This window comes from Diplotaxodon limnothrissa, linkage group LG5 (genome assembly GCF_057381915.1).
Source record: "Diplotaxodon limnothrissa isolate DT_005_m linkage group LG5, D_limnothrissa_male_GT1.1, whole genome shotgun sequence".
NCBI classification, from domain to species: domain Eukaryota; kingdom Metazoa; phylum Chordata; class Actinopteri; order Cichliformes; family Cichlidae; genus Diplotaxodon; species Diplotaxodon limnothrissa.
The window spans coordinates 9,305,039-9,449,217 of NC_140600.1; the positions used below are offsets into that span (position 1 = coordinate 9,305,039).

Sequence of the window (144,179 nt, forward strand, 5' to 3'; positions counted from 1 at the left end):
AAAACAAAATCAGTCGCCTTAAAAATAGTCTCCCATGCTGCTAAACTGCATTCTCAGTCTTTGAAGCACACTTGGTTTCTCTAAAACAAAAACTCTTACAAATAAAAAGACGAGCAAAGATCACCCGAGGATTGATGCAGTGTAAAAGAAGCAGAAGACAGCTGAGGTTTTACTGCAGTTTCTCATTTCCTCCTGCTTTTCAGTGTAATACGTACTTGCTGTTTAGTTACATTTAGGCACCTAGAGCAACTGGTTAGTTTAGTAAAAGGTATAAGTTCAAGTAAATCTTTTAAAAATACATCATACTTAATTATTATTTCACAAACGGTGTGTTTTTTTATACACAATTGATCCACTGCAGTTTTTTCCTGACTAAAATCTTACTTCCTGCTCTCTCTGACTTAGATTAAAGTTAAAGAGACCTGTGCCACTGTTATTGGCTGACAGCACTTAAGATTGCTGCTAAACTTGCAGCACATGTTGTAAAGTATAATTCAACTGAAGCTTAGTGTTGTTCCACCAGGCACTTGCAGTTTGTACACTTCCACAACACTGACATACCCAGTGGCACAAGGACTAATTAGTTCGATTTCTTTTTGTCCTGCTGTGCAATATTGTCTTAGGTGCCTTTGCCCTAGATTACTCAGGTTTGCTACAGGAAAATGTAATGAATTATAAGATTTCTCTCCTTCTGAGCTGAGGAAATTGTACTTGGAATTCTAAAGTTTTTTCAGCATCTAATTAGAAACATGACTATTTCTGCACAAGAGTGACGCAAGTTTCTCTATGAATTAAATTTTCTCCTAAGTTTCTCACTGAAGTTACGTGTGCCGAGATTGTGGATAAACAGCTATTCTCAGCTTACAGAGAGCACCAAGGCCCTGGGGCTGAGCATGTGCTTTAATAGATGGGTGGTGATATACATAATATTTCAGTTTTGACAGCAAATCTGTTGTAAAGTTGCTGTGACAGCCACTCCAATTCCTGCCACAGAGCTATCAAATAGAATGGATTATCCCTGTGTTCCCCGTCTACAAACCCAGCTGAATAGGAACATGACACAGTTCTTCTGGCAGTAGTTTGCGGGCTGGCATGCTGCCAAAGAACAAAGGCCCCTGCTTGGCAGGGCCACATGTGACGGAGAAGCAGAAACATCTTCATAGCTCCAGCTCAACCTCCAAACTCGTGCAGGTAAAGAAAAAAAGCCTGTGCACAGTCGCCGTTCATCGAGCTCTCGATCCGATGGGAAAACACAGCTGCTTATTGTGCTCACTGCTTAATCGCACCAATTAATGTCCTTCCTTCCTGGCAAGTTCTGATGAATGCCGCCATTGGTTCTCTATTTGAATCGCTCGCTTTACATCTCTGAATATCAGTATATCAACATCTGCAGAAAAGGCCATGTGTGCTAACTGAGAAGCTCTCAGCTTCATGCACTATTTATATCACCCTAAAGAGGTCTTTGCTCTTGCTTACCATTCACAGATATAAACATGCCTTTCACAGTATTCATAGTTTTTCTTCGCTGAAGTCGTGACTTGACGCATTCATGTATACAGTTTTATTAAAACTTCAAATCCAGCCTGTGCAAACGAAAAAGAAAGGTCAGCATTTAACATGAATAAAAACAGACATCATCAGATATGTAAAACTGCACTTTTACAAAGAAAGGATTGAAAGGGTTTCACATACATGCACACCAAAGGGAAGCTGTCCAAAAGCAACTTTCAGCCCTGTATTAACAACTAAATTGGTGGAGGAGAAAATAACATTAGTTTTCCTGCACCACCTTCATGCTCCTTGAAGACTTACACCAGTAAACCATCAGAACTGTGTGTTTCTCACCTGCCTTTATTAGCCAAAACACGAGTGAAAACAATTATTGATCAAAATAACATCAGGTGGCAAGATTCAGTGTCTACATATCACACAAGCATGTGAAAGGAGCACAACCCGAGGCAGAGTGAGAGATGAAAGGCTGTGAGGGGACACCGCTGACCCAGATACCCTGAAATCTGTCAGTAAGTCAGGCCGGACACGCATCTCATAATGATTACATCCAATTTGACGTGTATCTGATTTATAGTTCGATGTATTATGTGACAGCTGTCACATTTCTGTAACTTAAAAATGCTTCTTTTTTTTTATGTCTCAGAGTTTCTCAGCCCTGCATAAAGTCTGCTCACGTCTCCTACTTTCTGGACTGAAAGCTCTTTTACAAACTTCACTGAAATTTATTTTTTCTCTGCATTCCGTCTTTACAGTCACTCTCCCCTAATTCCAGTGTGTGCCTGCAGTGAATCAGCTCATCGGAGGCTGCTTGGAGGTGTGTAATGGCTAATGTTTTCCAGCCAGTCTCATTTGGTTGCATTTTATCTCCATTTTTATACCTCCCTAACCTCCTGCGTCCCCGTCCCCCCCCCCCCCTTTTTGCACTTAATAGGGATGCACTTTATCTACATTACCGGTCATAAAATGTTACTGCAGTTCCTCCACAGGTCAGATAGAGCCAAACATGGCTGCATTTTACCCTAAAGCTTAAAATAAGAACATTTCTAACTTTTAAGGAAAAAATAATTAGTATGAACAAATCTGTCATTTTAAGACTTTAAATTAACAAAAATGAAATCATCTTACTCTGTTATGTGTGTGTAACTGTTTATAGACTGGACATCTGTGACATCACCCAGTCTGTCAAATATTACAGTCTAATTTCACTCAGCTAGAGCACCAACTTCTTGGATGGTCTGTATTACAAAGCTAGCCATATTTCTGAGATAGTCGCATCAGAAATGCTCCAAAAGACGTCACCGCAGCAGAGAGGTTCTGCTCAGAGACTCCACGTCAGTGTTATGTTAGCTTCACTTTTCAGACCCAGAGGCTACGTCCATCTTTAATGCTGTCTGTAACGGCCCCCTTTTGTTCTACACATGTGCAAAAAGGCCTTCTTCCTTCCCCTTAACACATGCACAGTGTGACCAGTGACAGTGTGTTTGTGTGTGATTGCTGTACTCCTCCAGGAGAAAAAGCTCTTCAAGGTAAGCAACTGAATAAAACAGCTGACAGGAGGAGCTGCAGCATGTTATGTTTGGTTCTCGGATTTAAGTCAAATCATATTTTTGCTTTTATATGATATTAAAGATTTTTTTTCACTAATGTTTGAGCTTTTCAGGCTTTAAGAGCAGCAAACACACAACAGCACAATCAGCTTTTACAACTGATGACACAAAGACCTTTACAGAAAAGGGAACGCAATTATATAGCTTACAGTTCTGTATAACACTGATATTTATATTGGCAGATGTCAGGTAAGTGCAGTCATTTTATTCCAACACTGATAAGAAAACAAGAAAATCCTTTTAAATTGCAGCAGTGACAGAAACGATGAATTGCTCTGCAAATGCCTTCAGCAAATTGGGTTCCCCGTATGGAGAGGGCAGCAACACTGGGCTTTTCTCATTTCACTAATTTGTGACTCACGTGTCTTCCATCCTCCATCCTCCTGCCTGTGATTCAGTAATCAAACTCAGTACACCATGGTGAAGGATGTCTCAATTCCCAAAATGCATTTGGAGGACAGAGAAGAAAGGAGGCAGAAACTATGATCATGGATGCACAGGTGTGTGAAAGTGTCAGACAAGGCGTGGCACGCAGCTACAACATACAAACCATGGTGGGAGGACTATACAAGCGACTTGTCCCTTTTATTTACATTTTTACAGTATTTTTAGTCAATATTTTATTCATATTTTTCATAAGAATCAGCAGTAGTTGAGCTAATATAATGAGCTATTTATAATGCATTAATGTCAAACATCATGTTTAATTTACGTTGCTTTAAAATCAGGCTCTAAGGCAGGGATGTCTGATTTTGTTTCTCCGCTCTTCTGTCTTTGATTCTCTTCCTTGTCTCCTCCATTAGCATCTGTGGTGGGAGGGACTAAGATGCAAGGAGATGACATCCATCTCCTTGGATGTCATTAGGGAAATGAGAACGTGGGCCTGTGAGAGCTTACAGCACAGCCAAGGTCTCAGGTAGGACCCAAGAACACTATGAGCTAGGGCTGCTCGATTATGGCAAAAATGATAATCACGATTATTTTCACTGAAATTGAGATCTCGATTATTTGACGATATTTATTTAACAATAACAATGTATTGAATAATGACTTTAAAGATTGTCAAAAAATAATATAAAATAGTGTGCAAATACTGATAACAGTGCAAATGTTTGCAATACAAAAAATAAATGAAAAATGTAAACATCTATGTTTAGTGAACTTTGCAGTGTTGCTCTGTGGTGCAGCTACGACACTTTAGCAAAGTTTACACACTATGTCTACTTGATCCACGTCTGACTCAACGAACCCACCACTGAAGTTTTTTTTACCTCTCTTTTCAACCAACAGCAGTCACTCTCCTCTCCAAATAACTTCTGCTTAGCTTTCCGAGCTTCCCTCGGGTCCTCTTAATCAGCGGTCCCCAACCCCCGGGCCTCAGACCAGTACCGGTCCGTGAGTCATTTGGTACCGGGCCGCGAGAGCTGAGGCTCAGGTGTGAAATGTATAGTTTTCAGGGTTTTTATCAGTTTTCAGCGTTATTTTGTTATCGTTTTTATCATTTACTCGGTTTTCCTGGGTCTTTTCACGTGTGTTATGAATAAATTTTTTTTTTTTCGGTACCGGTACTAGTTTTATTTTGTTGTATTTATCCGCGACACCTTAAAGGCCAGTCCATGAAAATATTGTCGGGCATAAACCGGTCCGTGGCGCAAAAAAGGTTGGGGACCGCTGCTCTTAATTGTTGTGACACGTGTTCGAAATGCAGAGAGGTGCGCTCGATTTGCCACACGGAGCAGCGCGAGAGTAGCGCACGAGGGAGGGGCTAATAATGGCTCAGTCATTTTTAATGATCGTTGAAAGCCCAGATCGTAATCGAGATTAAAATTCGATTAATTGAGCAGCCCTACTATAAGCTATCCTATCTATGCATGGCATGCAAGTTGGTTCAATCAGTGCACTATACCTGTGTCAAAGGTAAGCTAGCAGCTTGACAAATTATTTTTTAGGCTTTTTATTTATTAATTAAATTTTTCACAAAGGGCAAACTTTCCTTTGTCGTGAATTCGATTGTTAAGGGGATAAGCACTTAGTAGAGCAATTATGGCATTTAAAAAATGCATTAACTTATAGACTTCAGTAGTTAATGCTAGGGCTGCTCAATTAATCATCATTAAAAATGACTGAGCTGATTATTAGCCCCTCCCTCATGATTTACTCTCGCGCTGCTCCGTGTGGCAAATCGAGCGCACCTCTCGGCATTTCGAACACGTGTCACAACAATTAAGAGGACCCGAGGGAAGCTGGGAAAGCTAAGCAGAATTATTTGGAGAGGAGAGTGACTGCCGTTGGCTGAAAAGAGAGGTAAAAAAAACAAACTTCAGTGGTGTGGAAACATTATGGGTTCACGGAGTCAGACGTGGATCAAGTAGACACAGTGTGTAAACTTTGCTACGTTGTCATAGCTGCACCACAGAGCAACACTGCAAAGTTCACTAAACATATATTTTTCATTTATTTTCTTATATTGCAAACATTTGCACTGTTATCAGTATTTGCGCACTATTTTATATAATTTTTTAAAGTCATTATTCAATACATTGTTATTGTTAACCCTTTAAAGCCGGTCAGAGCAGCATGCACCGTTTTGTGTAACTATTTTTAAATCCCGGTAGCACTGCAACCATGTAAGCTAGCGCAATAATTTTTTTTGCATATGAAACCAGAGGAGTTGTACTTACATCTGATGCCATCAGCTTGTCCTCGGTCACAGTTTAGTTCCACATAAAGCTTTGCAAAAATTGCATAAAAAGCGCTTGCAGGAACAAAAACATAATATTCCAGAAACACGCTTTACCGATCCGATCAGCTGTTCGTAACACTTCCCACATTGGCCAGCGCGAACTATCGCATGTCCGCCATTTCCTGCCCGAAACCGGAAGTGATGTCATTTTCGCGGAAAATGTAGTTTTTTACTTGTAGGCCTTAAAAGCCTATACTGGTGTTTTTATAAGTCATGTTTGACTTTTCTGAATAGTTGCTGGGATGCTTAGAACTCGAATTGCACTGCTGGAAATAGTTTATTTTGATGCACCTGCTGTTTTCTTTGCAAATTTGCATCATAGAATTGTTTTTTTGTTTTTCCTGCAGTATATAAAAATTGCTATATCTCCAAAATAAAACTATGAAGACACTCAAAATAAATTTCCTGTTGTTGTAAACTATTTTTTGCAACTTTTTTGTATTTAAAGTTTTGAGGGATAAACCTCTTAAATTTCTCCAAGTAGAAATATATGTAAAAACAAAACAAAAACGATTTTCAATTTTTTTGTAGTTTATTGCACTTTTTTGCAATTAATGTAGTTACTATGGACTTAATGCATACATATTATTAAAATATGGGCTATAACAGTTGTATAGCAACTTGAAATGCTCCCACAAATGGCACTACAACATGTAAAAAAATAATATAAGCTCTGGCGGACTTGGTTCTATAGTAGGTCTTAAAGGGTTAAATAAATATCGTCAAATAATCGAGATCTCAATTTCAGTGAAAATAATCGTGATTATCATTTTTGCCATAATCGAGCAGCCCTAGTTAATGCTGCCTTTTTAGTGCAGAACAAAGTATCACTAATAAACCTCAGGTGGTCAGCAGCCCACGGGCGCGCTGTTTAGCTCCACATAGAGAGTAAATTGGTCAATAAATGTGCATGTTTCCTCTTCAGTAATTGCATCTCGCTGCATAGACTGTCTTGGTCTTTGTTAAGAATAATGAAACTAATTTTAGGAGTTGTTAACTAAGCTTTGGTAGGAGACTACAAAATATTACACGTGTTACTAAATTAATTTTACATGACTGGAACATGTTCCAGCATTTATTTTGGGCTTAGTAGGGATGAATAATTCAAATCACTGTGTGTTGTGTTGTGTGTTTTTAAAAGAAGATGACAAGGTTCCTCACCACACCTTTCCTTACCTTGTTACAGGGGACATAACATAACAAAACAACAATGAAGAGACAATAATCACAGGACTATAGTGTCCCAGATATTGTATCCTGGCTGCTTCTGCTCTACAGGTCACATGACTCTATTAATACATCATTTAGGATGTTTGGATTTACTCATGTTTGGACAAACATACAGTAAATCCATTTTGCTCAAACACAAGTAGCTCAGTTTGTTTTATATATTTTATATTTGGGGAATACTTCTTGGGCGAGGATTGATGTGAATCCCTCAAATGACTATTGTTGACTAGTAACTGCAAGGCAAGACACCAGGGCTGTGCCCCAGATCTCTCTCATGTTTACTTTTTCACTTCTCCGTAATAGACACTAAATTGTTTACTAAACACAGAGCAGAAAATTGAGATTTTAGGCACTTGCTTATTAAAAGAGCTGTAGGGATAGAACTTTTGAGCAATAAGATAAATGTGGCACACTGCAACTTAAAAAGGTTGTGATTTGCACGATTTCAAATATAGATCCTCAGTTTAAACCACAACTTACTTTTAACTGAACATATGGGTAAAACAGGCAAGATACAGCACATTAAGTGGCTGCGAGCTGTTTTCTGCATGCAATCTTCAGTATATGCTTGCATACTGTTGTCATTTCTTTTTATTAAGCCTGAGGAAAGTATTCCAAAGACGGTCAAACAATTAATTACACACGTCATTTAAACTGATTAATCTCAATACTCTTTCTCCAGAATAGATTTGTGGTTCATCAGAAGGCAATGAAAAATAAAGCTTTCCATTCATTAATTTAAAAAAAAGGTGCAATTTATAGAAAGATGGAATGACTCACTTGTTATCAAGAGCAAATATCCACGTTACACCGCTGTGAAAACTAACAGTTCTAACAGAGGTATAAGATATGTGTATCTGGGGGAATTTGCTGAAAGTGGAGCACTACCTCAAGCTCTAAATGCCAGTGTACCAAAATAATTCAACACAAACATTCACATATTCTGAAATCTGCATATTAATCATCAGTGGTGGTCAGGGATATGTGGAAACAACACAGTGCAAGCATCAAGCTTAGAGTAAACAGGGACTGGGTTTTCTTCTAAGGGCATGTCCCAATGAGAAGCATTGCAGAACATGACGAAACAGCTGTCAAATTGTTGTTTTGCAATCCAGAGTCTCTGCTTCACTAACAACAACAACTAGTTCAATATTTTAAGCATTTTTTTTTGTTGTTTTTGATTCTGCCAAGGATATAATGAATTTGATGACACGACACAAATAGTTCATTAGAATCATGCGATGCTAAAGATAAATGTTTTTATTACTACTAAACAGCAATAATATGGAATGCTCCATCAACTACAGTATTTATGATACTACAGCATATGTATCTATATACTACTGTATAAATATATATTTATAGCTAAACCTAAAGTGTGGATGCAACCATGTCAGGCACCATTTTGGTGTTTTTAACAACAAGTTTTTTTTAATCGCATTCCCTTATCTCATGTCAACAGTAGTGAAGATGCAATATGCTTCATGTTTATATGTGAATGTTTAGTCTAAAACCAAAAGGTTGATTGTGTTCATCTGGACGTAGCGTTTTCATTGGGAGAAACATTTCCTCACTCGTACAAGTGACTTCTTCAGTCTCAGCTGACGGCAGGTTTCCCCAACCTTATAAACAGTACATTTGCACAGTGACTGAAACTAGCCCACTGAATGAACAATGGGCCGTGCGGTCAGTTCCTTGATCATTATCATGCAAATTGTCATGACCATTGATTAACAACCACTGATCAAAGACCATTGATCAGTGGCCATAAGGTTGGGGAAAACCTGCAGTCAGCTGAGCATGAAGAAGTCACCTGGATGAGTGAAGAAACGTTTCTCCCACTGAAAACGCTACAGAATCAGCCTTTTGGGATTTACTTACCTGGATGATTGAGCATCCATCAAGACTGTCTAAAACAATGTAACAATGTTGGATCCTGAAATCTACATTTTGAGGCCTAATGCTAACTTTCTTCTTTTTAAGCCTCTGTTGTGTTTTTCGGCACAACAATTAACAATATTTGGAAAAAGGGGAGTGTGCTTAGTCATCAGGTAACACTAGCTTGATTAAAAGGCTGCATCTATAAACAGTCCCAGTGCATCAAAGAGATAAACATATCTGCTAATTAGCGATAAGTAGCTCCCTAAAAATTACTGGAATTTTACTAATCAAAACTTCTGGGACAACACAGACATGATCAAGAGGTCCAGTTTATCGACTCTGAGGTGAATCTGAAACTTTTGGGTTGGCTGCACTTTTTAGATTGAATTTCTGAGCTTGGTTATGACTCACATGAGAATCATGTGAAAGTACTGCATGCTTGAGCTCAAGCAAATTAGAATGTACAAATTAGAACCACACGGTGGTTCACCAACTCTCACAGGACTCAGCATTGCCAGTATTTTGCAAGTGTTTGCAACTACAAAAGAAGCACGTGAAATGTAAATTGTATCTAGATACAAATAAGTGAATAAAAAGAATTTTAATAATTACAACACTGAAAAACTTGAACAACATGATCTTTTTCCACCTGAAATACAAGCGCAACCCCAATGTGACAAAGTCAGGGAATAAACACTGTAAGCACAGGTGAAGTGAGAGACAACATCTTTGAAGCTTGAGTGATCTTGCTGTTGGGATGAGCTACAAGGACAACAAGACACTTTGTGAGAAGGTGACAGTGGCTGGTACCAAATTTCAGAGACAGAAGAAATATAAAATGACTGTCAAGTCACCCTTGGGCTGGAGCTCCATGCAAGAGCTTGCCTCATGAAGTGAGAATAAGGATAGTGGATCAGCCCAAACATCACTGAAAAAGATTGGTAATGATCTGAAGGCATTTGGGACCACAGTCACAAAGAACACCATTCTATGATGTAATCAATTAAAATTTTGCAGGACCTGCAAACCTCAAGAAGGCAATCTTAAGTCTGCCAGTGAGCATCTGAATGATTCAGAGTAGGCTTGGGAGAAAGTTCAGTGGTCAGATGTTTGGAGGAAGCGAAATGCTCAGTATGACCCAAAGAACACCATCCCTACATTCAAGCATGGAGGTGGAAACATTATACTTTGGGGCTGTTTTTCTGTCAACGGTACAGGACAACTTCACCACATTGGGGGACTATGCCACATAGCAAGCAGGTCTGGCCCAGATCTGGCATCAAGCCGGCACTGCTGGCTGACTTCTGGCATGATAAGATGTATGTCACCCAGATATGGGCCAGGTCTGGCATAGATGGCACTGTCCATGTGATGGCATCCCATATCTGGCTCGATTGTGGTTTGGGTTATGTGGCCCAGGCTCATAGAAAACAGGCCTGGCCTGGATCTGGCATCAAGCTGTCACTTCTGACTGACTGGTGTCATGGCAGGGTGTGCGCCAGGTCTGGCAATGATGGCACTATTTATGTTCCTATTTTACTATTTTAGTTAGAAGACCCAAATGCCATGTTGCAATACTATACTGCTATGGTAGCCAGTGTTTCAGGTTTGTGTGTGTACACTTTATCCAAAACCTGGTGACGGTTTACTCGTCTTTGCCAGTGGGTGGCTGTAGCTCAGGTGGTAGCGCAGGTCACCTACTGATCGGAAGGTTAGAGGTTTGATCCCTGGCTCCTCCAGTCTGCATGTCAAGAGTGTGAATGTGTATGAATGTAATTAGGAAGCACTCAGTTTAGAGAAAGTCTGTGATTGGGTGAATTTGGCACATTATATAATGCACATTGAGTAATCTGGGACCATAGAAAAGCAGTTTTGCACTATTATGTTCCAGCACATGTTGTTATTACATGGCTTGCAGCCCGTGGTTGCATACAACTTACACATGGCCCACATACCGCAAAGAATGACGGCCCTTTGGTGGCCCAGATCAGGTTTGCCAGAGGTAATCCACACATGGGCCAGCACAGGACCAACAGTGTGTCTGCAACTGGCCTTGTGTGAGCCCATGTGCGAGCCACCTCTGGCAAACCAGATCTGGGCCACCAAAGGGCCGTCATTCTTTGCGGTATGTCGGCCATGTGTAAGCACATTGTGTGGGCCATACCAATTTTGCTATGTGGGATGTAGAGTAAAATCTTGGACAAGAACCTGCTTCCCTCAACTACAGCACTGAAGATGGGTCATGGATGTGTCTTCCAGCAACATCCAAAGCATACTACCCTGGCATCAAAGGAGTGGGTAAAGAAGAAGCACATTAAGGTTATAGAGTCAGGCTCCAGACCTCAGTCCTATAGAAAATCTGTGGAGGAGCTGAAGCTTGGAGTTGCCAATTTAGAGAGTTTTTGTAAAGTGGAGTTGTCCAAAATCCATCCTGAGATGTGTGCAAATCTAACTTTAAGACATCTTACCGCTGTGCAAGCCATCAACGAGTTCTCCTCTATTAAACATGTTTGCTAAGGGATCAAATACTTATTTCACTCAGTGAGATGGAAATTAAAATTAAAATGAAACTACCATAAAAAAAAATATAAACTGTTCATTTATTTGTAAGTGAGCAAACTTACAAATTTAGCCAGGACTAAATAATTATTTCCTCCACTGTAGTTATATTTAATTCTAATGCTGCTACATGTTTTTCAGTGTAATTAAAACAAACCAATCATCAGTAAAAAAAAAATGCTGTAAGATCAGATAAATGTATAACATCTGCTTATACTATATCTCACGATGAGAGAACCACTGCCACACAGCTACAGCATCAGCAGCTCATTTAACCTGTCAACATCAATTTAGCATAGACGTAAAATTGCTGCTTCTGTTTATAGAGTTGAAAGCATTTAAAACATAAATAAAAATGCAAGAAGTAAAAGCGTTATTTGGTGTATGTCTTTTTTTTTTAATAAATCAAACAAATTACTTTGTTTGTGGTTTCTCCTGTTCTTTCAAGAAGGAAAATTTGATTAAATTTGTGATGTGTTGCAGATGTACTTCACGAATGAAAAACGCAAGCGTCACGTCCTGTCTCACTTACTGCTGCCAAGAAAGAGAATCTGGCATTACGACTGCAGACACTGGAGTGGCACAGCTGTCAGTGTTGGTGGCTTTGGTTGTTAAAAATATGGCTGTGACATGGTTGCTGCTCATGGTTATAACGCTGTCTACATGCAGTGGTTGTTGCTGTGATGCTTTTGCTCACTGAGCATTGCCCTGTAGCTACTGTATGTTTGCAACACATCGTCACAGAACCGGCATCATTTCCAAAAGTACGAGGCTTAACACAGCTGAACATATCCATAGTATCATAGAGTGAACCGCATCCAGATCAGAAGGAGAAGTCAGAAAAATAACCACAAATCCCGCCACAGCTTCCCCGTCACAGCAGGGAGAGCAGCTGCAGCTGTGCTCGCAATCAGCAGCTGCATACTGTGGAATAGTCACTATACTAAAAAGAGCAGCACATGCATCATGTAGGTATTGCATCATGTATTTTTTCATTAGGGTCTTCAGTTTTTGCTTGACAGTGTATAAAGATTAGAAATTCACCAACACAGCTGGCCATATAGTTCAGAGGAAAATACAATGTGAGAAAATACATATAAGTCATATGCAGTACATATGTATTGAAGTACAACTTATAAAATATGAAATTAAGGCAGTTTACTACAAAAAAAGCAAACCAGAAGGAGCGCAGGGGGTAAATGAATTCTATATGAACCATAGTCCCAAGCATTGGGATACTTTGAGTTTTGGATTTGGAGTTTCGCTTTCTGTTCTTTATTTTTATTTTTGTGTGTTTGAATCTTCAGACTCAATGATTTCCTGTCTGTTCCTCCCTCAGTGTGGTCGTTCTTTTGCTCTGTTCTCTGAGTCTTCTTGGCTCTGTGTTCAGTATTTGTTTTTTGGGCACTTCCTGTTTCCATTGAAGGTTTGTTTTCTGGTGTGTATCTGCTTCTAGTTTCCTTACTGTTTCTCCTTCCTTTGTGATTGTCAGTCTTGACCTACTTGTCTTCACCTGTGTGTTCCTCTTTGTCAAGTTGTGTTTTCATGTTCTCTCTCGTGCTGCCCTGTTCACTTTCGGCTCCTGATGTTTATCTTTCTGGATTCCTGTGTGTTCTTGTGTTTTCGGTTCCGTGTTCCATCTTTCTTGCTTTGTTTGTATTGGACTTTTTTTTGTTTCCTTTAACAATCGATTTCTGTCTGAACATTCTGCCTCCTTCATTCTGCATTTGGTCCTCACCTCACTACTTCAGCTTAGGAAAACTAGCAAATGCCACCCTGTGGGTGCTTTTTAAGCCTGTGACACTTGTTCACCTTGCTGTTGCATAAAAACACAGACATGTTAATTCATCATTTTATTCTTTTTATCTTCATTGTATCACTTTACATATTTGCAAAAATTGCTGCTCAAAACACCAAACAAATGACTGAAAAAATATAAATTTTGTGTCCTTTTGTTTTTTCCTTCATTAAATAGGACACAATAATCCATGATAGGCTCTATTACTGCCAAATGAAAAGTCATTTATAGATATGTGTATAAAAACACATACCTGTTCCCCCAAAGATATTAAAATGTACACATGCAACAAACAATGTATGCATAATGTGTACATATTGTCAGCTAAGTGAGTGTTATAAAAATCCCAAACGATATAAGGTATAGATGTTAATAATCCTGGTACCACAGGCTTTTTATATTGAAAGTTTCATCCAGATTGGTTAATGCATCTAGGAGAAGTGAGGGAGCAAACATACTTACACTACAATCATTATAGTAAGATGTAGAGTTACCAGAAGAAAACATATATCAAGCAGGTCAGGATGTGAATGATGAATATATTTGTGTGGTACATATAAAAAATAACAAACTGAATCGAATGAATGGATAATAACTTAACATTTAACTTAACATTGATGGGCAACTGACTGTCTGAGGATTAAATTGCAGCTCCTGTGGCCTTGTGACTTTCCTAATGTGATTCAGTACAGATGAGTCTGATGTTGCGAGAAGGGGAAAAGGAAAGTGACACAGACAATAAGCTGTGATACAGCAGCCTAGCAGAAGATTCCTGAGTAACAAACAGAGGATAGTGTTGCTGAGGAGACTGACAAAAAACATCAACAATAAATATAATACAGGATAGTAAGAACTGAAGTGTTGCTTCTTTTATCTTATTTTCACCAACGAAAAACGGCTGGCCTCAAATATAAAACTCCCAGGCTGAAAACTGGTTCTGCTTGTGTGTGTGTGTGTGTGTGTGTGTGTGTGTGTGTGTGTGTGTGTGTGTGTGTGTGTGTGTCCTCTGCTCTGTTCATTGTGTGTCACGGTGAAACAGAGGACAGGTGAAGTGAAGATAATTGCTGGTGTTGACCATAACTCATTATGCTACAACAACACCTTTCCAACAAGGATTAATATGTGCTGTGAGGCTCGAGAACCTCCTGATTTAGAAACCAAACACTGGCTTTTCCTCTCCAGCTCAGGAATAGAAATGTACATATGATGAGAGCATGAGGGTGGGAATGGATGTTTGTATCTGTGTGTGCCTGTATTTCTGTGTCTATATGTCAGGTTGGGTGTCAGGCGCCACCTCTCTGGGGACATCTCAGGCCCTCCAAGGTTTGGAGGCCTATCTCCCCCTACCACCACTTCCCCTGCCAGTGGCGGACTCCCTCAGACATCGGTGCGTTGGTGGTTCTTTGTGTCCGGGGATGGGCGTCCAGGTACACACCGGCTCACTCCTTGGTGGCCGCTTATCGGGGCCTGGAGCCTGGGGCTCCCTCGGGCCACTTCGGAGGTGGGGTGTCCCCGGCCTCTCGGCCTGGGGCTCGGTCACTCAGGCTCGGCTGGCTGCCGGCGGAGCTCACGGGCGCGTCACTGCAACCCCCCCTGGCTTCTGCTCCGAGTGAGCCCTCATCTGGGACTCTCCTCAGCTCTTACTGGGACAGTGGCGCGGCTGCCCCTCTGTTGGTCTTCCTTGGTCTCTTGTGTTCTGGGGGCCTCTGGATGTCTGGAGTTTTGATCTCCTCCATACCTGCTTCATGCCCTGGAGGACGGGGCTGTGGCCCCCCCCACACCCTCTAGCAGATCATTACATGAAGGAACCTTTTAAAAAAAACAAGCGCGTCCATGCTCACAGGTGTACACACGGGTGATCACACCCACAAACTACACCCTTTTTGGCTCCTACCTCAAAGCACACTGTGTTCTGTTGATCTTATGTGCTGCACAATAATGTTTAACATTTAGTATTTACTGTCATATTCCCATATATCATTGTGATGTTGTTTATTCTATTACTCTTGTTCTCTTCTGCTTGTTTTCTTTTTTCTTTCTCAGCAGGTGATCCAGGTGATTGATATATGCATTTTCTTTTTCTTTTTTTTTCCTGCTCATTCTGTTGGTTTTTGGTTTTTGCCCTTCTCCCCCGTCCCTCTTCTCAGCTGTTTCTCTTTCCCTCTTTCTTTCTCCCCTTCTTTCCCCCAGTCAAGTCTGTCCCGTATTCAGTAAGTGAAAATAAAATAAACAATAAAAGGTGAATCAAATGGACCATTACGGCAAGGCTGGGATGGTCAATTTGGTAAAGTAAATCCGTTGGGCATCTTTCTTTGCCTTTAGACAACAATTCTGATGGCAAAAGAGCCAAACGGGACAGGCCAAAAAAAAAAAAAAAAAGAAAAAAAAGAAAAAAGAAATGTACATATGATCAGATACCCACAAAATTACAAAACAAAAATGGATCAAAATAATTTTAAGGAATTATTTTTAGTCGACAAAATTCAGATGTGGTTTAATCCTCAAGAAGACCTTTGAGATGCTGTTCTTTTCCAGACTGTGCCAGTTAAAACACTAGTATCTCTCAAAACAGGCCCAGCTCTGTATTTTGCTCTTGTATCCTGTATTTACAACACCACTTCAGTACAGCAAAGGAAATGCTTAACAATTAAGTTTAAATGCACTCAGTTTTATTCATGAAAATGCATGTCTAACAACAAACGAGACAAAAAAAAACCTGAGTAGTGAAGCAAAAAACAAGTTGTAGTACCCTGAAAATAACACAAGCAGTCTTGTATATGTGCAGGAACCATGACTTGGCATTTACTAATTCCTGGCAAACTTTCTACTGGAATTTCCTACTATGAGTCTGAGCTGGCTGAGCTTTGTACTCATATATTTCTCAGAACAGCATGCTAACACATTAAGAGTAGGGCATGATACAGATGGCAGGACACCAGAGTCTACTTATAATTCCACACATTTTGAGCTGAGATTGGATTATTTCAGTGTCAATGAAATGGCATTCCCTTCTTCTTTTAAACTTACGGTTTTACTATAGTTAAATGCTAATTGCTAAATGTATTTAGCCTCTTAAGTAGCACCTGTTAATGGACTGGTTTCCATGATTAATAATAATACAATGGTCATGAGAAGAGCACAGTATTGACAACATTAAAGAGCGGTATGTATGACATACATACGTCTCCTTTAACTGCCTATAGGACAAAATCTTTAATGTTCAAACATATAAGATGTGAACTGTCAGCAGCCTAACGTGAAGCCATCACTTAAGAAATAAACAACAGTTTTAACATAATTAACGCAAATGAAAAATGTATTCTTCTGATCTGTGAGGAAAAACCTAAAGTTAACTATCTTAATCATGAATTATTATTATTTTTAAACACTATTTATCTTTTCATCATCTGATTGAAGTAGGTGGCACTCACAGGGATCCTTTTATGCAGAAGAAGAGTCAAATGATGTGTGAAATCCCCCTTTTTATGTGAATGCAAATAAAACCTGAGGCTTTGAGGCAAATTTGATAAACACTGTCTTGATACTTGTAACCTCTGACTGGGATTTTAGGTTTTGTTGCAAAGAAAGCCTGGCTATATTGAACGTCCTCCATACTATAGCTCACTGTACAATAACAGAACAGGAATGTGCTGACACAAAAATCTAAACAATAAACCTCAGAAAGACACACTCACACTTTGCTATGTTAACTGAATATAAAACCAAAACGAGATAAAAACCCAAGACCATGAAAGAAACTTTTCTTAAGAAAAGTAAGTTTAATCAGTTTTACTCTTGTATTTAATTTATATTCTACATACCCACTGAAAATAATCTTATGGCTTGTGGTGAGATTTTCTTTTAGAAGGCCTAATATTGCCTCTAGTTACAACCAATGTCATGAGAAATACACCACTGAGCAAGCAGCAACCTCCATACTAAAACAGCCAGTGTGGAATAGCCAATGGCAGCAGTTCTTGAAATGATTACTTGAGAAGGACGTAGAATGTCCTGTATATGTCTTCTTGTCTCGTTGTCCTGATTTTTTCCACACTAAAAATAATAATAATAATAAAAACTAGAACACATTTTAAAACTGTTAGCATTAAAGTAAAAGTCATTTATTTGAATTCAAATACAAACAGTCTCATCATTAAAAACATGGAAAGTTAAAAAAAAAAAAAACTGTGTTAACTTGAGGCTAGCTCCAAAAGCGGCTAATGAATGTGAGTCAAAGTGCTGTGTTAGTATTTTTAAATATTTCTAAACTTTTTAAGACTGGAAAATACCTGTATTCTGCAAACTGACTGTGAAACTCATAAAAACTAAGCTAAAATGAAGTATTTCCAGTCAAAAATTCAGTGGAAATCAGCAAATGTACTTTAATTTAACACAATAACTTAATCACATTTTTAAAAGCTGATTACGAAATACAACTGCAATAACTGTGCTTCAGTTGTGCGCCAGTGCTTATACAATTTAACACAATATTAATACTGTATCTGTGCATGCCCATATGGAAAAGATATATATAAATCTTATAAAGTTTGTATCTGTCTTGTGTGAAACTTGTATGAAAAGCATACAAGAGTGAAAACAGATATAAGATCCCTTGAAAAATTATATAATGAAATTTGTATGTTTTGTATACTTACTAAAAAAATATATGAAAGTAATGAGAAAGTGGCCACTTTCATGAGTAAATCATATATGTTTTTACTATTTCTTTTCCATATGGGTGCACCTTGGTAACCACACTTATCAGTGTTACTGAGCTTAGCACTCCACCCACAATCTAAATATGGCCACATTTAGATGTGTTTAAAGTTTTAGTCAGTGATTTCAAATGACAGCACAAAAACCTCTGGATGTTGTCATGGTGGCCATGTTTGTTACATTAGGTAACACAAAAAGCACTTCCATGTGACTAGTAACTCTATAGCATCAAAGCAATTTTCCAAAAAATTTGGTATTGTAGAAGTTTTCCTTCTTTTTCTCACTTGGATTCAGAAAATGAAGCATTTAATAATTTGTTTAGGTGAATCAAGTCTATAAAGTCATCAAGGCTTTATATACGGTGTATAAAAACTGATCTTAGACAGAACATCAGCTGCCTTTATTTACTTTGTTTCTTTATGTACAGCTATGTACAGGTTGTATACAACAGTTTGTACAAATTATGCATTTTGTTGACTTACTAAATACTAAATACAAGTTCTTAAAATAATATTTTTTTCATTAAAAAATGTTACTAAAATCAGTCTTCTTTTTCTTATCGTTGTTGTTGTTCTTGTTTTTTGGGCCTTGATGAAATATGAGGTTGATTAAGTCGCTCATTGAAATTGTTAAACTGATGACAACTCGTGAGCTGATGAATGCTTTTACTCTTCAAACTTTGTGGTGATACTCAGCAACTAAGGGCTCTTTACGGCAGCTGACTGGATATGAAAGCTAATTGAAGCCTGCAAAGCAGAGGAAGTCTATAAAAAGAAATCAAAGCTTCCAGCTTGCAATTTCCACTGACTAACCCGTCATTAAGAAATGGCAGTTTAGGGGATTTATGGAAGTTGAAACGAAATCTGGAACACCAAGAAAACTTGAAGGCATGACTGTATGCCTGCTGAGCAGGAAGTTACAGCAGCACCATGTGACTGCAGAGGTGCTGCAGGAAAGCTAAAGTGACACGAATGCTTACAAGTATGTTCATTGTAGCCTTGATATGATTTGTAAACAGGGTTTATTCTACCAAATAAAATATTATTTAAAATATGCACTAGAGATGGCATGATACCACTTTTTTATGTCCGATACCGATATCATAAATTTGGATATCGGCCGATACCGATATGAATCTATAGTGTGTTTTTAATCAATAAAACTGTTTTTTAAATATCTTGCTGCATTTTGTATAAGTTCATACTCAAGTTTAAAAAACAAAACAAAACACTAAAGCTATTCTGTTATACCTGTATGCAAAAAATACACTGCACCCAAAATATTTCATAGTTCAGCAAAACTGATCAATCTAATAAACTTAAACCTACTCCATCCTCCCTATTCTGGTATTTTACAGAGTACTTAGCAGAAATATTAAGCAACCTAACTAATAGGGTTGCAAATTCCCAGCAAAAAAAAAAAAAAAAAAGGGAACCACCCCCCACCTCATGATGCTTAATCGATGTAATCAACTTTAATTTGATGTAGTGTGAAAAAAAAATGCACAGAAATCAATTCTTTTTCAAGAATAATTAAAAAGATTCAACATCTTTTTTCAACAGAACTGCACAGATGGTATCTTCCCAAAGGAAAAAGTACTATAGCTTACTAGGGTATATTAGACTTAACAGTTACTATATACAGTAATGGACTTCTATACATTTTACATCAGATTAAAACTTTGGGTGTAAGATTCAGATAATTATTTATTAAACGCTAGATATTTTAAATGAGAATAAGAAAGAAAAGTATATCTTTGTGCCCCCTTTTCCCTGTTAATGCCCTATCGGCCCCCCTGGCTAAACTTGCTAGATCCGCCCCTGCACAGTTACCAGCCGTCAGCTACGTAGAAAAGGATCCTGGTGTAGAAAGTAATATCAAATAAATTCTAACAACAGCTTATCAAGCTTAAACGTGCTGCTGTTGTTCAGCCGCTGGTTTCCTCTTTCTGGCGTGAAGTGGGCAATAAACAAACAAGAGAGACGGACTCGCGACAGAAAAGGCGATCAGCTGATCATTGAGCAGTTTCATGACTGAAGTAGCAGCAGGAGAGGGAGGGAGAGAGAAGAGGCAGTTGCTCCATATATCGGTTGTTAAGCTTAACGCTGGAACGCTTTACAAACATTCAGAGATGAACTTACACACTTGCTTTACTTCTCTCTGGGATCACTTCCTCGGAGATGAAATGCCGGTTTGGTTGCGAGGCTACAAATACTCAACCAGACCACTGACAGGTCTCACACACCACAGCCGCTCTATCACGTGGTGCATACTGCTCGGTTATGAGCCGAGTTAGGCCATGTCGCAAGTTTTGTGAGGTGCTTGTTTGATATTTAATGGATCGGATTACATTTTTTATTTCTCTCCAATATCCGATCTAGTAATTTAGGTCAGTATCGGACCGATACCAATACGTAATATCTGATCGGTCCATCTCTAATATGCACCTCATTACCTCCCCCTAATACCATTGCCTAATTTTTGTGCCCTTTTTAAACTTTATATTTATTTTTATTGCTGGATCTTAACATACTCACTGTCCTTTAGAATATACTCAAATTGCAGTTTTACTTACTTAGAAGGTGTTACCTTACCGATTTGGCTGCCATTGATAAGGAATAATTTTCAAACAATTTTCAAACATAGCCAATGTTCATAATAACTGCTTCCAGCATGAAGCTGAATCCATACTGTTCATTACCACAATTCCTATACTTTCATTTAAAGAATCGATAGATAGTATTGTAATATAAATTTACAGTAAACTTTTATGCAACAGTTTGCAAAGCATTTGCAGTAATGGATGTTCATCTGCTAAATGTTCCTTGAGCAGCTTACATTTTATTTTAAACTGAATTTTCTGAAACTCAGAGCCTGGAGAACAAAAACTGTGTAACTGTCCAAATGCTTACCCACTGGACTGTACATTACGTAACAACGCTGATTTCTTTTTACTTTGTGTTTTTTGATTTTCCTACTTTTTTCCACTTAGACCACCTTTGACATTTTCACGCTGAGGTGTTGCCCACATCTCTTAGTGTTTTTTTTTCTTCACAGCACAGATCCAAAGTGCACCAATGAAACAAAGTGTTATTCTCGCCAGTGGATGTTGTTATACCTCCAACTTTAGAGAACTGGCAGAAACAACAATGGGAGCAGTATACTCTATGCTGCCAAGCCTGGAGCTTGAAAGAAAAAAAAGCCTTCTCTCAGTCAAAGCTGTATATGTCTCTGGGAAGAAGTGGACACCTTCAGGTAATTTTCATCTTTCTCATAACTTTTCCCTTGTTTTTTATCTTTCCAGTTTCTTTCCTCGTGGTGCCCATTCAGAAGGTCATTGTTAAGTATCAAAACAGCGAGAATGTGCAAAGCACCAGGAGACCTTCAAAATTATACATTTTCTTTCCATGTGCACTCCCTGCTCGGGGGTAAGGGGAGCACAGCAGCATTAGACTCAATGTTATGTTCATAGAGGAGCTGCTTGATGATTCCCAGCCTTCTGACCTCTTTTTAAGAATTTTATAACACTAATTTGCATATATTTATACCAACATATGGCTTCTTGGAGAATCCCTAATTTAGTGCATCAGCCCCAGTCGACCCCAGTTTTTAGAAGAATCCTCAATTGGAGTAATTTAAAACATTTATTTTCCCGTAGTGTAACCTTCAGTTATTTTTTGGACTTGCCTATAGTGCACACAGATATTATATGCTAGTGACGTGTGTACTGTGTGACATGCAGCATTTCTCCTTACTAGCAGCAGCGCCTGCAGATTCATCAGAACATGGTCCAACATTCTGAATTAATAAACATTATGTCTGTCACACAAAAGCTAATATAGAATAGTGACAATTCAAATGAAAAACTGTGAAGGCTCACTGGTTCAAAGGTTCAAAGTTTACATATGAAAAAGCCCATATTAATCGCCATTTTGGGGCCTGGCATGGCTGCAGTAGTCACTGTTAGGTGGTGAAAGCAGAAAGCCTGATAGAAGAGATATTTCCTTGGTTATCTCTTTTTTTTTGGAAAGTTGTTTTTTTTTTTTGTTATTACTAATAGTGTGCTTTAAAATTACATGCCGGAACTCAATTTGGAGCATTGGAGGGATGATTGAGAAGAGTTATTCATTAAAAGACACAAGGCAACAGCGGAGTTAGTTTTTGCAGTGAGTGGAGCATTAACCAGTACTTTCTGCTCCCCCTACATTTTTCTATAAAGACTTTTACAAAATGCCGAAATGAAAACTGTAGAGCATACCAAAGCCCCAGTCTGTCTCTGTAGTGTGCAGCATACTGTAACAGCATGCTGTCAGCTTTTGTGTTTTAGTTCGTTCTTATTTTCACAAATTAAAAGAAGACACTGAAATCTATATAAAAATGCAGCTAGTAATGTTACTTAACTAACAATGTAAATTTTGTGTAATAAGTAAAGATAATAATGTTGTGTCAGGTGATGCTGTTTGGGGTTCTGAAGGTCTATATTTTTAGGATAACTCCTGTTAGTTACCCGCATCTGACTATGTGTCAAATACCTGCATCATCACACTGCAACAGAAACTTCAAAGTGAACTATAAAACCGAGAATGAACTGTGGCAGTTTAGGCAATGCACAGTAGCAATAGGTTTATATATGTTGGACTGGTCTGAATCTTATTCAGTTACTGCCCTGGCATTCATTCAATAAAAAAACTAAACTAAACTAAATAAAAAACAGATCAAATTCAACTCTGGTCATGTCCCAACTCCTGTCTGGATCAGTTTGGATCTCTTTGTAGTTATTTTTTCCAACACAATCTGTTTTCCTTATTTCAAATGGCCTATCCCCCAAAAGCTTTATTGAAACATTTAAAAAAATATACAAAATCCCAGATATTTGTTATGACATGTTTGCTTTTGCTAATAAAACTTTATATTCGTTAAAGACTTTGAAAAGGTCCCTGTTTGTTTTGTTTTTTAAAATATTATTAAGCATGTGAATCGCATTAAAAATAATTTGTCTAGTAATGACAAATAATTAAATTCTCTGTGAAACAGTCATGTTTCTACATAAATAGATTACATTTTTACTGAACAATTACTGAAACAAACAAAATAAAAAACTGTAGCAATAAAAACATTTTTTTAAGTATTGATTTTTTTTACCCTGTATTTGATGATGACAGAATGGCTCTACTTGAACAATAATAAATATCTTCTTTCTTTTAATATTTTAAGATAAATATCATGGTCCATGATGACATATATGCATATTCCTCAGTCCAAAATGAAGGCTCTTCTCTTTATTTACCTGTTGCCATGGCGAATCAGAGTATCAGCGCTCCACTGATGATGGCCGTCTTTCTCTACTCGTGCACATGCCTAACTCAGGCTGACCATACTCGGAGCTGACTGAACTATCCTAACCAAAAACTGAACGTTACCTGGCAAAGGCGCAGGCGTACAGCATTAACTGACAACCTGCCTTATCAGTGAGCAGAGGCCAAAACTCCCTTGGAGACAGTGGGAGGGATGTCAGGAACTGAAAAGGCATAATAAAAAATAACTGCAGACTGTAGTTTTTGCATCACACCATCAGGATTTAAATGACATTTCACAAGGTATTAAAAAGATTTCAAATGTAACTTGGTAATTGCTTTAATCACACTCCAAACAGTACAGTTATGCAATGTGCTTTCAACTGAATGTGAAAATGTGATATTCTCACTGAGTCATATTTTATGTATAATTCTATTGTCCAATGAATGAAATCTTTTTTAGAAACTTCATGGTTGTACATTTTCTGTAAAAAATAAAATAAAATAAGAGAGAGACACCTAACAATGTTAAGAGCACATATATAAAAGAAGTGCAAACCATATAACCAGGAATAAGCAAAACATTTCTATACATTTCTAAAATGATAAATTCTAGAATAAAATACTATTTCTTAATATTTCCTGACACCATTTCTTTCTTAGGTTCAAAAATACAGCACATCGGGGTGTCAGGGTTGGGAAATAACTGGAGGTTTTAAAAGAAAGACAAGGTTATTTTCAAGTAGTCAGTAACTTCAGACTTTTAAAACGAGCAACGACACTAATTATATTGTAAGTAATTTTAAGTAGTGAGCAGCCTCAGGCTATTTTAGAAGAATGCACAATGTTTCCCCATCTCACTTTGTAATTATAGTGATTTTAGGGGCAAAGGCTGTATCACCTCCCATTTCATGTTGTAATTACACATTATTTTGGTGTGCGTGGCAGAATATCCACTGTTCAACTGCACTCTTATATAAAAAAGACAAATGCTGTTCTCCTTTTCCTCCTTTGTAAGGTGACATTACAGAGCACAAGCCAATATGGTTTTACAGTAATGGAAGCAAGATGGTTTGTTTTCAGTTACCTTTAATTAAAAGAAAAAAACTTTAAACAGACACGGCTGTGTGGATTTCTTGACAAATAACTGCTTTAACAAAATATCTTCGCTAATTAGCGTTATAACAAAAAAGAACAGCAGGAGCATGAAATAATCCCTTAATCCATCAAGAAATGAAAATAAATTTGGACTACGTCTTCATTTATTTGACAAGTTGTTTTTGTTTGGGGTATTTTTGTTTGTTTTATCTTGAACACTCACAACAACAGCAATGTTTTTGAAGGATGAGTATGTGAACAGTGATGTGGAGATGGAGACGGCGTCAGACAGGGATGTGAGTTTGAAGCTTGAAATTGAAGGGCTGATGATGAATGTTGTCAGTGAGTGTGTCCCACAGGTTGTTGTCAGTTAGAAGAGAAAGATTTGGATGAAGTGGTAAAAAGATTCCCGAGAGGGGAGAGCGTGGTGATTGGAGTAGACTTCAATGGACTGTAGGGGAAGGGAAGGGAGGTGAGGTTGTTAGGTATGGACTTAAAGAGAGAATAAGGTATATGTTTGTGGATTTAAGGAAAAAATATATGGAAATCAATATATGGAAATGGCTGTGGTTAACACCTACATAAGCAAGAGAGAGGAACATAGGGGGATGTATAAGAGAAAGGTGCATGCAGGTGTAGAAGGTGCAGACTGAAAGAGATACAAGACTGCAAGGTTGTAGCTAGAGAGCATCGTATGGTAGTCTGCAGGAAGGAAACGAAGGCAAGAATTAAAGGTGGAAGTTGAAGAAGGAAGAATGCTGCGCAGAGTTCAGGAAGGAGTTTAAACGGGATCTAGGTGAGAAGATGACTGGGAAAGTACAGCTAAAGTGGCAGGGAAACTGCCAAGAAGGGGTTTGGTGTATCCTCTGGACTGAGGAAAGAGGACAAGGAGACTTGATTGTGGAATGAGGAAGCATTCAAAGGAAGAGGTCGGCAAAGAAAATGGGGACTAGTTGGGGAGATGAAGAGTAAAGACGGGTACCAGGAACTAGGTGTACTGCAAAGAGAGAGATGGCAAAGGAAAAGGCTTTGGTCACAAAGAATAGCCACTTGTTTCTGTGCTACCAAAGTGCTACCAAAGCTCCCTGGCTTTCATTCAAAATGTGTTTATCGTCAGCACCTGCAAATTAAACTACTTAAACATTATAAATGTCTTCAAGCTCACACTGAGGCCTGTGGAGCAGTACACACATTTATATGTGTATTTGTATATGAATATTTCACACTTTAAGGCTGCCCGTTTATTTAAGGGAGATAAACAAAATACATTGGATTTGTACATAATAATATCACAGATGATAAAGTCAATAGATTTTAAGTAGATGCTTGTGCATTCTTAGTCTTATATGTTGAATTGAACTATGTGATCTGTTCAAAGTTCCCAGTCAGTGCTGTTCTGCAGTCTGACTGTACATGATGTTATTAGCACAAACACTTTAAAAGTGATCATTTAAGACTTCAGCAATAATACAGACAGCAATGTAGTTAGCAAAAAAAAAAAAAAAAAAAATTTAATTGGGAATTAACTTAAAAAACAAACAAACATCTGTCTCCTATTTTTTGTCACACAGGAAAAAAGCATCAATTTCTGATGAGAAGACATTTCTTTTTTTTTTGTTTGTTTGTTTTTCAACAGGAGAAGAATATCTCTAACAAGTTGATTTGTTCACATTGTCACATCTTAATTTTTAAGTGAAATGTGCACTTTGAGTTTATACACTATGTATATAAGGCAATCGTTTCCTTTTGCAGTATTTTTGTGTGGTTCGTTTTTCTATGTCTTAACAAAAGGGGAACAAAGGTGTTTAAGTTCACCTAGGATGGTTTGTTTTAATTTTCACATGGTCTTACTGAGGTGATGCGAATTAAAACATGCATTCCTTTTTCTTTTTCTTTTTTTTGGCGGGCGGGGGGGGGGTGCTGGAAAAGCTTGAAAAGGGACCTTGAAAGACCTTGAAGTGAATGATTGTGCGAGACACGTTAGTGAACCTCAGCTTTGTGTATCTCTAGCTCTGTGAATTTTCCCTGTGATTTCTGCATTAGCGTAACCCACCCGTGACCGACCCGATGTTTGAACCTTTGTGAAGAGAGTAGCGAGAGTGAATGTGATTCCCTCCCCGGACTTTCCTTTATGAGCCCCCGCTATTCCCCCACTGTATATATCTGCACCTGGTGACTTTGTAAATAAACGTTGTTCCTTGCATTGCACTCCTTGCACTCTGCTCTGCGCCTGAGTCCTACTACAGTCCGTGACAATGTCTGAGGAACGAGAAGAAGTTTACTGGTATCAACTTTCAACAACAAGGGTGATGTGTAGAGCTATGGTGACTACATGGGGATCAAGTTTATGAACCACACACAGAAGAGAGGTGATGAGCAGTGAGTAGCAGTATGGTACTGCAGATGCTTGCTTTGAGAGTGCTGATGGAAATATACAGAAAAGCTCAACAAAACTTCACTGTGCCTTCATGGATCCTTAGAAAGCCAAGAGAGGAACTTTGGTACTGCATGATGAAGTCAGGAGTGTCTGAAAAGTATGTGAGGGTGGTGCAGGACAGCGAGACAGTGGTGAGGTGTGCAGTAGGAGAGACAGATGGGTTGAAGGAGAGGGTGGGATTACATCAGGGATCGATCCGAGGTCCTTGTTTGCAGTAGTGACAGGCTGGCAGATGAGGTCAGGCAAGAGTCTCCATGGACTGTGATGTTTACAGACGACATTGTGATCTGTAGCAAGAGTGGGGGGCAGGCAGAAGAGAGTGGGGGGGCTTTGGAGAGAACAAGCAACACAAAATACATGTGTGTGAATGAGAGAGTACCTGGGATTAACCATTCAATGCAACAGACAATGCACAAGAGAAGAAAGAGCAGGCTCGGTGGAGTGGGTGGAGACAAGTGCCATGGGTGATTTGTGGGAGAAGGATAGCAGCAAGAGTGAAAAAAAGACAGATGGCCAAGCTGGAAGTGGCAGAGCTGAAGATACAAAAACTTTTATTGGGAGTGACCAGAAATGACAGGATTAAACATGAGGTTGAACAGTTTGCAGACCAAGTTAGAGAGGTAAGACACCGATGGTTGAGACATGTGTAGAGGAGGGATAATGGATATACTTGACAGAGGATGTTGAATACAGAGCTGCCAGTCAGGAGGAAAAGAAGAAGACCACAGAGAAGATCCACGGATGTGGTGATGGAGGACATGCAGACTTTTGGTGGAGGAAGATGCTGGGAATAGGGTGAGTTGGAGGCACTATGGCGACTGAAGAAGAGGATTAATCTATGATTAATTTATATGGCTGTAGTTGGCATAAATCTTCTAACAATTATGTTGCTAAATACATTATGAGAAATATATTGTTTTGTTTTTTTAATTTAGTTTCACATGCATTCTTCTGTTCCCGCTCTTCAGTCATCACATCTGTTTCTCATCAGAGTTGTCACCCATCTAAATTTAAGCACCAGCTCCAACTGTCACGGTCTGGCTGGCAGACCGTGGGGGATGTAGGAGAAAGGACCCAAAACGCAGACTTAATGGAATGAACAGTGGGTTTATTTACAGTGAGGTAATTGTACACCACACATTAAATCTCCAAAAGTGCTCCCTCGACTCCCGTGACGTGTCTTCTCCCAAGTGCTGGTATCCCGTGCTCTCTGCCCCTGTGCCTTCACACACCCCGTGTGTCTTGCAGTCCTGTGTTCCGCTGTCCTCCTGGGGAAAAAACACAGACACAGCCGTTATGGCACCAACTCCGGCAGGCATACACTTTAACAACACTAGAAACACTGACATGGAGTCTAACTCAACGATCCTGCGCCGGAGGAAGCTCCATCGCTCTGTTAAGTAGCTCCCCCGACGATCCTGATCAGAAGCAGGTGTGTGGTAAGCTAGGCGTGACCAGCAGCTGGCAGGGCCACACCCATCAGGCCTGCAGGTGGCTGTCCTTCATCCTCCAGCCACACACACACACACACACACACACACACACACACACACACACCAGCATGGAACACAAGAGCACAGTGCAGCAAACATACATCCAATACACTAATAACAATAAAGGTCCACACTGTTCACGAACCCCGAGTCCCCGGAACCGGGTCCGTGACACCAACATCCGGTCTGGACTGGATTGTCATCAGTAGTAAAGCAGTAATCAAATTCCTTCTTGCCACCTGTATTTTCCTGCGTTTTTGCTATGCTAACTCCTGAGAGAACTCCTGTTTGTTAGTCACTCCTGTCTGTCCACTCGCCAATGGTACCAACTCTCCGGGGGTACCTGACCGTTGGCTCCTCCTGCTGTTCATCTCATTCTCATCAAGTAACAACACTTGCTCTTCAAACAATCAGTTTCTGCCATGGACTAATCCTCGACTCTTCCCTCCCAGAGTCGTACTCCTGAGCTACCTGACCAGTTTTCCCAATCCATTGTCATTCTCAATGCCATACAAATAAAACCTTTGAGGTATGTTAAGGTTGCACTCTTGCTTTAGAGTCGGCAAACTGGCTTTGCCTTTTACCTTCAAGAGTTTGTAGTTTCCCACATGTTCAGACAACATGCATGATCAACCTAATATTGTTGTACTTTTAAATTTATAATATTTGAATTTGCTAAAAAAGAAGAAGAAGAAGAAGAAGAAGAAGAAGAAGAAGAAGTAGTATGATTTTCTACTTATCTGTATTTTTTAAACCAACTCCCAGTTTTGACCCATTCTAACCACAAGCTCATCGCAGTCAACATTCTTTATCAAGTAAAAAGCACTGCTTATACAGCACAGCAACACTGCAAACTTTGATGCTTGGCTCTTTGTTTTAAATAACTCTCTATATCTAATCTTGCAGAAAGATGCAATAATAACTGTATTTGGAAACTCACATCAATTTTTTAAAGAAATTACTGCAAAAGCAGAAAATTGAAGGGAGAAGAATCTTCCTCTTCCTTCCTTATTCCTGCTTTTGTCTTCATCTAAACAGGAAAAATTTGACTTGGTTCCATCAATTTTTGATAGTATTTTTTTTTCTTGTAAACCAAAATATGAATGCCGTTGAACAGTGTATATTTTACCATGTGCACCAAAATAATTTGTAATAACAATGTGTGCACAGAGCACACTCTTAAAATTACTGTGCACTTACAACATTACATAGAGCAGAAGTTATTTTCTCTAAACTACCCAAAATTTACTCATCAACTAAAATTACTGAGAGTAGAATTTTTTTGTTCTTATTATTCAAACTTGCATCTGTTTCTCCTTTGTTCTACTGAATGTCGGGGTAGATACTGAAAATTTTGGCCTAGTTTTAGAAAATTTCACGATAAAAGTTGTGAAATTGCACTTTAATTTTCAGCCTATATCATGAAGTGCCACCAAAAATTTCTTTTGACTTCTTTCAAGAGATGGTTGGAGATGGGAAACTTCAAAGGGTCTCCAGCCATGGTTGGTCTACAGGCAATCGAGCAGGACTTGTGCTCTCTGAAACAGATGCTTGTGCATGCAGAATACAGAATGGTGTCATCACTCATTTTGCCACCTCACTTACTTGTAGATGAAGGTGGATGGAGTGTATGTGATAGCCTCATATCTCTGCAGACCTTGATCTGTCATTTTCCCAAACACAAACCCCCACTACGGTACACCTCTCCTCAACCAATCAGACCCCAAATGACCTTAATTAATGGAATCTCCCCACCTCTGTTTTTTCCATTAGTCTCCCCGAAGCCCCTGGATTTCTCCTATGACCATAAACATTAAAAATTCATATCTCCATCATTTTAATATTTAAGTCAAATGGTTTGCATCAGATAAAACTAACAGCAATTACCCATGCAGGGACAGGAAAATGTATTTAGTGTGAGTGACAGTTGATAAAACATGAAGCTGAATGTCTGCAGGTTTTTACCTATTTTTATTTATTTTAAGCAACTGCATCTTCAAGGCATCCTTCACTTAAAAGTGAATCACTAGCACAGCTTATAAAGTAAATGAGATATCCATTCCACAGCTGCTGATGAAAGACTTATAAAATCTATTGGTTAAAGTGGCTTTTACGATTAAAGTTTATCGATATTTCACAATGATGAGCCTTGCATTTTTAATTTCACTGACTGTTTTCAGCCCTGTTGCATTAAAAGCCTGAATCGCTGCTGTAATGCTTCATTTTCAGTCAGTGTCTCAGTGTAAGCAGAAATCAGTGGCACACTTCTAATTTGTGTGCACTTGTACTCTGACACCGACAACAACATAATTCGTACTGTCTGAGAAGCCCGTGAAGAACTTCAGTTTGAAATTAGTGCATTGGTTAAAAAAACACGAGCAGTAACCCTGGCAAGATGAGGCTCTATTGTTTGTAATTTGCAACACAAGTGACCTCGTGGCCACTAAACCATCACGAGCATTGTGAAGCTCTGATTTCACAGATGAAAACCGAGAGACTAATTGGTTCATATTAAAGAAGTGTTTGCTGGTCAGGCACCTAAGTTCAAAAGATACACACTTCCAAATTTTAACTCTCAGTGGAGTTCAAATTTGCCTGAGTAAGACTAGAGCTGAAGCTAACAGAAGCAAGTGATCTGATTTTACTTAAGCTGTCCCTCATGCCAAGTACTTGGAGAGGCAACCAAGCAGTCAAAGCCTCCACTCAAGGACAAGGACACTGTGGACTGAGTGCAGCAAGGGAGGGGCCACCATAGCAGCCTGGAACAAGGTTTCTTGCTCTGGAAATACTGACTATAGGAGGAGGAGATATGTAAGCAAATGGAGGTATCCAGGTGTGCAAAGGCCATCACCATCTGACTCCCTATGACGTCCTGTTGGCAGATCCCAGCTCAGCAGCACTAAAACACATTCTGGTTGGTGGAAAAACAGCCTCACTTAAGGCTTGGTGTTGGAGTATATTGCAGCCTAGCGCGAAATTGAAAAGTAGAATGTAAATGCCTTCTCTCCTAATCCATAATTTAAAGATGGTGGCAGATCTAAGCAGTTTCCAGTTATAATCTCATTAACCAACCTCACACAAACCTATGTAACCCATGTATATACTCAGCAGCCACTTATTTAGGTGCAGCTGTCACAAGTACCGCTTGTGAGCGCAAATATCTAATCTGCTAGTCACTTTCATTCCGTATGATGGTTTATTTCAGAAACTGCTGATCTACTGGAATTTCTCCACACGATCATCTTTAGAATTTACAGAAAATCGTTCAACAACAAGAAGATATCCAGTGAGCTGCAGTTGCATGGGTGGAAATGCTTTGTTGATGTAAGGGGGGAGAAAAGGTCAGACTGCTTTGAACTAATAGAAATGCAGCAGTAACTCATATAACTACTTGTTACAACCAAGATGCCAAGGTACCTTGAAGCACATGAGCTACAGTAGCAGAAGAACATACCAGGTGCCAGTCCTGTCAGCTAAGAACAGGAAACTCAGGCTATGATTTGCATGGCTCATCAGAACTGGACGGCAGAAGCAAGCATTGCCTGGTCTGATGAGTTTGCATGTTTTCTCCGTGTTTGTGTGGGTTCTCTCTGGGTACACTGGCTTCTTCCCAATGTCCAAAGACATGCAGTTAGTGGGGTTAGGTTAAGCTGAGTGCAAATGGTTGTCTGTCTCTCTGTTATAGTCCTGTGTCAGACTGAAGACTTGTCCAGGGCGTACCCTACCCAGCGGTAGCTGGGATAAGCTTCAGCCCCCCACGACCCTGATAAGGAAGAGGAAGAGAACGGATGAATGGATCCCTCCTGTTGTATATTCAATTCAATTCAGTTTTATTTATACACCCCAAATCACAACAACAGTGACCTCAAGGCACTTTATATTGTGAGGTAGACCCTACATTAATACATACAAAGAAAAACCCAACAATCACACGACCCCCTATGATCAAGCACTTTGGTGATAGTGGGAAGGAAAAACTCCCTTTTAACAGGAAGAAACCTCCGGCAGAACTAGGCTCAGGGAGGGGCGGGGCCATCTGCTGTGACCAGTTGGAGAGAGAGAAGGAAGACAGGATAAAAGACATGCTGTGGAAGAGAGCCAGAGATATTAGTGGTTCAGGTTGCTGGTGATTGTGTCATGCTTGCTGGTGGCCTTTTGGGCTATTAGTATATATTCTACAAAGAATTAAGGCAATTCTGAACAAAAAAGGGGAGTAAACCTGGTAACACTGTGTAACTAATGAAGTGACCTGAGTGTATTTTTGAGGTTATCATTCCCGAAGAGAACACAGGCCCAAGAAGCTCGGGTACATTAAAAATGATGCCAAAACAAAACAGTGTGGCTGGGAAGCAACTGAAGTAATCTGAAACGTGTTTGGAGTCACATCAAATCCAGGAGTTGGCATTGCAAGAGAAATATTGCCAACAATCTTTGTAACTTGTCAACCACAGATCCTGTGCAACAGGTAAACCCAAGTAGTTAACCTCTACTTTCAGCATACTCCTGTGAACGCTACCTACATGTCTGTGCTACAGAGTCTATGCAGTATGTGGCATTATATTTAATAACAGCTAGTCCCATTAAAAGGACCATTTAAAGTATATGCATTATAGATTAAACGATTAACATAAGTGATAATTTTTCAAGACATCCTACTGCTATTTATTTGCACTTAACCTCCAAATATTGCTTAAAACAGTATTCTGGACCCAGCACAAAGATATAATAGCAACACAGACACAGCACTGGTATGTAATCGTCTTATAAAGCTGCACATATTTGCAAACAGTTGCCCATTAGCACTCTTTCTCTTATGCTCATCAGCTAATGTCCACTTCCTGCTGCTGGACAAGAAGTGGACGGCAGATTTATCCTAATATTTTGGCTGAAAATAGACAGGACAAATGCGTAGAGGACAAAAATGCTGAACAATACCAAAGCACCTACACTTCTGGGTTATAATTAATTTTTAATTTGTATTTATTTATGTTTTGTTTTTTTATTGTGACTACATTGGTTCCCTTACATGCGCACAGCAATTGGATGGCTTTTACATAGTGATTAGTGCAGCTTTCAGACTGATGACCTAACTGTGTTCATACGCCAGGCGCAGACGTAAGTGGGGAAAATGAGCCTTTATTATTAGCCCGTGTGTTTATAACGAGCATGTGATTGAATTTTTTCTGCAAACACTTTAAAAAGAGCTGTGGGAAATAAAACGCCACCAAAAACACAGTGATTTCGGATGGTTGCATCATGAAAACAATGAAACACAAAGTAGGCAACATCATATTTATAAACCAAGAGCCTCTAAAGCACCTGTGTGTGTGGTCCTGCATACACACACACACACACACACACACACACACACACACACGTTTGTTGTTGCTGTGCTTCTCAGTACAGTGAGCTAGAATCTTTATAAGGTTTTATGGTGATACATGGGCACAAAAAACAAACGCACAAAAAGTGTATTTTTTACTTGATGCATTTTCCTCGTAAACACATCGAGGTTTCTGGTGGTGAGTTCAGTGACCAGAAACACATCGATTCTTTCCTACTTTCCGTTAATCAGAAGATCACATTTACCCGCCTTCAAGCCCAGGCATGGGTTTATCATAAAAGTTTTTTGCACGCTACATTCTAGACATTACGTTACTAAAAACATATTTAGATGTTTTACGCGGCGTTTGTTTCTGAGTGCTTCTTCTTTTTAAAACCGACCAACCCTGTGGTTTCGATCTTTTTCTTTTTTCAATGTATTTATTTTATTTTTGCACTTAAATTACCTTAATTTGAACAATAAACATATAAAACGTGCATTTATGTCAGCTGCCCATAGGTTGGTGGCGCATTACCGTGCATCGATGGGTGTTTTCACGCGTCACCAGTGGGCGCTTCTTCCTGCGCACAAAGAGAGCAGAAGCCGTGTATGCGCACAATGTGAGAGTCTCCGCTCAGAGGCAGCGCTGTCCTCTGTGCTTCTTGGCAGCATCTTGTGGAAGTGCAGTTGGAGGAGGTCGCGGAACACTCTCGGCTCGGCGCGTATCGTCCTCGGCCGGCAAATGTACTTATGATTGTGGGAATTTACCGAGAGCACAGCTTACTGTTAGTCCCTTCCAAGCGAGCAGAATTAAGTGCAGAGCGCAAACACTGCTGGAGCAGAGGGCATCCTCTCTTTTTTGTTCTTGCTTTTTAAGAGGACAGGAGTTACTGTGAAAAAAAGGAAAATAAAGAAAATGAAATAACGTGTGTGAAACAACGCGTCTGACGGATAGTGGGATTACAATCACAGCAGTTTAATGAAGAGGAAAAAATCTGCATCCTAGGACAAGTAAGTGATCCTTGGAGAGCATCACTGCATACGTGCGTGTTGTCGCCCTAAATTTATGTGCATGCACATACCGTGAACTGTGTTCTGCTAAGTTTTGGTTTTGCAAACATGACAAAAATAGAAACAAACATAAGTTGGAAGGATAGAGCTTAAAAGCTCTCTTTCCTCTGGCGAGATGCCGTTGTCTAAATTTGTGCAAAGGGCACAGACGCCAAATGTGTGCGTGCTGATAGTAGGCACACGTGCACGATGCTGATGATTGCGTTTCTAGATGAGCCTCAAATGGGTTGGATGGTCCTACTGGGATTTGTACCGCTGGGGCTCATTTCCCTCATCATTTAGACAAAGTCCATATGGTGCCGCTCTGCTCAGTCACACAGAGAGAAACAGCATCAGGACCGTCCGCCTGGAGAAAAGCCTCTTTCGAACTTGTTAAAGGCGATGATATCCATCTCCAGGCGGAGGAAGGGGGGGGAAAGAGCATTGACCTATGTGAATTATTTAAAATAGTTGCTTTTTTATTTTTCTGTGCTGCTGAGTTGTGCCTCCATGCCCTCTTAAATTATGACATTTCGATGATTTTTACCCTTTTCTCTAAAATTTTGCATACTCATGATAGTTGTGCCACACGGGGGATAGTTATTAGAGAAATGATCTTTAATAACGCGACTCCATCCTCTCTCTTTTAATCTTGTTTTCTTCTTTTTTTTTTCATGCAAATCCAAATATTTGCCCATCGGTGGTCTGCACACAAGTATTCCCTTTCTTCCCACCCAGACTGCAATCGGACAGAACAGTGAACAGAAAATGCAGCCGGCTCTGCATCTTCAAAGTATCCTACCATTCAGCAGGGATTGGAATCGTTCTCCCCTCTATTCATGTTTATTTATGGCTGCTTTTCGCATAACTTTGAGAATAACAAGCAGAAGGCAAATGAGAGGTGAGACGTGTCTTTGAAAGGCATGCAGCGAATTGTTCTATAACACATAGCAGGATAGCAGTGCAAAGATGAGCTTGTGCTGTAGCACCGTTTGCTTTCAAAAACCCTTTTGATTGAACCAGAGTGGCAATTACATTCTACAGCCAGTTCCTTTATCTCTGGAAAGGCTGTGAAACGAGTTGAATAGTATAAGAAAAAATGTAAAGAGCCTACTTGAGTGTCTCCTGCTCCTCTTCCTTGACCTCCAGTCAGGTTTTTTTTTCTTTGCTTTTTTTTTTTAGGGGGGGGGGGGGGGGGGGGGGTTGCTGCTGTATCTAGAATGAGGGTCTGGGGATGTGCCTGGCTGAGAAATGGATCGCCGCTCCCCTTTCTTCTAAGTGCACTTACTCTCTTACACCCCCCCCCCCCCCCCCAACCGTGTGTTAGGCAGCAGCTGAGGCATGCAGCCATGTTTAACATTGGAGGGGATGTGTGTGTGTGTGTGTGTGTGTGTGTGTGTGGGGGGGGGGGAATAGTGATTTTTCACTTGGAAATACACAGCTGTAAAATATCCTGTCCAGATGTGTATTTTAACAAATATGTAAACACGTAAAGGACAGAAAAAGTCAGGGGAGGTCATAACTGAATGTGAATTTTTTTGTTGTTTTTTGTGTGTGAAAAAGTCAACACTGAATGTGAAGTGCTTTCATGCCTCTGCTTTTCACTTAAGTGATCTTTCGTGAGTAGAACTCCTGCCTCCAGCTTTGCTCTTTGCTGTCCTCCAGCATTCAACCCTGACCTGCGTTTTATTCACACGCTCGCAGTGTGACATGTCAATCACATGTGTGAAGCTGCTGCTTTTTCTTTCTATCCTGCAAGGAAACATCTGAGCGTGTGTGTATGGAGGAGCGGGAGGGGTGTGTGTGTGTGTGGGGGGGCTTCTTTCATGAATGCTAATGTAGCTTTTGAGGCTTGGGTTTGGGGGGGGCAATTACACAAAATGCCTTTTTATTTGAAACCTTTAATGCACAATTTGCTATGGGAAGCACTGCTCACTCACCCAAGAGCCTAATGCTGAGTTATGGCGCAATCAATACCAAACAATTACCCCTTCTTTGCTTCTGTTTTCTTTCATTTTTCTTCCAAGTATTTCACTGCAGGCTGCAAAGTTGTGAAATGCAGATATTGTGCTTTGCTTTTATTTCTACATCATCTCGTTTTTCTTTGTTTTGAGGAACTATAATTTCTAAAAGAAAACCACCCTCAGCCTACTCGGGTCCTCAGTCAGTCAGAGTAAATTCAGAGTCGATTGTGAATTCTTCATTCACTGGCAAAAAGAGGCGAGCAGCTGTGGATTTAGATTGAGTCTGCCCCCGGTGGCACATCCTTGTTTCCCGGGTTCTTCTGCTGAGTGGATTTAATGGAGATGGCAGCAGATAGCCCTGAAGACAAGAACTACAATGAATAGATCATATAATGTAGTGAATCTATCCCCACTGCGCTGCTGGTGTTTTGCATGTTCTGATATAGCTCTGCTGTGCGTTTCCTGTGTATCGCATGTGATCTAAATGCAGACCTTGAGCTGTGATAGAAACTCTCCTTTCTTCCCTCCCTTATTAGATTCTTTTGCAATTATGCTGCCCTCAGGGGGGGAAATGGATGCCTTTAACCACCTCTCCTATCAATTATGCGCCAAACAACAGCCCCACTAACCAAGAAGTCATCTCATTTACTCTGGAATGCGTTTAGCCAATGACTTCCATTAGGTTTAGCTTCTGTGGAGGTGAAAGTGTGATGCCTCATTACATTTGGCAGAGCAATCGTTTGGCCATCATTTCGGCTGAGAAAGCTGAAGAAAGAAAATGCCACCTCGCCGCCACAAAAGCAAAGAAGTCATTTTTACTTTGCTTGGCATCCTCGCTATTGTGTTCTTTCTCTCCTAGATTTACTAAAGCTTTAGATGATATTCAGCTCTGCAAGGAATGACACAGGTGCCGCTTTCTGAAGGTCAAAAGAGTTAAAAAATCGCCTTTATATAAGAAAACCGTTGGATGGTATTATGCAATTTTAATCTAGTAGGACTCAAAGGATTGGAGCATCGGGAGACACTTAAGCTTTGCACTGAGAGCCACTGAAAAACTGGGTATTGTGGAAACACATGCTTCTGTTTGCTGTTTTACATTTTTTTTTAAAGTTTTTGTGAATCAAATTCACAAAATACTCCAGGATGAGAATGTTATTGCAGGTTTATAAAGGTTTCAGAATGAAGCCGCTCAAGGACAGCTATCCTGTACTTGAGCAGACACTCTGCCATGTGCTGATCACAAACCAGAACATCTTTACTGGGAGATTTTTCTCTCAGGATGTTGAAGTTTGCTGGGATGATGAGCTTGAATCCTCAACTGGCTGCTAATACTACACTCGAACTGAAAAATGCAGCACACACTTTCTTTTCTTTTCTTTTTTTTTTTTGCTCCAGTAGAATCTCGAAGCGTATAATCCAATGTGATGGGGTTTTAGAGTGGCAAAACGCCCCCTTAAATTTTGAAAGACACCAAGGAAATCCACTCTGGATCTGGCTGCGCTTGCAATTACAGCAAACCGCGAACAATTACTGGCACCGGCACAGTCGAGCTAAGCCAGCTCTGGACATAAAGTTGTGATCAGGCAAATGGCATTATTTTGTCCTGTCTGTAAATTTGACTGTGCAGCACACTCCTCTATAAGATTATGTTGCCATGCCTTTCACATCAAACCCCAGCCACAAGCCTGTAGCTGATAGATCAAGTGAGCGGTTAGTATTTAGGTCTGTTTCAAAAAATTTCCAAAGATAGCCTAGGGTTAATCCACACAACAGGGTTGTGTTATAAGGAAGAGGGGTTGGGTTGAATTCTTAATCCTGAGAGGCGTATCACTTTCCTCTCACTGTGATGTAGGTCAGCGCTTGAGCAAAGCCCCTCCCGTGTCACTGATACTACAATTACAGCTCTCCATTCCACCAGCACATATGAAAAGTTTTAATGGCCCCTAACATCATCGATTACTAGATAAGGCAGAACGTCACTTCAGCACCACGTAAAGCAAAGGAGGCGAATAAAATGTTCCACCACAGAACGGCTTCTTATCACGGTAGATGCTGTGATATAAAGACTGGAATGTCCACTTTTGGCTAATTAAGAGAGTTAAATGTGAATCTGATGAAAAGTCCATAAAGCAGTCCCACTGAGTGAGTTACCAGCAATGACCTAATCCATCCAGCGATATTAAGAAGGGGAAATAAGCAATAAAGGGCCAGATATACTGTTTGTTCCAGTGAAAGCTCTCTTCTGGCATTACAAAAAACAACCATGGAGAGTTAATAAAAGAGGGCAATAAATGGAAAAAAGCAGCCTTTTCATTTTTTTTCTGTCCTTATTTTCTGTCTATTTGTTGGAGTTTGAAGTTTATTGCTAATTGCTGCATTATCTCACACTGAAAAAAAATCCCATGTCTTGCCTCATTTTGTGCTGGACATATCTGCATTATGCTTGGAGGAAACTGAAAGCCACTGAAAACAAAGCTGAACGCCAGAAGAGGTGTTATCGGAGCATATCGATTCCAGTAGGGCACATTATTATTCATCTGCTGGAGTAAATCAAAGATGACCTGGAACCTCCAGCTAGAAGAAGTTGTGCTGTACCCACTGCGTCAAATCTTCTTTAGAAAAAGTCAGGCAGTGAAGTCTTAGTTTCTCCTAAGTGTTGAGCTTTTAATGTCATGCCACACACTGTAAAAATGCAAAATCCTCAACTTAGTCACATTCAGACTGTATTTTTCACACTTCAGCACCATGGACAGAGCAGGATGTTTCTCCCAGATCAATCATGTTGCTTCTGGAAAAAAGACCCCCTGATAATCAAGATTTAGCGAGGTCCTTCCATGTACTTTTGCAGTTGAACACGTCTTTCCCCGTGCATCCTTTTCCTCGCCCCCAATGCCATTTCCAGTCCTTTTTGCAACCAAGCTGGACAATGCAGAGTGAAGCATTTTAGTGAAATTCTTTCATTTCTTCAACAACACCTCCAACCTCCCACTGCTTCACTGTCTTGCTTTTTTCTGGGGAGAAACGCAAACCCTATATTATGTTTTCAGATTACAAGTAACAAGCTGGGCCTGTGTAGTTACTAGTTTGCTCACACCCACCTCCGCTCTGCTTGTTTGCGGGCCCTTTGCTCTAGATTGCATTATTGTAAAGAACGGGCTACGCGTGTATCCATAAAAGGACGCATTGTTAGTAGATCACCTGCAGAGCTTTCCGCTCCCGTGGCAGTTTTTTTCCAACTGTGGCCTCACGCTAGTTTGCCCTGCTTAGTAAATCTGTTTCATGCTTCCACAAAGTTGGCGGTCTCGGAAGGGGAAGGTTTTAAAAAAGAATGGTCACAACTGGTGCATGAGAGGCTGAGATATTTTAGTCCCTCGTATGGGTCACTCTCCAGAAGGATCCTGCATTCCCCATAATGGAGAAAAATACACACTTTTAACACCAAACAAGCATCAGGCTCTCTTTAAACTTTTTTTTTTTTTTGTGAATAATTTCCTTGTGCCTGTTACTCCTTAAAATACACAAGGACTGTCCTTAATGCCTTTTTGAGGGGCTCCACATTTTTATTACAGCAGTTATTAAAAGCTTTGATTTCAGGGCTGAGATCGTCACTGGATTATAGAGAATTGTAACGTTAACAAAATCAGAACACAAACAAGTTTAATAAAATGCCTCTGCTGTGATTTCTTGAGCCCTACCATACAGGATTCTAAAGACAGATATTGCTACAGATATTGGTGATATAAAAGTAAAAATCTGAAAAATTGGCTGATAACTTTTTTTTGCTCAGGGGCACAGAACCTGAACAGATTTATTTAACATTTAATATGTGTAGCTATTTGAGGGTTATAAAAAAACAACTTATTTTATTGTTACAAGAAGTCACCGATTGCTCTTTTTGTATTTATTTATTTTTTATGAGCATTTTCAACAAACAAGCAAGTTGCCAATATGGAAGTTGCAGACTGCCCTCTGGTGGACAAATTACACAACATCAACAAATAACATGGTTGAAGGGTGTTTCTCTCCTCTCATCTAAACAGCACATAGCTGTGACAAAAAGCTCACTCGCTGTAGAGAGAAGTGTACCTTACTGAGTTTAATATCATTATGTCCTGCCCATAGATTTTTTTAAGCCCCTAAAAACTGAACATCACAAGTAGAGTTGCTAAGCAGGCAACTAAAAGGTAAACCGAAGTGTGAATACCATTAAAAATCAATACAAGCCCAAGAAATGAACAAGCCTTACTGACTAACTAATTAAGTCTACCTAACTAACTAATGTTATTAATTGCTATTCCATAGTAACTCCAGACATCACACATCTACAAGACAAAATGTTGGCTTATCAATTATTCAAAGGAGCTTGCAAAGAAAAGCGTCTGGACTTCTTTAAGTTGCTTGAAGACGTTTCACCTCTCATCCGAGAAGCTTCTTCAGTTCTAAGGTCAAATGGTGGAGAGTCCCAGATATAAACCTAGTGGGAGTAACCCCCCACAGAGGGACAACAGGACCCCCTGATGATCCTCTAATCGCCTGAGCCAAGGTGTGAAACTGGGTGTGGGTCCCAATCAGCCAGAGTTTCGGGTGTGTTCATTGTGAAACCTGGCCCCACCTTATCATGCGAATTCCTGAGGTCAGATGGCCCAGGATGTGAGTGGGCGTTAAGGCGTCTGGGAAGGGATCTCAAAACTGGATTATAGATGGCAGACAGTTGGTGTCGTAAACCCCCGCCTCTGTTCAAAGATGGTCGCTCACAGTGGGCATAGATGGCTTCTTTCACTCCTCTTTCAAACCATCTGTCCTCTCTGTCCAAAATGTGAACATTGGCATCCTCGAAAGAGTGTCCTTTATCCTTAAGATGCAGATGGACTGCTGAGTTGGAGTAATTAGGACCCTACACCACCGGGCAGAACATGTTCCCTCTAAGCCTGAAGGAAAAAAGAAGGAACACACACATGTAAAGGAAGCACTCAAAACGTGCGGCTATCCTAAATGGGCGTTCTTAAAGTCAGCAAAGAGGCACAGAAAAGAAGACCAGACACCAGCGAGGGAGGATAAGAAGGACAGACGCAACAACATTGTCATCCCCTATGTAGCCGGTGTATCAGAGAAACTCAGGAGAGTTTTCTCCAAGCATGACATCCCAGTGCATTTCAGACCCAGCAACACGCTCAGACAAAAACTGGTTCACCCGAAAGACAAAACGCCAAAACACAAACTTAACAATGTGGTGTATGCTGTACAGTGCAGCGAGGAATGCCCAGACCTCTACATTAGAGAGACCAAACAGCCACTTCACAAGCGCATGGCACAACACAGAAGAGCCACCTCCACAGGACAAGACTCAGCAGTCCATCTGCATCTTAAGGATAAAGGACACTCTTTCGAGGATGCCAATGTTCACATTTTGGACAGAGAGGACAGATGGTTTGAAAGAGGAGTGAAAGAAGCCATCTATGTCCACTGTGAGCGACCATCTTTGAACAGAGGCGGTGGTTTACGACACCAACTGTCTGCCATCTATAATCCAGTTTTGAGATCCCTTCCCAGACGCCTTAACGCCCACTCACATCCTGGGCCATCTGACCTCAGGAATTCGCATGATAAGGTGGGGCCAGGTTTCACAATGAACACACCCGAAACTCTGGCTGATTGGGACCCACACCCAGTTTCACACCTTGGCTCAGGCGATTAGAGGATCATCAGGGGGTCCTGTTGTCCCTCTGTGGGGGGTTACTCCCACTAGGTTTATATCTGGGACTCTCCACCATTTGACCTTAGAACTGAAGAAGCTTCTCAGATGAGAGGTGAAACGTCTTCAAGCAACTTAAAGAAGTCCAGACGCTTTTCTTTGCAAGCTCCTTTGACTACGATGACCTGGATGACTGAGAACCTTCACAGACTTATCAATTATTAAGCATCTAGTTAGGGTAAGGCAATAGGATGGCACACGTCTGTCCTCTACTGTCAGTCTTGTTTTCACAGTTTCAGTGTGTGGCACTCATGTATTTCTTGTTGATCGAAGGAAATTTGATTTATGTATACAGAAATGAAAACAGTCACTTTGCTTACATTCAGTCGGCCACCAAAGTCTTTGTTAAAGTACGAAATAGCATTTTGTGGAGTGCTGGTACACAGTCTGCCAGCTCCTATTAATAGTCAAATTGGGAGAGAGATGTGTCTTTTGAGGTCAATCATTTCCTTCCTCACTTCTCTTTAAAGCAGCAGAATTGAGCTTGTTAGGCAGGATGAGAAACACACACAGTAAAAGAAAACATGCCCATTTAGCAGCTGTTTCTCTTCTTCTTCCTCTTCTTCTTCTGCGCCACCTGAGAGAGAAAAAAAAACCCTCTCACAGCTGGGTTGTATCCTCAGGTTTTTGTCTGCTGCTGCATTTCCTCACTTCCTCAACATTCACTTTACAGTAACTCAAAAATAATAGGAACCAATTATGGAAGTTAGCAGTGATGTAATCGTGTTTTCTTTTTGGTTTTTTGGTTTTTTTGCTGTTGAATGCTTGTCGTATTTGGATCAAAATGTCATATTTTAATCACATCCATTATTACTTTCCCTTCAGATTAAAACTCTTGTATTCAAGCGAGAGCATTCCATTCACAAGCAATTGGATGAGAGTCTACTTAGCCCTCGGCAACTAAAGATGATGCTACCATGGAAACAAATTGTTCTGCTATCAATCACCGGATGCCTTGCAGGTAAGGTATTTTACACGTATTGTATCTGAGTCTCACTGCACATGTTGTTATGGTTTATGTCACCACAAAACCTCTCCTGAGAAAGACTCATTTTTAATGTGTGTGCATTAAAGTACAGTCTTCTTATGTTCTTTTTGCGTTTTTTTTTTTTTTACATTCTCACAGCAGTGTTTTTTTTTTAAATAAAATGTGGATATACTTTAGTCTCACTAAGAGGAAATAGCTGAGCATTTGCAAGTAACCTTAGAAAAATCTTCTGACCAAAAAAAGGTTACACTAATTAAACCACAGTCATTATATGTACAGTGTTCCAGCATGATGTCCTTCACCATTCCCTAGAGCGGTGTGCCCACTGCACGTTTTCACTACCCCGTCAGGGACATCTGGGAGTCCAATCCTATTCCTGTTTATGGCCTGTCCCGATCATTATCAGGATCCAATACAGTGAATCCAGACTCACATTTTAGCACAATCTACTTGCCACCGCGCCTCATTCTGCCCTTGTGCAGCCACCTGGGATTCTACAGCAGAAGCACAGAGACTCAGAATGTCAACCCTTGTTCAAATGACATTGTAAATCCCAATGAATGTTATTCAAATTGGCTCATGGGTAATTCACAGCCCTGCACCCAAAGGAGCGAAATCCAAGCAGCCTCACCTTGCTAGCGGACGAGTTTTTTTAACAGGGCCTGTAGGTGCTAGTTCTTATTCGGTGTTGTCATCACGCACCGGGAGCGTCTCGGCAGTCGCTGCGGCCGATAACAATCATTAATGACATGTGAAGCGAGGTGCTGTCTTGGTTCTCCGTTCTGGGACAATGAAGCAGCCACACGGAATAAACTCACACCTGTGTTGTTAGCCTGTGGGATGAATGAATTCACTCCTGCATTCGCTCACGCTACCATCATTTGTTGATAGATCATTCGGCAGCAATTGTTTTGAAACGTGATGCTTTTCATCCCTAATTTCACCTCCGGATTTCTCCAAGTCCTTCTTCCCTGTGTTCCCAAAGCACTGCCGAGAGCAGCCGTGACTCACCGCCCTGCCTCGTTACTCAACCTGTTTTGATTCCTTGACACATTTTCGCCGATTAAAACCACATGTAGAACTGCTAGCCACGTGCCACAATCTGTTACCAGTAGGATATTAATTAGGCCTACACTGGCCGTCTGTTGACTCTGCTTTAGCACCAGATTGTGTTCAACATCCTTTCATTTTTGGCTGCTGGCAGATGAGCGCATCCTTATGGCCTCAATTAACATGCATGAGTAACATGGCGTAGATGTTCCGAAAATACAACGCCTCGCTTTATTTATCAACCCAGTCATACCCAAGCCATCGTTAATTACTGGGGGAATATGTGAAAACGGGCTCTCTGCATTAACTGTTGTTGACTTAGGCGCTTAACTTAAGTCCCTGCACTGTATTCAGCTGTTCCTGGCAAGTAATTAACAACCACCTCACTTTAGTTATATCAGTCAGCGAGCTCTGTTTGACTCGCTAGAACTCACAAATCTCTTAGCCAGCTAAATATTGCAATCAAAGCAGTAGGTGACATATTTTCCAGGATTTTTATTTACTCGCATAATCACATCCGGCTACAATATAATGATTTGTCACAAGGATAAAATGACAGAATGAAGCAGGGCCTTATGGAAAACTGGCCTAGTGTGTAGAACTTGAGTGAATTCGCATAAGTGCCTCGGCCATTGCTCTTTTCCTCATTATTCCAAGTGTCACACTCATCTGAAAAATGCAGTAGCACACAGAGGAACAGATAACAAATATGTCAGCATTAGCTGTTAATGCCTAACATGGGTAAGTAGGATTTACTCTCCTTGCAGCAAGATAAGCAAATAATGTACACAACACATCACGAGGAGTGTCCTAATGCATTCTTCTTTGTAAAGTGAGGTACTGCTCAGAGAATAGGAGGTAGTATACTGCATAGAGTATATTGAAAAAGTAATATACACTGAGTGTCAGAAGGTTCCTGTATTTCTGCAAGATTAACTATTTGCCCTCACAGAGATTGTGCTTCTTCCAGTATTTTCTCTTAAGGTCAAAGAGACAAATTTTCTAGCTTGTACAACCATAGACTTTCTCCCCTTTCTACAGCCTGTACAGAGGATGTCATATTTCAAGGGCCAAGATGGAGGACGGAGCCAAGTGACCTCATTTTACCAATCAACTCCCCAGACCACCAGGCTACCATTACGTGTGAGGCAGAGGGGAGCCCTCCTCCACAGTACAGGTAAATTACCACATCAAAGTGCCATTCCCCACAAGCCTCAGCTGTCTACCTGCTCCGTGCTCCACGTCTGCGTCGCGTGCTGAAAATCCAATCCGGCTTAATTGCTTGTGAACCTTCATTGCTGCTTCCACAGAAATCAAAGACAGTCCCAATAGTGTTGGATGCTATCGATTTGTTAGAGAACAACGTTTTCTGGACATAAATGCTCGAGAGAGAGATAAGGTGCCATCCAACAAGGAGACAAGCTTCAAAGAGCAACTGCTTAATTGAGCATCTGTTTCTAATTGAAAAAAAAAAGCTTATCTGTTTTTGGCCTGAGCTATGATGTGGAGTTGGAGTCATGGAGCCGCCACTGTGGTTGATGAATATGCTAACACCTAAGATACGAGTGAGGTTAACCTTATTAATGATAAGATTTAAGGCATGGTGCGAAATGAAGCTGGCGATTTATAATATGGTGCACGGCTTAAGAAATCATTAGGAGAGAAAAGGAGATTTGAGCGACTCATTTGCACTGCAGATCCTTTGATATCTCTGTGGCTATTCCCTGGCAGGGAGCCCGGCTTGAAAATGGCAGCTGGCTGTGTTGTTTTTTTTTGTGGTAGATTGTGTTTCAGAGCTTGGTCAGCACCATGTAGATGCACAGCAAGCAGAGGATAGAGGCAGTAACCTTGTGAGTGACATTCTGTTAAACGCTTACATTTCCTATAATGTGCGTGCACTGAAAACATGGTTCAGGCAGAGCAGCGGGGGGGTATCACTGTACATGTTGTGCAACCTGAGCTGGGATGAAGGCAAAACCATCACTTGCATTATCTCACCCGCAACTTAAAGCCTTTCTGACATTCACTTGTGTTGTTTGAGAGGTTTTCTCTTTGGGGCTCTTTGCAGCAGTAGGAAATGCCATTGTTGTCAGGATGATCCGCAGTAGTGATGGGATTTCCGGCTCTTTTTAGAGATCCGGCTCTTTCGGTTCGGCTCACTAAAAAGAGCCGGCTCTTTCGGCTCCGAACCGGCTCTTCAGGTTGTTTTGTTGCTTTAATTAATTTATTATTAACAATAATATAAAATTATGCACAAAAGGAATTACTAACATAAAAACAAGTGGTTTTATTTATATATGTTTATATATAAATATATGCGGTGGCCCCTAGAGACAAAACACGTACAAACTCCAAAACACATTTCTAGCATGAACTGAACTTCCAAAGCAGAGCTACTAGATCACTTAAATTACACAATTGAAAGCATGTGTGTATTGTTTGTGTATTTATACACAGGCACTCATATATATATTCAAATAATTTAAAAAAAAGTTCATTTACCTGTTATTACCACACACCAAATCCGGTCGTTGGTACTTGCTGGCTTGTGTAGCCACAAGATAACAAAGGCTCAACACTGCGCCCAGCATCCTGGAGCACTTCTGTTGTCTTTTGTACGTGTTTTGAGTTTTTATATGCTTCTGAGTTTTTATGTGCTTCGGAGTTTGTACGTGTTTTTACGTGTTTTGGAGTTTGTACATGCTTCAGAGTTCGTACGTGATTTGAAGTTTGTATGTGCTTTGTCTCTAGGGGCCACCGTAAATATACTTTTATTTATTCACTCCACATAAAATGTAATAAATAAATCATATAATACAAAAATCAACTATTCACTATGGACCTGCATGAATAAACTTTCTCAATCCTTTATCATCTGCAACTGAAAATAGTTGTGGATGATTACTATACCTTTCTAATGTTGTTGTCCCTGCCTCTCTTTCTCTCTCTCTGGCTCTGTTCCTGTGCTACTGAGTGTAACTACCACCCCTCCCCCCTCTGCCCAGCGTAAAGCACAAGGCTCGCGTGCAGAGTGAAGCGGGAAAAAAGTGCGAGAGAGAGGCTGAGAGAAAGAAAAGAAAAAAAAAAACCCACGTGACGGCTCGCGATAAGGAGCCGGCTCGCGTCGTTCACGTCAAAGAGCCGGCTCTAAGAGCCATTTCGTTCGCGAACGACCCATCACTAATCCGCAGTTTGTTCTCTAGCTGAGCAAGCAGAGGTATCATGTAATATTAGAGGAGTGGATATACACAGATTCTCACTGCAAGAGTGTATCCTCATTTTAAAGCTGCTCTAATCAATATTTTAAGTGAACAGTGGCTCATATGACAGTGTGTTATGTGAAAGGACTCATTTGTAGTGGCAGACACCCACAACTTAGGTTTACGCTACTAGCTAGCACCACAGTCAATGGACATAGCCTTTAACATTTAGCAACATGCCAGATCTATTTGTCATAGATATAAAACAAAGGCTAAGAGGACTAAAACAGGGTTAGGAGTTTAATTTCTCGGGAATCATAGTAATACAACTACAAAAGAATGCTAATGTAGCTGCTAGTGTGGCAAGTTTGCTAACAGGTTAGCGATAGCTTTGTCGCAAGGTAATATTTTGTTATTCATGTAACTTTTAGGTTGTTCTGACCCAACTGGGCCAAACGGGTAGTAACAGTGTTTATGAAGTAACTGTGTGTGTGTCTGTGATACAGTGGTCATTCATAATGTTTAAGCCTGATTGATACAGGTGTGTTTTCTAATACTGATTTTTTATGGGTAATATCAATTGTAATATCAGTATGTCAACATTCTTTATATATTTCTAAAAAAATAAAAACTTGTACAGGATTAGTATTTTAGTATACTGAAAAGGGAAAGTTATGGCATCTTTGGTTATAAACTTTGAAGGAAAGTATTTAACAAACTACTAAGCAAATGAACCGCCTTCTCAGAAGTGGCGAGAGTACAGAGCGTAGTGCAGACAATGTGATGACACAATGTCTTAATTACTCCAAGCAACATTTTTGTTATGTAAGTTTTCCTATCAGCAAATACTGAAGAGCAAACACTCACTGCTTACTTTAACTGTTTCTTAATGCAAGTATCTAACTACCCAATCACATAGCAACAACATGTGCTCAGGCAGGTAGACACACTGAAGTTCAATCTAAACATGAGAATGGGCAAGGAAGGTGATTTAAGTGACTTTGAACGTGGCATGGTTGTTGGTGCCGGATGGGCAGGTCTAAGTATTTCATAAACTGCTGCACTAGTGGGGTTTTTCCACACAGCCATATCTAGGATTTACAGAGAATGGTCCAATAAAGAGAAAATATATAGTGAGCGGCAGTTCTCTGTGAAAAAATACCTTGTTGATGCCAGAGGTCAGAAGAAACTACTCAGATCTGCTGTGAGTTGATAGGAAGGGATGAGTTGATCACCACTTGTTACAAGGTATGCATAAGAGCACAGTACATTGAAACATGAAGCAGATGGGCTGCAGCAGGAGAAGACCATATTGGATGTCACTGCTGTCAGCTAAGAACAGGACATTTAAGGCTACAGCTGAACAACAGAAGACTGGAAAAACATTGCCTGGTCTGATGAGTCTAGATTTCTGCTGCAACATTTGGATGGCAGGGTTGGAATTGTGATTTAAAAAAGATGAAGGCATGGCCTTCCTGCTGTGCATGAGTGGTTCAGGCTGGTTGTGGTTTTGTGATAACATGGGGATATATTTCCCCAGCCCTTCAGTATCAACTGAGTATTGTTTAAACACCACAGCTTACCTGAGTGCTGTTGCTTACCATATAGATCCTTTTATGACCACAGTGTACCAATGTTATGAACGCTGCTTCCAACGAAATAACGTGTCATGTCACAAAGATGACATCATGTCCAACATGGCTGTGCAGTCTACAAATCTGCATCGACTATGTGATGGTATCCTGTCAGCATGAAGCAAAATCTCTAAGAAGAGTTTCCAGCACTTTGTTCAATGTATCCCATGAAGAATTAAGGTAGTTCTGAATGCAAAAAGGGGTCCCAGTACCAGCAAGATGTAACTAATGAATTGTACTGCTGTCTGTAATATGCTAATATCAGTTATTACCTGCACCAGCAAAATCTTGGTGAACAGTCCCTGAAAAGACATTGATAGGTGCAAAGCTCTGTTTTCAGGCAGTTGAAACAACTTCTTTTTTCCCCCTTTCACTTTTCAACCAAATTATATGGGGTTCTGTTCTTTTTAATGTAGTTCTTAATTTGGGCAAAATTACACTGCATGAAAGGCAGCCCAGTTTTCAGGAACTATGACTCAATACAGCTATGACTGGTTGATCAATTTAAGCCCACAAAACAACAGCCGTGGACAGTTGGTGCTTGGTGGGTAATATCACCCTACGATATTGAAGATATACACCGCCCACATGTTCAGGAGTTTTGCTGATAAAAAGTCATTTTTATTGCCCTTTTGTTTTTATTATTTCTCTGATTTCAAATGCATTTCCTGCTTAACTCTACCCTACCTCGCTGGCGAGGGTAGGCCATCGCGTATTAATAAATAATGTGAAACGAGGTTTAAAAGGAAAAATTGATGTTTGAGTAAGCATACTCTGACCACTGTGGATTGACATTTTTGATAATGCTTTTAAAGACACTAGATTTTTGCCCTTAATGTTACTTTGAAGAAAGAGTCATTTTTGAGCTTTATTTGGGTTGCATCAGTTTTTGTGACACTGATTGTCCTTGACTTGTTTCCCTTCGGGCAAGGAGAGGACTTTTTTTTCTTTTTGTCCTGGTGATAAAATAGAAAGCGTAAATTCTTTGCAATTTATTTCACCAACACTGAAATTAGAAGCTCAAAACGTCCTAAATGTAAGCTGAAAGAAATGCCTTTAGGAAGTGGTCATGCTGTGACTTTCAGCAGACTGGGCATAAACTATATGCACAAGCCTACACACTGCCAATGAATAGTATTTATATAATTAGATATGCCAAGCGAGAGAGGGTATTACATTCAGAGCACTTAATTTCCTCAGTTACTCTAGCTATTAAGGAAATTCCATCAATTTGGTCTAATATCCATACAGAAAATTGGGCCACACAGTATTGAATTTGCCAGAAATGATGATGTTGTTAACCCTCATGAGCGAGCCTCGAATGTGTTTGTAGCAGTGAGTTTGTCTTTTCGATTAGTATTAGGTATTTCGGCTTTTCAGCATCTCGCATGGCGCTGGAAAACACCTGAGGACATTTAGCGCTTTTAAAATGATCAATTATGAATCAGATATTACCCGAATCAATTTCACTTTCACTTTATTCGCGGAGGCCAGATGTGCACAATGTGGTAGAAATCTATAGCAGGTTTAATATAGAGTGAACAGTCCAAGCCAAAAGTAGCCTCTGCGTCATCTGACATGTCATCTGTTGTTGTTTGTGTTTTCTTTATTGTATTATCAGATGAGACACCTTTGGCAGCTTCGCGTGTCACCTGCAGTTTCTATGCAAGGATGTACCTCGCCTTCATCACCTTATCAGACACTTTCACACAATCCGACGAATCTTCTTTCTGCTTCTCTTCTGATCTAGCGCTCTCTTAAAATAGGCCAAGTTTCTGTTAGAAGGGACTTACTTGGCCCCATCTTAACATTAGCCAACTTCTCTTGACACATGACACAGTCAGGCTGAGGGCTATTGTTGACCCCGTAAGACAGGCAGCTTTCACCAGAGTGTCATACTGACACTTCTTCCCCCCCTGGTTTCTTTAGGTCATGGGTCCTCTTCACTGGCGGTTATTGGTGGTTTCCAATTTCCTCCTCATTAACCTCCTCACTGTTAGTTAGCCGGGGCCTTTGATGTGTCACTTTTTTTTTTCCACATCCTCCAATAACTGCTTGAAGTTGATATTAATAAATTATATTTTCTACAGTTTTATATTGCAATTACAGAATATAGTCAAAAGGTCCCACCCAACTGACCTCCGCTGACACTTGTGTGGCTCGGTACAGTATATTGGAACCAGTGGCGTAGACCAGCGGTCCCCAACCTTTTTTGCGCCACAGACCGGTTTAATGTCAGACAATATTTTCACAGACCGGCCTTTAAGGTGTTGCGGATAAATACAACAAAATAAAATGATACGACCAAGACAAAAACTGTGGTATTCTGTAAATATAATAATAATAATAATAATAATAATAATAATAATAATAAATGCGAATTCACTGTGTAACTGTGTAACTTTATTAGCAGCGTCCTCCTGAAATGCGCCAACAACATTGAGAGTAACATCCTCCTCTCTGCCCCTTAATACTCTCTGGTTGCTATGGTAACACGTAAATATTTCTTTCAAAATAAGACACACAGCTACAATACGGGGGAAACCGAGTTAAACCTGATAAAAACCCCGAGAACCATAAATGTCACACCTGAGCCTCAACTCTCGCGGCCCAGTACCAAACGACTCACAGACCGGTGTCCCAGGGGTTGGGGACCGCTGGTGTAGACCATATTTACATAAGGCACTATGCTGGTAAAAGACCAGTATGCCACAGCAACTTAGAACAAGAACTTGTATTTTTTCTTCAGAGTCTAGAAATTCTGAAGAGACCAAAACAAGCACTCCGTTTGTCCATCTCTGAATACAATCTGATTTTCCTTTCTTATGCACCTCTCAACCAAAGCCCGGTGGCTCTTGCTGAGTCTGTAAATGTTAAATAAAAAGGCTCTCAAATTTACAGTTATAGTTTTTAAGAATAGCTCAGTAATTTCCCGAAACAGCTGGGCACCGGAAAGGTTGACTAAACAAGAGTAAACACCTCATTTGTTCAAGACCATTTTCAGCAGGGGATGAGTACAGCTTTGGCGAGCACGTGTGCATTTATGGCAGCGGGATTGTGGATCGATTCAAAGTAAACAGCAGTACCCATGTTCCCAGTCATAAAGGAACGTGTCACTCAGTGCATCGATGTGGGTCACTGATGCGTTTTTAATAGATGTCTGACAACAGAGGAGCTCTGCTGCACGGAGGAATAAGATCCATCTGTCGTTGGATGGACACAAAATACTCGTAACACACAAAACTGACAGAAAGAAGAAAATGTTTGGTGTCACCCGGCTCACTCCTGTAATTTGGGGTAAATCATTAGCAGCAACTCTCAGTGTTGTAGTGTCAGTCATGAGAGAAAGTGCTTTTGAGCCTTCGTGCTGTTGTCAGTTTGCACGGATGCTCAACAGTCACACATGGAAAAATCCATCACAGAAAAGACCCAGCAGAGCAGAATGCGGACTGGCATTACAGAAAATGGAAGGAAACCACTAAGTGAGGAAGGCAAGGATGACAAAATCTAAAAATAAACACTTCCTGACATATTTTCTCCTGTAATATACTGAAAACAGACAGATTGGTGAAATTTAGCAGTCATGTAGAGGTGGATTATTCTTCTAACACAGGACTGAATGAGTTGGAAAAAAAAAATCTGTGTGGTTGATTTAAATAGAACTTACACATATGTGGCAGATATGATAAAATGAGAATGCCTCGTTGTCATTTGTGTTTATGCTCATAATCCCAGTGAGTTATTGTCGCTAGCTGGCTTCATAACGCCTGATTTTGTTTTCAGCGCGCCGTTCCACCTTCACCTCGCCTACACGGTGAATATATGAACGGGAACCCTGACAGTTTTTCAGTTGACAAATAGTCCAGCGTAGCGCCAGAGCACACTCCGGGGCTCAGGGCGCTGCTTTATGAATACACCTGTCACTGTGTTTACTATGAATCTGCCGTAACACAGAATCAAGGGCACAGTAGTGATTGGAAAAGGGGAATAAAAAAAGTGCTTAGGTTGGGGTCTGCTATCATGTAATGCGACTTCGGGCAGATGCACGACTCTACCTTTGTTTACCAGTTGGAACGGGGTAACAGGGACACGCGTAGAACTGGGAGGGTGTGATTAGAATTCAGTCACAGATAACGGCACCGAATCGAGAAACTGTAACAAATAGAATCGATTTTTATCTTTTAGAGAGTTACATGCTCTTTTATAGGCTGAGAAAATTCTCTGAGCCTCGGGCTTGCAAAATCATTTCAAAAACAAATGGATGAACTGAGAGAGAGTGCAGCGATGTGGTCTTAGGCGCAGGTTAATTCTGCATATGTGGACTTTGATCGCGCTGCACGAGTATTCATGCTATATTATCTGTATCTACTAATATATCGCTAAGCTCACAGGATTTTGCACAGCAAAGCGACACTGATACAGGGCGATTTTAAGTCTGTCTGTGGTGTTACGTTCTTACGTTTGGCTCGACAGCAAAATGAACACCATTTTATTAAAAGGCAGCAGCAATAGCCTGCTAAATATAATAGCAGAGAGTACCCTGGTCAGCAGTTGAATTTCCATTATCAGCTCCTAAGCCCTGCAATTGTGTATGTGTGAACTGCATGTGGTCTCGGTGGTCACTGCTGTCTCTGTGGGTGTCTGGCCTCAAGGAAAGCCAGGTGAGCCAGTGGTGCAGTATCGTCCCCGGTCTATTTGACGAGGAGACCTCATGCAAAATTGATGTGAACCTCAAGGTCACGAGGAGTTCATTCAGAGCATGCTCAGCTCAGTCTGTGCCTGCAGCACACCGCAGCAAATAGGACTGTTCTCCTGGACTCTCTCTCTGTGACTTACTGTAAGCTCCTCTCTGCCTGATGTGGTGTTGGATTCAGTGTGTTTCACTCAGCGCACTAACATTAAGAACTCTGGCTTGCCAAACTCTTTTACTGATGCAGTAAAAGAGTTTAAGTGTTTTATTGAGTTGCCAGGTTGGGAAGAAAAAAAACCCTCTTTCAGCATGACTCTCTGTAATTCATCTTCTCCTTTAAATCCATTTATAACAACCTATTATCACTGACAGATACAGATTACTGTAAGAACCCATAACAAATCACTTACTAGAATTTGAAACTGAAGACTTGAACATTTTTTTGTCTTTTTCAGTGACTTACTCTGAGAGAACTTTTGCTCCCAGTTTATTTGACAGCATGAACCCATAGTTCACTTATATTATATTATCTCTTATATTGATACTTAATAACATCCATATGAATGATGTATTTTTTTATTTAAAACTGTTTATTAATGGATACATTTTGTGATAAAACGCAACACCTTTGCAAAATGTTGAGCTTTTACAAACACCTTACATTTATGACAGCTAATATGTGTAAAAGCTTTTATTAATAATCTAAAATTGTCAATCTGATTGATTATTGGAAACTGCAGACACGTTTATTATACATGTGATGACGGTTCATTCACACATATGGAAAGTAAGACTCATAATTTAACTGTCATTATTGAGTTAATAACATTAAAAACTCTTGGTCCTAGTTTATGTGTACTTTTATGTGTTAAAGACTAACTGCCTTTAATTTTAAAAAGCTGAAACATTCATTTTTCTTATGCTTTTATAAGTTAGAAACTATAGATTTGTTAATGTACAAATTAGAACATTTATTTATGTAAGTGATGCAATTTTGATCTTTCCTGACAACTTGATGTCATCATTTGGAAGAGTTCAATAAGGTAAAGTACAAAAACATCTGTAAAAGCCATTGTCAATAACAAAATGCAGTGTAACACAGTCTACATTTAAATAGTCGGTAGTTAAAAATATCGAATATACAAAGCATCAGTAAATTTATTAATCACTAATAAAATTCAGACTTTCTAAAAATGATTGTATATTATACAGACACATTTTTGATGGGCATGATCTGAATTGTCTATAAAATAGAGTGATCACTGATTTTGAATGGTGACTGAATGAATGTATGTAAATAAGTAAGTGATGAGGGAAATGCACGCATTGATTATCAGGTACTACATGCAGGAATTCTGCAGAAAGCAGGTGAGACTGAGACGTCTGTCACATTTTCTCAAATGAAATAAAATTCAAATAAACTGTAAAATAAATTTAACAGGTGAAAGTGGAAAATCTCACTATGTGCACATCCGAGGCCCACAAAGCTGTGACAGAGCACTCCATTAAGAGATAGGTACATTTCTACTTTCTTGTCCCTTTGATGTAAAGCAGTGCAGACTGGTTGGGTCTATAGAGATGTTTTGCACAGCGTGTTATGTGGATGTTCTTTCATATGTTTTCAGAGCTTACACTGTCACCATGGGAAAAGTTGCAAGAGCGGGCTCATTATTTAGCTCAAAATTGGACGGTAATGGCAAACACTGGCATAGCTGCATCCTGCAATGACTAAAGGACAGCGCATGTTACACAAGACTGTGCTTACAAGAAGTCAGCATCCCTTTTGCCCTTGTTGATATTTCCTTATCTATGAATCCCATACAAAAAAAAAGGTTCCCCAGGTCTGCTAATATCAAAGCTTGTCTCAGATGTTTGTGCAGCACAAGTGGGTGGGTGGCCTACTGATTGTGTTGGTGGAGCAGAGGCACCATCGCTGTCTGCTCCATGGGTGTGTGATCTGTCCAGGCTACCCACCTTCCTTTCCCATTAAGTTCAATCATGCTGGGTTGCTGCAAGTCTGACTAGCTTCTCATCCACACCGGCACCCACGGTGTGGGACGGAGAGATTTCGCAGGTCTTTCCTCCCCACTGCTGTCAGACTCCACAACAGACTTTAACTGAACAAACACACACATCCACACATATGCAATAACACTAAGTGCAATAATCTTTTCTGGCATCGTTGTATTTTTACTCAGTTGTATATAGCATTCGTATTCTATTTTTATCTTATTGTATATTTTTATTCTATTTTATTCTACTGTATATAGTATATTATTTTATTCTATTCTGTACAGCTGTGTACTGTATTTATTCTTATTGTATTCTAATTTTTGCGTCATAACTTTTGCACTGTCCACTTCCTGCTGTGACAAAACAAATTTCCCACGTGTGGGACTAATAAAGGTTATCTTATCTTATCTTATCTTATCTTATCTTTGCCATTTAACCTCCTCTCGCACATACAATAATCCTCCCTTTGGCACAAACAGAGGAAGAATTGGACAGTGGAGAATTCAAATGGAGGCATAAAGGGACATCATGAGCAAATAGTGAAATGGTAGTGTTTTATTTTGAACGCCTGTGCTGTCAGATATATTCTTGGAAACCTGAGCTTTTTCAAGTTCAGGACATTTAAAAGTAATATTGTTGGAACAGTGACAAAATCAGTCAGATTAAGTGACGGGCACAGACTGTTAGATGATAATACAGGCTACGAGATGAAAGACAGCTTCGTCTTTTGTAATCTGTCAGGGAGGAAACTGGGGAGAACCACGAATGGCTTTAGGAATATATGAGGCATCATCCTAACTGCCTGCTAGTTTGCCTAGGAAGGAACAGATGTATATTGATTTTTTTTCCCCCCATGTCACTGGAATTGTCATTTTACAGTCCTGTTGCAAAGGCAGCATTACACATGGCATTAAAATATTTCTTTACTTCTAAAATAGTTTGAGGAACTCTGATTTTTTATCAGTGTTAACGCTCTGTGATGCTCTGTACCGTATAGGAGTTTTGCATCTCCTTGAAATCCAGTGAAATACATATGAAGTGTTTTTATTATTCAGCGTGAACATTATTCAGTGTTTCCTCTCTGATGGTAGCTGTGATTAATAGCTGTCACTTCCTGAATTCTGTTTGCATGACAGAGTGTCTCGTGACCTTTCTTTGAAGGAAATGGTCTGTAGACAATGCAATATGAAAGTGTCAGAAAGCAATAAGTCAGAAACACAAAAGCACAAACAGAAAACTAATTAGAAAGCACTCAAAGAATGCATAAATCTGCCAGAGCCGCACAGACCTTTACATTTGTAATTCTCCAACCACAAAATGTTTACACATTTTATTTTCCATTTATATTTCAATTTGCATCAGATTGCACACATTGTAGGCATACAGTCATAGTATTTCTTTTTCATTTACATCTACGCTACAAAAACTCCAATGTCTACAGCCACGATGGCTGCTTTATGAAGTTGTGCATATACTTTGAACAGAAGTAAATGTAGCAGTATAGATACATAGATATCTTCACAGTGGGAAAGGTATGACTTACCTGTAATCAGGATCATTTAATACCATAAAAAGTAGCTGTAAATCCAGATGACATGTGAGAAAAGTATTTAATTATATTATTTTACAGTTACTTTGCCATTGATTACTTGATAATGTTTCATTGCCTCTTTAAATTATGGAAACTAAATCTTAAACAAGGAACGCAGTCTAAGTGCAGGTATTTATGTCAGTGCTTTGTCAGGGTAATCTGATTTGACCAAATATCACATGACCAGTACTTTATACTGCATGCCAAGGTGAGGACGTCAGTATGTTTGTTTTTGTTTTGTTCACCTTTTTCACATGTCCAGATAAGATTTTAAGCAAACATCAGAAAAACAAACCTTTTTTCTTTCCAGACATCTGGCTCGCAGACTTTTAAAGCGTACCAATCCTCCTCTGTGGAGGTAATTAACAATGAGATGAAATAAAATCCACTTCTTCATGCAACTAGGAGAAAATCAATATTCACCACAGATGATTTGCTGGGTTTTGGAAATTTGCCTAAATTAACAGCAAAACAGAATCCTTAAATGAAGTCAAACTGAAGTCTACTGAAGTCTAAAGTGACAAGAAATGCTTTCTTTGTTCCTAACTCGCTGCAAAAGCTGTTCGCATTTCTGCATTAATAATACAGGGCCCTGGTCTTATTGCTCACCTTTTATCCTCGCAGCATGATGTGGGCGGACTGATCAAATCGATAAACGCTGCGAGTGTTCATCTCCAGGGGGCTCAGCTACTGATTGTGTTTGCGTTTTTCCAGATGGTCACTAAACGGAACACTCATTGATCTTGGGAATGACTACCGGCGTCACATGTCTGGGGGCAGCCTGATCATTAGCAACCTGGACAAGGACCAAGACACCGGGGTGTACCAGTGCACAGCTTTCAACACGTGGGGGTCCATACTCAGCCGCAGAGCCAGCCTTCAATTTGCATGTAAGTGATCCTACAATTGCTAACACATTCCTGGCATGGTTCTGACACACTTATGACATTCTAGCATCTCTTTGTATCTGCTGTCTGACAGCCTGACATGAGGGTAATATGCTTGCAGCCCAGGCCTTCCTTCTTTTTTTTTCATTTACTATTACGATTTCTCATTTAGATTGCCTGGGAATAGATTTTCAAGAGGGGAAATGGTAATCGAATGAAATGTCAGATACAACAAACACAGTGGGTGAGGAAGCTTCTGACTGCTTCTGAACTCCATTGATTCTCATTAGCGGTTCCAGCTCTGACAGCATCTATGCTCCATCCAAACTGCCTCATATTTCACCAAGTGCAAGCCTCTGTGATACAGACTTTAAAGCGGACAAACACAACTAACGCTTAAGAGGTCTTTGTGTCTATGCAATCACCAGCTACTTCTTTATGTGTAATATGCGCAGAAGACTGTAAGTGGATCAGACAGTAGCAGGACTGCTGCTATAGCAGCCTGCGAAGACAAAAGGGGCTGAGAAGTGATGCTGTTGGTTGTGGTCCCACCTTCCAGACAGGCAGTGTAGAGGCACCTCTCCTCTCTTGATCAGGCCTCCTGACTATTGATCATGTCCCAAGGATAGAGAGCCTTTCACTTCCTCTCAGGAGATGGACTGCCATTATCCCTACAGCTCAGTAATGAATCTCACTCGTGGGGACTGGGTGAAGAGGAGAACTGCTTGACATTTATTGTCTTGCCTAATGCACAGTGAGGGAGGTCTAGAAGATCAGCAAGGCTGATATTCAGTTTTTCCATGTAATGAGGCTACTGCCCTAAGATAGAAATGTCGTGCTTTCTTTTGCTTTGCTTAGCCTTCACAATTCAGCTGCAACCACTGTAAGCATATCCTCCCACAGCTCATTTTTACAATGTAAAAAAATGTTCCAAATTAATTTAAAATACTGTGATTTAAAAAGTCTGCTTTCATACAACCAAGGTCAAACTCATTTATGAGATCTGGGAATTCAGAAAAAAAAAGGCCACTTATATGATCACACAGGTCTCAAACCCAGTGGTTTGAATTACCATTGTCTCTTTATATCTGTATTTCATGAATTACATATTAGCAGAAGGGGATCTGCAGCAGTTATTTTCCTGTTTCAGTCTTTGGAAGAGCTGTGGCTTAAAAAATAATACAAGCTCCTTACGTTTGATGATAGGATAGATTTTATTTTTCTGCAGAGTTGATTTTTTACGCATTACATACATTCACAGGGGCTAAGAAAGAGTCACGCTGTGAAAATTGGCATACAAGACTCACTGACCATTGCTTGATTCTCTCCTGACAGTCAGAATGTGACACAGCTGTTCCTATTATTTAAACAGTCAGAATAAACTGCTGGCTTCTTTACAACTTGTCACATTGTCATGTTTCTTTCCTTGTCAGACGTTTTTTAAAGCAATGCTGGTGCAGACAGAGATAGAAATTGTGTCACTGGGTACAATTTTACCAGAAGCTTTGGAAAAATAGTACGTCATATGCTTAGAGACCAGTGCTGTAGTGCCTGAGTAGCAGGTAAAGGAGCTTACTCAAGAGCTCAGTAGGACACAATATATAACAGGGAATGTCTCTATGGCGCCGCCATTGCCCAGACCAATCATCGTCGAGCTGTAATGGTCACTCTGTAATCTCTAGGCAAGCCATTCTCGTATGGCAAAGACTGATTCTGCTTACAAAGGAATCACTGAAGCTACAGTGAGTTTGGCCTTTAGCTTTCAGAGTTACAGTGTGTGGTCAGTTCACTCCAGTGAAGCCCATTATTCTTTTTCCCAGCAAAGAAAGAAGCACATCCCCTCCAGCACCGAGTCCAGCTTCATCTTCACCCGTCTCTGTGCAGTTTTGTAAGAAGAGGCGCCATCTGTTTCTCTTTCACTAAGTAATTATTAGTAAACCTCTGATTCACCTTCCCCTGCTTCTAAAGGTCCTGCCATTATTATTATAAACAGCTGTTGCCAGGCTTGTTGAGCAGTTGCATCCATAAATGTCTGAACCTTGCCACAATTTTTGTTCTTTTTGTTTAGTGGTTACAGTTGCACTTTCCAATATGTGCATATTTTCAGGTGTCTAATGTAGTTGTAGTTGATGCTCATTTGTAATACTTTGCTACTGGTAAGAGGCAGGGTACGTGCCTCTCACCAGTAGCTAAGGAAGAATGAATTTCTGATTAATGCTTTTCACTTTTTTCACACATCTTCAGATGCTACTTTGTGGGTCTAACTTAAAATTTCATCTTCAGCAAGTGATAAGCAACTCAATAAGACTGGGGACAGGTGATTGGCTCAGACATTGCATAACTGCACTTATTTGGCTTCAGACACTCCTGAGTTGGTTTTGAGTCTCTAAATATTTTGCTGCATTTATATGAATCTGAGCCGTAAGAGCAGAACTGTTCACTTCAGAATGAATCCAGCAGTGTCTTTGCATCACACTGCCCTCGCTGTGTTTTACACAGGATGTTGTGTGCTCGGGATGGTCTTCACAGTTTTTACCTACCTTATTTTGATAAAGGCTGATCTTAGTTTCAGCTGATTTGGTAAGATCCAATCAGGCCTTTCAATTTTTGAGACCGATCAGTATTTTACTCATCACTTTTGTGTTTTCTCTCACAAAGTCTTGGTTTTATGATTGAATTGGAAGAGAAACACCAACCTCCTGAGCTGAATAGTGAAGGGGCTTTTCGCCATGGAAAGGATCCTGCGGTTGTTTTCAGCAGACATCCAGGCCTTTTTATGTTGATGAACTCATTCTTTTCTCTCAGAATGTCCCAAACTGTTAATTTGGCCTCCCCCTAATGTTCCCACTATCTCTCTGATGTATTCACTTTGTTTGTAAAGCCTGAGGATGGTCCTTTTTTTTCCAATTGCATGCTCCTTTGACCACATGCGGTTTCACAGAAAAAGCTTCCAAATGTAATTGCCACATTTGGAATCAGCTCTAGTCCTTTTACCTGCTTAATTTGTGAAGAAATAATCCAGAAATTGGCCACAACTGTGGGAAAAAAAAATCCATGCGTTTGTTGAATTAAACATTCTAGGTCCGTATTCATTATATAAATGTTTTAGTGCACATCTACCAAAGATTTGATCAGTACGTACCACTGTATGTTTCTTGCTCCAACACGGTTCCTGAGAATCCTAAATGTCATTTGAAGATCGACTCTCTTATTGACATTTCTTCTAAAGACAACCTAGTGAGATCAGGATGCCTCTGTCTGTATTTCAAGTCAGCCATCTCCTCCTGTGGCCTTCTAAGTGTCCTGCCGTGACTTGGCTCTGTTTGATTTCACTGCGGTCATCAGAGAGCCGCTCATTAATCTTACCAACACTCTGTCCCACTTCTCTCCATAATCTTCCTTCTCCTAATTTCCCTTATCGGTCACACTGACTTTCTTTTGTTTGTGTTTGGAAGGCTTACTCCAGGCTGTTAGCCAGAGGGTGCAGACAGAGTACAGAGTGGACTGCAGCAGCTTCCCTCCATCAGTCATGAAGCCAGGGGTGGTTTATCATCCCAGGTTTAGTTTTTGTCTGCCAGCAACTGCTCATTCATTTGCAAGGGGATAGATTGTGCTGAGAGTATTGATGGGGAAGCTAATGCTTTTAAGTGCAAGATTACACCACATTTAATAATGATGTTACTTATTGCTGCTGGCACTGCAAACTGTCATTTATCATGCGCGCTCACCAGTGTTTGTTCAGTCTGTGCACAGTATTTTCTTCTTTCCCCTGCTCGTTTGATCTTATTTCAGCCTAATCTCTTCCTAAAGTGCAGCGTTGCAGGGTAAACGTCACAGAGTCAGGTCCGTCTATTTCATCAGCACACCAGATGCCTTTGAAAGTATTGGAGGCTGTCATGAGGTGTCCCAGGGCAATCAATGATGCCCTATAAAGTCCCAATCTTCAAAATGTAGCATCAAAAACATGGCTCAGTGATTCTGTGAAGGGAGTTTGGGGAGAATTATGCCCCCCGTTTTCAAAACTATCTCTTTAAAAGTAACCCTCATGGATATAGAAAATCTTTGAATCACACTTTTTGGTCAATCTGACTGTCAGTCGTATTCTTTTAAACCGCCACCCACTTCTGTTTCAATGTTTTCTGTCTCATCAGACCTGGATAACTTCAAAACTCAATCAGTGAGGAGTGCTGTCAATGTGCGTGAAGGCCAAGGAGTGGTTCTTTTATGTGGACCACCGCCACATTCTGGAGGTAAGTTTGCTATATGTTGTTGTTATTTAAACACAGCTCATAAGAATTACCTCCACTGAGTGCAAACTGCAAACATTGATGAATAATTACTGCCTTTTCTTAAACGTAATCCAGTTTTACACCCATTAATGTGTGCACATGCTCTTAGTAATCATCTTAATGTTGTTTATTGAGAACACCTATAAGCCATCCGCACTTGGGTGCTTTTCTTTCCACTTCATTCAGATTCTTTTTTTTAATTAAAGCCATGTTTCTCAAATTAGAAAGATATTTATTTACTTTCATTGAGAGTTAAATTAGGAAATAAATATACTTTTTCTTGCTTGTGTGAGGCTAAAGCCAGCAATTAGCTAGCCTAGCTTCAAACAAAGCTGGAAACAGGAAAGAAATTAGCTTGGTGATGGCTAAAAATGACAATATTTGGGCCACGGCACCTCTGAAGCAGCTCATTACCACAGTATAATGATTTGCTTAGTCTGTATAAAATGTTGTGGTTATAAAGGAGGTAGGGTGCCAGAATGATAACCTCCATAAAACCACAATTTCTCTTTTTTTTTTTTTTGCACTTGAGCTTTACAGAAATAAATATGCTAATTAGCAGAGGTGGGACCAAGTCATTGTTTTGCAAGTCTCAAGTCTTTATCCTCAAGTCTCAAGTCAAGTCTCAAGTAATGTCAGGCAAGTCAGAGTCGAGTCTCAAGTCACTGGTGTAAAAGTCCGAGTCAAGTCACAAGTCTGAAATTTTGAATTTCAAGTCCTTTCGAGTCTTTTAAAAAAAAAAAACGAAAAAATAATGTTGCAGTTATGCTAAATGTAAATATTAGACCATGTAATTTTTAAATCTGTGTTTTTCTCAACACATGACAAAATAGTGAACTTAGAAAATACACACAAATTGTGAAATTGTACCTCTTTAAAATGCAGCTCAATTAAACCTAGCTCCAAGAATAATTTTCACCGACAGTTCTGAGATAAGCTGCATGTTATTCTTGGATGCGGTTTTAGGACCGGCTTTAAAATCGCATGACAAAAATATCATACATATTAAAAAAAACTGCATCACCAACGTAGCCTGGAAAACATTTGCTAGTTAGATGAAGTCAGCTATCTCATCGTAGCATATTTATATGCATATTTATAATCATACGCTTCTTGGAGTGAGTGCACACACTCATGAAGTTTAGTAACTTCCGGTCACTGCAACAAGCCCAGGTACAGTTTACCGACGGATGGGTGCAGGACCTTGAAATGCACCGTGTAGAAAGTAAAGACCATCGTACGAACAAAGGTAAGTTTACCAGTCTCACAAATCGTCTTCATAAATACACATTCGTTAACCGTTTATTAATATAACCTTTGAGCTCAACGGTAATTAATTAGTAGTGGAAATAATTTCTGGTTCATTACAGAAATGTAGCAGTGACAATAATACTGTATGCTGTAATTGTACTGGACAATTAGTGATACAAAAAAACTGTTTTATCCTGTGAATAAAAGTATATGTTTTTGTCAATGTACCATAATAACAGAAGCGAAACGCAATATTGTGTCAGGACAATTCACTATTTATGCACAATAAATAAAGGAGCATAGCGCGACAATTTCTGTTCAGCACCAGACTTGCTTGTAACCTATATCACCAATTATGTTATGAAAATGACGTGTTAACTACAACAGCAGACTGACCTTTGTGTAAATGCTTGGAGCAGACTAACCTGTGAGCTGGAGTGTTCTGGGACGTTATATTTGGTCTTTGAATGGCTGCAATCCAGGCCATCCATCGCGTCTTTGTTACTTCGGAAACATGGCTCGAACAATTTCTCTTCAACGACGTAATCCGATAACAACCGATCTCTTTACCCGTCGGCTTCCCGTGGCTGTCATGCGACCGGCTATTGCAGTTAATAATACAACAGCTTCTTGACATTTTTGTGTTTCTTTTTATCGCTGTATAACTGATTTCAATTGAAAGCCTGCGCGCGCTAGTACCTCTTGCCACGAGTTCCCAGAATCCTTTGCGGTTTTACCCCTGAATGACGTCACATTTTCAATCTCTATATAATATGCATGTTAAATTTTATATTTGGGGTGAAATATCAAGTCTTTTCAAGTAAACCGGTTCAAGTCCAATTCAAGTCCCAGGTCATTGGTGTAAAAGTCCAAGTCAAGTCACAAGTCTTAGAACATTTTTTCAAGTCAAGTCTGAAGTCATAAAATTAATGACTCGAGTCTGACTCGAGTCCAAGTCATGTGACTCGAGTCCACACCTCTGCTAATTAGCGAGCTTCAGAGGAGCTAAGAGGTGTTTGCTTTGTTTTGTTTTCGCACAGAGCCAGGCTTCTGTCTTCACACTATTTACAGTATTTAGGCTAAAATAACGAACATAGCACTGTTGGCTGTTAGCCTTATATTCAAGCACCTCCACACATTCAAGAAAAAAGATGCTTTAATTGTTCAAGTGAGAGTCTAAAATTGCATTTGATAAAGCAGAGGCTACAAATAGACGAGATAAAGACACGGGCTGCTCAGCCCGACTGCTCTGAGTGTCTGCGGAAAACTAAAAAAAAAAAAACACAATGGCTGCTGCCTAGCTTGTCACCCTCTTGATACAATAGCTTGCACAGTGGAACAACCAATTTCCTTCACAAGCGAGCAGTTTGTAGCACAGCATTGTACAGCTGGTCTTTGGGATAATGGGTCAAAGTACTCTGTGAAATACAGTTTGACAGCTTTTCTCTTTGACACAGGTTTATATGCAGTTGGCTGTTGTAACCGTATCACAGCTGTGTTTTCCTGCATTTTCCGAAGTGAATGAAAGTAAAGCTGCGCAAGGCTGTTGTCCCTGTTTTTCTTCCTTACCTCTTTCCCCTTTTGCTCTCTTCCTGGCTCCCTCTCTCGCTGCTGTCCCCTCTCTCCACCCTCTTTTCCTTTTTAAAATTTGAAAGCGATGATGTGCCACATAACCTTGAACTTTATCTGATGCCTACAGTAAGAGGCATTCCCTTTAGTTTTCATTACACTTCATTGGCTTTGAATTCTGCACAAGCTTTTTCCTCCCCCTCCGTATGCATTATCCCAACACCCATTTATGAAAAATTAAATACAGTACCATTGCAAGCAGATGTTATTGTACTCCACCTTAGACATTTGTTTACTCCAAGGGCTTTTTTTTGGCACTTTTATCTTCCATGTACTGTAAAACCACTTGTGTTGTATTTTCTTTGTCGCTTAACAAAGAATTGCTTGGCAAAATGATATTACTGCCCGTTATAGACACATAGTTCAGCTCCAGGTTATGCTGACTATGCTGCCGCTTTTGCCTAATCAGAGGCAGCTTTGTATCTGCATCGCTGCACCCAGCTCGGACGCTCAATCCCATCTATGGGCTCCCCCCTCAGGGCGATTGACAGTCATTGTGTACACCTTTTGACTCTGAGCCCACTACCTTTGAAGTGGCTGATTACACAGAGCATCTCCTAACTCTTGAAAGTCTTTGCAGTGTTTTCTTTGAGAAAATGCCACAGTAATTCATCACAGAAAGTCTCTCCTTTCTTATGGTAGACCTACCATTTGAAAAGGGGCATGACAACATATATTTGTGCCAATCCATCCATCCCTCAATCCAACCATTGACTTGCCTGTGCCACCCCTGAACTAAGGCGCTCAGGGACCCAGGGAATGGAGGCCATGTGCCAGGGGAGGGTCACTGACGCGCTGTAATCCATTTTGTTTCGCTCCCTTTCCTTAGCTCTCCCTTTTTTTTTCTGCACTGATAGCTGCTACAATCACCCAGTCTTGGTATCTCCTCCCAAGGAAACTGAGATAAGGGAAGGAAAATGACATGATACGCTCACATTTTAAGGCCGTAGCCGAGTTCTTTTGATACAGCTGTTCCAGCGGGGGCCAATGCGACTAACACGTGTGAAATCAGCCGAGGTGTGAAAGTGGACCGCTGCTGCATAGTTCAACTGTCTTCCTTTCTCTTCTAGAGCTGACATTTGCGTGGATCTTCAATGAATACCCTCACTTTGTCCAACAAGACAGTCGGAGATTCATCTCTCAAGAGACAGGAAGCCTGTACATCGCCAAAGTGGAGCGCTCAGATGTGGGCAACTACACCTGTGTGGTTAACAACACTGTCACAAGGGAGAAGATCCTCAGCTCTCCCACACCACTGGTCCTCAGAAGCGATGGTAAACACTAAAATCAGGCTTTCATCTTTATGCTCATATGCCATGCAGCTTTAATCTGTTGTCAGACTTCTCTGCCTGAAGGCTGCATTCCCGGATTCATCATGATTTCAGCTCGTTAAGATCTAGGTTATAATTTAAGTTCCACATTTTAATTTCATTATAAAAGCAGGTAATTGATCGTACTCCAGCAAGGTGGTAGGACCTGCTTCGCACTCAACAGATAATAGCTGGGTTGTGAAAAGTCCATTTGGCTGGTGTTTATCCTCCTCCAGCTGAAGAATGTGGAACATTTATGAATTATTAATGCTATTAATATTTGTTTACAAGCTTTGATGACATAAAATGAGAAAGCTGTGACTGTCAAACAATTACAAGCGCATTATTACAAACAAGAAAAATCGAAAGGACAGCAAACGGGATTATTACCAGCCTAAAACTGAGCTGTAAGACAGCAACAGATGAGTTGTTAACCATTAGTAAAGACACGAATTCCAAAGCTTGTCTTTTTACAATGTGGCACAGAGTTACATAAAAGCCACTAATTTCATTTTGTATTCCAGCTGCAGCACAAAGCTTTTATGAGCTGGCTTCTTAGGTTGTGTTATTATCAAAATGCCACAAATATATTCTAAGTACAGAGGAAGATGCAGTTGCGTATTTTGCATGTTTTCCTGAGAGTGTGTCAGCTTTATCACAGTCTTTTCTGACTTTTAATCTGAAAACATGAAGAGGACCCCAAATCAGCTTTTACTTAGAGACTGCCAGGTTGTGATTGCTAATAATAAAGGGCAGGCTACTCTCTCTGCAAGGAAGTCACTGACCTGTCCCGGTGATGTGAATGTAAATAAACTCCTGAATGAAGTCACATAGCCAAATGTTATCAATCTCTGCTAAATAAGTCCTTTTATAGCCCCCCTCTTAATCCCCCCCCTCCCCCCTCTTTTACAATGCCTTCACTGGTCACTTTGTATTCATATGCATAACATTTGCATTAGCTGCCCCGCTGTGTTATTGCTCTCTCTCTGCCTGATTCACGGTGCGTGTGAGTCTGCTGTTAATCACTGATGTAAAAAGCTTGTCATCTATTGTCTCCCTTTTGTAGGAGTAATGGGTGAATATGAACCCAAAATAGAAGTCCATTTTCCCGATTCAGTTCCAGCAGCGAAAGAATCAGCGGTGAAACTGGAATGCTTCGCTTTGGGAAAGTAAGTCACTGTATGCCTGTGACACAAACGGTACACACATTCATGGATGAATTACAGCTACTCAAGACGATTTAAGAATGCACAAGCGTTAGCATTACTCATCCTCAGATTCATCAATCCATAGGAACGTATGAAAAAGACAAGGGAGCAGAAGTAAGAGTTCTTTTAAGAGCATCCGACAGCTTGGCAATCACGGATTGATTTGCAGGGAACGAGAATTCACAAAGCTTTTACTTTTTCTAACAACTACTTTTCCTTCTGTCCTTAATCACACTTTGATCAGAGCGAGTGACAGTTACAATCCTGGGAACTTCTTGTTTCTCTTTTACAGCCCCATCCCAGAAATAAGCTGGAGGAGAACGAGCGGCGTCCCTTTCCCCAGCAAAGTCAAAATGAAGAATTCAAATGCCGTCCTGGAAATCCCTAATTTCCAGCAGGAGGATGCGGGGACGTACGAGTGCATGGCGGAGAATCGCAGAGGCAAAAATGCTGCACGGGGCCGTATTTCATTCCACGGTAAGTGAGCCGTTTCAAATCGAATGACAGTGAGGTGGAGGGACAAATGGAACATATATATCCACAGTTGTCCAGAAAACATGCAGATGGCCAGCAGCTTGAATCCCATTTGCTCGACATAAAACCTTTTTCTGCGGACGTTTGAGGCTTAATGTTGTTGAAATTTCAGAACAAGCTAAGGGTAGAAATGACAAATGGCTATTATTCCAGGGGCTTTAAATTCATTTCCAGTTAATATTCAGATCTGTTTACCATCCCGTGTTTCTCATTATGCTGGTAATCCACTTGTAAAGTTTAAAATTTGATTTAAATTTAAGCTTTAATGCCAGGCTGCTTTTATGGTTGTATGATTCCTGATGCAATTCTTTACTAATCCAGTGCTTCTATAATTAAAACGCATGTTTGAATAGGTAACCTTTTCATTTATTCCAAGCTAAACCTCACTGGCTCCAGACGATGGCGGACACAGCTCTTTCCATAGAGGGAAACCTCTTCTGGGAATGTAAGGCCAATGGAAAGCCTAAACCATCCTACAGCTGGCTGAAGAATGGGGAGCAAATGATGGCTGATGTATGGAGATATGTTACATTTCTTTCCTTTCTGGCTAAAATTTCTTAGTTTCTAAATAGTTTCCAATTAATAACAAAAAATTGAGCTGGTCTGTACCAGAAATTGTAAATGCAATAATGTTAATATGCTGTGTGTATATAAGTAATGTATGCTAATGGGTACGTTAGCTAATGTATGCTAATGCAGACGTTAGCTATTCTAAAGCCAGACTATGCTTTAGAAAGCATCGATCCCCTCCCCACGCAGCACCGAGACAACTTTATCTGTTAAAAATGATGTGATCTGTCATCATCATCATGATCATCCTGAAAGGTCATGAAATATAAGTTATGTTAACAATTTTTCTGTTCGGTGTGTTTAAGAAGCAGATAAATAGTTTTCACCACTGCACTTCCTCATCTATGTCAAGCTTACCATATGCAGGTGCCAGGTCTCTCTTGGAAATGAGATTTTTAATCTCAATGAGATTTTTTACCTGGATAAATAAAGGATTAATAAAATGCAGAGTTGCAGTAATTGCTGTTGTGCCTTTGGATATAATAGGCTGGCCTTGCGATGGATATGCAGGACTCTTTCTCTTTCCTCCACAGGGCCGTGGACAAATTGAAAACGGGGCCCTTTCTATATCTTCGTTAAACCGTTCCGATTCTGGGATGTATCAGTGTGTGGCTGAAAACAAACATGGAATTATTTATTCCAGTGCCCAGCTAATGGTGTTAGGTAAGATCGCCTCCCTCCTCCTGCTTTTATCCTGCTTATCTGTCTATGCGTTTGATCATCTCCTAAGATAAAAACCAGCAGCCTGCTATAACGTACCTCTGCAATCAGTCTGTGCACACATTTGATGTCACCATGGGCTTTGCCAGCAAAAATGTGAATCTGATAGAGTGTCTCGTTTTACTTTCAGTCATTTCACGTATTGATTTGGATACTACAAATGCATTGTTTTGTGGCATTGTGCATGCCTTCTCATGTAGACAGGGTATTGATTTATTTGCAAAGCTTTGATGACTTCCATCTGACTGGCTCAATAAGAAATTCAACTCTCTTGATACATGTGATGACACTTGAGTGTCCTAACAATGGCTAACAAAAAACTGATGAGTGCAGACAATAGTTTATGACATGCTTGAGGTGAATGGTGTATCCAAGGATGTGCAGCTGAAGGGTGGGATGACTATGGCGAGCTTTGAGACCAGTAGGCTTTTGTGCTGAGATTTCAGGCTGCTTTCTCTGAAAGCTGAAGGAGAGTTTATCTCAGTACAGCACGGTTGATCTGCAAAGGTTCAGGTTGCCCATATATATATTTTTTAATCTCACACCTTTCTCTGTTCCCCTACATGCAGCTTCACCTCCTACTTTCTCCAAAAGTCCACTAAGGGCCTTGCTAAAAGCTCGCTCAGGCAGCGAAGTCACTCTTGAATGCAAGCCTCAGGCCTCACCCCCAGCAATTAGCTTGTGGAAGAAAGGGAATGAAATCCTGCAGAGAACTGAAAGGTAGGATAAAAATCCAAGTGTATATTACTGGCAGCTTTCATTCGCATTCACTGCAAGCTGACTTGTTTCAATAGTGCATTTGGCATTTGCGGAGATGCATAGAAGGAAAGGCTAATGAGAAGAACGAGAGGGCACCCACCAGGAAAATTGCAGATAGCTCATATACTGCGTGCCCCCTTGTGTGCAAATAGCTCGGTGTGAAGACTGAAGATGCTAGGTGGTCATATCAACACTGTGTTAAATATTTAAGAAGATAAAAGAGTAGTAAATGGAGTTCCCGCTCATCTTGTAAACTGAGGAAGGAACTCTAAAGTAAGAATGAAGCTACTGCACCTGTAATTATCTGTTTTATCATGACAGACAAAGAGTTACAAGGGCTTGATTGATGCAATCACCAAACAGCAGAGACGAAAGCTTTGATGCAGATCGGAGAGCAGTCTCAATAGACAAGAAATAACTCAGAACACAGGCACAAAGACAATGAGCCAACATCAAGTGTCGCTTTCAGTGGTATAAAGTGGTGCTTCATTTAGTTTGGTGCCCTTCTCTGTTGGATTTTTTATTGGATAAACCGGAACGTTTCACAATAAAGAAGCATTTAAAGGTAGAGAATTCCAAAAGCATGTCACGTTTCAGGCTTTTTGTCATCTCGATAGGCAAAAGAATCAAAAAGCTCAGATAGTTTCTAAAACCTCCTGTAAGTTATCGTACGTACATCAAGACTTTGGAACACACGCTCACACACAACAGACAGACTGAATACAAACTCAATACAAAGTCAAACGCAGGCATCCCAGTACAGGAAAGAAATGCCGTTTGAATCGCTCCCATGCTGCCTATTGAAGAGGAGGTCTGAAAAAGAACAATACGAGCAAGGCGTCTTGTCAAAACAGCACAGAGCCTCTTTAGTCGGCTCCAGATGGGAAGCTGCATCTATAGCGGCGGAAAATTGGTAGAATTCCCAAGCTGACTGACATTTAGCATATGTGAAGCCCACGTACTCTTTCAAGACTGGATGTATGCAGACACTGGAAGGGAAATGTTTACTCACATATGCAGTCACGCTGTAAATTGGAGCAGTGTTTAGAAAATGAATTTTGCACACATTTTCTCACTGAATACCACATCAGTTGAAAAATTGTTACAACCATCTGATTTCTATATAAGCTTATGTTTAGCTCATGCCTTGATTTATACATGTTTGGAGATAGACATCTTCTAAATAACTACAGATTTCTAATGACCCAGCTAGTGGAAATAATATAATAAAACTGTTTAAAGTGGGGGGCTTTGCATGTTATTTTTTTAATATCTAGCCAGTCGGTGACCTTTCAGCATGATAGGGGTTTCACACTGACCTCATCGATTTAAAGTCTTTAAATCTGAGTTATTTGACAAATCTTTGAGAATTTTATTATATACATGGCGATAGATGGAAACGTCATTACTATATACAAATCCAAAACAGAGCTGAACACTGTAGTCCTACTTTACAATCGCTATCTTACCAAATACAGTAAAAAGCCGCTCTCTTCTCAGGATTGCTTTGCTTCCAGATGGAACATTAAAGATTGCCAATGTAACCAAACGGGATGCAGCTAGCTACACGTGTATCGCTAAGAATCGGTTTGGGACGGCAAGCACAACAGGAAGACTGATTGTCACTGGTAAGTCTGGCCTAAAAGTCGAATCGCTCTCAGTTAATTAACCTTTTCACTGTCTGCTCCATCCCTTCTTTGTCATCACACCTGACACGCTTCCCATTCAAGAACTTTGATTTGCCTCTCAAGGCTTGTGCTAATTTTTGCAAACAATGGGTTCTTGATTTCAAAGAGAAGAAAAGAAACCAAAAAAACCCCGTAAAAAATCAGCATTTCATTCATTCCTGTTAAAGATTTTAACTCGGAAAATTAACTCTCGGTTTTTAAATGGAATAAAGGAACAAGACAAACTCTGAAACCTTAGGAAATACAAGCTTTCTTGGTGCGAGTTAAATAAGATAAGAGGCTATTATCAGTCATATGTGTGTACACTAATAATAAAGCTCATGCTGTTTCACTTTAACAAGTGCTGAATATGATTATGGTGGTTATTGAGCGTGCTGGTGGCCATGTTTAAATCGCTGCAAACATCCAAAATTAGATGACAAATACAGTTGTCCTTTACCAGCCACAACAATGCTGCAATGCAGCATTGTGCTAGGAAAGATTGAGTTACAGCAACCATCTGGTCACTTGTTTGGACCAAGAACATGGCTAAAAACTTTAACTGTTGGATTTTGATGGGTCATGATCTTGCCACACACGTGTACTCAAACACATGCCATGAAGTGCTGAGCCAAAAAATCCTGTAACTGCTGGCAGAAGTTGTGACGATCAGTCTCGTCTTTCAGCTCTTCTAACTGAAATTCTATGAAATATGCACTCATTGATATTTTTAAGGCAGCAGGCATTGTCAAGATTTCTATTCAGAGAAGGACTGAATGGTGAATCAGTGAGTTTGGTAAGACCACAACAAAACCAGGCAGGGCAGAATCCAGGGCTGATGTTATCCTGTACTATGGCGAGTTTTCTGCTCTTATATGCTAAATTTGATTTGATTGTTTATGTTAAAGTAACTTCAAATAGCGTATAGTTGATAAGACTTTCCTTGAAGTATTTCCAAAATAAAAGTCAGCTTTTTCTTGTCCTTATTTTTATGTATTTGTTTCTTTCAGCTTATTGCGTGTGTTATCAAGCAAGGATATTGTAAAATTAATGGGCCTGGTAAATAGCAGCTAAAATAACAGTTAAGTAAGCAACAAATGCTTATCACTGATTTAGTTAAAGGTCATTATTTATGAGTGCAATGACATAAAACGTTCATGTAGTCCCCTATTTTTAATCTGTTGTGTGTGCAACTTTTTTTTTCTCATTACTTTCTATTCTTCTCATACGCTGACAGCTGAACCATTTAATGTCATGAAATTTAATTACTCTGACCTTTTGTCAACATATTCTGAGGCCCCCAATCCACCACAGTCACCAGTAAGAATGTGCTCCCATCTCAGTAATCCTGTTTCAAACAACTTTTTTTTTTTTCGTCCAAATTGATCTAGGGAGATAAAATGTGAACCCGCAGAGTCATTAAATGTTACTAATGGACAAGCTTGGAATTTAAGTGCTTATTAAAATCAGAAAAAAAGCCACATTCATGGGTAATTTAATGACTGTTGCTCGGTTTAGCTGCAAATTGGAGTGAAATGGCAGTTGCAGGGGTCATGGTGGTGTTAGAGGTTTCAGTGGCAGAGATATTATCATGCTTGTGCTGTCATCTGTTGTCTGGCCAGAGCCCACCAGAATCACCATGAGGCCTACTAACATGGAGATTATTGTTGGCGAGAGCATCGTGTTACCCTGCCAGATTGCCTCCGATCCAGCTCTGGATGTCTCTTTCTCGTGGGCATTCAACGGCCAGCTCATCGACTTCCAGCGAGACAGCGATCATTTTGAAAGAGTGGGTGGGGTGAGTCATGTCGAGCATTAAACTCAGATACTTTCTGGCTACTTTGGGATTAATTGGGACACAGTGTGTAACGCGCAAGGGTATGCTCCACAGCCCGGCTGAGGGCTTCATAAACCCTAATAATACTCAAACGAAGAGATTTAGGCGAAGATTTGAAGGTTTCTCTGTGGTCAGTTGTGGACAGAATTTCAAAAAGGTAGCGATATCAGTTACAGATACCGCAGTATCTGAATGGCGGTATCAGCTCTGTAATTGGGATCCTTACCTTTTGAATTGCCTGTGCGAGCTGCCATGTGTTACACCTCTAAAAATATATCAGTGAAATGCCATTTTAGTCTTACAGAGGGCCCTCGTTAATAAAGTCTTTATACTTTTCATCCCTTCAACTTCTAATTCCTGTACCTCAAGGGAGAACATTTTCTTATCATCTCCCTGCGCTGTAATTGAATTTGCATACCTATTTATGAATCTAGAGTCCCGAAATAATTAAGTAATGAGCTGGCTGGCATTCACCAAGGGCAGGCCTGGCACCAGTAAATGTTCATTTGAAATCCATATGCCTTGAAATATTGATAAGTGACGCCTTTTTATTATTTTTTTTGTTGAATATTTGTTCCTTTTGATGAAGGGCAAAGTTAATTGTTCAAAGCTTGTCAGTTTCAAATTGCTATGCACACTCTTTTTGCTTCACATACCGCCGCTTATCATCCGAGGTTTTAGAGTCTGATCACTGCCATTCATGTGGTAATAGTTGACATCGTATCTCAATACGCTCACGGTTTTGTGGACACGGCGCACTCGTTTCTTCATGAAAGCAAATGGCAATTACTAATGACATTGAACTGTGCATAGGCATTTAATGAGAGATAGTTTTCACAGAGTCTGTTTCCCCTGTCCAGAGAGATTACCAACCCCCTGCTCAACAGCTTCTGATGAATTAATTAACATAATTAAAGCAAATCTGCCTCATCACTTCCTTCCTGCCAAGGCAGGAAGCCCGCGACGCATCGCAAGCTCTCGGGTCGGCCAGGTGGCGGCTGACATTGGAAGGAGAATCAGGCATGGCGCTTCAAAACTGTCAGGGAAGAGGAGAGAAGATGAAAGGAAGGGTAAAAGAGAAAAAAAGAGCAAGAAAGATAGTCACTTTATCCCTTGGGCGCATAGAAGTGCCATTCGGCTCAGCTCTGCTTTGTCAGTTCCCTTAGAGAGGTGAAGATCCATGGGTGTTCATGCCCAGTCGCGGCACAGTGGAACTATGATCACTAGCCTTTGGAGGTGATGAGATCTACTGTGACTGCAGTGAGTCTTACCTGGCTCTCCCCCAGGTGACTAGTTTCTAAAGCAGCACACTCTTTTTCTCTGGCTGACATGCTTTGTGACAGGCCACTTCAAGAGGTGACTTTCAAAAGGCCCGACTCCCATCAGCAGTCCAAATGAGAGCGCAGTAATGTTGCCTGGATAAAGCGTATTAAGTCTGCTGACTTTCAATACTTTTCTTATTGCCTTTGAGCACCCATCAGAAAACCCCCAAACAATCAATCAGTTGATCCCCCCCAAAGACCCATCTGATGCCGTACAGTAGCAAGTGCGTGTCACGCTGTGCAAGAGGGCTCTAATAATCTCGCTTTACAAGATGATTGAATGACGCAGACATGCTGAAGTGTAGCATGATAGCTTTTAGGTTAGGTTGTTTCATTGCGATGTGATGAATGCTCGGCTAATTGGAATGCACTGAAAGAATATTTAAGCGAGCTATGAAGAGCTAAATCAGCTGCACAGTTTAGATTCGCCGTGTACGACTGATGAGTAATTTTGTGCCGCGTTTTCCCACATGAATTTTAAAATGAACAAATACTTTCACGGATGCTGGAAAAAAAACTATTCTGATCGCTAACATATTCTGTCAGTACAGAGAAATGAGCTATGCACCGTACTTGCTAGCTGTTTTTAAGAGAGGTGTCTTTGTAGTCGAAAGCACTAGAAGATGTTAGGAATAAAGAATGATTTTCATTCTTTTTGAAAACAAAGAAAAATGCAGAATTACAACCTCATTTTTAAGGTAATTCTGCTTTATGTAGCCACACACAGTAACTCCCCTTTTCCAGATAAGAAAATTAACATTTGCTGCTGTGTTTCGCTGCATGTTCCTCACGGCCATCACATGCATGCAGCCCATGTAAAATAATATTTACTCTTTACACTGGGAGTTAGACTCATATCTTGCTTGAGCTTGTGTAATTAGAGAATAATTAGGATTGCTTTGCCAATTAGCTCGACTGTGTTTGTTTTGTGTGTCCTGTGTGTAGCGGGTAGTTGTTTACAGGGGGTTTGGAGGCCGGTTGGTTAGATAGTGCCTGAAGGACGGCCAATAGGGTTATTTGCTCTGAGTACATCTGCCATGTCAGTTGTTTGTGTTTGAAAGATGCAAAAATCAGCGGCCCGGAGTCGCTGTGATTGTATTGGATGTTATGAAATGTAAAAGCATCCCAGAGCCACAGGCTGGAAGATTAATTAACGCTACATCTCTTACTTAACCTTATTTCTCTCTTTCAGAGCATATCAGGGGATCTGATGATTCGTAACATCCAGCTGAACCACGGTGGGAAATATGTCTGTGTTATTGACACTGATGTGGAAAACCTGTCCACCTCTGCCATTTTGGTCGTCAAAGGTAAGAGAAGGGCCAGATTTCGGTTGCTTTTGTGTGAGCGCCGTAGCACGGCTACCACAGAGCGTGTGTAAAAGTATTCAAAGCAAAAAAAGTTTGACAGAAGGGTGCGAAACATCCCCGAGGCTCTCGCTAAAGATACACGATGGGGAAGCAAAAATGTCTGTCTCAGTCTGTAACGTCAGCTCCTGTTTACAATATATACTGTACTTGTTACTGAAATGCAGTAATGGTGTACACGCTCGCTCTGAGGTAGCTGAAGTAGCTTTGTTGATATGTGCCTGGTGTATCTGGCTCCGTGTACAAGCGTATCTCTGGTGATTTACATTGGTATTCCTGCCCTAAACAAACTCTAATAGCTGTCCCAGGTGCTTTGAGAAGGCAATGTTTATCACAGAAAATGACTGTAATTGGCTCATTTACACACCAGCAAAATATCATGGAAAGCATTTGAATAATGGAGCAGCAAAGCAAACGGCTATAACATGGTAGAGAGTGATATTATACCCCTCTCGTCAAACTGACAGGTCATTAATTATTCATGAGCTCCGGAAGTAATTAAATTTAAACCATGGTGATTTTTAAGTCACCATGGTTTAAATGAGAAAGTGACTTAAAAGTTTAGCAGCAAGACACTTGTTTCCTTTGTTCCATCAAACATTTCTTTCAGCCATCTGTGTTTATCAGAGCGATATGTGACTAATTTTTTATTGAATCACCAGAAAGTACACAAATACAAGATTAAATATTTTATTTATTTATCAAAGATACATAATTACACATTGATACAATGAATAAGGTGTCTATAAAAATTACACATGGTGTAAGAAAAACATTATAACATACAAATAAGTGTTTTAAGATAATCTGACATACTTTAAAAGCATAAGAATAAAAGTTTGTTTTTTTTTAAAAATCATGTTCTTTGATGATCACATTACATGTATCACATTTTTTAAAGCATAACGTAGGGTGTTCACAAAAACAGTTTTATGATTACTTTTTCCACAGTGCTTGTATGCCTCTTGCAAAACTATGTACTTATCACCATATGACATAATAACTCACGATTATGCAAGACCAGCCATGAAATGTCCGTCGCTTCATTACAATCATTTGTCCCCGCTGCTGCCCTCAGACCCAGTCTGTGGGGTAAAATTGCTTTTTTGGTGGTTCATAAAAAATATCTCAAAAAGCGATGTTAGTGAGGGGACCAGAAACACTGGGTTGCAGAGCAGTTGGTAAGGACTTGTATATTTCTGGAGAGTCTGCAAAAGCTGTCTTGCTCGTGCTCCTGATTGGATATGTGGAGCCCGGCTCTGATATCTCACTGGTGGCAGCTAAAGGTAGGCATGCCTTGGAGGCGGAGTTGGTCTCGGGCGCAATCTTTCAAACGAGCCTCACGGCATTTCAGGCAACCTCAGGCCGGAAACAACATCCGGTCACTCGCGGTCAAAATCCACGCAGAGCTGGTGTTTCGCAGGGATCAGGTTAACACATCTGGGTCTAAAAATATAAAGAAAAACAAAAAGAGTTTTAAAACACGCAAACTAGCAAAATATCAAAGGAGCATAACATAACAATAACAAGATGATATGAGATACCCGATGAGGCCATGATAGGTGATGTAGACATGTAATGTATAAACTTTTACGGGAGTTAAAAGTGGAGCTTATATATATTTTAAAGTGTATTGTACGTGGGATAGGCTCCAGCGCACCGCGCGAGCCTGAGAAAAGGATAAGTGGAGGCGAATGGATGGATGGATGGTGTATTGTACCTGTTACAAACCATTGTGATATTTATTTATTTTTTTAAATGAAAGGATTGACAGAATGGTAAAAAGGAAAATGCAAAAATGTAGTTAGAGAGGAAGATTAACACTTACCGAATGATATGCGGATAAGGAAAGAGACGCAAGTTGCTGTTGAAATCGGCCGCTCCCTATGCGAACTCGCAAGCAGTCTGAGCGGTTCCAGTTGTTGATATGGCTGAAGGCAGGGGTCTTCTGGGAGCTCGGGGGTAGTCTTAACCTGAGCGGGAGATCATAAAAATCGGACCTGGAGCGGATTGGCTAACCGGGGTGCGAAGGGAGCGGTGCAATAGTTATGTGATTGGCAGCGGGGCGAAGTAAGGGGGGGAGTTGGTCTCCGGCGCAAATTTCGAACGAGGTAAGCAGCGCATTCGGGAGCAGAGCGGGGAGCGAACAAGCAGGAAAAAATTGTGCTCTGCAAGAAGTTGTGGATCGGAGATTAAGAGCGAGGTAGAACTTAGAGTGTGCGTTGAATTTTAGAGGTTGCTAGTAAGAGGGAAGTTTTTGAAGAAAAAAGACTAAGGATTTTCCCTGTTATCGAATATAAGGTTTTGGGAATAGAGGGGTAGCTAACAAGTTATTCTAGGGATTTGGAGAAATCGCGGAGAATTTTTTTTTAAAGGAGTTTTGGCTTTGTTTGGCTGAGCATGAAGGGAGCCGCGGGGCGCTGAATTTGAGAAAAAAGACTAAGGATTTTTTCAGGATTTTCCCTGTTATCGAATATAAGGTTTTGGGAATAGAGGGGGTACCCTAACAAGTTATTGTAGGGTTTTGGAGAAATCGCGGAGGGTTTTTTAAGGAGTTTTCCCTGCTTATGTTTCTAAGGAGGGTTAGGGTTAGGGTTAGGGGATCGCGAGTTTTTTCTGAGTATGAGTTTTATTCTAAATCTACAAATGCATATAAATCGAAATAAAGTTTTCCCCCAAGGCATGCAGCATGTGTTTGTGGCCATACTGAACGTTACAAAAGCACAAGTTTAACTAAACAATTTTAATATGGTTTAATACATTTTTAAACACATGAGCACGGAGCCCGAGAGAGCACGGTCCGGAGACACGGGCGCGCCCCCGCGCGCCCAGACACACAGCCTCGGGCGCGCGCGCGCGCACACACACACACACACTGACCCGCCACCAGATGGCGTTTTTTGAGCATAAAAAAATAAAAATAAAAATTTAATTGCTTAAAGAAATAAAAGAATGCTATTTTTTGATATATAAGAAACTTTCTAAATAATCAATTATATTTTTATGAATATCATATTTTTATGAATATCATATTTTCATGAATATCATATTTTCATGAATATCATATTTTTATTACTTAATTACTTCCTACTTCCGGAGCTCATGAATAATTAATGACCTGTCAGTTTGACGAGAGGGGTATAATATCACTCTCTCATGGTAAAGACTGAGCATGTTGTAGTCGCAAACACTCGCTTTTCTATTCTTTCCTTTTTCTACTTACTGATGTCTCCTCCTCATGAAGCACCTATTTCCTTTTCTAATAAACGATCCCATTCACTTTATCTTTCCACAGCCGGTGAACTCATCACTTAAGAATCCCACACTCGCACACATACACACACATAAAGCGTGTACACACCAAGGGCGCAGCCCTTAATTAAAGCGAGTGTGATGGCCTTGATATGTAACAATGTGTACAAGTCTTTATGAGCTTGATGAGAGGAGGCTTTTTTAAATGGGTGCTCACCTTGGGTTCACCCTCGTCACTGTCTGATTGATGCAGGTCCCCCAGGTCCTCCGGACAAGGTATCAGTGGAGGAAATCACAGACAGTACAGCACAGTTATCCTGGACTCCCGGAAGGGACAACGGCAGCCCCATCACCGGCTACATCATCCAGGCTCGAACTCCTTTTACCGTGGGCTGGCAGGCTGTAGACACAGGTACGCTGAAAAGAGGCTTCTGTAGTATTTATTTTGCCTGGATATTTATTTGCTCATCATTCAGTTGGAGTCCAGTTGTTTAGCGTTCAATTATTTTTCTATTAAAGAACTGAATTTCCACTTTGCAGTGCCAGAGGTGGTCAATGGTAACATGCTGACAGCCACGGTGGTGGGTCTGAATGCGTGGGTGGAGCACGAGTTCAGGGTGGTGGCACGCAATGCTGTAGGGCTTGGCGAGCCTAGCCCAGCCTCAGCCAAGACCAGGACGGAGGATGCAAGTATGTACATCAAAAAAATTTAAGCTACACACATTAACAGATATAAGCACCGATGGATCAGCTTTACTTTAAAATGTTCACTTTCTGGGACTCTATGTCTTCCTTGGCAAAAAATGAGTTGAGATTATAGCACAACCACAGAACTGTGGAAAATCAATTCCAAAAGTGACGCTTATTTTATTTGTGTTGGCGGTTGTTGATGTTATTGCCAGTTTGCTTGACGGCGGGGCGCTTTTTTTTTTACAAAAACACTTGCAATGGTGTGATAGTGAGCTAAAGTTAATATGTCCAAGAAAGTGACTGCTATGCTACAGATGATTTCACAGGAATGAATACCACATACTTCATTAGGTAGAAACGATAAATTGCTTGATAATTAAACTTCAAATCACCCAATCACATAGTAGCAACTCAGTGCATTATAGCATTTTAGATATGGTAAAGATTACCTGCTGAAGATTAACCCAAGTATCAGGATGGAGAAGAAAGGTGAAACTGCTGATCTGCTGGGTTTCCCCACACATCCATCTGTAGTAGATCCCAACCAATATAGGGTTTTGTTTTTTTTTAGGATATCAATACCGATATTTGGTCATTTAAAAAATCTGATATTCCAATATATTCGATATATAACAGATTTCACCAGCATTGGTTATAGGGCTGGGTCATATCATACCGTTAAGGTTGGGCAACGATAAGAAAATGAAATATCGCGATAGAATATGCGCAGGGCCTTTGTTTTCATACAGACATGGCGGAAAAAGCATGTCGGTGACGGAGAATGAGAAGGGTGAAAGCGGATCGTTGAATGAAACGGATGTGCCAGAATTGGTTTGTAAAAATGCTGCAACTTCAGTGGTGTGGAACTGGTTTAGCTTTCGTCCGTCAGATACACAACAAAGCACTATTTTTGGTAGAGCATGCTAGCGGGCCGTTGTAATTACCGTGTTTTTTGGAAAATACGGCACACTTAAACACCTTTGGTTAAACTGTCAGCAAGGAATTTGCATTTGCACTGTTACATTTTTATATAACTTTAATGCACATAAAAAACAGCTGCTTGTTTAAGTGAAAATACATTGATGTTTTTTTTTTTTGCACTAATAAAGTTGTGGAGTTTTAAAGTATTTTGTCTAGTATCAATTATATCGTCAGTTATATCGTTATCGCAAATTTTCAAATGTATATCGTGATAAATATTTTTGGTCATATCGCCCTGCTCTAATTGGTTATGGTTAGTCATTTATTTACTCATTACCCTGCAGTGCTCGGATCAGCTGGTTAATGTTTTTGTGGCACTTCAAAGCTGTGTTGCCAACAGGGACGTTGCAGAATGCCCTCTAGTGGACAAAGTATGTAGTAAGAATGAACTGTGTTTCAACCCCCCTCTTCTTTACTTTTTACATTTTCATTTGTGGGAATTTATTGCGAATGATGATACCAACAGATAAGCAAATAGGTAATACTACCAATAGTATTCGCTCGTCTGTAAATTTGTCGGCCCACCAAACTGGACAGGAGTTTGGAAACGCGTTACCTGGTCTGAGGAGTCCGAGTTTCAGCTGCAGCATTCCAGTGGTATGGTCAGTTTGGTGTAAATAACAGCCAGCCCTCCTTGCATCAATGGTGTAGGCGATGTTGGTAAAATAGGGTGTGGGACAGTTGTTCTGGCAGATCCTGATCTCATTAGTAACAACTGAGCATCGTTTCAGCATCAGTTTTTTTGTTGACCATGTCCTTGTTTACCTCAAACTGATTTCTTGAACATGACAGGAAGTTCACAGTACTCAAATGTCATCAGATCTCAATCCAATACTTTGGGATGTGGTGAAACAGGAGATTCACATTCATGAATGTGCTGCCAGCAAATCCGGAGCAACTATGTGATGCTATCGTGTCAACATGAACCAAAATCTCTGAGAAATGAATTAAGGCAAAGACTTAAGGCAGTTCTGAAGGCAGAAAGGGTTCCAAACCAGTACTAGCAGGGTGTAAATAATGAAGTAGCTTGAAAAACCAAGAAACTCCATGGTGTTTCCATTTGAAATGTTTTGAAATTTAGAGAGATACACAAGTAAAAATGAACATAAGGTTTGCGATTTACAAGTATTTATAGTGGTTCCACATTTTGTTGTGTTATCGCCTTATTCCAACACTGGTTAAATCCACACAAAATACCCCATAATAAAAAAACATGACCACAGTAATGCTGCCACCACCATGCTTCACTGTAGGGTTGGCATTGGCCTGGTGATGAGCAGTCCCTGGTTTCCCCAGACATGGAGGCTTGACATTCAGACCAGCAGTTCAATCTTCATTTCATCAGACCAGAGGATTTTGTCCTTCAGGTGCTTTTTGGCAAACTCCAGGCAGGCTGTGATGTGCCCTTTGCCGAGGAGTTGCTTCTATCTGGCAACTCTACCATACAGGCCTGATCGGTGGAATGCTGCAGAAATAGGTGGCCTTCTGGAAGCTTCTCTTCTCTCCACAGTACAACGCTGGAACTTTATCAGGTTCTTGGTCACCTCCCTGACTGAGGCCATTCTCCCTGATAACTCAGGGAAGACTCCTGTTAGTTCAAAACTTTTTCTGTTTACAGATGATGGAGACCACTGTGCTCATTGGGACCTAAAGTGCTGCAGAACTGTTTCTGTGCCTCAGTGCAGTCCTGTCTTGGAGGTCTGCAGACAATTCTTGAGCTCAGTTTTATGTGTTAAAGGCTGTGAATACTTATGTACATGTTATAGTTTGGGCTTTTATTTAAAAAAAAATTGCAAGAATTTCAAGCACATTATCACTTTGTTATTATGGGGTAAACTGTAAGGTTTATACTTTTTCTAAATATTATTTTGCATTTTTGCTACTGATTGGAGTAAAGTCTGACCTTGTCCTGTGTGTTTGCCCCTGGTCAGAATAGAGAAGAACTATCTGGCTATGGACCTTAGATTTTGTGTCAACTGGAAACGGATCCTTCACACTCTTGCTCTGTCACTTTACTAAAAATGAAGCATTTATAGGCTAAATCACTCGCTTTAGAAGTTCACTTTGTAGAAGGAACTAAAACAGCTTATTTCAGACAGAGGATGAACTGAGGCACCAAGAACGGAGGACTAGTCTGAACTGGGAATCATGGAAAGCTACTCTAGTAGAGTCAAAGAATATAGAGCATCAAATAAGCATAACGGGTACGCTTTAACAATTTTAAGGCTTCTTTGATGAGCCTGTCATTTTACTCTATCCTATGTTGCCCCGTCTCTTGAAAATAGCCCCTTTTTAGCCCCTTTGCAGACCTGGCGTACGTAGCTTAAAACATGCATCTTCTGCTTCAGTAGAGCAGCATGCAAAGCCTTAAAGTGTTACAGAAACTCTCAAATATTTTCTAAATCATAACATTTTATATTTTTCAGTTATATTTTTCATATAACTTTGTTTATATATAATGATTGTTTTATTGTAGTTAAAGTTGTAGGTATGGCAAAAAAAAAGAAGGATATCAAGTCTGGGTAGGAAAAAAAAGGAATCTCAATTCCAAGCATTCAACCACTCCTGGGCTTCAAACACAAACGCTGCTTACTAAATCAGGGCTCCACTTACGAAAGGATACTATGAGGACGTGCTTGAGTGCTCCTCCACCTACACTGTCGTTTTTTCCAGCACGCTGCAATGCACAAACAGCCTAGTGGGAATTGAAAAGGAGTGGGTTGAGTCAAATGTCATTTGCAAAATATTACAAATCTTGGCTTGTGGTGTATGCACGCTGACATTTGGGCAAAGTCTGTAAGTCACTATTCTCTGCAATGCTTGTGTTTGCACAAAGTGGGGGATTTGTGGGGTGTAAAATGGAAGGCGAAGTATCTGCAGCTGGCATACTCGTCATAAGGTTACAAGTCGAGGCTTGTCGTTGAGCTTTGTAAACTGTGTTCTAATTGCTCCCCTTTGGGCTTTACCTCTCAGTTCCCGATACAGCTCCCACTGATGTTGGAGGTGGAGGCGGCACAAAGTCTGAATTAGTGATAACATGGGAGGTAAGTCATCTGTCACATTTTACTGTTTTCTCCATTGCCGGGTAATGGTTTTGCTTAATTGTGCAGAATTGAAAGGAGCAATTTTATGACCCCCATTAGAAGGAGACACCATTCATCTGGCTCAGCCCCCAAGTGCCATTTATTCCTCCAAAAGCAGGGATGGGGACACTTTCTTTAGAAAGAACTGTGCTCTTTAGCCACAATCACATATGAAAAGAAAAGATAAGGTAAAAGGCATTTGTGGAGGCTTCTAGGTGGTGGCAGCTGAGAAAGGGGCTGTGTCTGTTCACAATATCCCTTAGTCGAGGCACAGTGCAGAGACGGGCCTGTCTGTTTTTTTGTCTGTATGCGTTTTAATATCACTATAGTTTTGTGTTTTGCTCCCAGCCTGTGCCCGAGGAACTGCAGAACGGAGAGGGCTTCGGCTACATCATCGCCTTCAGGCCTGTGGGCACGGTCACGTGGACGCGAGCGGTTATCTCCACACCCGCGGCGCGTTACGTCTTCCGAAATGACACCATCCCACCCTTCTCGCCTTTTGACGTCAAAGTGGGGGCATACAACAACCGAGGCGAGGGGCCCTTCAGCTCGATCGCCGTCGTGTACTCGGCAGAGGAAGGTAGGGTACAGACTTCTCAGCCTGGCGGCAGAGAGTGACGCTTAAATAAGCTATAATCTCCCTCCTTATAACCATGACCTTGAATAGTAATCATGAAATGAGCTGCTTTTTTTCCAGTGCTGTTATTTCCTTCCACTCTCAAGCTGGGAATGCCAACTTGATATTAGTTATCGTGCTGGTAGATTACAGGAAATCCTAGCAGACTCTTACCACACCGCACTGTCAGGGAGGTATCCTGTTAATTGAATTTGCCGGGCAGATAGTCTTCCCTTATGTCAGTCACAGATCCCATTAAAAGAGAGCGGGGGAAATAGCTTTTCAGTGAAACTACAGGTCTATTTTGTGCCTTACCTCTTATTGCTATTAGTGTGTGTGATGGTGTTGGATGAGTCTGTGGGATTCTTACCACATTTCTGCTCTATTTCTGCAGTCCCCAGTGTGGCTCCTAAGAGGGTTAGGGCTAGAAGTGTGTCTGCAGCACAAATTGAAGTGAGCTGGGAAGCTCTTCCCACCATCCCTGAAAGAGTGCTTGGATATGAGGTACGAACTGCTACAAAATCATATTCTTTTCTCTCTTTTTTTATTTCCCTTTCAAATAACATGATAAGTGGGTCTTTCCCGGTGCCTTGTTTATCCGTCTTATCCATTATTTGTTTTGTTTTTTTTAATGAGTCTCTCTCTTTAGCTTATGATATTCTCCGGTATCTTTGCATATATCTCAGAAGAGATTTTGTTTAATGCGTTACCATCACAAAGTGATCGCAATACTTTGGCACCCCAACACTGAACCCATGAGAGGAAAATAAAAACCCCTCATCGCTTCAAGAATGCAAAGAAGGCTTTGCTGTTTTTAGTCTCCCTCCTCCTGTGCTCTTTCAGTATCTGTCACCTCTGGCCCCTTGCACAAAGCTCTGCAGTTGCCATAGTGCTGGCCACATTGTGCTTTCAGAACAGAGCTCAATTCTCCAAATGTGGTTCTGAAGTGGATTTGGGCTGCTGAATCTCAATAGGCCACCAACAGTATGGAAAGCAAGGACTACACGTGTGAGGCACTCAGCTTTTAAGGAGATGTTGTTGGGCTTGTAAATTCAGTCGACGTTCAGATTTAATAATCCTGCTGAAAAGATTTGATTTCTGATCTTTATTAAACAAATTGGAAATACAACAATTTATGGGCAATTGAAAAACAGGGGTATCCCGTAGGACAGGCTTCACATTTCAATTAAATGAGGGTCATTAAAGATGACCCACAGCAAGCGGCAAGTTTGCTTTATCAAATATCGCGTCACCTGCACCTCTAAGTGTTGGCTAAAAGCCTGAGGGAAAGTTAGCTCAGCATCTAGTTTTACAGACCTGATGCTTTGCTAAACTAAAGTATTCTTTTAAAAACAATATTCTCAAGATTTATCCATAACCTCTTTTCTTTAAGATCCACTTTCCTTAGACTTAGAAAGACTTAAGGCAGAATTTTTGATCCTGGGTCAGTGATCATATGGCTCTCTAGTGCCCTCTGTATATAAGTAGGGCGGCTGAGACTCAACTAGTGAAAAATGTATTATTCACCACCTCCTCCCCCTCCCTTTCTGTAATACAAACAGCATTTCAGATTTCACGATGGATTATGAATTTTAATAATGCAATGAAATGCACCACTTGAATCTTTGCACCTGGGAGCCTGACATTTTTTTTACCCTTCTTCTCCTACCAGGTCATGTACTGGGAAGATGACACCAAGCCTGACACTATTGGCAAAGTGCGCTTATCTGGAAACTACACGCTGGTTAATATCACAGGGCTGAAAGCAAATACGGCGTACTACCTGTCTGTGGCTGCTTTCAATACGGCTGGCCCTGGGCCACAGTCCGTGCCCATCAACAGCACCACAAAGAAACCACGTGAGTCCATCCCCAGACGCACATTGAAAGTATCTTTACATGGTAACCTTCAGTTTGGCATTGGACTGTCCTCACCATGCTGGGTGTTGCATTTGTTCAGCTTTACTGTTAGTGCTCAGACTGTTCCTTTTTCCAAACAGAAGTAGCCCTAACTGCGTCACGCCTGCAACAAATCCAGGAAGTCGTCTTTAGTTTGGCAAATCTGTTTAAACAGCCCCTGCAGGTTTAGACCACATTTGTGCTTATTTTTTCCTATCTTTGTATGCTCTTATGTTTTTTCCTTACACCTCTGAAACTGGTCATAGCCAAAAGCTGTCCCCCTCTGAGCTTGGCTCTGCTGGTGGTCTCTGCTTGTGGACAGTAGGGAGTCCCCACTCTCGCCAAGAGCTTGCTTATAGGAGATCTTTGTCTGATCTTTGGGGTTCTCTTCTATTATAAATAAGCTCCTCTGAGATGAACTGGCATTATAACAATATATATATAAAAATATGTGAATGTATTTTGGAAATCTCAGAATGGAAAGAGCAGGAAAAACTTTATTCAGTACACAAATATCGATAACATGGGGATAAAAATAACAGAAAAGAAATTTGTATTCTCCTCATCAGATGAGCAGTATACAAAAGAGTAGTTTTCCAGTTTGCATTAGGACATCAAATTTGAAAAATCAAGCAGATTTCCTTTAAGAATCACTTTCTGATGGGTTGGGCAATTTTGTTTTATTCTTTTTACCCTCAAGCAAGTCGAGAGGATTGTTAGCCACTACCATGGATATGAAACTAACTCGTGGTATTCAAACTTGGATCCTGAGTCAGCGATTCATAGTCAATTGAAAAGTCAGTTCAAATATAAAGATAAATGTAATATATAAGGAACATTTATGTCAGTAAAAGAAGTGCAGTGTGTCCAATATTCTTTTTACTTTATCTTTGGGCCCCTGATACGACTGTGCCATATCACATTATGACAACGCTCACTTCTCTCAGGGTCCTGCTACTGCATGGCTCGGGTTATTAGCCAGCTAGCTAAGCTGTCGAGCACCAAGAAATATTAGAAATAATGGCATTAAACTTAAACCCAGCGAAATCTCTGTTAAGTTTGTGACACGGTCCTTGTGTCTCATGTGAGGAATCCCCAGAGTGTCTGAGAAAAAAAAAAAAAAAGAAAAAGATAAAATAAAACGGGATGAACAGTCAGGATGAGGTAGAGCTTGCCAGTAGGAGTTTCCAACAACATTTTCTCCTTTGTTAGGGCTAACCTGACTCCAGCTAAATGACTCACTGACTCTGAGATAGGTACAGTCTGGCCTTCCACTAGCATTAGTTTTGGGACACCAACAGTTTTCTCATATTATCACTAAGTGTTGTCTACAGTGCAGTTTATTGACTTTGTTGGAAATTCAACAAAAACCAAGAATTTGAATGTTTCTCCAGAAAGATGCTTTTAAAAAAAAGGCAACCAGCATATCCTCTGTATACTTACTTCTGATTTCTTTTGTAGCTCCAGATCGGCCTCCGCTCAACATACAATGGAACATGATTGGCTCCACACTTACGCTGCACTGGAACCCTGTAGTAGCCATGGAGACAGAGTCAAAGGTCACTGGGTATTTGGTAAGTCCCACTATTTTGCAAAGCTGTGATTTATCTCCAGAAACAATAATGTTGGTGTTTGCATTAGCTCATTTTCCGGAGTCACTCCCCCTTGCCTCAGGTGATGCTGAAGAGACATCGCTACAATGACATCCTTACTGTGTTGACCAACCGAACCACTGCTGAGCTCAGCCTCTCAGCCAACGACAACTATCTCATCCAGATCAAAGCCGTGAGCGAGGGCGGCGAAGGTGTGGGAAGTGAGCCTATCCACATCCATAAATTAAGTGAGTTTCTTGTTTTTTCCTTTTTTTAACCACTGATAAATCTTACAGGTGAATTCATAATTTAGAGAGAGCATTAAATTTTTCTTCATTGCATCCTTTTCCAACCAGGTGTAATAGACAGTGCGAGAAAAGCGACCTTTTTAGAAATGCGTGCACGGTGTCATCCATCTCTGCCATTGGGTTATTATTCCTTGTTGACTGGCTGCTCAGCGCAGCAGCATATAAAGCAGTTCTGTGCTCCCATCCCGCTGCTGTGCAAAATTGTGAGGCAGCTCGATTTGGCGCTCTCCTCTTTTGATATGATACCAATTTTATCTTCTCGGGATACTTAGATAGCCTCTCCTGTTGAAAGGCACTAATAATGTAGATATAGGAAAGTGTCACGCTCGGTTTTTGATTTACGATGACTTGTCAGAAATTTAGAGGATAGCACAGCAGAGTGCGGGTTTTCTTCCTTTGAGTTGAGAGGTAGTTCTGGTTCTTAACGAGCTGCTCTGTGGGTTTTCGGTTGCAGGTATGGGAGCGCGGGGCTCGGGCGCGAGTCACCTCAGCCCGCTGTGTCACTCTGCAGTCCTCATCGTTGCTCTGCTCCATCTGGTGATCTTTAATCACAGCCGATGGAGTGCTCTCCCTCTCTCCCCCTCCATCCCTTCAGTCAGCCTGTCCTATGTTAACCCTCCACTGGACTGGCACAAGGCCCGGGTTTCAGCGGCTGGACTGGGGAAGGCTGGAAAAGACCGGACTGCGCCAAACTCTTAAAGAGACCGTGCCACTTCTTCTTAAAGGACCATCAGATAGAGATGTGATGATTTGCGTGCATGAAATCTTTTGGTATTTTTTCCAGTGTCATAAGTGCCACCGTGCTTTAGGTTTCATTTTAGAAGTTCTGATGTCTACATGACTTATCTTAGTATCTTTGGAGATACTAATGCCTTAAAACCGACTTTACATATATAGTCCATACCAAAGTAGGTAACAGAGGCTGCTTGTTTTACCCTATAAGAAAAAAATAAGTTATTGTCTCAGCAAATTGATATAATATAACGATAGATTGCATCCATACTTGATCATCTCACAAGTCATTAAAACCACACTTATCCAGTATTTGTGCAGCCTTTTCGAACAAAAACATCCATTGCAGGCTTAAAGTTCTACAAGGTTTTGTCAAATGTGTGAAAGATGAATAGCCAACTGATCAACTGTGTCCAAATCCCACTTAACCTGTGCACTCAAATAAACTTAAGACTGTTCAAGAGCCATAGGCTCCTGAGCTAAGTTCCCCCTCCCAGTACTCTGATAGATCGTGGCATTTTGCTGTGTTTCATGCTCCTCTAAATAATAAATACCTATCCACATTTTCAGCCTAGCAGAAAAAAAAAGCCCAGATTCCAGAGAATAGAAACGTTTGGTATTTCAATGTCGAGCAGATCCCATGTGTACTGTTCCTCCTCTACATTTAGACGACCTGTATACTAGATCAGTTCATCGTATCGAGAACATGTACCATCTACACCCCAGATGACCAGCTGGCCCGGTGCACAGTGGACTTTGGGATAACAGTGCCTTCGGTAGAGGTATATTAATTTTTTTTTCCTCTTTCTTTCCTCTTCAGAGAGCTTAGAAGAGAGATTCGTGTTGCAGCAGAGGTATTGTTTGCTTTTCTTTTCTGCAGAAATTAGTTAGAAAGGATAGGAACCTCGGCATGTAGAAGAACCCATTATCGGAAATGGTATGTTGATTAAATTTTCATTGACACACCGGAGCACCTACGACAAAAGGGGATTGGAAGCTTTAGGAAAGCCGCAATGGATTGAGATATATGACGGAAATTCTGGTCTCAGTATTTATGGTCTGTGGTATAATAAATGTATGACTCCATCCGTAGCATAATTTATGGGCTATTAAGGTATCAGAATAATTGATGCGAATACCGTGGTGAAAGAGCCCTGACTGGAAATGGAGCAAAAGGCATGGCTGTCATTTTACCCCCACCTCATCGCTGTCGGTTGGACACATACCAAGCTGAACATTAACAAAGGAACATTGCTGCTCTGCTGAGGGAGCTACTTTTCACGCCTTTTTATCATGTGGATGAGTCTGTCAAAAGCCACCCAAGTAAAAGCAGAGGTGTGATTGCTGGGGTCCTGACAATGTTCACGTGGAAGGATACAGTCAACCCAACTGCTACACATTACTGTGCCTTTGCCGAACACGGGGCTGCGTACGGTTATTAGCTAGAGACTGTCATCGTCTGCATTTTGCACTCTTTACTCCCCCTCCCTCCCTAAAGTCCCCACCTCAAAGTCGAATGAAAGCACAAGGAATTGATGCAAGGTGACTGGATGTCCTCACTTAAATGTCTGAGCAGGTGTGCGGACCCCAGCGGCCTCGTAAAAAAAGTCCGACATAATCAGGCTGTCCTATCCGCTCCTTGACTGGTTTCATAAAGCGCCGCGCTTGTTGATTAGACTGCTGCAGACCAGTCAATGGGATATTGATTTTCCTGCCCCATTATTACAGCTGTCACAATTCAGCTGCTTGATTGACTGATGGCCGTGTTCTTATTGCACTTGTTGTGTTACAGTCAGTGATGTTTCAGATGTCCTCCACTACTTTTCTCCCTATCGGAAGACTTCAAAGACATTCTTTTTATTTTCTGTTGTTGTTGTGTTTTTGGTTTGACTAGAAATCACTGTATTTGCTCCGCTTGTAGTGTACTTGTAGATTGTGACTTTGAATTGGAGCAGTGACCTGAAATTGATTAGCTGGTTTATTCTTTTGAGTTGCACATCAAAACAAACCCTGTCGTGCTCCAGCAGCAGTACTACTGTATCTTTCTTTCCAAGAGCAGAAAGGCCCGGTCACACCAGCATTTAAAACGGTGAAATTTCAGTTCCAGAGCAGTTCAGGCTTGCTTTGATCAGTGCAGTCACTTTTCTTGCCTTGAGTTAAACACGGGTGAATTTTTGGTGGCGCTGACATTGCTTACAGCATAAGAATCCAAATAGGGGGAGCTAGCCTGGCTAATTTACTCTGCTGCACTATCAACTTTTATTTAACTGCAGTATGTTTAAGTGTATCCTGCTCAACAAAAGATCTGTTTCTGTGAGCTTCAGTGGTGCGAATCCTCTCTCTTGCATAAACTGTGTGTCCTTAATGTCCCATTATGACAGTACTAATGACCTGGCAGTTTGCAATCTAGCTAGCTATTTTTTTCCCCGGGTTGGAGCTAAATTGGATGAGCCAGCTAAATACGTTTGTGATTTTATCTGATTTAAAGCATAAATGGATTCAGCAGGCATGTGCACCCACTGTGTATACAGTATACAGTGGGTATACAGATACAGATACATCTATCTGTATCTGTATACCCACTGTATACAGATACATCTATCTGTATTCCAATACTTAAATATGATGGACAGTTTGCAGCTATGTACTAAAGTAAAATTTAAAATATTCTCCTATGAAAATGAGTTGGACCAAAGTATCTGAAATTATAGTTCACGTACAAGAAGAAAGTGAGAGTCGTGGCATTTTCCTTTGCACATTTCGTGTTTTTGCATATTATGCATTTTGCTGCATAAACTTTACATGTATATCACATGATTTTTACTTTTGAGGTGCTGACCTTTTTTTTCATAGCTCTTCACTAGTCTGCTTTGATTGTCAGGCAAGTCTTTAATCATATATGTCTCCCTCTGGAGCCAATCTAGTGCCAAACCTTTTCTACCATTTGGTAAGTCTTCACTGAGTGAATCCTCGGAACAAGATAACAGCGTGGAATAAATAACCCAGTAGACAGAAAGCAGAAGGATTTAAGAGCCCTAGCTCGAGCGTGGTCCTAACTCCACAGTATGTCCAGTAATTCACAAACTGGCCAGTCAAGCTGTGATGCCTGTTTTATGAATTTGGTGTGCAGTTTTCTGGTGTGACCGGGCCTCAAAGCAGCTTGCGTGTTTCTGAGTGGTGTTAATATTTCCATTAATATCCAAATAAGGTAACCTCATCGCCAGATTGCAGGCTAAAAGGTTATTAATTTACAGTACGTAATTATGTGGCAGTTTCTCAAACTGCCTTTTATTTACATAGACGTAGTTGAGCCTAATGTGTAACGTCTGCTCATGTTCACATAAGAAAATTAAAGTATTGTTTCTGACCTTGTGCTATAAAAAATACTACAAAGTACAATCTGAAGAAATAAAGGGATTATTGGAGTGGCTGAAATGTATTGAACACAGAGCAACAACGTATCTATTTATATCCATTCAGTCATTTCAGTCAGTTTGGTTTTTTGTGGTTGTTGCTAGAAGTGCACCAGGTCCAGTGTATATAGCTTGCATATATTTCTTTTTTAAATATGGCCATCAAAGACAACCTTACTGCTTTTCTATAGTGTGTTCTCTGACCTTAATACTGGTGTATTAATCATTGATCTCTGTGAGATACTGACATGTAGAATGGCATTTTCATATTGAAAAGTAACTGTACTGTCTTGTATACTAAAATTGTGCATGTTAATCATTGTTTGTGAATTTGTGTTGAGTTTTTTTCTAAAACTATAAGTTAATAAAAATGTTTATTCCAGCTGCTGGTGTTTTCTCTTGCTTTTAGCCAGTTACTAACATACAAGGAGCTTTCTTTAATTTGGAATCCAAAACAAGGACCCCAGGGGGCCCCCGAGCCCTAAAGTGCTAGTGAATGTTTGGTAATTTGATTGATTGCATATTTGTATGAGAATTTGCTACAACAAAGTACAATAACAACTAAAAGGTCTATGTTATTAGCTGAGCTATTCCTGAGTGTTATTATTGTTGTTTAAATTGTTCTCAGCTAAATTAAGTTTTAACAGAATTACCACAAACTGACTAACACCAATAAAACCTGCATGTGTTTATTCCAGCTGGGATATTGCTTAGTTTCTGAATCTCAGGGCAAATTATGCAGTTGCAGTTGTCACTATGTGCAATGTGGAATTTTGCACAACAGGGTGCTGTAAACACTGCAAAAAAAGGAAGCGCAAAAGGGGGTCAACGGGGACCACTGTGCAAATATTTGCCCCAAGCATCCTACCAGGTTAATCCAGCTAGGTTAAATGATATGTAAGAAATCCTTTTAACTGTGGAAAAAGGGATATTTTTCTATATCAAAAATAGGCCTCCCCACAGAATTGGGATTTTGTCAGTAGAATTGAAGGAGGCCACATATAATGTCAGGCTGCCGTAAAGCTTTGTTGGATTAATGAGCCAGGGAGCACGTGTGTTGCCGTTGGCTGTTCAAATCAAACTCATTTAGCTTCACTTTAAACAGTGTGTGCATATTAAAGAAAAAGATTAAATTTACAGCAGTTATGAAATAACTCGCACCTCATCTGAGCGAGACTTGGCAGTTTCTAATGTTATAGCGATATTTGCTGTTTGTAAAACATTCTGTAGTTTGTGCTGACAGTTTGTAGTTATATTTCTTTTTGGTTGCTAAAGCATTTATTTTGCCGATGGTAAGTTTTACTGTTCAGCCCAAGTGCGTACTGATAAGTGGTGTGTGGTAAAGTTTTTCTTTTTTTTCCTTCCAGCAAACCGTACACGTTTGGACACCTGTTACACTGAAACTAAATTGTGTCCAGATGCTTTATAGCTGATTAAAGTAGCTTGATCATTGCTATCACCGTGCACTTCACATTGCCTTCAGCTGCTTGTAATGTTCTTATATGCTCAGGTTGCTACAACACTGGACCTACATCACGCAGGTTCCTTAGGGGGAAAGGGTCAGCTGATAACAAGAACAGGCTGTCAGAACAAACCACATTTGAGCTTTACTCTTCAATCATCAGTTGTGATATCCATAAACAAGCCTGCACTCTCCCATAGGTCAAAGCTGTTATTATGAGCTACAGTCACATTCTGAAGTTAATCGACTTCTCACTGTCGTGTGATGGAGTGCATCTCTGGCGTCAGACTCGTATAAGTTGTTTCAGGAACTCTTCCATGGGTCAGTTCAGACTGAATGGCTAATATGATCACTTAGTTGAAGACTTGTCGAGACAAAGCGACAAGCTCGCCATGAAGAATCCGAGGCGTTCGATTGAGGCGTCAAGACTTTGACTTACAGGGGTCGGCCCTAATCAATACTTATCACAATATGGCAAATGAATCCTTGATAACAGCATTTCAGCTAAAAGGCTAATGATTTAGTGCCATGCAAAACAGACATTTGGAAATACAATGAAAAAATGGTTCACTTTCTAAAACACAAGAACTCCAACTAAATTTACTCTAAAACTAAAGATATGTTATTAAATGCAAGGAAATTAAAGAGAGTTACACATTAGGAATCTTTCTAGTCATAAAATAAAATTTTATGACCCAGTTTTAATCCCAGGCCCTACATTTGTAGCACAAAAAAACATATAGATGCTGCTGTTGATAATTCACAGAGGGACTTTGCAAATATCAAGCACAATGTAACGAGTAATAAGGCGTTTTAACTTTACATAAATGGCAACATCATAGTAGTGCTTGATTAAACTAAAAAAAACTCCTTACATAATCCAAAGCAAGACGAGGAGAGAGCTTCTACTTTTGGGATTCACACATCGCTGGCAAGCAGGTCTTTTTAGTCAGTGAGATCTAAACAGGATTACTTTGTGCTACAGCAGTTTGTAGAGCAAAGGAGTGTTTCAGAACATAATCACCCGATTCATCAAAGCCCAGCTTTGCACTGCCTTCTCCGCTGTGCATTTTCCCCATCATTAGCCCGGCACAGGCACAGTATCTGTGAAGAATAGAAGTTCCTTTATTTTTGACCTGGGGTTGTCTCTAAGTAATAGACAAGCTGTGGGATTTGAACTCGTGCTTTTTCTTCAGAAAAGGTGCCTCATTTGCTTTCACCCTTTGTTGACCTCCATGTTTGAGTTTTACACTATTTATGAGGAACTGCAAATTATTATGCATATAAATGATCGCCACTGAAAATCCAGTTGTAATGAGATATATATGAATGCTTCTTTAGAGCAACACCGCTCGCGCTCTCATGGCTCCCTTTACTATTTCCTCCAAATTTCTTTCTTTCTGTTTTTTGTACACGTGACACAGCATCAACCAGAGGGCTGTTTCAGATTCATAAAAAATATTATTAAAGCAAAGGGTTTTTAAAACAAAATTAAAGTTCGCTTAACTTTTTTCCTAAATTAGCCCCAGCAGTAACACCATTGCACTATAAGCATTGTTAGTTTTGGCAGAACGCATTTATTCGAGCTGAGATGTTTATGAATAACTTAAGGTCACTTCATACTTTCAAATCTATCCCCGATTCAGTGTGTGTGCATCGGGATTTTATAATTAAAGTGCTCTGGTCTTTCACACAGAATCACTCATGTGTTATTCATGGCAAATGATTACAAAATTCAATATAAGTGTGCTTTCAAGTGACAGAAAGACAGCAATTTTCAGTGGTATGTTATCTCTTCTCTTCCCCAAAAATGCTTCATGTTTCTGAAAATTAAAAGAGTCCGACTTTCCTCCCACGTGACCTCTGCTTTATTTCAAAGAATCAGAGCGACTGATTGGTTAAAAATAAAAATAAAACAACTGCGCTTTGACGCAAGCTGCAAAGAGTCTCAGGCGTCCTTTTTTTGACAGGAGACAAAAGTTGCTAAATGAGATTCGTTTCATAGAGAGACAGACAGATAGATCTATCCATCCATACCTGCCACGTATTCAAGGCTGTGAGTGCCAATGGGTATCTTATTAATTAAACAAAGCGAAATGTCAACTTGATCACATATTCATCAAACAGGTTTTTGAGGGAAGTGCTAATCATATATATGTTTTTCTTATGGCAATTAACACAGCGGACATTGTTAAGGCTAAATGGCTATTAGCATAAAAGATTCTAAAATGATCCCATGCATTTGCAGATAAAGACTTCAGCCACAGTGAGTATTTATGGATTTCTTTTTAGCACCAGCACTGCTTTGTCCCTGGTCATTATAGACGCTCCATCAGTGTTCACTAATTAGGAGGGCGCCTTTCTTTACAGACGACAAGGGAAGGGACACAAGAGGGAGGTTTGGAAATTAATCATTGAGGTTTATTAATGAGGGGGTATCGGCCCTGTGTGGCCCAAGAACAATATGAAAAGGAGCGATCAGAGGCTAGCTCCATCCATCACTCTGGGAAGTGCGTGGAAGCCACCAGCAGAGTAAAGCTTTCAGAGGCTTTCAGAGGCAATCTTTAATGCGGGCACAAGTGAAGAAAGGAAAATCATTAACTGAAATAGCATATTAGCTGGACCTGATCCAATATTAACATTTGCTATTGTTTCTGTTTGAAAGCTCCGGCTTTTCATCACCGCTTCCTACAAATTTGATGGCGCTGCTTTACTTCGACTAGCAAATTAAGGAGAGATTCACCGATCGACCAGGAACACCCAATGGAAGGTTTTCAGCAGGGTTATTATTCAGTTATCTGTTGAATTTATAAACATACTGGAAAATGATGAAGGTGCCTGACATTTGTTTTGCTATATGGATCTGTTCCGCCTGCTTTTGTTTAACAAGGTAAAAAGTTTCAGCTAAAGGTGCGTGCACAGATCTCACTTCTATTTCATTGTTTGTAGCTCTTTCCAATAGCACTGCACTTTATTTTCAGGTGTTTTTCTAAGAGAAGGTTGTGTAAATTACTGCAATTTAGAGAAAGAAACAATTGAAGGGATGGGCAATAGAAATTTTGCTACTGTCAGGGGGACTGTTGCTCAAGAGGTAGAGTGGGCTGTCTACAAATCAGCATGTCAGTGATTTGTTCCCAAGCTTCTCCAGTCAGCATTTCAAAATATCCTTGGGCCGTTGATACTGAACCCTGAGTTGCCTTTGATGCATCCATCAGAGTACAAGCAAACCTTACACGAAGGTATAGAAAGAGTGCTTATACGTGTGTGAATGGGTGAATGATGCTTGTAGAGTGTTTTGAGTACTCAGTTAGAGCAAGAAAGCATTCTATGAGTATCCTTCACGATACATGGTTTTTCTGCACACTGCAGTATAATGTGACTTAAACATAAGTCCCAGTTGTTGTGGATTTTTATAGGTGATGCACGATGATTTAGAATTACACTTAAATTCATCCCAGTCAGGCATGTGTGCCAACTGTAAATTCCCACTCTAATTATTATTGGTCAACATCAGCATTTTGGTAAGTTTGATTATCCTCCTGGGATTTAAAAGCCACTGAATTAGCTCAGTGTGTAATTCCACAATTCAGAAAGGATAGAAGGACGGTGACAGCACTAAAACCAGTGTGACCACTTTAAAAAAAATAAAGCCATTAGGGAAGAAAGATGGTATAAATGCAAATTTAAAGTTTTGGATTGTATTTAAGTTCTTAAAAGCAGCTTAGCTGCAGATTACTAGTAATGGAAAATGTTCCAAATAGGGGGGGAAAGGAAAAAGTGGAACACAGTCCCCTTCCAGTGAGGTCAAGCGAACCCAACATGGGAACGATGACTCAGAGTGGGCTTCAGCCAAACCGCCTTGACCAGCTCCCAGATTTTACTCAGAGGATAAAGTCAAGCCTCCTTCCAGGAAGCAGCCAGCAAAACCAGGAGACAGTGGTTGTGTGTTGGAGGTGTCTGTGGATACAGTCATCAGCACTGGCAAGTCCTGCATGATGCTCACAGGGCCAAATAGGTCACTGGTTATTATGTTAGCACGAAGGTTTTACAGCACTAATCTTAGGGCTGTGTAGCAAAAACTGTGACAAATCTTTTTTTAAAAAACATTTTTATATTTTATAGTTGAGCTGTGGAACGGGCCAACACTGGTATTTCTGATTTTTCAAGGTCAGATTGGACAAGCAGATTTCTAGCTGGAAGGCTTCCATTCCAAACCCCTGACCAACAGGAACAATCTTAGCAGGGAAAGTGGATGTTTTTCCTCCCTCCCCCAGTGACTACCCTCAAACTGGCCTTTACATAGACACTTAACCCCAGTTTGTCCCTGTGATGCAGCCCTGTGGCCAACAGCAGAGGACTGTGACTATGCCGGGCTGCTCCCAGCTGTGAAAGCTGTCGAATGAGTGGGCATGTAGCCTCTCTCCATAGATAAGGTACAACAAATTAGAAAACAAGGTTAGCAGATGCCTCTGAATGCTAACCACGTTCTGTTTTCAAAGGGTGACCTAGATCACCCTACATGGGTTTTTATAAGCTCAAAATGGGACTGAGCAAGGACTTGGACTTTCAAAGGATGAAAAAAAAAAGTCCCTTTAATCTTCTATAATGAATTTCTAAAGGAATAGCAATATCAAGAGAATTCAAAATCAGATAGAGAATCTGACATTTAACCTCTACTTTAGAGCATAATTCAACTTTTTGTGAAGCAGGTCTTGTGAGAGAAAAGCTGATACTTGAGCTGGAAATAGTAGTCAACAATGGCAATCTAACCATACAGTTGTGAACAGTTTACTTTAAGTGAAGTTGTCCAACAGCTTTATCAAAATGAAATGTGCCGATTGTACATTTTAAATCATTGGGACTTGTGGGTCTTAAAAAAACATATTTTCATGCAAAGATAATAAAGTAGTGCAACATGTCCTGACTCGTTTTGTAAAGTGAAAAACTTCAACCTTTAAAAAATTGCATGTCTCATTCAATAACCACTTGCAGTGCAAAGTGGAAACGATTTGATTCAAAGAAGTTTCTAGCACTTTCTTCTTGTATTAGTGAAGATCATTCGTGTATGTATTATTGTAGGGTCTACCTTACAATATAAAGCGCCTTGAGGCGACTGCTGTTGTGATAATGCGCTGTATAAATAAGACTTGAATAGAATTGAATTGAATTGCAATGGGGAGAAATGTTGGGCAATTTGGTGCAAAAAGGAAAATGGGGGGGAAAGGTGCAGCAACTTACTGAAATGTGCAAATATAAAAGGAAAGAGCATATAAGGCCAAATCAGAGTTTGTACAGTTCTAAGGAGCTGGACAGTCAGTGTCTGGTATGGCCACCTTTGTTCTTTAACACAGCCTGTGCTGTCCTGGGAAAGCTTTCTTGTCATTTTGTTTAATTAGTCTAACAGTTAGACTTTCACTGTCTTTTGTTCTGTGCAGTCAAGATCTTAGACTGTTTCATTAATGTTGAGGTCCAGACTCTGGGAAGGCTGACCTGTGACTGTTGTACCTCTTTTCTTACCTCCTCTATACATACTGACAACAATTTGAAACAAACATTTTAAATTGTTGGATTACATTTTAAATTTGAAAACATCACCTGATCAGACCTGTTGCCACTGATTTTCAGTCCATTTAAAAAACATCTATAATTTAGCACACCTCGGCCTTTTCTTCTTGGTGTGCTCCTATAAGAACAGTTTGATAGAAGACCTTCTATTGAAACCTTTTCTGCCAGATGCAGAAAGGCCATTGTTTCATCTCACTGCACTTGTCCAGTTTCCTCAAAAGTTTCAAAGACATGCTGTACACCATGCAGGGATATGCAGTTTAGTTGTTTGGGAATTACCTTATTGATATAAAATACTATTTTATCAAACTGTTATCTTTTAGCTAGAGAAATTTGTTCACGTGTCTTTAGTAGATTCAGCCAAAGAAATGGGAGCAATGATGTGTATTTGTGGCAGGCTCCTAGCTGGAAAGCACCCAAACATACATTTTCTATCTGTTATGTGTCGACCCAACACAATTTTTACATTTTTAAGATGTGCCTTTCAGTTTACATCAGTTTGGTTTAGCCAGACTTTATCCAGTTCAGATTATGGAGTGGATAATAACTCACCTCCTGAGGTTTGGATAGAGTTTTGCATTACTTGTGGAGGTTTGTTTGTTTTTCTAATTAATTAATTTTTTTCTGCAGAACATCCAGGTGTTCATTCTCTTTTTTAGGAGAGCAATGGTGTAATTTGTTGTTTTGTTCCATTAACACCATCAGTTTTCTGCTAGTAGTGTGGACAGATATAATCAAAGTTCAGGGAGTTACCCTTGGGTTCTTCTTTCTCTTTCCGACTGAGGTGTGCTTTTTTGTGCGATTTCTGCAGGACACCCACTCCTAGGGCAAGCAGCAGTAGTTCTGAGTTTGATCAGCTTGTGGACATTCTGTCAACAAAACAAATGAGAGAATCAATAAATACCTTTGGAAATGCTTCTGTTGCCATTACCAGCTTCATGCATCTCTAAAGTCCTTCTCCTCAAGGTCCTACGAAAGTTGTTGTGAGGTATGGGTTCACCCCCAATCAGTCTTTGGGAGAAAAGCAAACTTTAACACTAACCACACACTTTGTATGCCTTTACTTACAGAGGGCACCTCTACAAACCACACTTGCAGTCTCATTTCCCTAATTTTAACTTCTGGGGAAGAGTTAACATGGTGGGCTTTTTGTAGTCTGATTGCTCAGCTTGCTCATGCGTAGTCAAGTACAACGGTTCTGTTTTCTTAGTCAGATTGTGTTTGTAATGACTAAGATGAAGCTCAGCAACAGTGTATGAGATATTCTGGTAATTCTAAAGGGTTCACAAACCTTTTTCTTTTTTTGAACTTGACTCAGAAATATAGAAAGATTTAAATTAGAAGAGTTTTGCACAGTGTGAGACATGATGCAAACTGTGGTCTTTAAGGCCCAAGAATTCAACCTAATCACTCTCCAGCCTCTTCTTTCAGAGCTTTTGCAGTCTATAACAGCTTCACGCTACTTGCACACCCACAAGAGATCCTTGTCAGGAAATGTAAACAGTCCTTGTCCTGCCTTTGTTCGAAACTGTTCTCACATCACGACTTGTCTGCAATTACCTGCTTCATCCTGAGCGAACATCTCTTCATCTCTTGTCTCCTCTGCGTCTGTTTGAATGGCATCCTTGTCCTTTCTCGCTGCGATGGTGTCAAGTCTTTCCTTTCATTTGCAGTCTGTTGGATTTTCAGGTTTGCTTTGAGGAAGCGTGTGTGTAACTAAGACATATCTGTTTCATGTTGTTAATATGCATTATTTCTTAGTTTATTACATTGGTTCTCCTTTGTGTCATTTGTCTCTGTCTGTACATAGACCAGCCTTCTCTTGCTCCTTTTTATCTTTTGCTGTTTAAAGGTGTTTCCTGTGACTGGGCATCCATGGATGGGGACGCCGTCTTTTGCATTGGCGCTTAAGAGGTAAATCTGCAATTTGGGATATAACGTGAAAACCAAACACTATCTGTGAAATAAATATCACAAATAATATCCAGGATATACACTGGGCCTGTCTGTAATTTAATGTGTTTCATCAGAGTTCATTGTTTCCAAGTATTTCCAATCAGTAGCTACCTGAGGAAACTTATAAGTAATCAGCCATAGCTGCCGTATGTGTTGAGCCTGGATTCATCATTAGCCTGCAGTGGATGAACAGAGGCAGCTGTCATTAATGACTGTTCAAACAGCTTAATTAAACATGATATTTAATATGTAACAAGCAGCCATATGCCTGGATTCTCTCAGATTATATGTTATAGGTTAGTGGGAGAACACTTTTTGCTCTTCTGTGGGAAACTTCAGTCTTTTGAACATAATATCAGTGTAGAAGTAAATGTGTGCATCTGAAAAAAGGAAAGGTTTGAACTAAAGTATTGGATATTTATTAAATATATACCCACGGCTTTTATTTCTGAACTTGTCTAATGACATCTTGGTAAATCTTTTTTCATTATTGTTTCCACTGCCGGCTTTATTGCAGCGCACTGCATGGCAACAAATTATTACCAGTGCGCACACCTTGGTGATCAAGACAGTGATAGATGATTTTTTTTCATGCTTTATAATTTTTTTCCGGTAGCGTGAATTATTTCCTGCTAAAACAGCTTTTAAAGAAAGGACTATGTCAAAGTTCAAATAATAAACCTTAATTAGAGATCTTCCTCTGGATCCTGAAACTAAATTACAAATAGACTTGACATACAGAAGACACGTTATGCTTTTTTCTGTATATTTAAGTGGAATTTCCAAAGCAAACATGTAAGTTTATTACACGAAAGCAGGACAAATGTATACAAATTTCTCTTTTCCACTTGAATATAACATCCATCCTACATTACTGCCCTACCCTTTTACAAAGAAAGTACTTTTCACAATCATTTTTAAATTGATGTATTGTGATGTATTAGAATATGTTGGAATAGCAGCTCCTCTGCACAATCTTCAGCAGAAAACGTTATAAGCAACTTTTCACTTTCGTCATGTCTGTCCTAAAGGGATTACTGGTGTTTTATTTGAAGAAAACTTGCAAAGCCACATCCTCTAGGTTTAGCTTCCTTTTTTCTTTTGCAAGTGATAATAACAGTAACACCTCATCTAGAATTATAAATTAGGTAAGGTGGCAGGTGACAGTCCTTGTCTGCTGCTTAGTGCTTGGAAATGTATAATTAGTCTAAAAGCTTTGATCTGCTTTTGAGCTTTCAATCTGCTTACTGTTGGAAATGTACTGTAACTGTTATATCTCATTTACAGGTGGATACAAGTATAAAATTGGCACAAATACCTTTCTATAATGACTTTTCTGATGAAGCCCATTAGTCATTTGAAAACTCAAGGTGGTAGCCATTTTCACATGGCTGTAGACAAAGGCAACAAAATAGAGTTTCTTCACATAGAGTAAAGATGAAGTAGTAGTTACCATGCTGAATGATCTTAGTGTTAAATAATACACGTTCAGTCTGAAAGTACTTTTTTTTTTTCATTTTGTTTAATAATTTGCAAAGGGGGGTTGCGGGGTGCAGGAAAACATGTCATTTAAAAAATATCTACATTTTGCTTTAGTCACGTCTCTTCTATGGATTCCTTACACTCAAAAAACCCATGAAATCCCAAAGGTGTTCTAAGGTTGAGGTCACAATTCTGTGCAGGGTAGTGTAAGTTCTTTCACATCAAACTCGCTCAACCATGTCTTTATCGACTTTGTTTTGCACTGGTGTGTAGTCATGTTAGAACAGGAGAGGACATTCCCAAACTGTTCCCGCAAAATGCTGAAGCATTAATAGTTTCTCGCACTGGAACTAAGGGGTTGAACTCCTCAAAAACAACCCCATACATAAGCCCCTCTCCACCAAACTTTAAACTTTGCAAACTGCAGTTAGAAAAGTGCTGTTCTCCTGGCAACCATCAAACCAGACTCATCCATCGGGTTGCCAGAGAGCACATCTCCACTGCTCTAGAGTCGAGAGGTAGTGTGCTTTACAGCGTTGACACTTTGCGTTGCACTTGGTGATATAAGGCTTCGATGCAGCTGGTTGGCCATGGAAACCAATTCTATGAAGCTCTGTAATCTGAAGGCCACATCTGAGTTTCTGTTGTCCAGAATCAGAATCAGAATCAGAATCAGAAACTTTATTGTCATTGTCATGAGAACAACGAAATTAAGAATGGTCCCCGATCATTGCATCATCCCTAGCAATATCAAAATATAAATAAAACAATAAAATTCAATAAATAAAATAGATAGAATACTTAAAATACTAATAAGATATAACAGTAAAACATTCACATACATTCCCACACACATGCTTCAGACCGTGCATAGATTAACACAAGAGTGGCGTGATGGACATTTTTTTGTAGAATCACTTTCAATTGTTATAATACCACTAACAGCTAACAGTGGAATATTTAGTAGTGAGTAAATTTAACACCTGGACTTGTTGCACAGGTGGCATCTTACCACCATACTAGGCTGAAATTCACCGACCTCCTGAGAGCGATCCATTCTTTCACAAATGTTTGTAGAAGTCTACATGCCCAGCTGTTTGATTTTATACATCTGCGAGTGTGGAAGTGACTGGAACACCTGAAATCAATGATTTGGATGGATGAGTGAATACTTTTGGCAATCTCATATATTTCAGCTGCATTTTATTCAAAATTATTGCTTTGTGCTTACTGAGAATGAAGAATCTTTTTATATATATATATAATACAACAATACAATCTTAGAATAGCATGCCTATTATTCAGAAGTGGTTTCATCCCCAGCACTTGCGTTCCTATGCTGAAGTCTTCTTAGCAAGATACTGAACCACAAATACCCCTGATGCTCCCATCTGGAATTTGCAAATGTGCATACATTTTTAAAAATATATCTGTGGATGCAGCTTGCCGGATAAGAAGTACTATCAGTGCTAGGCAAGAATAAAAGAGGTGCTATGTAAATTAGAGTCTGTTTCTCATTGCACTGAACTGAGAGAGGGCGGAACACAGAGAACGCTAACTTTACAAACTCAGTTAACAAGTTTAACAAATAACAGAGTGGTGAATCTGAGAGAGTAATCATTGCATCAAATTCATTAAATACACCAAGCACCTGAAATTAATTTAATTGAACTGGAAGAAATATGACTGTGCATGAATGTTACATGTTTGAACCTTGGTATATGTATCATAGTGCTGTAAAAGGATAGTCTCTCAACCACTATTCAGCTGGAATTGTCATCAGGCCTTTGGTGCACATGAAACACACACTATGTTTCGATGCAGTTGTTTTGAGGTTTTTTGTTATAAATGAATGACCAAAAGTATTTAAGACTAAAGTAAAACCTCTTAAACGTATCCTGGGATTTAAATTTTTTAATAAAAAGATAAAGATGGTGGTCAAACTAGAAAATAATAATAATAATAACTGAAATGGTCAAAATTTGGCTGCACAATTTGTCCAATTAATAACTCCAGAAGGATATAACATTTGGTGCCTGTGGCCACATTTACAGCCTCAGCTACATTTAAAGAAATCAAAAATCAAAGAAAAGCAATGAGAATCATCAATTATGTAAAAGCGAAGGAAAGTAAAGAAGCTAAACAAAAACCAAGAAGCTAAAAGACACTGAAATGTGACCTGTATCTACATAGATCTGATGTAGATCATGAGAGTCAAACATTTACACAGTGGTTACAGCTGTAATATTCGTACACGCTGTGGAACTGTGAGCGAATGGCAATAACTGACAGCTGAAGTGATCATGTGTACATGATTAGATTAACAATGCCTTTCTTCTTCTGTCACTGTCTGTTATCACTGCTAACGTTGTAGAGAGCAGTCTTCACATGCTATTACATTCTTGAGGAGCTGCAGTAAAACAGCAGATTACAGTGAGTACATGCTAGTTTGCGGCACTATTAAATGCCTCACAATGTACACAAGACAAAAACAAGAACGTTGATTCATTAATAAGAAATGTGACTTGTTTATTTATATTTATACATATTCTGATGCACTGACTGAATTTTCAGTGCTCCGGGTGTGCTTTAAAATAACTGATCCTCAACATCGGTAACTTCTGTATTTGCAGATCACTTATCATCCAAACCCTCGTAAAATCGAAATAAATAAACAAATAAACCTGCATCTCCATCATGTCACTGTGACAATAAGCCAAACAGACACACTTCACTATCACTGTATCTGGATTCAGGCATTGGAACAGCAAGACCGCAACATCACCGAGAAGTGATGTCTGACATTAGAGCATTGCTCTCTGTGATGAAGTGAGTGATGTCCTCATTGAAAAATAATAATGATAATAATAATAAAACATGTTGAAGAAAAATAGTTCAGAATGCTCTCCTGTCACTAATGACTCATATTCACTGCTGATGGATCAGCTCGGCAAATATGCGGGAATATGAATTATGAGTCAGCGCAACACGTGTTCATGCGTGTTCATGAATTTATGCAGCACATACAGTGTGGCGCTATGATGCTGCATGCATCATAGGAAGCCCTTTGCACAGCCTGTTACTGTATAACGTATGTGGATGTCAGCTCTCAGAAATGCGCACGGAAAATGTGAAAAGGCATTTAATTGAGCAGCTAGCATAAAAGCAGAATTTGGCAGATGACATATGTTAATATGTCAGTTGTTTTTCTGCTTTGTCATTTGTTCTCTTGCACACAAGCCCGGAGCAAATTAAATATGTATTTGAATTATTTGAATTATACATTTGTATCTGCGGAACGCTAAAGCAATGGATGGTGTGGGGATTACCATTCCTAAACTAGTGTTATGTTGAATCAGCTTCATTTAGATACTCTTGAATGATCATGATAATAAATATCTTCCAGGGAAACTCCCACGTCTTAGTGCAATAGTCTTGTTTTAGGTCACTGGATCTCAGTCTCCAGTGTCTCATGATTTTGTCTATAACTTGGAGTGGTGTTGCAGATAATATCTTCAGTGTGTTTCCGGCGTTCATACTGCCCTCTGGTTTGCTAAAGAGCGGGATGTCAATCACAGAGCCTGATGGTATAAATGAGGTCTGACACTGGGCACCAAAAATGCCTGAGCTCCGTGTAGCTCATACACACTTCTTCATTACAGCTTAATTAAGACACTCAAACACAGATGTGGGCTCTGTGGGCTGATGCTGTGAAAATGCTCTGTTAAATATACTCAGAGGAATTATTTCGCTGTAAGAGGGACACGGTGGCTTTGTCCCTTTTGTATGCATCTGCCAAAACGTGTATATCAGAACAAATAGAAGGCTGCTGCAGCTGATAATTGTGAGATTCAGCTACACCGGGTCTGATGATCTCTCACGTCTCTAGGTTGTGGCAAAAGGACGCCGCAGTGTGATGTTGCGTATCATTACACTAATCTAATCCCCAGCTGAAATATAATTTGTGCAAAAAAAAAAAAAAAAGAAGAAGAAGAAAAGAGGTTATTATATGTGTCCCACACATCTAATGCATCCTAAAAGCCCAAAGCCGACTGTACTTCCTCAGGAGGCTGAGGTCTTTTAACATCTGCAGGAAGCTCCTGAGGATGTTTTACCAGTCAGTGGTTGCTGGAGTACTTTTCTATGCTGTGGTGTGCTGGGGGAGCAGCACAGCAAAGAGGGACTCATCCAGGCTGGAGAAACTGATCAGGAGGGCTAGCTCTGTGGTCGGCATGAAGCTGGACACTCTGGTGACAGTGGCAGAGAAAAGGACATTAAAGAAACTGATGGACATTATGGACAATGCTGGGCATCCTCTGCACACGGCCATAAACAACCAGAAGAGTCTGTTCAGTGACAGGTTGCTTCTCCCCAAGACAAGAACTAACAGACGTAAAAACTCCTTTGTCCCACACGCCATCAGACTGTTTAACTCCTCTCTGGAGGGGAGAGGGAGGGGAAACAGGTGGACAAAGGAGGGGGGAACAACTAAGCTGTAGTGCCTCTTTACCTCACTGTACAATACCTTGTGCAATACTTTTGTAAATAGTCAACAGTGCAATAGACTCAATACTTGAAATGTGCAATTCACTTGTATTTTTATTTTTTATTCCTATTTATTCTATTTATCCCCTTTGTATATTTTATTTATATTTGTCTCTGTATTTATATATGTGTGTGTGTGTGTGTGTGTGTGTATATATATATATATATAACAGTTCTGTAACTGTAACTTTGGTCGTTGCTGTGCTTTTTTTGGAAGTCGAATTTCCCAGAGGAACCCACCCGAGGGATTAATAAAGTTCTATCTTATCTTATCTTATCTTATCTTATCTAAATAAAGCATGAACTGAAAAGATATGTCTTAATTTTCTTTTGCACAGTGTGAGAATTCATGCGCAGGCACATACTGAGCCGCTGTGGAAAGCAACATACCAATTATTGGTGCCGATATCATGCGACGGGGAGGCAAGGGTGAGTCGATCATAGCTAATCTAGTTCATCACAAGGGGGCTCCTCTGCGGGGCTTCCTTGATCAGATGCGAGTGCTTCGTGGCAGGACCTGGATTTAGTGAGGCCTGTCGGGGCAGGAGAATGTGAATTACGGCTCAATGTTCCTCGACAGTGCTGAGCCGGTGGCTTCATCTGTTCTGACAGGCTCTTGACTGTGTGTGATGATGAGAGACAGCTCCGGTTGGTGCTTTGCACCGGCTCTTCAGCTGACAATGTGAATTATGGAGACCCAAAGGAGCAAGAGCATGCATCAGCAGACCCCCACTCCTATTAATCCTTCTCCCAAAGGTTTCGCTGCAGAGACCCCAGAAATATCGCACACACACATACACAATAGGTACGAGTGCATTTTAAATCCCCCCCGCCAACACCACCTCCTATGCATTTTTTAATAGATTCTATGTTTTTATTTATGTTTATTTATGTCTTATTTGCAATAGAAATATGTAAGCAGGCAATCATGGACTACATATAAAAGATGTAATCCACTCGTTAGTGAAGTGCTACTGAAGCCTCGAACTGAACGTTTTCACCATCGGCGTCTTGTAGTTTTGAAGCTGGATGTGACAAGGCAGACCTGACTGAGAAAATCAGTGGCACAGTAGCTCATACTGTATGCTACTGTCCTGTCAACGTAAGTATATAAATGGGTCTTTCTGACTGAATCATGAGACTAGACTTACCAGAATTACCATCATATTGTATTCAGTAAGACTGAAACTATTGACTAAGACCATGAATGGTTTGCTCAGGTCACAACCCAGCAGAGCTGAGGGCCATTTTCTAACAGGAATCTATAAAGAGTACTGTGCAGAAGTCTTGAGCCACCATGTACTTCTAGATGTTTTGCTTCCAAGGAGCCAAAAATGTTTACAATTTTAAAGTGGTCTAGAGCAACAATTATCCAGGTTTTCTGAAAACCTTTCAAAGTTCTTCTTTGGACGTTGGCTGCTTTTTCACTCATTTTCACTTCTGTCCTTGCACCTGAGCATTTTCAGAAAAATGTTGTTGTTTTTTAGCTACGTACACGAATGTTTCATAACATTTCATAACTTCACCTGACTCAAAAATCAAACATATAAATTGACAAAGAAGCTGTTTCAAACTGCATATTTAGTTACTTTTGCAGCCTGTTGCAAAACTTGCATAATTTTATTAGTTGTATCCATTGGTTCAAAATCTCTGCACACCTGAATGAATGACAGGTACATATGAGAAAGAAGAAGAAAATGTGAAGTCTCCACACACTTTGTAACTTCTTGCTTAATCCTATTTTACTCAGTCACCGTGTTTTCTCTAACTGAACTTCATCAGGTATAACACATATTTATTATTATTATTCATTATTTTATTTGTTTTTATAAATTAATTGGATGTATGAAAAAAGCCAACATAACACAGTTTGCCTAGCAAAAATTAGCTTTTTTTTTTAACCAATCAGCTAATTCCCAAAGAGCTACAGGCTGAAATCACAGCAAATGTTAGCATGGTGTGCAGTGTGTCCTTAAAAAATCTGAGGAAACTGAACAAGTGGAGCATAAAATATGTGGCAGGCCTAAAAACCAGTACAGCAGATGACTAGTATCCCAATCATAGTCATAATTGAGCTTCAGTTAAGGCAATTCAAGTTGCTCATATTCAGCTTAATTTATATAACACTAAATCACAACAACAGTTGCCTCAATGCTCATTACAGTTGTGTTTTTGCTTGTTTCATGTTTCAATAAATCTGCTCCTTTTTCCCATTTTCTTAGCAAAACATAAAGAAATAAGGAGCGACTCAAGTACTGTAACGCAACACGTTCTCACTCTCGAGGCGTACGCTAGGTCAGCCATCCCCAACCTTTGTTGCGCCACGGACCGGTTTATGCCCGGCAATATTTTCACGGACCGGCCTTTAAGGTGTCGCGGATAAATACAACAAAATAAAACCAGTACCGGTACCGAAAAAAAGAAGATTTATTCATAACACACGTGAAAAGACCCAGGAAAACCGAGTTAACGATAAAAACGATAACAAAATAACGCTGAAAACCGATAAAAACCCTGAAAACTATACATTTCACACCTGAGCCTCAACTCTCGCGGCCCGGTACCAAACGACTCACGGACCCGTACCGGTCCGAGGCCCGGGGGTTGGGGACCGCTGCGCTAGGTGACAAATCGTCAGCATGTTACGCTTCCGGGCACTCAACACAAATGACGAGATCGAAAAAAAATGAGGAAACATGAATCAATCTACACATGTTCGTGGATTTAAGAAGTGGGTCGAACTCATATTTTGAGTTAGCTTTTCTTTTACAGTGGAATTAAACCCAGTGACTTTTCTTAAAGTCTTCATACTTGAAGCTTATTGATACTTGGAGCAACTCTCAAACTCTCACATCAGCGTTTTCTTTAAGACACATGCTGAAATGGAAAACTGTCAGAAACTAAAACATATTGCCTTTCAAATGAAGGCCTACACACTCTTCCTGGCATTTTGTTTTAACGCTTTTCTATTTGGCTGTTGGGGTGGATACTAACTCCACACTAATGCCACTCTTAGATGTTGCACTGGTGACCTGGTGGATGTTGAGAAGCCCAGCTCCTTCCACCAGATTTTAACATCAATCTCACAAACTCACCACAGAAATTGATGGTACAGTATCTGTAGCCTAGTCTTATTTAACAGTGTACATCATGTGTTTCAGTTTATTTCAAAATCCATTAAAGCAGCAGTCTCGTGGTTCTGTCCATTCCCAGAACCCTAAATTGAGCCTCTGTTGAAGGAGATATGAAAATTGAGCCATTTGAGAGAAAAGCTCAAATCCTGTTGCGTGTTCAGTGCTAATCCTCCCTTTGGACTGTAAATGCACCATAGAGCTTAGAAAAACACCACCCAGGCTGAACCGTGATGTACAATCTCCAGGAGACAATGGAACTGGTGAGTGTGTTTTCTCATCTCATGTCTCTGCCAAGTTCACATACCCACACACACACACACACACACACACACACACACACACACACACACACACACACACACACACACACACACTCTCTCTCTCTCTGTTGCCAACTGCATCCCTTCCCCCGCCCCCGGCCCTCACAACCCACCCACCATTGCAAATAACTGTTATATGATAGATTTCGATGCTGGGAGGTATCGGTAAGAACATATAGAAAACAAACAAACCTTATAGGAAGCATCTTGCACTCGGGAACTGCTGAGTGAGGCGGTGAGTAATTGTGGCCAAGATGATGTTTGCTCTTATCGGATATAAAATAGATCCATTGTATATATTGAAATGAAAGTTAATTGAAAGATAATGTGAAAGTTAATGGATGCTGTATTACAATACTGGGAACCCTTAAGCAGCTTGCAACAGTAAATCTGACCAGCGCTGCAACTGAGACTATCCTGTTGCACACATGCTGGCGGCTAATCTTATTACTTAGAAAGAGCAGTCTCCACTGTTGGCATGTTGTCTAAGGTTACCCCCTCCCTCCTCTTCTTCATCCTCCTCCTCCTCCTCCTCGGAGCACACACAGAATGTGTTACTGTTGAATATATCCATTTCACTTTCAGTACATTTGTACGTGTTGTTAGAGATCTTTGCTCGACTCTAATGAAGGCTGCCATCGATTTTATATTCCGGGCATGCTGTGTTTTCCAAGATGTCAGATCAGGATGTTCCAGCATTAAAATGGATATTGTTGCACTAATCAGAGCAACAACAATTTTGTGTGAACAATTGCAAGCTGACTGGAATTTGTAAAGTCTGTGGATTTTCTTACGCTGGCTTTCACACTGGCTACATGTTAGTTTAAAAGTTGGAGTGAAGCTTTTTAACCCCCCCAAACATTACAAATATGCATATCTCCTTTTTTCCTCTCATCCTCTCATTGTTTTGTTGTGTGTTGTTCCGAGGCAGTATTTGCTTAGTGTCGGGCACAATAAATTTCCTGCAGGAGAATTGTGTAGTCATATCATCGGGTTTAACCTCTGCTCAATCGAATAAGTTTCTGCACCAGGATGGACACGTTATTGAATTGACAGCTCTGCATCACTTCCAGCCAAACTTCCTACTTTTATACACCATTATATGCATTTGATTCCAACAAAATTTCATTACTTTAATATCACTCACATATCTTCCACTCAGTGTTTTCACACAACATCAGCATCATTTTTCATTATCCACCACTACTTGGAGGTCCTCCACCCGACTCATAAATACTGCCGAGTATTCAATTGCTGTCAGTCCGTCCGCTGCCTTATAAATATACTGCCACTACAGCACAGGGTCACACGATTCAGAGGGAGTGCTCAGAATCTCAGGTGGATTTCCCTGTGAGCGAGGAAGAGTGTGATTGCTGCGGCTCCTGATACACCGACACAGGATTCTCTTGCTCCGGGGTGATCTGTGCAGTAGTCTCACAGATGCCACCCACCAGCCTTAAACATGTAACTCGGATGAATTATTAAGACTTTAGCAAAAGCAGAGGGGGGATACAAGCAATGTGCTGTCACAACAGGTCTGGCTAGTGAGCTAGTTTGGTTTGACAGAGGAGCAACAACACAGGTGTCCCTTGAGCCCTGGCATTTAAAAACTGTGTGTAAACTACATATAAATGGCTTATTTCACACCCACAGAATAGGGCAAATAAAAGACAATTTGAAACATGCATTTAATACTTTCTGTGGTGCACAAGAAAACCCAACCCAGTATAATCCTTTCCAGCTCCATGCTTTTACATATGGGCTCTGCTGATTTGTCATTCTCACACTGGGATTTGTGCAGCCCATCGGTTCATGTACTTTACATCAAATTAGCTCCCTCCATTTTATGACCTCTTTCCCCGTAAGCCAACTTTCTTCTGATTGGCTGCTCAGTGTAAGCAGGTTTAAACAGCAGGTGAGTGACCCTATGATGTTGTTTTGTTCCATCCTTCTCATATCTTCAAGTTAAACCAAAACCAGGAGCAGTTCAGAGGCAGAGGGAGTAGTCTGCAGAGGGTCTACACTCCCTGTAGACTGATTCACTCTGATGTTTGACTTCCTGCCTTTCTTACCAGCCATGCGGAGCTTGACGGCTTCTATAGGAAACAGGACTGATGCTGTATTAAGTGACATGGGGCAGAGAGCTTCTTCAGGTGCACTTCTAAAAGGGCTGTAATGGATTTGTTGGAATTGCCAGCATTTCCTTAAATGCGTGTGATCAGCTCTGGTGGTTGAGGAGGAGAGCTTACAAAAAGATCTGTGTGCATGGGACTACCATCTCAGGAAGATCCCTTATACATTTTAGGAAGATCCCATCACTGAGATCACACAGATCCAACAGTAGAAAGAGAATGAATGAAGCTGAGTGTGCAGAACACTTTAAACCTCTGTGGGGGTTTTGTGCCATAGAAACTCACTGGTACAAATACTGACTTAATTATGCAATGCAATAAAACATATATTTAACAATACTACCATGATAAAGCATAGATCTTATAGGGATTTTTATCTTCATGCAGTCAAAGCTGCATATGCAAACTTTAGAACCATGAGCTAAATGTAGACTAGCTCTACATCTCCTAGGCATGCTGAGTACGGTTTTAGCTAAACTTGTACACATATATCTCTTTATAACCAGCATTCTTAATGACCAACTTGAACGGTACTCGTGGTAGTAAGAAAATTGTGATGCAGGTGTTTCCAAACTTCAGTCTTTATTAGGGAATATGCAAGAAACTCTAAGGAGAACATAAAAGCTGTTTAAGTTCATTTATTACCATCAAAAAGCAGCAAAATATGACACGAAAATATTCACTGGTGACTGATTGAGACTGAAAATTAGTCATCATAAATTATATTACTTAAGCTGAGATTTCCACCAACTAAAGGAAAGGCAGGAAGAAGGAAGTGTGTAAAAGTGTTAAAAAGCTTTGCAGTTTATATGTTTTCATTCAGTATGGATGCAAGATAATTTTATGGAGAAAGGCAGCTGTAGCTACATCAGCAGACTGGGTCTCAAGTTGTGTTTAGCAGCCAATGAATGTATCAGAAAAATTGGATAATGCGCCCGAAAACTGCTTTCTATTCACTGAGATGAAAGTTGCTCGTTGGATGCTCAAAAATCTTCCTCACACTTTTGCATTTTGGGGCACGCAGATCATTAATCACACTCCAGCTGGCTTTTAGCTGGCTGACCTCCTGCTGGCTTTTGCATGGCCATGAATGGGATAAAATAATTTAATCAGGCAGCTCTGGCATGGTCCACTGTGAGTCACATGATGAGCAAGGAAGTTCCAAAGCACCCAACAGCCACTACACTAAAATCATTTCATATTCTAGCTCCGTTCTTAGGGACTTGATTAGCATTTAGGTAGCAAGTAACTTTCCTAGTGTGAAAGACAGCACTCCTCACTCCTCAATGTCACGATTCCACACTGAAAACATGGCAAGGTGTGTGAATGTTAATGCTGACACATTTAAATGTTGTGCCCAAATTAATTCAAGTGAGGGCCAAATGCAGTGCAGTTGCCTCTCTCTGGTGCCCCAAATGGAAGCTGTGTAATCAAGTGAAGACCAAAGACAAAGAGGTCCAGATATCGCCTTTTTTTTCCAGAGACAAAAAAGTGTTGTCCTCCTCAACGCATCATTGCAAATATAGCCATAAAATGACAAATCTCAACATCCACCAGAAGCTTACATGCAAATTACAGACGCTAAACCATATTTCTTTTTGCCTCACTTTCTACCATCCCAACTTTTTTACTTTGCAAACTTAAAACAAATAATGTGCGATACATTGTTCTTTACTTCAACCACACAAAAGAACAAAACATATTTACGATTGTAACCAGACTGCATTTTGTTAGCTCCATTACCTCGCTGCTGAATCTTGTGCTTCAGTGCAGCTGCCATATTGTTACGGGGTGGCCGTGTCTTGAAATGCATATTTAAGGAGGCAGGAGGTCTGTTCACAACATAACTCGGTGAATTTTCAACCAAGCTCACCCTTAAAAAAAAAGAAGATGCTTAACAGTGAGTGCTTTGGTGTGCTTTGGTACAGTAAGTAAAAAAAAAGAAAAAGGAATTGCCAGAATATGTTTGATGATGAACCCAAGAGAATAAAACTTTTACTTACTCACATTCTGTCCCGCTGAGTATTTTTTCCAAGCACATTTTCACCTAGAAGGCAAATACGATCAAACAGCATTACTAGTACATGCCATGATGATGCAAAGCTTGCAGTGTAAACACCTAAAACCAGTGTACAGTACTGTGCAAAAGTCTTGCAGCATCCCTCATTTCTTTATATTTGCTTCCAAGGAGCTTTCTTGCACCTAGGCATGCAGACTGCTTCTACAAACATTTGTGAAAGAATGGGTCGCCCTCAGGAGCTCAGTGGTACCGTGATAGGATGCCACCTGTGTGACCAGACGTGAAATTTCCTCACTACTAAGTATTTCACAGTCGGCTGTTAGTGCTAGGCCATGTAAAATCACAGAGCGGGATCAGCAGATGATGAGTCACATAGTGTGCAGAGGTTTCCAACTTTCTGCAGTCAGTCGTTGAAGGCTTCCAAACCTCTTGTGGCCTTCAGATTAATTTAAGAACAGTGCGTAGAGATCTTCAGGGAATGGGTTTCATGGGTGAGCAGCTGCATCCAAGCCTTTGAACAATTTCGTCCTCCCAACTTTGTGGGAACAGTTTGGAGATGGCTCCTTCCTGTTACAACATGACTGTGCACCAGTTCACAAAGCAAGGTCCATAAAGACATGGATGGGTGAGTTTACTGAGGAAGAACTTGACTGGCCTGCACAGAGTCCTGACCTCAACCTGCTTGCACGCCTTTGGGATGATTTAGTCCGTAGACTGTGAGCCAGGATTACGGTGTCTGACATCAGTGTATTAGCAGCCTGACACAAAAACACATAACTTGTTCCAATTTCTTTAGCTGGCTCTATGTAAAAAGCTAAAGATAACACAATTTGACAGACATAAAACTGCAACGCATTACACGTATGGTGTACATTTTAGGACATCGTCAGGTATCAGACAAAAAATTGTCAGGTGTCAGTTGTCAAAAAAAAAAAAAAGTCAGGTATCAGAAAAAAAATTGTCAGGTGTCAGTTGTCAAAAAAAAATTTGTCAGGTATCAGACAAAAAATTGTCAGGTGTCAGAAAAAAAATTGTCAGGTGTCAGTTGTCAAAAAAAAAAAAGTCAGGTATCAGAAAAAAAATTGTCAGGTGTCAGAAAAAAAAATTGTCAGGTGTCAGAAAAAAAATTGTCAGGTGTCAGTTGTCAAAAAAAAAAAAAAGTCAGGTATCAGAAAAAAAATTGTCAGGTGTCAGTTGTCAAAAAAAAAGTCAGGTATCAGAAAAAAAATTGTCAGGTGTCAGTTGTCAAAAAAAAAAAAAAAGTCAGGTATCAGAAAAAAAATTGTCAGGTGTCAGTTGTCAAAAAAAAAAAAAAAGTCAGGTATCAGAAAAAAAATTGTCAGGTGTCAGAAAAAAAATTGTCAGGTGTCAGTTGTCAAAAAAAAAAAAGTCAGGTATCAGAAAAAAAATTGTCAGGTGTCAGAAAAAAAAATGTCAGGTATCAGAAAAAAAAGTTGTCAGGTGTCAGAAAAAAAATTGTCAGGTGTCAGAAAAAAAGTTGTCAGGTGTCAGAAAAAAACTTGTCAGGTGTCAGTTGTCAAAAAAAAAATTGTCAGGTATCAGAACACAAGGTACCAGAGAGAAAATCTTCCTGCAGGTGGCGCTGCTGTCATGTACGGAGCCCCCCAGGGGACATGGGAGAAAAAAAAATTACGGAGGAAAAAAAAAAAAATTAGGGAGAAAAAAAAAAATTAAGACGGACTTTTGCGAGATCTCGCAAAAGTATTGCGAGCGCTCGCAATAAGTATTGCGAGATCTCGCAAAAGTCTGTACCATAGACCTCCAAATCAGCACTGAAACCTTAGAAACAACCACAGCGATGGAGGACACACACCCATTTGAGCGATTCATAGATTTTTACTTTGAGCTTGGACTAAACTATAAAGACATTAAAACTGTGCTTTGCATTAGACACAGTTTTCATATAAGCGAAAGACATCTGAAGAGAGTTCTTAGCGCAAGGGGACACACTCGCCACAAAGCGTACTCTGACCTGGCCGTCTTGGTTGAATTTATAGACAACCAATTGCAGTACTCTGGGCAGCTTCACGGATACCGATGGATGTACGCTAAATGCAGGGAACATGGACTACGCGTGAGGAAAGAGGATGTGCGCTTGGTTTTGAAGGAGCTGGATCCCCGAGGCGTCGCACTGAGGCAAGCAAGACGTTTCAGGCGGAGGAACTATTTTTCAAAAGGGCCGAATTTCATCTGGCACATGGACTCCTACGACAAACTGAAGCCATATGGCATCTGTATCAATGGTAGTATTGACGGTTTCTCGAGAAAAATAATCTGGCTTAATGCATACACAACAAATAGTAATCCGAAAGTGATCGGGGGGTATTACATAGAAGCGGTGCAGCGTTTAAAGGGCTGCCCTAGAGTTGTGAGGGGCGATCTTGGAACTGAAAATGGCCATGTTAGAGGCTTTCAGCGTTTCCTTGTGCCCGTGGCTCCTAACGACACCCCTGAGAGTTACTTGGAGGGAGCAAGTACCGCCAATCAAAGGATTGAATACTGGTGGCGTTTTCTTCGCAGCCAGTGTCTGGAGTTCTGGTTATCCTTATTTGCAGACATCAGAGACAACGGGTACTTTGATGGTGGGTTTCTGGACAAAAACCTCCTTCAGTTTTGTTGCATGGGACTCATCCAGGTGAGTTAATAAAATATGTTTTGTTGCGTGCCTGGATGCATGCGTGTGTGAGTGAGAGATAAAGGAAACTGAGGAAGTGAAACGTCTCCTGTACTCGTTTGTGGTGTTCCCATTATCACAAATGTGGAAGCCAACTGCTCAGCCTCTGTGTGGTGGTGGTGGTGGAGGACCCCCATCTTTTTTTTCGGGCCTCCACTTTTTTTCTAGTGGCCATAACGGGTCACATTTGAGCATACAGAGTAAGCAAATATGTACTTGTAATGTGCTCAGATAATTTTAATAAGTGCTTACAGAAAGACAATTAATGTAGCCTCTAACTGCAATTGATTTACATCGGACAAACAGACCAAGCACTATGGCTCATAATACAATTACACCTTACCTGTTTGGACTATATTTTTATATTTCATTTTTACTTGCTGCCAGGAACGTTTGGGGCCTGTTGGGTTGCACCTGCGCTCACATCACGTCACAAAATAAAATGTATAAAATAAAAAATAAAATATAATAAATAACGTGTTAAATGGGTGGAAATCCCTAGATCAATGTTTAAATTAACACTCACGCATTGACTCTGTCGGCTATTTTTTGCCATGCATGCTCCCTTTCTTTTGCAGCTGAGGCTGTGTTACTTTTTTTCTGCAAAATTTGCATGTTATCTGCATATACTGCCATCAGAATTTCGGCCTCAAGCGCTGTAAAATACATTGACCGCGCCTTCTTTCCCTCCGTCTCCATGGTGACTCGCTTAATCTGTGCTCCACTAATAAGGGCTTTATGTATCCTCGTGCGCGTGCTTAACTTGGGGTTAAAGCAACTCCGCGTTGATTGAACTAATTGTTATCAGCCTTTCTGAAACCGAATATTCCGAGTTGGACAGTTCGGGGTTACTCAACCCTGAGTATCGTTTTTCACTTCCTGAAATAGGGCCCTGTACCAGGTTTAGGGAATGGAGAGACTTGCAGGAAGAAAGAGACAAGACAGGGAGAAGCGGGTGAGAGGAGCAGGGAGTAAATGAAATCAAAAATTGTGTAAATACTATAATTTAGGTTTAAGCAATCGGCCGCCTTAAGGAAGAGCTCAACAACCAAGACTACAGTAACATCTATGTTGTTTATGTTGACATGGCATATGAAATTTTCTTATCTATAATATTAACTATTTACAATTTGGAATTATTTCGATTGGGATATCAAAATAACTTACAAATACAAAATACAATGATCAGTGACATAAAACAAATTGATTATTATGAGGTGAGTAGATGAGCCAAGCAGGTAGTAATAAGACTAATAGTACTAATGTAAGATATCACAGCATAACAGTAACCGTAGTTAGTGTGTGAAACACTTGTACAGATGACATTAGGTAAAGTACATGATTACAAAAATGCACATGATTGTTTAAAAATAATAAATTGCATAAATCTAATAAACCTTCCTCTCAGTGAGTGAGTTGTCTCATCGTGATTTGCGTATATGTATATACGTACATGCGATCGCATTTCTTAAATTTCTGTATTCTTTTTAACAGGATGAGCTGGATGACACTGCACAGGTTTGGAATACACACTCCATCAGGCCATCAGCAAACATCAATATCCCCAGTGGTCGACCTAATGTAATGTATACATTACCTGAGCTCTACGGGACAAGAGACTTCCTTTGCCCCACTGAAGAAGAACATGTTGAAATGTGTAAAACTGAGTGTGTTTTTCGACTGACCAAACCATGTGACCCCGATGTATATGAACTGTGCAATATCATCATGACTGAGTCCCATCTGACTCCACCAGCAGACTCATATCAGGCTGTGAACTTGTACATGCATTTAAGAGAGAACATCATGGCATTAGTGTAAATTGCATACACTGCAGCAGAGAACATTTCTCAAAATTGACCTGTGCTATATGTGAGAAAGCTAACTTCTGGATGTTAAACAGACTGTAAACTGTAAGCTTTCTAGTACACAGTCATTTATGAGAATATCTTATATAGAAATATTTATTGTTGTGTTCCAGGAGGGTCAGTGAACTAAAGTATAAAGGGGAGTCTCTGCCTGTTAATGATATTCTGAGTGTTCTTTAGCACAAAAACACTGTAATGTTCTGTCAAATGTTATCAAGTTCCATGTCTATGTGTATTACTTCGAATTACTTTGTGTATTTGGCTTGATACATGGATCAAAACATAAGACACATCTTAATTTAATGTGTTAGGAGTTTTAATGTACAGTGTTTAATCAGATAATGGTGGTTTATGTTGAGTATGTTGTAATAATTTTTAAATGGTGAGTTGGTTTTTATTTACACCATCTGTATTTGTTAATGATGGGAATGTTTAGTTGTTGATATTGGCTAGAATACTGTTTAAAATCGAAGAGATATGATATTATGCCTTGCTGCTTTATATATATTATAACGCCAACTGTCACATTGGCAGGCTACATGAAATGGTACTAAGGGGCATCATGATCTGAGAGGGGGCACCTTGGCATTTTTCTGAACTCCAGTTTCTCTGGCTAAAAATATAGTTATTTCATGTCATTTTTGCTTCTTTTTTTTTAAACTATTTATTCTGATTCCAGAACAGCTTTAGTTTTTTAATGTTGGTTAAACAAAACTGAAAAAATAAAGAACTAAATAGAGACCTTTTGAACTCTTAGAATTTCTAATAGATATAAACATTCTTTTTTTGTCACTGAATTTATCTGAAGCTTATTTTATCAGCTGAATAACAAATTCTTTGCACCCACCTGTTCTGTTGATGAACAGCAATTTCATTCGAATGCTATTTTTGCAAAACTCACCACTTCTGAAAGGATGATATGTGTTGTTGAACTACCGGACAAATAAACTGAAATCTAATCAATTTCTAATTATTTTTGGACTATGTAGTACAGACAACTAAAAAATTGCAAATGACAAAAGCATATCGACAACATCTGTGTATTGACTGCCTGTGTTCCCAGGCACTTTAATTTCAGAGAAGGGTAGACAGAAGTGCATAATCTGTCAAAAATGTAGCAATACTTTATAATTAACCATATATACTATTTAATCTAATTAGAAATCCTGGCCTACAATCTTGTTTATCCTAGAAACTGTTAAATCTGATTATCATTGCTTGTTAATTTGTAATTATATAAGACAGTATAAAGAATTGTGAATCATCTGTATGTCACATTATGGCAAAGTCCTTTCAAAAAAAAAAAACTTGTGATGGCAATATGATTTTTAACAAAACAACTAGTAAACATTTTGGAAGCTAATCAAGGGAAAATAGGACTTATTGTTACAAGATGATGTTTATAGGCCACATCAGCTTTAAGAATTTGTAAACAGGGTCTTATCATTAACTTTCAATAACTTCTTTCGCAACCATAGTGACATTCTTTACTAATATTAATGGACTTTTCACCCTAAAATCAAATTTACAAATTTTTCTGTTCGCTAGCTGTAGTATTCCTTAATCCACATTGTTTTAGTGTGAGTTGCCCAATTTTAGAGATATTGACTGTACAAGCCTACCCCTCTCTTGTTTCACATGGTACTTAATGCTTAGTAGCAAAGTCCTTATGTAGACCTTATGTAGCTTCATGTTGTTTTTCAACAAGGAAGAGATCTCTACAGCTAATATCTCCCAAAACTAGGCAACTCACGACAAAACATTCTAGATGGATAAACAGCAAGCCAATGTGTGTCACTGCGGGGTATGCAGGTGTGTTGAGAGAACGTACCCAAAAGCAGACAAGGAGAGAGAGAGGATAATGAACTTAAAACAAAAGCGAGCCTTTATTCTGGCTGATGGCTGGAGTAAAAGAAAATAATGACAATGTGTACAGCAAATTTTGATGTGATCTGTCCCTCTAACGCTAAACACAAACCTTGTTTTCAACAGAAGTTAAAGATGTGGTCATTTTCAAAGAATTTTAAACAATAAAGAGTCCTTGTGAAATCTGACCTAACATACAACTAAACCATCAGAAAATTAAATTTGTGACTGCTTGTTATACGGCTGAATATATCAAATGCTTCAATGACAAAATGAAACAAGACAGAATTTATGAACTCAAGGATAATCATACAAATAAAAATTACAGCTCTAACCATTAGTACACTCATCAAGTTCAAATGATGTCCATTTCAAAGTAATTGCTGGAAAGGACATTGTGCGAAATTCAGGATAAGAACTGTAAGTGCATGGCACTTCAAGGGTAGCTCCACAGGTGTGAGCAACAGGCCTTCTGTTGAGCCCAGTTTCAGCATTAAAACACACCAAAATTTTGTCAACACATATCACAGAAGATCCTGTGCAGAAGCGCAGGATTTTTTCAGCTTTGGTTTCATCAGCGTTTTTAACATAACGCTGAAGATGGTTAAACGTTGTTTGTTCTCCGTGAGACAGCATGATTTTTGTTGCTTCAAATAGCTGCACTAGTCTTTTGCCTGTGGCCTTCTTTGTCTCATACAGAGATAACACACTTTCCTTGTCTGCCAGTTTCAGCTGCAGATGTGCCATGGGTGTGGAGAAGCAATCCATTATATACTTTGGCTCTTGGAGAATGGCCTTATGAGCCATTGTTTCAATGGCAGGCTGCATGTTGTTCTTAGGTGGTAGGAAGTGGGAACCCATCCTTGTAAAAAGGTCAAGCAGGTCCTCTTCATCATTTTCATCCATTGTGCCTTGGAGAGCCTTCTCAACAGCTGATCTCTCAACAGGAGGCAGATAGTTGAGAAACGATGCAATCAGAATGTCTACATCAACTGAGTCCATTCCGTGGATGCAGGCTAAAATGAAAGCCCTTGACAGCCTCACTGGAAAGACACCATGGTCTAGTAAGCCTTTCACCCATATCTGCCCAACTGCTTGCCATTCAGCCTCACTAAAGTCTGGCCTCAGCCTTGGAACTCGTTCATTTTCACCTTCACACTGTTCCAAAAATTGCTCCCAAAATGCAGTGTAAACCTCCCTTGACACCCCAGCATCATCAACAGCATTTTCATTTACAAAGTTCATCTTTAAAGTCACATTCAGAATGCGACTGTCCATAAATACAGCCAAAAGATCATCAACAACTTTTATCCTGCGAATTGATACATGTAGGGGGCTCTGTGGGTCTCCTGAATTTGATGGGGAAAGTTGGTTGCTTGAATCTAAACGCAAACCTTGTGCGATGAAATTCAGTCCATGGTCCTGAGTAAAAGACAAAACATGCACATTCCATAAGAAATGCAAATGAATTGTACAGATTACACAATATCAATGTTCTGAAAAAGTTTGAAATTTATTTGTCTAATTTTAGTGGGCTGTACATTCCCAAACCATGGTTGCACTGACAATTTATATATAACATTAACATTGTGGCCTGATGGATGTCCTTGTATGCCTCACAGAAAATTATACAAGTGTTCTTTACATGTATGAGAAGACTCACTTATGTGCAAAATAGGTAGAGAACACAATAGTGACACCAAAACAATGTCTCACTGCTGTGTTATGTAAATAATTTGATTTCAAGACAAAATTTCCTGTTTAATCTTATGTTAATGTAAAACACTGGAATTGTCTCTCAACTGACAATATCCTTTTAATTCAAATAGACCCACAAACTGCCATATCCTCAGAAAATAGCATGACATTTTTGGCATCTCTACAGTATGTAAAGGTAGGTGTTTATGGTTGCCTGAATTGATCCATCTTACCTGTGCAATCTGGGGTGCTTCCTCTTGTATTGACTGCATATGGGGTGTGGGAAAGCCATTAGCTGAAGACAATGGTAGCAGGAAACCATCCATAGGTAATCCATTTGTGTCGGCATTCTGAGAAGGAAGTATTGCATTAATTGACAACAGACACCTTAACCCTTCAAGATTAGAAGACTCTTCTTCAGTCTTCTACCTTGGCCTATTCTAAGTCATGAATGTTCTTAAAAAGTCTGCAAAATATGTCAATAGGTATTAAGAAATAGAACAAAAATACACCACTTTATTTTCAGCCTACATGTCTCACTTACAAGAGTAAAAAGACATATTACAGTGGAATCCCACAGGTTTTTATCAGATCTTGATGTACTTATTGCTACTTAAAATGTTGTATTACTGCTGCAAAAAAAATCAAGTTTTAAACAAACAAGAGATGAATTCTGATTAATAGAAATCGAGCAATTCTTTCACAGTACTGTAAGTTATTTCTTTTAAGATCCAAAAGAATATTACAGAAAATAACACACATGCTTAAATTTTGTCCAAGCAGGAATGCATGATCAGCTTTTTTAAAATCAGAACTATGCAAGTTACTGAATTTGATTATTAATAAATTTCCATATTTTGTCACACTTGAACCATATCAACCACAACTGTCCATGGTCTTACCTGTCTGAGATCCTCACTGTTGACATAATTCAGGGTTATCACGACTGTGTCATCACCATCTGCTCTGACAAGATCCTCTTCAGGATTCCATACAACCGTATCTGCTTCGTCTATGTGTGGAAAACGACATTCCAAATCTTCTGGAAGTTTGGCCCAGGACTCTAGTTTGAAGGATTTGTTAGGAACTATACTGGTCAGATCAATAATTTCAGAGCAGTGGTCAGGGAAATCATGATCACTTGAGTCAGTCTGCTGCCGCTGTCCCACGACAGTGTTTTTAATGTCTGTTGGGGTTGAATGCATATGATGGGATTTTCCTGGACTTTGTGTTGTCACTGCCTCACAGAGTGATTTCAGTTTTTTTGGATTGTGTTCCATCTGGAAATTGTGAATCTGTGAACCAGAAAACAAACACAAGACACAAACGAAAATAATTCAATTATTTTTTCAGCAGCCAGTCATTTTGTACATGTTAATGAATACAAAGCTGTAAGTCTTTCACAGATGTATTAAATGTACCTTACCACACAAGTCAACAACAAATTCCTGGAATAATTTCATCCTTCAGAAGTGCAAATATTCGTAGATGTACATAAAGCACTTGAATAAGACAACTCTTTATTGCAGTTGCACAGTCAAACCTAGTACAATAGTACAACAAAATTAGAAAATGTCGGATGTTACCACCGAGCACTACTAAACACAACAAAATACAGTAACTTTAAAGTGATCATTATTTTTAATAATAACTTTCTTATTTTAACAAACCTGTTTGCCAGTGTCACTGTCAGATGAATCCCCATGTTCAAGTAGATCTGGGACAAAATCATCTGTCTCACTGTCAAATCCAAGTAATGTCACCGGTGAATCTTCTTCAGTTATGCTGACAGAAAAATCCTCTTCAGATGAGGACTGAACTGTTAACAGTGTTTCATCTTTCGTGCAAATGTAAAATCTCAGGAGCTTCAATTTGGTTTGTTCATAAAGTTTGCCAACAGTGTCATCTAAAGCAATCGGATTTTTTTTAAAATCACAGATATCAATGACAAAGTCTTCAACTCTCCCTTTTGGCGAGTACCCATCTGGAAAAAACAGGTCCTTTCCCATTTCCAAAATCTTAGCTACAGTTGTAGTTTTTTCCACAGTTGCATGTCTTGTTCCTCCACCATTTCTGGTTCTCACTTGACGGTATTCATTACTGCTTAAATGAAGCCATCCGATTTCTATTTTTCTGCAGGTCTTCTCTGCTGCAGTATTTCTCTGTCTTGCCATCCCTTCACTTTGCTTTTGGAACACACCTGATGAACCACACAGCACTCCTTTGGTTTTTGATCTTACTTTCCGTGCCGCAATTTTATCTCTTAGGTTCTGCAGAACAGTCTCTTTATCTGTGCTGTACTTAGTTTGTTGACAGAAGGACTGGACAGCTAGTCTGTCACCATATGTCCTTATGTATTTTGCCATTTGTCCATCAGTCATGACGGACAGCACTGCCTTATCCACCTGCAGACATAAAACATTAGAGAAATGGTATTAATATACTTTTACTCTAGGAAGCCACACTAGCACACATGGAATACTAACTGTATTAGAATAGAGTTCTTAATCACTGTTCATGATCATTATCAAAAGTTACTCTGTCAACTTCTGTCTTATTACTTTACTGTTGCTGTGTTAGTATTAGTATAGTAATAGTAGTAGATATTTATATATGTTGGGAGAAAACCCTGCAAAAATAAACCCAGGAGGAATAGAGACACAATGAGACAAAGTTACTTTTTTATGCTTAACGTGTACACGGGTGAGCTGCTGGAAACAACCCACAACCATGGACAGTGGCTTGGCATTTTTATAGGCACAAATCACAGAGACAGTGAGAACAGGATAAGAAAATAATAAACAGATAAAATAAACAACTCCATATATGGTGCTAGTCTCGTCAGCAGAGAGCTGGGAGAGATAAAACAATCTGAAACAATATGTCCCCGAAACAATATGTCTTTGCTGGGAAAGTCTAAAAAGACACTTCTAAACTAATCTAACCACAGACAAAGGGCATCTTTGTACATTTAAAAGAAGGTAAAGAAACATAGAATCATTTTTCCTGTAGCAATATACTACGTTACTAAAAAATATTTTGCTAGTAAGGTATAAGTAAGGTAAGTTCCACCAAGTATTTTGTGCCATGCTGTCCATGTTACCATGGTAATGGCACAGCCAGATAACAACATCCAAATTCATGGGCTGCAACCTCTTTTTTTTTTTTTTTAAACTGTATTTATCACATTGTCCAAATTCATGGGCTGCATCCTCCTGAGGACGCTTTTGTAGACCGATTATGTCACAGCGATGCACCGAAGGCTATCCAATTTCGTAGACTCCTTTTTTTTTATTATTTGCACAGAAATGTACAACAATTCTGGCAATCTCTACAAAGATTCTATTTTAAATTCGTAAACTCCTCCGAATGCAGCAGACAAATGCGTCCTCCTTTTCACCTATTTTTTTTTTAATTATTGAACTTTATTAAGAAACAGTATACAGAACATGTATACAACCAGAACAAAATTAACATATGCCAGGGGGTGTAATACAAAGAATTACATTCACTTTTCACCGAATTTGAAGGATGGGTCCGGTGTGTGCTTCGTGGCCCATATCCCAGAATTCAAAGTGCGGCCCAGCCAAACTCCAGTTTCCGGTAATGGCGGCCGTTAATAAGTTTTAAAATGACCGTTATTAATCTTTCTGGGTCACAAAATTTTTTTAAACCCATTTCAGGGGAGAACGTGGGTGTATAAACTTGAAATATCTTCTCGGTTTATCAAGATATCGCATATTTGCAAAAGTGCTTCGACGTTTTCCTTGATGTCTGTTACCCACCAGCTCGATAGGTAGCCGAGAGCTCAAGGGTCACTAAAGCCGCCAAGAACGGCACAACTCGCGGCATATTATTTTCAGATCACCGCGGACTTTAGCTACTCAGGCTAAACTTAATATATAAAACACTTAGACAACCTAAAAATGTTAATGTTTGGCTTTTTTCAGTGTTTCATTTGTTCGTGAGTAAAACGGTTTGGCTGAGATTAAAGTTATTAGATTAAATTCGATAAAATAAAACTTTATTAATCCCCCGGGTGGGTTCCACATTGGTTTTACAGCGCTTAATCAACGTCACACAGAAAACTGATTAAACAGAAGTGCGAGATGGTCGAGAATTTACTCCAGTGTCGTCTTATATTTTAGATAGAAAGGAGCAGACGGACGAGCTTATTACACTCCACCGAGACAGCGGTGACGCTAATCAGAAGGCTAGACCGTCCAATTTCCCCAGCCGTTCTGAGAACCCGGCCCACGTAGACCACGAAGCCCGAGTCCTCGGGAGGATGCAGCCCATGAATTTGGACACGATTTGAAATTTCAAAACATATGTGCACTTAACGAGTTATGTTTAATGAACCTGAACATATTTACAAGAATTAACATTAAAGGCCTGCATATACGACCTCGGTTTTTCAACAAGTTACTCGCCTTTTGAACCGCGGTGTTTAATGCTTTGTTGTTTATACGTACTTTGTCTTGTTGCATGTGCATGATGTCGTCGTGTGGGACCTCTCTTGACCGCAAGAAATGTTCTAAATCCTCCTCCATGTCCGCACCGTATGGAGCCCCGTACCGTAGCACCGCACCCTTCAACTGAAACGCTATCAAAAAGGAGCGGGATCTTTTGCGAGATCTCGCAATACTTATTGCGAGCGCTCGCAATACTTTTGCGAGATCTCGCAATACTTTTGCGAGCGCTCGCAATACTTTTGCGAGATCTCGCAAAAGTCCGTCTTAATTTTTTTTTTTCTCCCTAATTTTTTTTTTTTTCCTCCGTAATTTTTTTTTCTCCCATGTCCCCTGGGGGGCTCCGTAGTTCACAACATAACTCGGTGAATTTTCAACCAAGCTCACCCTTAAAAAAAAAGAAGATGCTTAACAGTGAGTGCTTTGGTGTGCTTTGGTACAGTAAGTAAAAAAAAAGAAAAAGGAATTGCCAGAATATGTTTGATGATGAACCCAAGAGAATAAAACTTTTACTTACTCACATTCTGTCCCGCTGAGTATTTTTTCCAAGCACATTTTCACCTAGAAGGCAAATACGATCAAACAGCATTACTAGTACATGCCATGATGATGCAAAGCTTGCAGTGTAAACACCTAAAACCAGTGTACAGTACTGTGCAAAAGTCTTGCAGCATCCCTCATTTCTTTATATTTGCTTCCAAGGAGCTTTCTTGCACCTAGGCATGCAGACTGCTTCTACAAACATTTGTGAAAGAATGGGTCGCCCTCAGGAGCTCAGTGGTACCGTGATAGGATGCCACCTGTGTGACCAGACGTGAAATTTCCTCACTACTAAGTATTTCACAGTCGGCTGTTAGTGCTAGGCCATGTAAAATCACAGAGCGGGATCAGCAGATGATGAGTCACATAGTGTGCAGAGGTTTCCAACTTTCTGCAGTCAGTCGTTGAAGGCTTCCAAACCTCTTGTGGCCTTCAGATTAATTTAAGAACAGTGCGTAGAGATCTTCAGGGAATGGGTTTCATGGGTGAGCAGCTGCATCCAAGCCTTTGAACAATTTCGTCCTCCCAACTTTGTGGGAACAGTTTGGAGATGGCTCCTTCCTGTTACAACATGACTGTGCACCAGTTCACAAAGCAAGGTCCATAAAGACATGGATGGGTGAGTTTACTGAGGAAGAACTTGACTGGCCTGCACAGAGTCCTGACCTCAACCTGCTTGCACGCCTTTGGGATGATTTAGTCCGTAGACTGTGAGCCAGGATTACGGTGTCTGACATCAGTGTATTAGCAGCCTGACACAAAAACACATAACTTGTTCCAATTTCTTTAGCTGGCTCTATGTAAAAAGCTAAAGATAACACAATTTGACAGACATAAAACTGCAACGCATTACACGTACACGCCAAAAACTTAGTGTGTAATGTGTCCTAAAAAATGAGGACACTCAACAAGAGGTGAACAGAAGAAGAAGCAGCAGGCTTTAAAACTAATCCATAGGAGATGAAGTGTAGGTGACAGTCATATCCTTAAGAAATGGCAAAAAGAGATGCATGTGGCCCTTCAGCTCATCCAACTACTGTTCATTGAAGCCTCATCAGGGAGGAGAAAAGGCTGCGATTTGTTAACATGTGAACTGGACTGAAAATCAGTGACATCAGGCCTGATGAAATGAATGCAAATATGAAACTTTTAGTTAAAATTGTCATAAATATGATCAGCACAAGCAATGACAATCTGCAAAAAAAAAAAGTGTCTGAGGTTCTGTAATGGTTTGGGGCTGCATTTCAGGCAGCTGTGTTGAGGATTTTGTCAAAACTGATGGAGTTATGAACAAAGAAAGTTGCATACCCATTTTTTCCACCGTGCAATACCATCTGGGAAGCATCTAATTGGCACTGGCTTCATGTTTCAGAGTGGCAATGATCCCAAATGTACAGAAAAAGATCACATGGATAGAAAAACGCACAGTGGAACACTATCAGTCATGGATCGGCCTCCCCAGAGCTCAGACATCAACATTATTGAAGCAGCGTGGGATCATGTTGGCAGAGAACAGAACAAAGGGCAGCCAACATCCAAAGAAGAGCTTTGGAATATCCTTTAAGAAGCCTTGCGAAATAATCCTGAAGAAGCCTGAATTCAACTCTGAACTTGTAATTTCTTTAAGCGGTGCTGAGGAATAAAGGGGGTCAAACCACATATTGACTGTTAAGCTCTGCTTTTAATCTATACACTGTATTTCCACGTATATTTCAACATTTCTAGAAATCGATTCATCCATTTCCCATTTTCCCAGCAAAATATTAAGAAATGAGGGGTGACTCAAGACATTTGCACTGTACTGTATGCATCTGAATGCTATCCAAAATATTCTAAAACCCCAATGCATTTTTTCTTCTCAAAGTGTGTAAGCCAAACAGATTTTTATCTGCATAGTAAGTGCTGGTAAAATCAGCAGTATCATCGCCACATTTCTTTGCTCAACGCAACAGGAACTCTGAATATCTCAGCATGAAAACGTTGCAGAAACTTGTATTGTATAATATTCATGCTGGATGAGAGTCTTACCTTTCTCTTTGAACTGTTAGTTGATAAAACCCCCACAGAGAGCATGCACAACACTGTGTGAAACTTGCTTCCTGGCATATGCAATTTTTTTTGTAACTATTAAAAAAGTACAACATAATGTGGAAGCGTCTTGCTGAGAAAGTAAACAGTTCATCAGCAGGTCAGTATTGGGAACTGAGCTGCGGTACAGTTTGTGTTCTTACACTCGCTGATCAATTGCCTTTTTCACTGAAGAAATTCAAAGGTCAAGCAAAATAGAAACAAAAGATTGTTCCAAACTATATTGTACTGCCGTCTGAGTGATTTGGTACCACTTAGTTTTCTCCTATATGTTAGGAGTGTCAAAAGTCAATAATTGTGCCTGCAGACATTCCAAATAAGGTTTACTTTACAACAATACATTTCCAAAAAGCATATCTACAGTTTTTTTGAGACCGAGCTGAGGACTTTGGCAAACTGAACCGAAACAGACTTTTCCCCAAAAGTCAATCAGCATTTATTTTGTCATGGCTTTCCCCCCTTTTGGCAAATACTGCTATTGTCGCACAGGACTCCCGAACCTCACTGAGCTCTGCATACAGACGTGGCCTGTCTATCAGAATGGCTCAGTCAGCATTATTCCTGCAGTGCAAAGAGACCTCGTCCTTAGACACCAGCCCCCACCGCACCTCACCCCAAGTATTCCCTAATAGCACTCCACTTGATGTGTGAGAAGCACAGCTTGTGGTAGACCACAAAGCATTGAATCATTGTTTGCTGATAAAACACTCAACACAGTGAATGCGTACAGGGAGTCCATCTCCAGAGTGCCAGCAATGACTGCAGATGAGACCGAGTGGCCTGTGCTGGTCGATTTCATTACAGGCAGATATAATGGCATTGTGTTTACTTGAGAGAACGGCAACTTCACTGGATAGTATTCCCCAGGTTTCATTTCAGATTTCTTAAGCCGGCACAGCCAGGGTTATCAACAAATAGGATTTTAGGGAGGGGGGGTTGGAGGTGGGGATTTGGGTTCATAACTATAAAAGGATAATCGGATGACTTCTGCAAGAGTTGCTGGTGAAGGCCTCGGGTGTAGTAATTGGACTGGCTTCCCAAATAACGTGCAGAAATCCAGTATGGGGAGTAACGGTTTGATGTGCGGCCTCGCTTCTGTTTCAATTTTCTCCATGTCTTGAAACACCATTCCCTACCACAGTCAAACTCATAATACAGTAAATAAAGCCCATTGCTGTGACCTTGTTTTATTTTACCGCACAATGCCAGGCTCCCAGACTCTGATGAGACAAGGGTTTTCAACAATTACCTATCAACAAGAGATGTGCACTCAGATAAAAATAGCACGCGGTACAGCCGGCGCTTGTTCTGCTGACTGAGGAGCTACAGGCAAAACAGGCTGAAGTGAAGACTGTCAAATTAGGCACCAAATTATGCATTAGATAGCAAAAGCATGGCTGGTGACTGGTGTGCTGTAGAGCAGCACGAGTGCTCCGAGAGGTGAGGCTGGAAGGTTGTCTCCTGCTGTAATGGAGCTTGACAACCCTGTAAAAGAGCAGAGAGAAGAAAAGCAAATCTTTTTTACCTTTTATCTACCGCTTGGCACTAAATTAGAGTAGTGTAGCTTATATAATCCCTTATATTTCAAAGTTAGAACCTAAAATACTGCGTAGTGCTGTGTATGGGTGCATTTGGCTCTTTGAGGTACAAGAAGCTCCAGCTACACTGCTTAGATGTGCAATAGTTTAACTAATAAACTATATATGGCTTAATATATGTCGACCGCCCTAACAAGCAGAACTCAAACTGCCCCACCCAAAAATAAATAAATCTTGAAACTTAATCTACACATTTTTACATTTATTTTTAGAATCCACCCACTCCAATTAAGTATTCATGACTGCTCCCTACTCCATTTCTGAACAAGGTTCTTGGGGGAAAAAGCAACTGATTAGTTACCCTTTTGGCAATAATAGTCTCTATAGGAATTTCAATCTGCCTTCCTCGTACCTCATAGCAGCGAGGCAGTTCCGCTCAAGGTGATGAATGACTTGCTTTTAGTAACTAAGGTGGAAAATCCTGTTTTAGTTCCCCTAGATCTTGGTGCAGGTTTTGACACAGACGATCATTCACTCCTACTCTCTGGGCCAGTGCATCAGTGCCACTGCTTTAGGCTGCTTTCCATCTGCCGCACAGAACTTTATCTGATGCAGTTGAAAAGTTCAGGTCAGCTCTGTGGTTTCCTCCATGGGTCCATTCTTGGGTCAGCTATTTTCCCGATATATACTCCACACTTACTTTAGGTCACATGGTATGAAAGAAGAAGCAGTGTGTACTGACACCGCTCTCCACTCAAACAAACATGTTGTCTTTTTGTTTTCTTGAAAATGTGAATTTGTGGGTTTGTTATAAGGATGTGTAACTATTGCTAATTGAGTTGCTGCCTACCTTGGCCAGCAAACAAAATTATTAATTTAAAGAGTTGTAATTTCCTGGTGTAACAAGGGAGATGGCTGAAGGCATCCTTGTATCATTTAGACATGGCTCAAACCACTTAAAACTGGTTGGGATATTGCAATCGCGCTGTAGATGTACAGACAGTGGTCCAATCCGACTATCATGTACAACACATGTTTTTATTTAAACAACGGCCGTGCATAAAATCCGTATAATTGGTTGCATGATGCATGGTTGCATCATTCTGTGATTGCAAACAGAATGATGACATGCACGCACGCCAAAAACACAACCTCTTGGTACCAAATGATGCAGTTGAATCGGTGTATGGATCAGTAAAATAAGAAATGGCATACAGATTGAGAAATCAAAAATCGATTTTTTTCTTCCCTTTCTTACTCATCATGATTCTGTTTTCTTTATTTCATTTCAATCTAAAACAATGATGGTATTTTCCAAGTCCAACAAGGACATCCAGGCAACAGATGTTGAAGTTATGCATCCAAAATCAGTGCAACTTTTTTTTTGGAAATATTTTTCAGCCAAGACTAGATATGAAGAAAAGATGTGCGTTTTACATCATTGATGTTCCCATTTTGAGTCCTGGACTACAATGGAAAAGTAACCAGTATAGTTCAGCATTAAAATGCTTCAGACCTGGACTGACAAACTTCATGCTAGATGTCTTACATAGAAAAAGTACTTACTCCCTTTGAAAACAGAAAAGAAATCATTGTTCAATCTCCCAGACTGTCCACAGACCATTAAGACGATATCTGTACTTATGCTGCTTTTGTTACCTTTAAAGTGCCGTTCGATTCATTACACGGGACAGCTCTCAGACTCACCCCTGTGAGTGATATGAAAAGGTTGGATGGTCATCACTTGCCTCTTGAAGGCATCGGCATGTCGTCATTTTTCAGCCTTTGCTGTCCACGTTTCTAAGATGTCTTTAGTTTAGTCCAGAGCTTATAATCATAACATCACAGGATAGCCTAGCTTTGAAAACTCCCTTTCGGCAGTGAATATGGGAGAAAAATGGTTTCCAGCGCTTTGTATTAGAGGCATTCATTGCTCCAAGAGACTTGTGTGCTCATTTCTAGTGAGAGAGAGAAGAAAGAGAGAGAGACTGTTTTAATTACAGTGGTTTTGTTTTGAGAGAGAATGATTTCATTGTTATGGACTCCCTGAATAATTAGACTGTAGTCCATCTTGACCATTTTACCTCGCTAAACATCTACAAATACACACAAAGATAAGAGAAGCCCCATTTTAATCTTACTTCACTGCACTTTGACTGGACTTTGAAGTATTAAAATGCATTGTACATTTGACTGGCAGCTCGCCATATCTCAATGATTTTACCTACTTTTGGGCAATGATATTCTCAGACAGCACACTGCTGGAGGCAGATGCATAATACATTTGTGTTTACACAAAGAGATAAATAAGCACAGGCACTTTTCTTTTATGAGCTTTAGAAAGATAACGATATGGGTATGTTTGGCTGCATTTTTATAAATCTCAATCATTGTGGGAATGAGACTTGTGCATCATTCCAGTTTTTCACTTAGGTGTTGATGTGGCTTATTTCAGATCTCATTATAAACTCCTATTATGCATAGCTGTGGCTATTTGCAAGCATCTGTATTAGCATTGAATCAAAATGCTGTCAATCTTTTGTTGAAAGAGATATGAAATATAAATTTATAAAATAAAGTATTTAGTTAAAACCTTATCACAGGATAACTGTGATAACTGAAATGTACGGCTCAACCGCATCTTGCTGGATCGTGTATGTCAATACTTAAAAATTTGTCCATATTGGAAATCTTATAAACACATATTTTATATGTTCACAGTAGAAGGCACAAAGGTGTAAATTTAGACAATTAATTGATTGAATTTGATGACATCAACAGATCTCAAAAAATTGGGACAGGTTTAACAAAAGGCTGGAAAAGTAAGTGGTACTAAAAAGAAACAGCTGGAAGAAGATTTTAGAGCTAATTAGCTTAATAGACAATAAGTCACTGGGTATAAAAAGAGCATCTTCGAGAGGCAGAGTCTGTCACTGATTTGTGAAATTCAGAATCATTGCAAATTCAGATTTCTCATGTAAAATTCTGAAGACTTTGAATATCTCATCATCTAGGTTTGGTCCTAATGTAGCACTATGCAAAAATAGACATGGCTCTGTCGTGGAAATCGTTGCATGTTCTCAGGAACAAAGGGACGTACTGTTTGTGGACACCGCTCACCATGTCCTTCCTCAAATGCAGGTTAAAGCTCTGTCATGAAAAAAGAAGCAGCTAAGTGTGAACAGGATCCAGAAATGCCATTTTCCATGGGCTAAAGCTCATTTGAAATGGACTGAGGCAAAGTTAGAAACTGTTCTGGGCCCAGACCAATTTATAATTTTAATTCTTTCTGGAAAACATGGTTACTGTGTTCTCCAGACCAAAGAGGGGAGAGACCATTCTGCTTGTTATCGGGCTCAGTTTAAACATCTGTGGCTCTGATGCCTATGGAGTTGGAAGCTTGCACATCTGAAAAGACTGTGGTGATAGGAATATATAGGTTATACAGCAACATACGCTCACATCCAAATGCCTGCATCAGTTACATATGCATAGCTTTATGGTAGAAGTGCTGAACTGGTCTTTTTGCAGTCCAGACCTTTCTCCAACCGAAAACATCTGAATTTGATGAAATACAAAATATGACAAAGAAGACCAGGCAGAATTCCAATCTCAGTGTCAATGCTGTTCTTGGTAACGATACTTCCGACTGCCATCAGATCAATTACAAGCTCCTCCTTTCATTTTTAAGCTGATCCATCATCTTTCCATTGATAATTCTCACCCCCTGAGGCAAGATTTTTTATGGTGCTCCTGACTGAGAGTGATTTATCCTTCTCTCATTTCCAAATAATCGCACCAACAGCACCAAGCTTCTTTCTGACTGTCTTGTAGCCCATTCTAGACTCAACAGGTATACAATCTTGTTCCTGACGTCCTTTGACAGCTCTTTGGTCTTGCTGATGATAGTGAAGAGGTTGGAATGAAAGAAACTGATTCTGTGGACAGGTGCGCTTTATACACATGATGAGGTGAGATCAGGAGTATCTGTGATCGACAGAGTGAATGATTGATTGTATGCTGTCAGCTGAGAGATATAATCTCTCCAGCATGTCCTGGATCTGCCCCGAGGCCTCCACCTGGTGGGGCATGCCCGGAACACCTACCCAAAGCTCATGACCATAGATAAGCATAGTGACATAGATCAACTGGTTAATCGAGAGCTTTGCTTTTACGCTCAGCTCTTTCTTCACCATGACAGACCAGTACAGCGTCCGCATCACTGCAGCCGTAGCGCAAATCCGTCTGGCGACCTGTCGCTCCCTTCCACCCTCACTCGCGAACAACACCCCGAAATACTCTTCCACTTGAGGAAGATACTCGTCCCTGACCTTGGACAGAATCTCTTGGAAGAGGGGGGGCCTTGGCAGCCCTATCCCGGGCAAGGTGAACTGTACTCATATGGGTTTTTGAATTGCTCTCTGTCTGGTCCCTCACCCAGGACTGTGATGTAGCATAACTTAAGCAGCAAGGAAGGTGATAAGTAAATAGCATTAGCAGACAATTGAAGTTCTTTTTAAGCATACTTTATTGCTAGCATCTCCCTTTTACCATAAAACAATCAATCAGGCATGCAAAACTCCCACTGGCTTTATACAAGACTTTGCCCACACCTGACCTCGTTAGTCCCTACCATTGAACAAAATAGGTCAAACCAAATAATACAATTCTAAACAAAGAACAGGAATAAAGTCATGCATGAAACTGACAAACTCATTTACTCAACTAAATGGTTTGTAAAGTAAAACACTGCATACAATATAACTCAAAAGGCTACTTTAAAGAAAACAAACAATACTATACAAAATGAAAACCCTCCATTTGGTTACACCCAGTGATCCAATCATTGACCTCATGACCCTATATAAACAGGAAGTAGTGGGCGGCCCTTCCCATACAGGACCTGAATGCACAACATGGACACCATGGTAAGTATAACCAAAGCAACATAAAGAAACATAATTTACTAGACATGTGCCTGTAAACAAAAGAAAATTCAGATGATCTGATGGTTAGTAGTGTTTGCTTTAAAACACATGCATGGATGTAAAGAATGTAACTACTGCTACCACAAACAAAACCCGGGATATTGTGTGTTAAGAGAAGTTACACCAGCACTGTCTAAATTAAAGCATTATGGCTGACTGTAAAATAACAGAAGACAGAATAACAATATACGCAAGTGACAAATGGCAAATGAATTCTGTCCTAGCCACTTTGTCACAAGGACCAGGGGAGACCATACCAGGGGCAACCCCCCCCCCCCCCCCCCCCCCAATATATACAAACCTCTCCATCACAATAAGGTAGCAATTCACAGAGGGGATTTCACTCAATAAATGCAAATCAATTTATACATTTTATGTGTTTTTTGTGTTGATATCTGTTCATTACAATTAGAGACTTAATTTCTTTGGAAGTGAGCAAACCTGCAAATTTGGCAGGGGATCAAATTATTATGTCCCCCACTGTATGCCTGTTTAAGAAAGATGAAATCACTGTAAAAATGACTTACAATGAAGTCACATGTAAATTCTGCACATACTGAAGGTTATTTAAACAGAGTGCGCTGAAACACAATTTAAAGATAATATTCTTTTCCCTTGTAACCTTTAATTACAAAGATAGTCTCAACAGGTTTTCAGTATGTCCACATCATTAAACAAGAAATGAGAGTGATAAATTACCTCCATGGTTCATTACTGTTCTGACTTTGGCTGAGTTTCTGACCAAAGACAATGGAAAAAAAGGAGGATTGTATTCTGGGGAAAAAAACAGTTTTCCTAATAAAACAATGTCACAGTGTAGCCTGTGCAAGAAATCAAAACGTATGGACGCTTTCCAAGGACTCCCATCACAAATCTGGCTCTCTAGGACACACACACAAAACACAGTAGATCCTTTGACTTGTAAAGCAATTTATATAAGGGTCAGCTTAACGATTCCCAATCATTGTCTTTTTCTGTGTATGGAAATTGACATTGCAATGGAGATGGAGGGCCGCTGTATAATAATTGCATCACTCTGACTCAAATCAATACTTGGATTTATGAGCAAGTCTGCGACATATTTTTACTCTCACCTCGAGTCTGGAGGGCACTTTAATTGGTGAAATCTATTCCTCTGATTAGACATAATTCACATTGGGCATTGTTTAATTCACTTGTAATTAAGGAGCCAAGTAAAGAGACAGGGCTGTTTAATTAATTAACACTTGGATGCCTCACATGTAGATAAAATCTGCAGCACGTTCCTCCATTTATAATTCAGAGGCAAAAGTGAAAAATTTTCTGCTTGTCCCAAAAGTGATAACGTTTATTCAGACGAGTTGCAGTGTCTTAGACTGAAGATCATATTTGATCTTGACAAGTAAAATAAGTCATGTTAAGAACCAGCTGAAACAGGGTTATAATTAAAGTTTAATGCTAAACTGCATCTTCATGGCTAGACTGCTTAACGCAGCAATCTAGCCATGAAATCTGCCTCATGTAATGACCCTGGCCGCACCCGGTAACAGCATGTGATCCGTGCTATATGTGCAGATGATAAATGGAATGGAATTCATGTGCAAATGCAAATGTAGCTGGGAGAAAAATCTAAATGTGATGTGACAATCACAGCTGGGCGGTTATTCTTGGTAGTGTGAATATTGTTAGTACAATTAGCAAGGTCACCAAAAATATCCCAAGGATGCCATGCTGTGCCTGTGTCACTTGACTTGCATGTTGTTGCCAAACTCCCAGGAACTGTGCTGGACTGTGAGAACACAGTTAGTATTACAGAACCATGGGCCCAATAGACTTTTCCTTAAATGTAAAAATTAAAATGTTTATGAATGCTCACCAGAAAAGTGCTGTAACTGCTTGCCTTCCCCTCATATGAAAAAAGATGAAGAGATACTGCAAAAAATACTACTCCATTATTAATCCTCAGTCACCGAGCTGACCCCCTGAGCTTTACATTGAAATTCTGACCTACATAACTCACACTTCAGTCCAAATAGGACACAAATTTTAACCAAACTGAGTGTCTGATGATGACCATCAAAATAAACATTTTTATATAACATGTTGCAGGTAGCCATCATGCCATTTAAGAGTATTTCAAAGTACTACAGCATTAACCTGGAGTAACCTTGCATTAAAAAAATCTAAATGTTGATGATGACTATTTGAAAAGGTAACTAAATATTATTGAGCAGCAAATTTAATACATTGTGTTATCCATGACAACAAAACAGTAACCTGAGTACTTTAATGACTTACCTTGTTAAGCGTTACCCCGTAAATGAAATTAATGAACAGTTGCACAACTCTATAAACAGCTGGTGGGACCATCAGTCCATACTGGTGCCTCTGAAGAGGAAAACAATGAGTGTGATGAGTCATTCAAAGAGCACCTGTCTATCCACAAGACACTGAAAAGAATCTGTAGAAAATGGGATATGTTGACGTCATTTTTCCATTTGAGAAATTAACTGTCACGGTCTCGCTGGCAGACCGTGGGGATGTGGGGAAAGGAGGACCCAAAATGCAGGACTCTACAGTGCAACAGTGTTTATTTACAGTGGTGACAATCCGAACAACAATAAATCCCCCCGTGCGATCCCAACTCCCGTTCCGTGTCTTCTCCTTTATCCTGTGCTCCGTGCTCTGTCTCCGTTCCCTGTGTACTCTCCGTGTGCTGCCTCCTGGTCGCCACAATTCCTCCTGAGGAAACACGCATACCAAAGGCAGCCGTGAGTACAAAACCTAACAGTAGACTTGCACTAACCTTGCACAATACACTTAAGACTGACGGGAAGTCACTCAACGATCCAGCGTCGAGGAGCTCTCAGCCACACTGTTTTGAAGCTCCTCTGACGAGGCTTGATCGGCGCCAGGTGTGTGTGGATTCCTGGGTGGGACCGGTCAGCTGGCAGGGCCACACCCACCAGGCCTAAAAGTGCCTGCCACGACCGCACCCTCACATACACAAGCACACACCCCTAAACACCTGACAGTACACCAACACGGAAAAACAGGACAGCAGACACAACCATAATAACAACAACCACAATAATGATAATAATAATAATAACTACAACAGTAGTCCACACTGCTCACGGACCCCGAATCCCTGGAACTGGGTCCGTGACATTAACAGTGTCAAGAAGTACACCATTACTTTGATGTTTTCAGCTCTTGTGCAAAAAAAGCTCATGTGCATTATTAAATAACAGTAACAACACAGTCCCAGAGAAAACCCCAGTGAACCCAGATGCTCCCGTGAACTTGGTGACAGTGGGGAGGAAAAACTCCTTTTCCACAGAAAGATCTCTGACACAACCAGACTGAGGTAACAGCAGTTATATTCCACGACTGGTTGGGGGATGAGAGGAACAAGAAGACAGAAAAACAGAATAATAAATAATTCCAAAATTCATCCATTTCCTTCTTTTTATTTATTTTGTGGTCGCAGGAGGGTCCCACAGTGTTATACTGAATGCTGTTTGTTATTTAGCCCACTCTATTTATATTCATGTTCAACAAAATACATCTCTCTAGGTACTGCAATATAAACTGCAGCCTCTAAAATGATAAATTAGATCAACACTTCCTTGAGACATTCACAACTAAAACAGAACACTGGTTTTAGCCAGATGTGCCCAATAAAAATGTCCAACGCCAATAATAAAATGATGCTCTTTACTATTAAAATATCCTGATTCTATTCATTCACTGTTGTGGCTGTTGGATGATATTCTCACATCTATGTATGTTAAAGGTATTTGAAGGCCCTGTAATAATGGCTGTATAGGTTCTCAGGCCTCCAGATCAGGGAAGTCGAGAGCTTGAGATAATACACAGCGATATCCTTGTAACCGTGTACAACAATTCAAAAGAGTGATACAAATATTCTGAAATCAGGTCCAAAAATACTTGAATAACTCATTAACATTTGTATGCTTGCCTGTCATCCTCTCATATGAAAATGCTACTCAGTAATAAATCCTCAGTCAGTGAGCCTGTACCCTGGAGATGATACACCCTGCATATATAGACTTACATAGACTGACAGAGGAGTCCCACTATGACAGCAGTATAAACTCAGCAATCTGCAATGTTGCTAAATACCTCCCCATTATCCTAGCTCCATTTCTGGGAAAACAGCTGAAAATCTCAGCAGGAATAAATCAGGGATAATGAAACAAAGGAAATTAAACTCAGTACAAGGCACACAAGATAAGAGACTATCAGAATAAAACAGGAAGTAACTACCACGGAGAGAAGGCTTAACAGGAAACTCAGGGAACACACGGATAAAGTGAAACTCAAGGAATCAACAACTAAAAAAGACAAAATGCAAAAGTACAAGAACTAAAACTGACCTTGAAGACATAATAAGAAAAAGCCCAGAAGCTCTAAAGTTATCTTCAAGATTTCTAGGGAAACTCCAAGAGCAAGCATAATATCCCACTGTACTTCAGACCGAGCGATACCCTCGGAAAAATATGGTTTATCTGAAGGATAAAACACCCTAATACAAGCTTAACAACACAGTATATGCTGTGCGGGTCAGTGAGGAGGGTGATGACCCCAAACTGGGAAAAACCAAACCACACAACAAACGCATGACACAACACATTGTAAGAACATTTGAACATTGGGTTTGAGAGGAGTATGGAGGGGTGCATCTAGAATTATGGCTTACACCAGCTAACACCAGTCTCTCACTGTCGTTCTCTAAAACCTGAAAGAGAATTATGGATTTGATCAACTGGTCTCTGAATGCTATTGACACCCTTTTTTCAACGAGAAGTCTGGGTTCGGGAGAGCCCGAGTGCCCTGGAGGGACTTTCCCTGCCAGATACACGATGGACGGGTGGCAGAACTGGAGGATCATGTGCCTGGCGGGACTGTCGATCGAGGACGCTGAAGATATCTACCTATTCGGAACCATGATAACAGGGTTCTTGCTGATCGGAGTTGGCTTGGCCCTGGCTTATCGGAGAATTAAGAGAGCGGAACCGGCTGTTCAAACCCCCCCAAGGCTGCCCGCTGGAATTGAAGCGCTTACAGCTGCCATGAAGACTCAAAATAACACCATTGAGCGTATATTGGGATACATCAAAGAGAGGCCTGCTCAAAATGAGACCCTTGAGCGAAAGTTGGATCACATCGCAGAACGGCTCACTGCAGTTGTGGGGTCTCAGAATCACAAGAATGACAACACCACGGACCAGAAGTTTGATACCATCATGGGGAGGCTCGCGGTTCTCCAATGGGAAATTGAGAGACCAGTGTCGGAGTGTTAAAGAACAGCTTTGAAATTCTCCTGAGCTGCTCACATAAAAGAAAAATCAACAACATCAACATGCGGACACCACGGCGCCAGCTGCACGGGCCCAAGGCTGGAGCCGAACAAAAACTCCCTGATAAGGACTGTGTGATGACTATTCTTCCCATCCCATGCAAGGCCACCTGGGTTGGCTAGCAGACTGTTTACTTAGCCTGATAGGGTGAAGGACACTGTCTCAGCTGAACTATGGACACGCACACACATACATGGGAAAAGCAATCTTGTACTTTTCCCATTGTAGTGTACATTTCAGTGGTTTTTCTGTAATGCAACCGTTCTCTGACTTGTATCCCCATGTGATGTCTGTGTTGTGTGTGTAAGGTCGGGGGGCGGGTTCATTGCACTGCAGTTTACTGCATGTGGCGAATAAAATTTGATGATGATGATGATGTTCAGTTGATTTCGTCTTCTGCACTGAGTCTAGAATTGAGCCTACAATGTGCCTTACTTAGAGTCGATGTCGTTGCCAGCATTAACAGTTCTGGCACGCATTATGTATTAATTTCTGTCGTGTCCCAGTGTTTTAAATGCAGTCCCAGCCATAATGGGAGCAAATAAAATGCTGTGACTTTTTTTCCTTTGTTGTGGTCAGTTTTTCCCATATTTACCCCTTGAGTTTTTTCCACATCTTTGTACATTCCCTCAGGTCCTTTCTCAGGACTCACACCCCTGCCTCAGGTAACCCCAATAGCTCAAATGATGGTGGGGTGAGGCAATTTCTTCCAGAGATGCAAATGAGCCACCCATTTCCTCACACCATTTGTATCCCATTAATTTAACTACCACTAGGGGTTAAATACATGAGACTCTCCATCATCCTCCAACAATCTCCATTGTTTTAGAACTGAAGAAGCCTTTTTTTTAACCACCCAAGAAAAGAAAATCAAATACCAAATCCAAGCAGAATACATTTAAATAT

At 40.1% G+C, this 144,179-nt stretch overlaps 2 protein-coding genes and 1 pseudogene across 2 annotated transcripts; 2 read left to right on the forward strand and 1 right to left on the reverse strand.

Moving 5' to 3' along the window:
* The first annotated feature begins 43,363 nt into the window (after positions 1-43,363).
* On the forward strand, positions 43,364-90,092 carry cntn3b (contactin 3b). Its single transcript, XM_085353770.1, has 22 exons — positions 43,364-43,418; positions 45,537-45,672; positions 58,338-58,513; positions 62,662-62,760; positions 66,750-66,953; positions 68,056-68,158; positions 68,490-68,674; positions 69,108-69,244; positions 69,835-69,964; positions 70,591-70,741; positions 72,281-72,408; positions 74,070-74,245; positions 76,799-76,916; positions 80,479-80,637; positions 80,766-80,915; positions 84,870-84,940; positions 85,328-85,559; positions 85,990-86,099; positions 87,268-87,454; positions 88,955-89,067; positions 89,168-89,333; positions 89,848-90,092. Exons 1-22 carry the CDS (start codon positions 43,364-43,366, stop codon positions 90,090-90,092), a joined length of 3,231 nt encoding a protein of 1,076 aa, XP_085209896.1.
* A 28,280-nt stretch (positions 90,093-118,372) lies between these two features.
* LOC146631568 (uncharacterized) lies at positions 118,373-120,670 on the forward strand. The gene is made up of 2 exons (XM_085353771.1): positions 118,373-118,810; positions 120,344-120,670. The coding sequence occupies exons 1-2, from the start codon at positions 118,373-118,375 to the stop codon at positions 120,668-120,670; spliced, it is 765 nt and encodes a 254-aa protein (XP_085209897.1).
* Positions 120,671-122,938: 2,268 nt separating this feature from the next.
* On the reverse strand, positions 122,939-128,834 carry LOC146631569 (uncharacterized; annotated as a pseudogene).
* Positions 128,835-144,179: the final 15,345 nt, after the last annotated feature.

Coding starts and splice junctions, on each gene's coding strand:
- LOC146631568 (XM_085353771.1), top strand. CDS start 118,373: ATGGACTCCTACGACAAACTGAAGCCATATGGCATCTGTATCAATGGT. Junction 118,811..120,343: donor GTTGCATGGGACTCATCCAG/GTGAGTTAATAA, acceptor TCTTTTTAACAG/GATGAGCTGGATGACACTGC.
- cntn3b (XM_085353770.1), top strand. CDS start 43,364: ATGATGCTACCATGGAAACAAATTGTTCTGCTATCAATCACCGGATGC. Junction 85,560..85,989: donor CGTGTACTCGGCAGAGGAAG/GTAGGGTACAGA, acceptor CTATTTCTGCAG/TCCCCAGTGTGGCTCCTAAG. Junction 89,068..89,167: donor CAAAGGTCACTGGGTATTTG/GTAAGTCCCACT, acceptor CCCTTGCCTCAG/GTGATGCTGAAGAGACATCG.